This window comes from Acomys minous, assembly GCF_964271855.1.
Source record: "Acomys minous genome assembly, chromosome: 12".
NCBI lineage: Eukaryota > Metazoa > Chordata > Mammalia > Rodentia > Muridae > Acomys > Acomys minous.
Genome location: NC_140493.1, coordinates 106,541,532 through 106,681,422, shown reverse-complemented (window position 1 = coordinate 106,681,422; position 139,891 = coordinate 106,541,532). Strand labels below are relative to the sequence as shown.

The window sequence follows — 139,891 nt, the reverse complement described above, 5'->3', positions numbered from 1 at the left end:
AGCCTCTAACTCACATAGATCAGCCTTCTTCTGCCTCTCAAGTGCTGGGATTAAAGGTGTGCACAACTATTATGCGTGGTTAAAGATAGTCCATTAAAAATTAAAATAATGGGCTGGGCACGGTGGCACAGGGTAGTAAGTTCGAGGCCACCCTGGTCTACAAAATCCAGGACAGCCAAGGCCACACAGGGAAACCATGTGGGGGGGGAGGAAGGAAAATAATGAATTGGCAGGATGGCTCAGTGGTAAAGGCGCTTGAGGCCTAGCCTGGAACTGATTCTTATAAGTTGTCTTCTGGCCTCCGTGTCTGCTTGAACACAGATAAAGAAAGACTAGGATGTCAACTCTGACCTCCACATGCATTCACACACACACACACACACACACACACACACACGTACAATCTGAAGCCAGAGCATATAAGCACTTTACCCAGTATTTGGCCAAAAAGCACAGAGAATGCTATTAATGAAGGTCTGGAGTGATGGCTCAGTGGTTAAGAACACTGGCTGCTCTTCCAGAGGATACAAGTTTGACTCCCAGAACCTACACAGTGGCTCACAACGGTCTATAACTCCAGTTCCCAAGAATATGACACACTTTTCTGGTCTCTCTGGGTAACAGGCACACACATGGTGCACAGATATACATGCGTGTAAAACATCCATACACATAAAGCTAATATATTTTCTTAAGATGCTAATAGTGGTAAATTCAGAGCAAGACGAAGAAAACAAAGTCCAAGTGAGCAGTGTGCATGTACAGGAGTCTGGGGCTTGTTACAACCATGAGAGACATTCAGGAATTTGTTCAAGGGAACGAGGAGCTGCCGCAAGCTCCACTGAACACAGTGGCAGTGGTGGTATCGACAGGTCCGTGCTTTCAAAGATGTGCCAGGCACAAAAGCACAAAGTAATCTATTTATTGAAGCCAATGTTCATGCAGGAAGTACCATAATGGCCAGATCTGAGAGATTCTTGCTAGCCTCCCCCCACCCACGCACACAAATCTGGGGACTAGAGAAACACAGGGGCAAAGAAAGCCACAGGCCACACTACAGGTTTACATCTGATGACACCCAGGTCATCCCAAGGCTGGTCATGTAGGTCTGTGTGGGCATGTCCAAGTGCAAGGTCCTGGCTTCCTTCCCCAGGGAACAAGAGGTAGAAGGCACAGAAGAAACAAGTGCCTGCTCAGCAAGTCCTCAGCAAGTCCACAGACACTGGGGCCAGGCTAGGGAAGGGTTACACATCTGTCCTAGTTCCTCTTGCCTTTGCTACAGGGCAACCAGCTTCCGCCTTGACCTCATCCTTCAAATCTCACCTCTGTCACTAAAACCCCAATGTGGAAAACAGGGATTCCCTGAAATGTACCATTCCAAACCCAAAGATGCCTCTCTCTCTCTCTCTTTTTTAAAACTTCAACAGAAAACAGAAAGAAAAGCAAGTGGGGGAGACAGAAACAGTCAAGAGGGAAAATTGGGACAGCTGGGCTGAACTCTCTCCCCTGTGTAGGACAAAGGCTACTGGGGTGAGCAAGACAGTGGAAGAGAACCAGGCGTTGAAGAGAATCAGGCATTTCTCTTCGAGACATGGTGCACGGTCTTTAATCCCAGCAGCAGGGAGGCAGAGGCAGGCAGATCTCTGAGTTTGAGGCCAGCCTGGTCTACATATGTGTTCCAGGATCATCAGAGCTACCTTGTGAGACCCTGTCTCCAAAAACAAAACAAAACAAAACAAAAACAACCAAATAACAACAAAATACCAAAAAACCAAAAACAGAACAACAACAATAACAAAAACCAAAAAGACAGTTAAAGAGAAGAAAGCACATTTCTGTGCTTTCTGGACCAATTCTTCAGTCCAGGAGTACATATTCAGGCCAGATCTATTTGTTTGTTTGGTTTTTTTTTTACATGTATGAATGTTTTGCCTGTATATCTGTATGTGTACCCATGTGTGTGTGTGTGTGTGCGCGCACGCGCCTGGTGCTCACAGAGGTCAGAAAAAGGGCTGGAACTGGAGTTATAAATGAACACCAGCCACCACGTGAGTGCTATGAACTAAAGCCAGGCCCTCTGCAAGAGCAGCCAACCCTCTTATCTGTTGAGCTGTTTCTCCAGCCACCTACTGCCTTGTAAGATGGTGGCTAAAAGGCAAACAGGAAGACCAGCTCTGCCCAGAGGCTCTTTAGCTCTATGTGTACCACCTGCTGTGGGACGTGGGTCATCGCCCCCTCCAAACCCCAACCCCCCAAATATTCACCTGCATATAGACTGAACCTCTTGAGGCCTGAACTTTCTTTTTCTTATTGATTTTTTTTTTTTTTTTGAGTCAGGGTTTCTCTGTGTAGCCTTTCTGTCCGGGACTCACTTTGTAGACCAGGCTGGCCTGGAACTCACAAAGATCCGCCTGCCTCTGCCTCCCTGAGTGCTGGGATTACAGATGTGTGCCATCACAACCAGCTGAGTCCTGGACTTTTGAATCATGTGACACCCGCTCCCCGACCAGGTTCTAAGTCTTCAGGGGTTGAGAAGAGACTTGGTATCCTCTCTACTCCTCCACTGAAGGACATGGTAGCCATCTCTGCTAGGAGTGGGACAGGGAGGGCCTCCTGCCCTAGAAACCTTCAGATTATTTTCTGAACAAAAAAGCTTTTAACTTCACCTCCCTGAAATCAGCCATACAAGTATTTTTAATCACCTCAGAAATCAGCCTTTCCTCAGGATCAGCTACCCAACCTCCAACTCTGATCCGAGGCAGCGCAATCAAGTACCCAAATGCCCTCTCTCCTTCCTTCCGTCTTCAGGGGGAGCAGAGAAGCCTTGCCAAGGCTGGTGGGCTGAGACTCTGCCAGTTCAGGCTGGTTTTAAGCAGTTACAGGTGAGGCAGCAGACTTTCACCTTTCCAGAAGAACCCCTTCATCTCCTCCATCAGCATCCATAAGAACACACACACACACACACACACACACACACACACACACACACACACACACACACACACACACACACCCCACGGTGGGAAAGAGGGCTGCCTGTAGGATCAAGGCTATAGAGGATGATACAAGCTAAAGACCATGGCCACCTAGAGCCCCATTCGATGCAGGAAAACACCACGGACACCACAGAGCATCCTTCTTCCTCCCTGACTGCGTCCCCTCAGCAGCTGATCTGGAAAGACGAGTGGACATTTAGCCAGCCTTGCTCTATCCCCTCATCCACCACTTCCTTTTCTCAGTCCCAGGACATTTCGGTCCTATTGTCTCAAGCCTCTAACCAGCGGGCTAGTTAGCGAATCCAGTAAAAACGGACCCAGAGAGATGCTAATGCATGGTAGGACTCACAGCTCGTTTACTGACGGGGACCCTGTCTCCCTTCCATAACCGAGAGTGGGTAACTGAACCAAAATAAAATACTCAAGCATGCTGAGTCTTAGATCTAGCAATCCAGGGTCTGCTCTCCGCTTTGGAATGTGCCCCACCCCCACCAGCACTCCCTCCCAGCCACATAACAGACACTGTTGGGGGTGGGGGGCGTTCTCCTGGAGTACAAAGCCACGCTTCTGTATAACTCTCGTGTCTGTACTTCAGGATTAAGATCGTGAAGTCTTAAGTGATTTAGAACTTGGTACGTGTAAAAGTGTGGGCTTGAGGTGGAAACGGAAAGCGCTCTGGAAAAACCAGGGGCGAGTAAAGGGACGGGATCCAGAACCTAGGCCTCCACAAGGAGAGGCGCGGTAGGCCTCTGAAATTCCAAAGTTCCCGCGGAGAGATCCGGAGCCGTCGTCTCTCCATTCCAACTGGACTGCTAGGTCTACGCCCGCGCGCTCGAAGACTGAACCGAAACAGCAAAGAGCCAAGCTCCGTTCCTAATCCCTCCCGTCACAGAAACCTGCCCACCCCATGCGCCGCATCGAAATAATGAAAGGACGCCAATCTACAGTCACAGTCGACCATGGCCTCCCACGGCGCGAGTGGGTAGAGGAACACCCCCTCGGACACTCAGATCCTGGAGTCCTTCCTTTGCCGTCCGCCTCCGGCCGCAGAACTCGGCTTCCCGGACCCATTAAGTGCCCAGTTGGCTCAGGTTTGGAAACTTTCTGCGAACTTGCAGAGTGGGTGCATCCTTGCCCACCCCTCGGGTTCCCCCACCCCGGGCCTCGGCCCTAACCCTCTCCTAGCCAGCGGGACCCAGCTCTTCCGGCCAGCCGAGGGCGAGGGCGGAGCGCCGAAGCAGCAGCCCTTACCTGGGACAAGCAGCTAGCCGGCTCCGGCGATGCGCTGAGAGCCAACTTCGGCCCCAGCAAGAGAGCCGGCGGGCGTAGGAGGGACTCAAAGGTGGGCACCGGGCCAGAGCCCGTTCCTGAGGGGGTTAAGCAGAGGTGCAGGCCTGCCTCCCCGGGACCCCAGACTAAACTGGGCGCGCTCAGTGGATCACTCTCCCGCCCGCCTCCCCAGGCGCAGCGCTCTCCTCTTTCGGACTGGGTGGGCCGGGCTGCATCACCGTGACATCACCTCCATTCCAGGCGCTCCTCCGGGGCCAGCATTGCTCCAGGTACTCTCAATCCGCTTCCCCGGTAACAAAGCGCGCCAGGCCCTGCCCCCTCCGACTCACCTCCAGGCTCGGCCGCCTCGCACTTTGGGGTTAGGAAGGGAGATTCGAATTTCTAGCCAAGCTGGCGTGTGGGTTGTTGCTGTTTACTGCCACGCCCCCGCACGCGGGCGCGCGCGCAGTCGCGCGTACTCACTTTCTGGACTCGCCTTTCTCTCCCGAAAGCGGTTCAGGGTGCAGCCCAGCACACCCCTTAGCTGCATCTCCCAGCGATCGCAGGCACCCACAGATGCACGGTGGCCACCTAGGCGCGTCTCCCAGTGACAGACACCCAGCCTTTGTCACTTTCGTCCTGGCTTTCCCATGAGACACATGCCTGGCACAGTTCGCTTCTCCCGGCTGGAGCCAAGCGCACACTAAGACACAAAGTCCGTCTTTGTCACGCCTTCCGCGCCCCCTCCCCTCGCGAGCTTGCACACGTGGACACACACACACTGAGCGTGCGCCTCTTTCGTGCGTGATCCTTCCCGGAGAGGCACGGTCTCCAAGATCACGAGGGACTGCCACGGCGCACGCCCCTAACTCTGTGGACTGAGTCCAGAACCCCTGCAGACTGTTGGCCAGCGTCTTTGTCGTCCCGACTACCCCAAGCCCGAGTTTCTTACGTCGCGGGCTCCCCTCCCCGCGTCCTGGTTCCCTGTGGTGACCTGTCCTAATTAGCCTTCTCAGTTATGTTCCCCGAGGTACAGTGTTTAACGCGTTCTCTGTGGTCTCTGCGCTCCTCACCACGTTGTTTCTGACTCGAGTCCAGCTTCTCTCGCAGTCGGGGGACCTTTCCACGAATTCGGATTCCCCTGAACCACACCCCTACTCCCTGTCCGGGTGGATCCACCGGTTACCACCCTTTCCCCCTCCAACCCCAGGAATCTGCTGAAAAGAAACCGCAGAAACAGGGAAGCGAATCCCAGCTGAGGCCTCTCTGGCCCAGTAAACAAGAGATTTTTTTTTCCGGCCACTTTCCCTGGGGACCTGGGATCCCACGGGAGTGGGCTGCGCTGTCCTTGGAGCACTGAGTGGGGACTGGTTGGATTGCGCTGAATCCCCAGAGGTGACAAATCGCCAGAGCAAGGGAGAGGTTGTTGGGCCTGACAGGGGCCCTGGGGACTCGGGGGAGGGCTGGGCGACGGGTCTCAGGGTGCGTGTTCTCGTGACGCCGAGTTGCCTGGGGGATCGCCAGGAGCGCGGTCAGAGCCAGCCGGTGGCAGGGCGTGTTTGCTCAACCCTGAGCGCCCGCGAGGGGGAGGGGACGCAGCTGGTCACAGGCGAGGGGATAGCCAGGTGGAGGAGGGCAGGGAACTGGTGACCCGTAAGCTGTGTGTTTGCGAGCCTCCATCTATGACAACCTGGAGTCTAAACTCAATGAATCACCCAGAATTGCCGGAGCGATAAACCTCAGGCCGGTTCCTCCCCCTAGCACACCGCTCTGCTCTTTTCTGACTCTAAGAGGAATGTTTACTTAGGGGTGGGGCTTGCGGGGCCCAGGCTTTCTAGAACCCCAGTCCTTTCCTGCGCCTTGCCTTTTCCGTGCAGTCTGGGGAATGTGGCAAAGCCCAAACTATTTCAGTGGGTGGCTGCTGCCCGGGTCCACCTCCCAACCCAGGGTTAGGGATCCGGTCTCAGGTGTCAAGGCTTGAATGCTGCAGGCAGTTGGTGCCCACACTAGCTAGAAAGGCAAACAGACTGGTCAGGCCTAAGTGAGCGGAGTAAGTCGCCCTGGCCTCCGCCTGCTTTTCATTAACTAGGTGACTGGTGCCTAACTCTGCTGAGGTGGCTCATTAGCATATGTGAAAAGCCAGCTGGGGTTGGGGGCGGGGGACTGGGTCGGGACGTGGGGTCAGGGAGCCACGGAGAGGAAATAGTCTTAAGACTGGTGGCAAGACCCTGCAAGCCATCTCGTCTTTCTCTCTTGTACGGTTTCCCAAACCGGCACTGTTTTTGCCCTGCTTGGTGGCTCACTCCTGTATCCAGGAGGATCAGGAACTGAAAGTCATCCTAAGACCACCCTAGACTACACAAGATTCTCAAAACAAAACCCACTTTCAGCCCCTGCTTCCCACCAGGCAGGGTTATCTGGTACTTGGTCACCCCACTGGGAGTCATTTAGAAAGCGACTGGGCCACAGGGGCTGAGCCCTGCCCTCAGCCAGCCTTGTGAGGCAGCTGGCAGTAGACATGAGGCCCTTGTCTCAGAACACTTAGCTCTTCCCTGTCCGCCCAGGCCCTCTTCGGGAACAAAATCTGCCTTCAAAGGACGAGGCAAGTCCCTCTGGGCAGATGGCTCCCACCTCTGGTTCTCTGAGATCCCTATTGCACCCTGCTTAGGTCTTGGGAGGGAAAGAGTTGGGGACTGCCAGTGAGTCAGCCCTTTGCCGTGAGCTGTGCTGCTTATGATTTGCTGTGCTTGAAAGTTCTGTGGGTCCTCAGCTACAGGACCGGCTGCTTCCCAATGCCTCTCACCTTGACTTAACCCAATATCTACTCTATGTCCACACACACAAAATATAATAGCCATCAGAAATGGTCCATTGCAGGAACTGCCCATCAGTCCTTAAAGGCACTCTTGGAGTTACAGGATTGGCGGGGAGCACAGCGCTGTCCCCACCCCACCCCACCCCACTCCCACCTCTGAGTACTTGAGTTCCTGCTGGAAGGCAGGCTGGCTCCATCTTTATTCACTTGGCCCATCTTTGTGCTGCCAGAGGGTCCCTCAGCCCCAGAGTCTTAGAAGTGCCCCGCCCCACCCACCCACACCCACCCAGCTCTAGCTGTGTGACTGGCCAGGTCAACTCATCCACTTGACTTCCTCACTTCCCTCTTTTGGAAAATGAGAGTGATGACTGCACCCCCAAGTACATGTCTAGAATGTGGCCCCCCCCCCGTGCCTGGCACTTACAGGCAGTTTCTTCTTCCCTGAGTGGTGGTCCAGCCCTCTGAGCTGTACAGCTCTCCACAAAAAGGCAGCTAATTGTTCTGAAACCACACACTGGGGAAAGTTGCTTCTTCAGCATTCTTTCAATTCCGTTTCACCATCACTAGAGAAGGCTTGCCTGGCTGTGCCCTGCTGAGCTCTGGTTTGTACTGGTCTTTCTGTCTTTGGGCTCTGTTCCTTCTACCCCTTTTCTCTCTCTGTCCGAGCCAAAAAATAAAAATAAAAATAAAAAAATCCCTAGCTCCACCCTGCCTCAGTGTCCCTACCTCTGGGAAGCCTCCCTCATTCCCCCAGAAAGGACTCTCTCTGTTTGTCGAGACAGGCTTTCTCTGTATAGCCCTGGCTGTTCTGGAACTCACTTTGTAGACCAGGCTGTCCTCGAACTCAGATTTCCCCCTGCCTCTGCTGGGATTAAAAGCATGTGCTACCATCTCCTACCTGGCTAGAACTTTCAGTTGTTTTTTTTCCAGGAGGGAGCAGGGATCCTGGATCACAAGGGAGCCAGGAAAGCCAGCCCTGGCTTAGAGATCAAGCGTCCTGATTGATTAAAACCGGTATCTCAAAGTCAGGCATGCTGGCACATCGTGTAATCCTAGCATGAGAGAGAGAGAGAGAGAGAGAGAGAGAGAGAGAGAGAGAGAAGAGAAGAGAAGAGAAGAGGCCTATATGAAATCATGTCTTATCCACCAACCCCAAGAAAGAAGGAAAGAAAAAAGAAGGTGGGGGGCAGGAAAAGAAAGAAATGCAGGCAGGCTACCCCACACCTAGCTGAGGGTGGAGTTGGGGATGGCTGGGAGTCCCGTGGCTGCTGGTAAACAGTCTATATTTTACTCCTTGCTTCTGGGCCTGTATTGACCAGGGCTGCCCCAGGTGCCCAGCCGGCTCCTTTCTTACCCCCACCCCTGAGCGCCTAGGGCTTCCTGCAGAGCTGAGCCCGCTGGGTTATTTTGAGAGGATTCATACCAGGGCAGCCACTTTCAGAAGCAGGAAGCGGGGATCCAAGGGAGTTAAATACTCACTCACACCCCAATACTCTGCTGCCCATGGTTGATCTGTCAGGAATTGTACCCGGAAGCCGGCTTTGGGTAGAGCCTGCTGGAATTGTTACCTGACGCTGAACCCTTCCACAAAAATCTGTGCCTCCCTTGTCCTGTGTCAACCTCCCACCCGCCCCTCCTACAGTTCAGTGGCTCGGTGACAGAAACCAACTCCCCAGGGAAGGAAGAACGGGATTTTCTAAGATTTTCATACGGGTCTGGCCGGTCCTTATTGACCTAGCAATCCTTAGAACCAGGCCTCAAATCCAAACCTAGGCATTCAAGCCGATCGACTCCCCCAGCTCTTCCAAACCCGAGAGAAATGTGTGACCACGCTGCATTTGCTCTCCCTACCTTACAGAGTGTCACTCCAACCTGAGAGCCTTTCACGGGCTAACCCCTAACCCTGCACACCGCACTGCACTGCTCCCAACCCCTCTGTCGTCCCGCTCCTGCAAAGCCCCACCTAGAGAGGCCGATCACTGACTCTTGTCATAGCTGCCAATGGCTCTCATGGTCCCTAAGTCACCGGGCAAATTCCTGTATCTGCACTTTCAGTCCCCCTCTGGCTTGAGGACCATTCTTCCTCTTCCCAACAGGAAACAGTCACTCCAGCCAGAGAGGCCTGAATCAGCCTCCCACTCAGCCTTCCGGTGGCTTCACTCCCATTGGCCCCCACTCTCAATCCAGGATGTCCTCCCCATCCTCTCATCCCTTCAGGGCCCCCCCCTCCCCATCCTCTCATCCCTTCAGGGCCCCCCCCCCCACACACACACACTCTGAGGATTCTACCGCAAAGGATGCTGGTAGCACCGGAGTCCTCCTTCCTGGCACATATCTAGGAGTCTTTCATTATTTACAGTTTGTTCGATTGGTTGATTGGCTATGCTTAGGCCACACATTCTTTAAGTGACCAAAGATGACCTTGAACTCATGACCCCCCTGCATCTCTCAACCTCTCTCCAAGTTTGAGATTACAGGTGTGGCCACTGCTTCTGGCTTTACTCCTTCCTTCCTTTTTTTTTTTTTTTTTCTTTTCTTTTCTTTTATTTTTTGGTTTTTCGAGGCAGGGTTTCTCTGTGTAGCCTTGACTGTCCTGAACTCACTTTGTAGTCCAGGCTGGCCTCGAATTCACAGCGATCCGCCTGCTTCTGCCTCCCGAGTGATGGGATTAAAGGCGTGCGCCACCACGCCTGGGTTTTTGTTTTTGTTTTTGTTTTTTTGGTTTTTTTTTTTTTTTTTGGTTTTTCAAGACAGGGTCTCTCTGTGTAGCCTTGGCTGTCCTGGACTCACTTTGTAGACCAGGCTGGCCTCGAACTCACAGCGATCCGCTTACCTCTGCCTCCCGAGTGCTGGGATTAAAGGCGTGCGCCACCACGCCCGGCTCTTCTTTTTCTTTTCTTTCTTTTTTCTCTCTATGTAGCCTTGGCTGTCCTGGACTCACTTTGTAGACCAGGCTGGCCTTGAACTCAGGTCCATCTGCCTGCCTCTGCCTGCTGGGATTAAAGGCATGCGCCACCATGCCCAGCCGCATTGTTGATTTTTAAAGTTGTTTTTGAGATGACCTCCTCAAGTGGCTGAACTCAAGATCCTCACCTCTCCCTCCCCCGCCCCCCACTGTATAGCCAATGATATCTTATGCATGCATATCTTGCCTGCCCCACCCCCAGCCCATTCCCTGATAGCCTCTGGTAGGAATGGATTCTAGATTCCAAAGCTCTTCTTCCCAGCAGCCCCTGGCATAGAAAGGCACACAAGTAAAAGGGAGGCATTAGCTATTGGTGGATTGATGGATTGATGGGATTGATCGTCAAGGGCTGTAGGAGGCTGTCAGCCTCCTGTAAAGGATGCAGGTGGGGAGCTTGGAGTCTACAAGAATTCAATAACCAGGCCCCTGGTTCTGGGGCTGATGGGCTCAGAGAGGAAACCTGGTTGATAATACAATGCCTGTGGTGGCTTGCCACGAGCTAGCATTAAACCATTTCTGTCTTTTACACAAAATGCTGCTTACAATCCTGTAGCCATCCACAAGACAGATATTATTAAAGGTAGATAGAATTCCACAAGGCAGATTTTTTTTCTTCCTTTCTTTTTTTTTTTTTAAGATTTTATTTATTTATTAAATATACAGTGTTTTGCTTGCATGTAACACCTGCAGGCCAGAAGAGGGCACCAGTTGTGAGCCACTATGTGGTTGCTAGGAATTGAACTCAGGACCTTTGGGAAGAGCAGGCAGTGCTCTTGACCTCTGAGCCATCTCTCCAGCCCTTTCTTCCTTTCAAGACAGGGTTGCTCTGTGTAACCTTGGCTGTCCTGGACTCACTTTGTAGACCAGGCTGGCCTTGAACTCACAGGGATTGCCTGCCTCTGCCTGGGATTAAAGGCATGCGCCACCACGCCCAGCTCACAAGGCAGATATTATTGTCTCTAATATATATATATTTATAAACAGATTCACTGAGGCTAAAACCAGCCATGAATTATGCTTATTTGTTTGCTTTGGCTCTCTTGTACTGTTCCACACCCCACCTCCTGCACAGCCTAATGGACTGTTATTTGTTTGTTTGTTTGTTTGTTTGTTTGTTTTTTTAAGACAGGGCTTCTCTGTGTAGCCTTGGCCATCCTGGACTCACTTTGTAGACCAGGCTGGCCTCGAACCTCTGCCTCCCGAGGTGCTAGGATTAAAGGCGTGCGCCACCACTCCCGGCTCTGGACTGTTATTTATGTACAAATGTCCTCAATGAAGGTATAGTGCGCCTGGTTCGCCTTTGTGCCTCCCCCCATCCCTCTAACACCCCCCCCCCCCCCGTTGCTTGCACATAGTGAGGCTTTGATTAACATTTGTAAAGGGAATTAGTAGATGAAAGATCTGCAAGGGCCTGAGGAGGCTAGTTAGGGATGCAGAGCACACCTGCCCACAACCGCCCTCACTATCCTTTCACCTTCAGAAGCCAGCTACAGCCTGTTCCCATTCTCTGCGGGGGGGGGGGGGGGCGGGGGGCGCGTGTTGTTCCCAGGGCCACTTCAACTCTACATAGCCTGCAGCATTTGGCTGTTCCTCCCAGTCTCTGCGGCCACTACCACAACGTGGCTCTTCTCCCGCTAATCTAGCCACCGACGGCATGCTGCACAAAACAGAGCCTTATGAAGTTACTGGGTTTGTTTAGTTGATTGATTGATTTTAAGACAGAGTCTCAGGTAACCCAACCTTGAATTGGCTGTGCAGCCAAGGATGACCTTGAACTTCTGAGCCTCCTGCCCCTATCTTTTCTGAGCTGAGAGTACAGTGGGTTCCACCACCGACTGGTTTATTAAGTGCTAGGGATAAGCCCAGGGCTTCGTGCATGCTGAGCAAGCACTCCATCAACTTGAGCCACATCTACAGCACCTTGTTTCGTTGTTCTTATTATTGGTAGTCCAGGTTTGCCTCAAACTCATGGCAATTCTCCTGTCTCAGCCTCTTGCCGCCTGGCTTGGCTCAACAAAAACTTCTAAAGACCCAGTTACTGCCGACCCTGTCATCTGGAATCTGAGGCCACCAATACTCTTGAACCCAGCTCAGACCTCAGGTGATGGGGGATAGCCAGGGGCCATAGGGAGGCCTTATAGGCCTTCAGTCCCCAGAGATGGTGCATTCAGCAGGGCAGGGCAGGGCAGGGCAGGGAGGGGCCAGCCAGCTGGCTCCAGGGCCAGCTGTTCCCACTGCCGCTGGGGCTTGACTGTCTCTCTCACCGGAAGCCCAGTTGCGGTGGTAGCTCCGGCTGCCTGCCGGGAACTCGTGCGCTATTCTGGGAGTGTGATGGAGCTGGGCAGCCGGTGAAACTTCAGCTCCCTGGTTTCCAGGCTGGTCTCCTCCCTGCTGATGGTAAGGCAGAGTTCACGCATTACGCAAGTTCAGAACCGCTGATGGCACATTGAGGGTCTTAATAGCAACTGTGGTCTTGCTAAAGTGGGACTTGGCAAGGGCAGGCGGCCAGTGTTCAGCTTTGGGCTTAGCAGCGGTCTGTCTTATTGTCACTCGCAGGGCCCACAGTCTTTTTCCTCCAGTTTTACACTTTGTCCCTCTTACCCGCCCTGTTGTACTAAGTTAACTCATTCAGGGACCTTCTGAAGCAGTCCCTCCAGGCTAAACCTAGTGACGGATTTCCTCCATAGTCCTTGCTTTTCTAATAGTTTTACTACACTTATTTGTCTATTTGTGGGGTTGTTGCACAAACACACATACTTAGGACTGACTGCATCACTTGCTTTGAAAACAGATGACCCGAGCCCCTTTTTGACCAACTCCCTGGGAGCCTGCTTGATATCCACACCCCCAAAGGTACATACTGACCTTAAGAAATAGTAAGGTCAAGGACGGGTATGGTGGCACATGCCTAGTCTACAAAGCGAGTCCAGAGACCCTGTCTTGAAAAACCAAAAAATAATAATAAAATAAAAATAAGTAGATAAATGTTTTTTTTTTTAAAAAGTAAAGTAAAGATCAGATAGGAACATCTGGGAGTAAAGGAAGAAGAGGCAAGCACTTCACAGAGAACAAGGTGCTGTCTCCCCATCCTGCCAGGTGGTTCACAACTGAGGCCATCTGGGAGGAGTCAGCCAAGCAGGACAATCCATTGTGAAGCTGGTACACCGAGGGACCCAGTTCCTTCCTGTTTATAGAGCTTCTTTCCCACTGTATTGGGGATGGGAGATGACACGGGGCCTCAGAGCACCCAAAGGTAGTGGTTCCCTCTGTAGGTGGCTCTATCACACCTCCAGTCATCTTCTGAGGAGGGGCTGTCACCCATTTTACAGATGGGCAAGTTGTGTAGCTCTTGAGTTTCTCTGCCATCTTGCCAGCTCTGTGAGCTTTCTGCCCATTAGAGTTTGCGCCTAGGTGAGCTCTCAACCCATCCCGGGCACCAACCCCTGTTGGAGGAGGTTGGTCTGATATATTTTGATGGTAATTAATAAAAGGCAGTCGCACCTGGGCAGGGCAAATGGAATAGGCGTGGCTACGGTTCTGAGGCTTGCTGGAGACAGAGAGAATCTCAGGAAGAAGAGAGGCCTAAGGAGAGAAGAAGAAAAAAAAAGAAGAACGCCATGGTTACACGGAAGAGAAGCACACAGCCAGCGTGGGTAGAGGATTTGGCGCAGATGAAGCTAACTAGCAAGTATATGGGATTATGGATGAGAGGTAGCTTGATAGAAATTACTAGAAGCAGATGGCATGGGATTGGGAATTGGGGAGTGCGGATACCTGCCCCACTATAGGAAGTAGTTTAGGGTATTAATATCTGCCCTACCCCAGCTTAACTAAGCGTATTTTAAAAATATAACAGGTGTCTGTGTCTTGATTGATTGCTAGTGGGTTAAACTGCCGTAATAATAAGTGTAGGCCAAATAATAAACATTATTAGGCCATATAGATAAACAAGCTGCTGCAGCCGGGCGGTGGTGGCGCACACCTTTAATCCCAGCACTCGGGAGGCAGAGGCAGGCGGATTGATGTGAGTTCAAGGCCAGCCTGGTCTACAAAGTTAGTCTAGGACAGCCAAGGCTACACAGAGAAACCCTGTCTCGAAAAACCAAAAAAAAAAAAAAAAAAAAAAAAAAAAAGATAAATAAGCAACAACAAACCCAACTTCTCTCTGTTCCTCCCCAGAGGTAGGTCTTTTCTCTGTCTCTGTGAAGGGGATAATTAAAGAACAGGAAGTTGGGCCCGTGAGATGGCTCAGTGGTTAAGGAGAAGTTGCCAAGCCCAAGGACTAAAAAGTGTCCTCTGATCTCCACATATGCACCTAGTGCAAGCATGCATGCAACTGATACACACACACACACACACACACACACACACACACACACACAATTTTTGTTTGTTTGTTTGTTTGTTTTTGTTTTTCAAGACAAGGTTTCTTCGTGTTAGCCTTGGCTGTCCTGGACTTGCTTTGTAGACCAAGCTAGCCTTGAACTCACAGCAATCCGCCTGCCTCTGCCTCCCGAGTGCTGGGATAATCAATATACTTTTAAAATGCCTTTTAAGAACAGAAAGTTAGCCGGGCGTGGTGGCACACGCCTTTAATCCCAGCACTCGGGAGGCAGAGGCAGGTGGATCATTGTGAGTTCGAGGCCAGCCTGGTCTACAAAGTGAGTCCAGGACAGCCAAGGTTACACAGAGAGACCCTGTCTCGAAGGAAAAAAAAAAAAAAAAACAGAAAATTAGCTGGGCGGTGATGGCGCACATCTTTAATCCCAGCACTCAGGAGGCAGAGGCAGGTGAATGGCTGTGAGTTTCAGACCAGCCTGGTCTACAAAGCGAGTCCAGGACAGCCAAGACTACACAGAGAAACCCTGTCTCTAAAAACCAAAAGAAAACCCCAAAACCAAAAAAAAAAAAAAAAAAAAACCCAGAATGTTGGGGCCGGGTGTGGTGGCATATACCTTTAATCCCAGCACTTGAGAGGCAGAGGCAGGAGGATCTCTGTGAGCTCTAGGCCAGCTTGGTCTGCAAAACAATTCAAGAGTTCAAGAGGAGCTGGGCATGGTGGCTTTAATCCCAAAGCAAGTCCAGGACAGCCAAGGCTACACAGAGAAACCCTGTCTCGAAAATAAAAATACAAAAAACAAAAACAAAGAAACAAAACCAAGAGAAACCATGTCTCAAAAAAACAAAAGAACAGAAAGCTGGTGTCAATAGTCTAGCCCTGGGTATGGCCTAATGTGCTTTCTACTAAGAATTAAGGGAACTTGATTTCCAGTCACCTTCCAAAACTCACTGACCCCTAACTTTACTTGGGGAAATCTCTTTCCTTTCCTCTCTATCCTTTTTTTCTCTCATTTTTAGTGTTAGGGGTTGAAAGGGTGAAAGAACCCCCAGGCATAGTGGCACACACCTGTAATCCCAGCACTCAGGAGGCAGAGGCAGGCAGATCTCTGTGAATTCAAGGCCAGCCTGGTCCACAAAGTGAGTCCAGGACAGCTAGATCTACACCCTGTCTCAAAAAAACCTAAACAAACAAACAAAAAAAACCCACAAACTAGCGAACCCTGACTACACCTTTGCCCACTGGACCATCTCACCAGTCCAAGACCATAGATTTCTGAACCCACCTAAACCTGTTCAATCAGAACTCTCATTTATTGAGGGCACAGGTGTCTGTGAGATCTCCTAAGGTTGCAGCCCCTTAGATACGAGCCCATTTTGGATGCTAACTCTGTAGTGGTTTTAGTGAGAATGGCTCTTTTATGTGTGAATATTTGTTGCCACATTGGTGCAACTGTTTGGGAAGGATTAGGAGGTATAGCCTTGTTGGAGGAGGGTTGTTTTGTGGGGGGGGGGGTCAGGGGTGGGGGCTTTGAGGTTTCAAAAGCCATTCCAGTGTCTCTCTACTTGACGATTAAGATGTAAGTACTCAGTTGTTTCTGCTGCCTAGATACCAACCCTCTGTAAGCTCCAAATAAAACCTCTTCCCCCACCCCCACTCCATGTTGCCTCTGTTGTGGTGTGGTGCTTTATCACAGCAATAGAAAAGTAGCTAAGCTTCCAGAGAGAGTTGACAAAGATGAACAAAGTCACAGGCTGTGATTGGATGGTGCATAGTAGGAAGGCAAACTCACTAGGTAGAATTAGTCTTGGAAACTTTTGATGGGGAAAAGAAGTCTTCACAGTAAATAGGAGATCCACCCCGAAGTTGGCTAGGGAGAGACCAGAAGTGACTCCAGCTCTGATGTCTTCTTCTAGTCTCTATGGGCAGCCACACAGTTGGCATTCACACACAAACACACACACACCACACACACACCACACACACACACCACACACATACACCACACACACACAACACACACACACAACACACACAACACACACACACCACACACACACAACACACACACACACAACACACACACACACACACACACACACACACACCACACACACACAACACACACACAACACACACACACACACACAACACACACACACACACAGGGAGCCTGCAGCACCACTCTAACTGCATGCCATAAAGAGGAAGACATCAAATGCTACAGTGGTTATGGCTCCCACCGACAGGCCATCTGACCTCAAGGTGTGCAGAAGGAATCAAGGGGAGGTAGAGACGCAGCTGTCCCTGGGCTTTAGATCAGCTCAGTCCCTACTGCAGATGTGACGTAGCCCAGTGTCTGTCTGCCTGTCCATCCATCTACCGGGATGAAGTTCTGCACTTTGTCTCTGGGCTCAGCTCACCCTCCAGGGCTGGGCTCAACCCATGACCGAGAAGCTAAGCTCTGAATTTCCTCTCTTATCTTATCTTCTATCTACACAGGCACCTCTGTCTGTATCAGCTCTCTGCCTCTCTTACAGCAGCTATGAACGCTTGTAGGCTCATTAGTCCTCTGTGCTTATTCTGTTACACACACATCCGCACGTGCGGGCGCACACACACATTCTATATATATATTAATATTACTGTGCATATTTAATCTGTAATCTGAAAACTAACATAATATTAATAATTAAGACTGGAATAAAAAGTACTACTGTTTGCTAATAACTGGCTGTCCAGGCAAACTGGGAGTCCTCAACAAATTGAAACCAATAAGACTGACATAGTTTTTTTCTTTCTTTCTTTTTCTTATTTTATGTGTATGTGTGCGTGTGTGCATGTGTGTGTGTGTGTGTGTGTGTGTGTGTGTGTATGTGTGTGTCTTATGTTTCGAGACAGGGTTTCTCATGTAGTCCTGCCTGTCCCATACTCGCTTTGTAGATCAGGCTGGCCTTGAACTGACAGAGTTTCCGAATTTATTTTTGCTCAATAAATTCTGACATTGTGGAAACACACAAATGCACCCTTCCCCTCCCCCCCTTCTGACATCTGACATCACATCATGTGCTCATGATCAGGGCAGGAAGCAGGAGTGGGGGTTGAGGGACCAGTGCAAAGTCTCGTAAAATTTCTTCTTGTTATCAAAAGCTGTTATTAGGCCCGGGACCCAGACTAGCAGGTAAACGCATTTGCTATGAAAGCCTCACAACCTCACTTTGTTGCCCAGAACCGTGTCAAAGCAGAAGAAGAGAACTGACGCCACAAAATGGTCCTTTGACCTCCATATGCACACCAGGGCACGCACAAAGACACACATCAGGGGCCAAAGACAATGTAAACCAGTGGTTCTCAACCTGTGGGTCTCACTCACCCCTTTTGAGGCATCTAAGGACCCTTTCACACAGGTCCCCTGACACCACCAGAAAACACAGACGTTCACATTACAATTCACAACAGTAGCAAAATTACTGCTATGAAGTAGCAATGAAAATAATTTTATGGTTGGGGGGGTCACCACAACATGAGGAACTGTAGGTATCAAAGGGTCGGTAGCCTTAGGAAGGTTGACAATTCAGGGACAACGATATCCAGTAACCTTCCTTCATATTTCCCAGTCATGCCTGGCTGGGAGGAGTCACTGGAAAGCTGGGAGCACACCTGGGGGCTCTTTGCATCCAGTTTTTATTAGGGATCTCCGGAGGAGGCAAATGCCACTTGCTGCTGTGCTTTCCTGCTTCTGCCTTCCTACCCCCTCCCTCCCTCTGCCCCCCCAACCCCCCCGTCCCCCCCCCCCCCCCCCCCCCCCCCCCAACTCCCTCCTCCCCCACACCTTTGCCTCAGTCACTCAGCCATTTACTGTTTCCTGTTCTTTAGTGGCAGGCAGGAGCCTCAGATTTAGAAGAAAAAGGAGTGCAGGCAGTTCCTCCGTGCAGGGCAGGCTGAGGCTCCAGGCCTCCGGCTTGTCAAGGTCACTTTTATCGCTTACACTAAAGCAGCCAGCGCAGAGCAGTGGAACAGTAGAGATTTACTCCCGACAGCCCTTTCGCCCTAATACCATATTGCATTTCAAAACAGTTGCCTTGCTCACTGGCCTGCAAACAGCAGTTCATCCACTACCCTGCCCTCGGATCTGCTTCAGCCGTGAAATGTGATCCAGCAGAGCCCCTCTTGGCCAGCTCTCTGCCTGCTCATGGAGGGCAGAAGAGCCCTATTCCCAGCAGTGCCTTAGTCCCTTCTTAGTATCTTTGAGACAGGGTCTCCTGTGGCCTAGGCTGGCCTAGAACTTGACAAGCAGCCAAAAAAAATGACATTGAGCGTGTGGTCCCCTTGCGTCCACCCACCCCATCCCCCCCCCTTTTTTTTTAGGTTTTTCAAGACAGGGTTTCTCTGTGTATCTCTCTTAGAACTCACTCTGTAGATCAGGCTGGCCTCAAAGTCAGAGATGCACCTGCCTCTGCCTCCCCAGTGCTGGGATTAAAGGGGTGCGCCACCCCTGCCAGCTCTCTGCCTCCACCTCTTAAGTGCTGGTACTACTATGCCCAGTTGGGTTTCTTTTCTCTTCTTTCTTTACCTTTTTTTTTTTCCTTTCTTTCCTTTTCTTTTTCTTTCTTTCTTTTTTTTTTTTTTTTTTTTGGTTTTTCAAGACAAGGTTTCTTGTAGTCCTGGCTGTCCTGGACTCCCTTTGTTGACCAGAGTGGCCTTGAACTCACAGAGCTCTACCTGCCTCTGCCTCCTGAGTACTGGGATTAAAGGTGTGAGCCACCATGCCTGGCTACTTTTTTTTAAAAAATATTTATTTATTGTGATTTTCTGTGTGTGTTTGCCCGCATGTTATATGTGAACCATTTGTCTGCAGGGCCCATAGAGTCTACAAGAGAGCATCAAATCCACTGTAATTTGAGTTACAGACAGTTGTGAGCTTACATGTGGGTGCTGGGTATTGAACCTGGGTCCTCTGTAAGAGCAGCAAGTGTCCTTAACCACTGAGCCGTCTCTTTAGGCTCAGCACTCAAGTTTTTTAGTGTAATACTAGGATCCAAACACAAGGCTTTATATACGCTAGGCAAGCTCTCTACCACCTGAGCTATGCCCCTAGACCCTATTAGATGTTAGCTAACCCCTTCTAATGGTCCTTGTTTACCCTTGGTGACCAGGTCTTACTCTGTAGCCAGGCTGGCTAACATCTCTCTGGCCCATGTTTCCCCAACGTGTTTCTGAAACCACTAGTTTTCTGAAAGTTCTTTCTTGAGCAGTGTTCCAGCTCCCCTCCAAGGCACAGCGCCCAGACCCTTGTTCTTGGTGCTCACCAACTCCTCTCCGGATATGGCAGATAGCCATATGTGCCTGGAAATGCAGAGGCAGAAAGAAGCTTCTGGTGCCAGTTGCCTGGGGGAGCTCAGGTTAGGTCTTGTTGTCATCATGTCATGTCTGTCTGTCCCCCACCCCTCCCCAACTCCAGACCATGACTTCATGACTAGCATGCGTTCTGTTCTCACAGAGGACCACTTCCTCCGTGGAGTCAGTCCAGTCCCAGAGTCAGCCACTTCCCTCAGGCTCACCAGAGATCTCAACAGGTCACCTCCTGAGTCCTGGGAAAGCTAAGTAAATACCACTAACAGCAAGTACTGCCTGAGTCACTACTGCATCCTGGACGTGATACCAGTACACACCCTCATTATGCCCAAGTCTCTGTTTTTGCTTCCTCACTCTGTTCCTTCAACCTGAAAACAAAAACAAAAACAAAAACAGGCCTGACCAGGTCTAAAACTGCTCTCCAGGATAGCTTGGGGGATAGCTAGGACCTTGCGCGAAACAGGCCCATGGACAGTAGCCACATGAGCTGGCTCTGCTAGTCTGAGACTGTGGGACCCGTGATGTCATTTCCTGCTTGGTAACAAAGGCAGCTTTGCTGCCTGCCCCTGCACTGGTTGTCATGGGTGGAGTGAGCTTAGCCATGTTAAGAGTGTTTGGAGAGCTTATTTAATGCTCTTTAAATACAAGGTATTGTCAGCCTCTTGGACTCCTCAGAAGGCGGTAAGTGTCTAGCTGCTTTACAAATATTTGTTGGTTTCAATGAAAGGGCTTCCTACCAAACCCAGAAGGAGCAAGGCCACCGGCCGCACTGCTCTGTAACCACAGCTGGCCACCAAAGCTAGGGAAACCGCTGGGTCAAAGTGCTAAGGAGGTCCATGAATGTGTGTTGTTGTCCCACCTTCCTCCCAAGAGACCAGGGAACAAGGCTAGTCGGATGATAAATCTCCCAATTGTTTTGGTAATTGATGGCTATATAAACACGCTATCCCAAATTTAGTGCCTTTAAATAATAATATTTACTTAGTTAGTGAGACAAAACTCTTGTGCAGCCCGGACCACCCCCCCCCCCCAGCTCCATATATAGCCGAGGATGAGTTTGCTCTCCCGATCCTCCTGCCTCTACCTTCTGAGTGCTGGCTTTCCTAGGTGTTCAGCGTTACACCTGATTTTGTACAATCTGCCACTTGAGCTATGACTTCCAGCACCATTGATTTCTTTCTGCCTGACAGGGTTGTGAGTTGGCAGAGTTCAGCAGGTAGGTGCTTCCTTCGGTCACTATGTATTTGCTCTCTGACAGCAGTTAGGCCCAACTTATTTGGATGGACAAGATGGCAGCTTGGGGCTTCATCCCATGGCGTCTGTCCAACAGTATTGTCCAGGCTTTTAAATGGCAGCTCAAGATCCCAGTTACAAGAGTAGCTAGAAATTGCTAGTCTACAAGAAGTTGCAAATGTATCCCGAGATGGCACTGCCACATTCTGTTGGAAGGCACTCATGTCAGTCCATGTTGAAGGAGGTGCAGGAAGGGATTTTGTCTCTCCATGGACCAGTGACAGAGGGAAGAGGGTGAAGTCTGATGCCTTCAGAGACAAGCACCACCCAGAACCGGAGAAAGGAAGTCTTCATTCCTAAGACTCCAGAGGTGCCCAGCTCACCGGAGCTGTTGTTATGGCAACATGGCAACCCTGGCTTTGGTGGAGGATGTGGGACTAGGCTAAACCATTGGGCATCCCTTTTCCTGGAGTCAGGTGCTGCTGGGTTACCCAGGACGATGGGAGTTAGGGTCCTGGGGGCACCAAGATGCAGATGTCTGAAGCTGGCCATCTCCCAAGTTGTCCAACTCCCATGTCCTGACTGACTGATTAAATAAACAGAGTGAGTTAACTGGCGACAAAGTTATAATATATAAATGCAGGTTTATTAGATGGCAGGGGGGAAGGAAAGGGGGTTGGGGAAGAGGAAGGAGAGAGGGTGGGAGGTGTGGGGGAAATGGGAGAGGGGGGAGAGAGAGAGAGAGAGAGAGAGAGAGAGAGAGAGAGAGAGAGAGAGAGAGAGAGAGAGAGACACACACACACACACACACACACACACACACACACACACACACCCTGAAACCAAAATGTCTGGTTTTTATAGTGAATCTCTGGGAGAGGGGAAGCTCCGCCCCCAGGTAGAGGGCAGGCCGTGCCTGCCATGCCCTGCAGCAGGACCTAACACTGACCTCAGCCATATCCATCCAGTGTGATAGCTCCATGGGGCTGTTTGTCCACTGGACAGCTGTGTAGGTCTAAGCTCTGTGGCTAACCAATCCATTCTTCTGGCTTCCATCTCGAATGAAGAATTTGTCACCAGCTCCAGTTGTAGTTTTCAGGGCTAAAGGAGAGGAGCCCATGCTTGGTCAACCTCCTCCCTCCTAAGTGTTCTCTGACCTTGATTGCAGCTCCCGCCCAAGCTGATTTTACCTTTCCTTTGCCCCTTTCCTGTCTCTCCTACCATCCCAGCACCACCGTGCTTCTGAGCTGAATGTTGTTTGTTTTGGGTGTTTTGTTTGTTTTTGTTTTTCCAGTCAGGGTTTCTTTGTGTAGTCCTGGCCATCCTGGACTCACTTTGTAGACCAGGCTGGCCTCAAACTCAGATCCACCAGCCTCTGCCTCCCGAGTACCTGGATTATAGGCGTGTGTCACCACACCCGGCTCATAGAACATATTAGTTTCTTGTGGCTGCTGTGATAAACTGGGTGACTTTACACAAGAGGGGATGGGCAGAAACTTAAATCAAAACTAGTTCCTTCTAGCAGCTCCCCTCTCCCAGCTGCTAGGGATGTCAGAGGATTTTTGGCATCTCTTGGGTTTCTGTAGGGTCACAAATTGTCACTCCCATTGTTTTCTCAACCATCATGTGACCTTTCTAGGTCTCCAAGTGGCTTCCTGGCCATCTCTGATTCCACTTCTGACAGTCTTTATTGAATTTTAGGATCCCTCCTAATCTACTGCTTTTTGTTGTTGTTGTTGGGGGCTGGTCTGGTGCTATGTATTCTAATGTTAATTATTTTGCTCCCCGAGGTCTGGTTGCTGTGGCTGGCTTTTATGAGCAGTTACTCATGTACCCCAAATGCTGCTGTGTAACCTTGCCTCCAAATAATCCCTGGTTGACCAATAAAATGGCTACACCTGGGCAGGGCAAAGGAGAGAGAGTCTGAGAGCTTGAAGGACTGAAGGATCATGGGAGAGGGAGCGGGGCGGGGGGGGGGGGGGAGAGGAAAGAGAGGGGCAGAAGCACCGTGGGTTAGCATAGCATGGAAAGAAAACACGTGGCCGGAAGGAGCCTATTCTGAGGGTCAGTGATGGAGAGAAACAGCCCAGATGAGAAATGTGTGCACGATTTGGGGATTATGGATGGGAAATAATCAGCTAGGAATTATTAGAGCAATTGGCATGAGGTAGTTAATATCGCCCAGCCCCAGGTGGAATAAGGTTTATTAAAACCTATCAGGTGTTTGTGTCTTTTATTGATATGGTAGTGGATTAGATAATATTGCTGCAATAATTATTTTCTACAACTTTATTTGTTTGTCTATTTTTTTTCTTTTTCTTTTTCTTTTTTTGAGATAGTGTTGAATGTATCCCAGGGTGGCCTGATGCTCACAGCATAGTCAGGGATCACCTTTAACTTTTTTTATTAATAAGATTTACTTGTTTATTATGTATACAGTGCTCTGTCTGCATATGTGCCTGCACACCAGAAGAGGGCGCCACATCTCATTATAGATGGTCATGAGCCACCATGTGGTTGCTGGGAACTGAACTCAGGACCTTAGGAAGAGCAGCCAGTGCTCTTAATCTCTGAGCCAACTCTCCAGCCTGACTTTTAACTTCTGATCCTCCTACCTCCTCCTCTTAAGCGCTGGGAGAACAAGTATAAACTACAGTGCATGATTTATTCAGTGCTGGGAATCAAAATCAAGACTTCATACATGCTAGGCAAGCTTTCTACTTACGAGCTACGTGGTCAGCTGAAGTACTCTCTTTTTTTGAGATAAGGCCTCACTGTGTGGTACAGGCTGGCCTCAGCCCCCCAGGTGCTGGGATTATGGGTGTTAGCTACATTTATCAAGGTGGTGCTACAGGACTGTTATCTGAACACCAGTTAGTGGCAGCCTGGCCTAATGGCAAACACTCAGATACAGTGAGGCCCACAGAGCAACACTTCATACACAGACCCCAGGAGTTCATTTCGCTACTGCTCAAAGGTCTTTCCACCCAGGACAATCTTGGCTTTCTTAGGAGAGACCAGCAGGACCCCCCCCCCCCCCCAGCTGAGCACATGGTGGCTTAGAGACAGCTGGGCTCTCTGCACTGCAAGCTACCAGTTTGCTTATTGTCTGCAGCAGAGCTCCAGGTTCCCCACTTGTCCCTCTTCTTGTATATCAGCATTCACAGTTCCCCTTGGATTATAGTTAACTCTGTGTGCTTTTGGAAATTTTACTGCCTCCCTAAACCTGGATTTCCTCCTCCTCCATAAACAAGAACCAAATTGCTTCCTCATAGCATCGTCATGCATATTAAATAAAATGCTGGGGTAAGTGAGATGGTTCAGTAGGAAAAGGCACATGCTGCCAAGCCTGATGATCTGAGTTCAAACCCCAGGATCCACATGAGGAGAAGAGAAAATCAACTGCTTGTTCTCTGACCTCCACATATATGCTGTGGCATCACGTGAGTTTGCGTTTGCCACATAAACACACAAAGTAAAAAAGTAAATAAGCCAATAAACGTAATAAAAAATATTGCTAGGCATAGTGGCTAGTGCCTTTAATCCCAGCACTCAGAAGGCAGAGGCAGGCAGATCTCTGTTGAGTTTAGAGCCAGCCTGGTCTACACAGTGACTTCTAGACCAGCCAGGGCTACATAGTGAGACCCTGTCTCAGACAAGACTCAGGCATGATGACACACACCTATAATCACTGTGCCAGGCAGGCAGATCGTTATAAAGTTGAGTCCAGGCTGGTTTAAGTACCCAAGCACTGTCTCAATAAAAACAAGCAGTGTAAGGTTATTCTGCCATGGTAGAAAACTTGTCTAGCAGCTGGGCGGTGGTGGTGCATGCCTGTAATCCCAGCACTCGGGAGGCAGAGGCAGGTGGATCGCTGTGAGTTCGAGGCCAGCCTGGTCTACAAAGTGAGTCTGGGACAGTCCAGGCTACACAGAGAAACCCTGTCTCCAAAAAAAAAAAAAAAAAAAAAAAAAAAAAAAAAAAAAGAAAGAAAGAAAGAAAGAAAAAAGAAAAAAAGAAAGAAAGAAAGAAAGAAAACTTGTCTAGCATGTGTGAGGCCCTGGATTCAAATTTCCCAGTACAGAAAAAGAAGAAGAAGAAGAAGAAGAAGAAGAAGAAGAAGAAGAAGAAGAAGAAGAAGAAGAAGAAACAGCCCCCCTTTCTAGTCTGTGGAATGTGTCCACTGAGCGACCTACTAGTCACAACCACAAGTTAGCCCTGCCTATGTGCAGATCAGGTATTGTGATATGTGCCTTGGACCTCTAGGCTCCCAGAGGCAAATGCAAATCTTGTCCCTGATCTTTGTGTTGGTCATAGGGATGGGCGTCTTTTTTTTTTTTTTTTTAATATACATTGGCATTTTGCCTGTATGTAAGTCCGTGTGAGAGTGTCTGATCTGGAACTGGAGTTCCAGATGGTCGTAAGCTGTCCTCTGGAAGAGCAGCCAATAAGTACCTTTAACTGCTGGGCCAATTCTCAAGCCCCCACCATTTGTTCTCACAAAGTTTTATTAGAACACTTCCCTGTGGGTTTATTGACTATCGGCTCCCTCTGCTTTCACGCTACATTACACAGCAGTGATGGAGATCACATGACTGAAGTTAACTATCCTTACTATTTGGCCCTTTTACAGGAAGTTTGACCATACTGAATCAGGCCACTTGCCAGGCTCTCAGGCTGCCCTCAGCATCAGGTGGCTCTAGGTAGCATGGGCTTCTGTTGGGCACATAGAAGACTGCAAGAGATCCGTCTTTACCACCAGTCGGCTGGAAAAGGATGTTTTGGTGTCAGGATTTATACAGGACTAGAGCCCAGCTAGGGACCAAGGTGTCCCTGACTTCACCCCTGCCCTGAGCCTGCTGCTGGGTACCCAACCAGCTAAAGTGCCCTCTTGGCCTGAGGGCAGAAACCGGCACAAAACAACTGTTTCCCCCCAGTCGCACAGCCCAGGAAGACAGGAGGGGCCTTGTGCACAATTAACACACAGCAATTCCTCACTTTCCACCCCCTGCCCCAAACTGAGGGCAGAGCCTCCAGGCAGAAGGCGAATTCCTCTCCGCCTGAGACTGAGCAAGGCTGTAACTCGATCTCCTCCACATTAGCGTGACCTGGTTGAAGTGGCTGTCTGGCATTGCCCTCCCCCACTCCTGTCCTCTCTTTCTGACTCCAGGAAGAGAAAGGTCTGCGGAGCTGCCCTCCTGTTATTGGTCAGAATGACGGTTGACCTGATTGCCTGATTTGGAGCAACAGTGATCTCCTTACTTGCTCACTTTTCTTGTTCCCGGGGGTGTCCTGGGTTCTCTGTGGGCTGTGACCCCCTGACACCTTTCCACAGCTGCCAGGGGCTCTGAGGAAGAGGAGGATGGGCCCTTGACAGGAGCCAGCTTACCTGCTTCTGGCTTTAATCACCAAATAAACAAGTGCACAGGCACGCACGCGGCGGCCCCCGCTCCTCCTCCCTGCCCAGTGAGGTGTGTCAGCCCTGGCTGTGCCTTTGGGTGCAGAAAGCTGCTGGCTCCGGCTGGCCAGAGCTCCTGCTGAGCCATCAACATCCCCAGAACCCCAGCTGCAGCTGGCTCCTGGAGAGGATGCCATGGCGCCCAGCCCCCTTACTATGGTGAGTTACTGCTCCAGCCATTGACTATTATTATTTCTTTAATGCATTCTGTACTGAGTACTCTGTTCTGGCCAGTCCCTTTCTCTGGCACCGCAGGGCCTGCCTGCTGGCTGGTCTAGCCAGTTTGCCAGGAAGCAGCATATGCCCTATACCTAGGAGGCCAGGAGTAGGAAGAGAAAAGCCATTACATCACCCACCCACCCCCACCCCCTCCCCCACCCCTACCCAACATGGAGACCCACTGGGGTCCATGGCTTCTCTTCCCACCCAGGTCCATCATCCTGGTTCACTGGCACCCTCAGATTTCCAGAAGCTGGGGATCTGCCGTTAGCTGCGAAATCAGTTCGGTAAATCCTGAGCCAAGCAATCCACAGCTGCAGGCTTTGAAGAAGGCACAGATTCACCGGGCTGGAAGCTCAGCGAAGACTTAGAAACTGATGTGTTTTGCTTTTGGCACTGGGGATGGATCCCACAGCGTTCAGTCTGCAAGGGACAGAAGACACACACCTCGCCCTACACTATCTTTAAATCATAAAAGGAATCACTCCTCAGGGGCTGGAAAGATGGCTCAGTGGTTAAGAGCACTGGCTGCTCTTCCAGAGGTCCTGAGTTCAATTCCCAGCAACCACATGGTGGCTCACAACTATCTACAATGTGATCTAATGCCCTCTTCTGAGCACTGTATATATAATAATAAATAAATAAATACATCTTTTTTTTTTAAAGGAATCACTCTTTTTTTTTTTCTTGGTTTTTCGAGACAGGGTCTCTCTGTAGCCTTGGCTGTCCTGGACTCACTTTGTAGACCAGGCTGGCCTTGAACTCACAGCGATCCGCCCGCCTCTGCCTCCCAAGTGCTGGGATTAAAGGCGTGCGCCACCACGCCCGGCCGGGAATCACTCTTATTTTAAAGTGTGAAACCCAATTAGAATATTGAAGGTGAAGGCAGGTGTTCTCAACCTACTCTGCTCTTCTGTTGTATTCCCCCAGGGGACCGGTTCTCAACCACTTTGAGGGTTACATATCATTTATCCTGCATATTAGATTATAGCCAGGAGCAGGGCATAGTGGTGCACGACTTTAATCGCAGCACTTGGGAGGCAGGGGCAGGCAGATCGATCTCTGTGAGTTCAAGGCCAGCCTGGTCTACAAAGTGAGTTCTGGGACAGCTCACAACTGTCTGCAACTCCAAGATCTGACACCTTCACACCAGCACACATAAATTAAATATAAAAAAAAAATAAATAAAGATGTGCAGCATCATCACCTGACTATTAAAAACAAAACAAAACAAAACAAAACAAAAACATGAATTTGAATGTCAGAGAGACCATCCCTCCTTCAGACTGCTTAGGCCCAGCTCAGGACAAGAAGAATACTAAAACAGGAACAAGAAAAGGGAAGGAAAAAAGCATCAGCGGAGCAGGGTGTCCTCCCCACCCCCAACACACACACACAGGCTGACAATGTAAAATGCATGCTTCAGTGAGCGCAAAGAATTTTCTTTCTCATTCCGCAACAGCCCGCAGCGGACTGTGAAACCTGGGCTGTGTGCACCTCTGGGCTGCTGTTTCCTTAGACTTTGGTCTCGTTGCCCCATGGCCACCCTCTGAAATCATTACTGTTTCTGTCTTACAGCTAGAGCTATGCAAAGCCTGGCTGTGCCCATTCATGGTCCCGGAACAAAGCAGCTCAGGTTGGACACAGGAAGATAACAGCGGCCACTTCTGGAGGCCAGGAAGTCCAGGATCAAGGCACCCACTGATTCAGTGGTTTATGAGACCTCTCTGTTTCACAGATGGGGCCTTCTCACATCTTCCTATGGAAAGGGGAAAGGGGAAAGAGGGATTCCTTAGGCCTCTTTTTGTCTTTAATTTTTTGAAATCACTTATTTATGTGTACATGTGTGCCTGAATGAATTTATATGCACCAAGTGTGTGTAGGTGCTCAAGGGGGCCAGAAGAGAGTGTCGAAGCTCCTGGAATTGAAGCTATGGCTGGTTGGAAATGACCATATGAATTCTGGGAGCAGAACTTTGATTCTCTACAAGAGTAGTAAGTATATTTAACTGATGGACCATCTTTCCAGCCTGCCTTTGTTTTTGTTAGTTTTTTTTTATTTTTTGTTTTTGTTTATTTCTTTAAAGAAATCTATTTATGGGCTGGAGAGGTGGCTCAGAGGTTAAGGGGACTGACTGCTCTCTTCCAAGGTCCTGAGTTCAATTCCCAGCAACCACACAGTGCCTCACAACTATCTATAAGGTGATCTGATGCCCTCTTCTGGCCTGTAGGTATACATGTAGGCAGAGCACTGTATACTGTATATATAAATAAATAAACTTAAAAAAATCTATTTATTATTTTTACCATTACTACTAGTTTTTTGTTTTTGTTTGTTTTGTTTGTTTTTTGTCTTTTCGAGACAGGGTCTCTCTGTGTTAGCCTTGGCTGTCCTGGACTCCCTTTGTAGACCAGGCTGGCCTTGAACTCACAGCGATCCACCTGCCTCTGCCTCCCAAGTGCTGGGATTAAAGGCGTGCGCCACCACCATGCAGCTCATACTGACTCTTGTAAAACCAATGCAGCCGGTTTCTTGGGTACCGATCCGGAGCCGATCTTAAAACACACGGCAGTCACGTGTGTGCACTGTCCTCTTTGATCCCCCGGAAACATCCCATTTCATTCATTCCCTGGGACCTAAAGCCAGGCAGCCTCATTGTCCTCCATCACCTCACATGTTTGATTTTCTGCTTCGTTATGTTTCTAGAATGTGGTTCTATATTCAGACCCTGGCAGTTCTAATTCTTCTGTGTGTCTGTCAATCACATTCTTTCGTGGCAGTATATAGCCCAAGGGTGGAACATCTCACCCTTTACCACTGTCAGAAGACAATACCACATAGTCCAGTCCCCAAACAGAAGTCGATACCTCCCTTCCAGAAAGGGAGGTCTGGCTCTGTGAATCTGTGTACACTGGGTAGAATGTGCCGAACTGCCCTCTGTGGAAGTTGGGTTTGTTTACAATCCCACTAGTAGAGAGGAGAGCACCCTTTCTCATCTTCACTATCTGAGTGTGTCGTGGAACCTTTCAATGTCCTTGTCAGTCTTCCCTGTGGAGAATGGGCCCTGTGAGTTGTTCGTGGACAAGGCCTATGTGTCCTATTTCATCTTCAAGATGCAAGACTAGAAAATGCATCTCCATCTCCTAGCCTCTTGCTGGGTCACCCCCAAGAAGGAAAGGGCAGCGGGGCTCAGGTCATTTCTACCCAGGTTGGGGAAGACCTCTGACTTGGACATTCCTTGTCATTCAGTACCCTGGGCGTGAGAATGGTGGGAACGGATGACAAGACCCTTGGGTGGGGAGGGTGAGGCTCCTCAGTGAAAGGTTGAGGCTTCCTCTTCCCCAGAAATCATAGGAGTTGTGTTTTCTATGCCCGGCTCTGTTGCTCATCACTGATGGAGGGTGAACGCTGCTACGAGCTGCCTACGGTAGTTTGAGCTACTCCCTAGTTGTGTCAGGGGAATACAAGACCTTTGTGTAAACCACCGAGAAGCCTGCTTACCCACTGACCCTCTCTGAGTGGGACCTCGGTGTCTGTGGGGGCAGCCCAGGTCAGGCCCATGTAATCTGACCTTAGTGTTGTCCTGTACATCTGGCTGAGTTTTGCCAACTCAAGAACTGACAAGAGGAGCCAGTGGCTGGGTTCCCGGGCCCCCTGGGGAGTCTGCAGCCAGTTATTTCCTGACTCAAACAAACAGTAAATTTGCTCTAGAAATTGCTGAGGCAGAGGCCTGTCGGAGCCCCTTGAAGGATGCGCTATGTCACTTTCTAACTCTTGGGGCATTTGTCTCTACGGAGAAGTGGAGACCCCACCAGCCCTCTGTCAGGTCCAGAGCCAGCCAGACACCAGGAGTAGGTAGTGGCCGTGGCAAGGACCCCCGTTCTATGCCTGGCCTGGCTGTACCCCATGGAGGGAAGGGCCAAGCTGGCAGGGTGGTGCTCTTTTCTATAACCAGCTTCCCAAAGCCACAGTTCAAAGTAGAGTTTTTTTAGGACTGCGGGCAGAGATGGTCCCCACCCCCTCGCTTCCCTAGGGGAAAAGCACAGAAAGTTGAGTGGCCCCTGGGGCTCCCATGAAACGCTTAATTGCTTTCTGAGAGAATTGTCACCTTCTTCTGGTTTCCTCCCACTCACCGCTGCCCTCCCTAGCCCTGCCCCCAACCTCTGGGGGGCTCTTGCTTGGGGAGCTGTTAAGCTCAGCCTCACAGATTCTTGGCTGCCTCCCAAAGTAACCAGCAGCGCGCTGTGCGGAATAGCAGCTTGCTTCTTCTCCAAATACACCGCAAGCACCACCTCTGCCGAAAAAAGAACCCTATGTTTGGGGAATAAATGTGCATTTTGCTAGGAGCCAGGCGCTCATCGACAGCAGATGGATGGTGGCCCAGGCTGGCTGAGTGGGCCAGACTTGGGAGTAAGGAGACAGTGTGAACCAGGATGGGGCTGGGAGCCAGGCAAGGAAAGCGAAACACTGGGATGGTTGGGGGTTTGCATCGCAAGAGCTTTGTCAGCATCTGGCGAAGCCTGTAGTTGAGAGCCACGCCCAGGGGCGTGTCTGAGGAAGGGCAGGCTAAAGAGATCACAAGGAGACTGCTTACTATCTACTAGTTCAGATACCTCCTCTTCCAGAGGACCTGGGTTCAATTCCCATGAACCCACTACAGTTAGTTCTAGGGGATCCAATGTCCTCTTCTGACCTCTGGGCACCAAACACACACATGCTAACAAAACATCCATATACACACAAAAAATAAAATATGAATATAGCTACATATTTTTCTTACATAATAGAATGGGTGGGTGCTGACTTCCCCCTCTCATTGTGGTTGAGGGACCCAGGATCTTTTGATCTTGGGGTTACCCACAACTGTGACAGAAGAGAAACTATGGAGGAAGATGCTTGCTTCTTATGGCCTTGGCTCAGAGGGCGTGTGCTTGCTTCCGCTCACAGTCTAGTGATGAGAACTTGTCTCACGTGACTGGATCCAGTCACAAGAGTGGTTGGGAATGTAGTGTTAGCTCTTCTGTGAGGACTCTCAGAGAAGATTCGGGGTTCTGGCAGATAGCTAACCACTTCTGCCCCAGTGCCATCCTGGGACCAAGAAAGAGCCACTTACCCTGAGGCAATGTGTTGCCTGCTTGTTATTTTGCTTTCCCTGGGTTTATTCGGGAGCTGAAGTTGGAGCCTGGAGCCTCACACGTGCTGAGCAAGAGCTTTACCGTTGAGCTGTGTCCCAGCCTTGTTCTGAGTGTTGAGAATGTTTCTAAGAAGGAGTCTGGCCCTCCAATCAGGAAGTCCTGCCAGAAAAACTAGAAAGGAATTTGCTTTTGTCAAGAACTTTATGGAGCTGAAGAGCTGGCTCAGAGGTTAAGAGTGTTTATCACTCTTTCAGAGGACCCAGGTTCAATTCCCAGCACCTACATCTGGTGGTTCACAACAGCCTGTAATTCCAGCTGATTCAATACCTTCTTCTGGACTCTGAGGGCCCCTGCGTTCACACATCCCCGTACATAGATGTACACGTGATTAAGAATAAACCTTTGGGGCTAGAGAGATGGCTCAGAGGTTAAAAGCACTGTCTGTTCTTCTAGAAGTCCTGAGTTCAATTCCCAGCCATCACACGGTGCCTCAAGACCATGTGCAATGATTTCTGGTGTCTTCTTGTGGCGGTTAGAATACTGTATAAATAATAAATAAATCTTAAAACAAACAAATAGAAAAAGAATAAATCATTGAAGGAAAAAAAGAATTTGTGAGCTCCCAGTTGAGTCTCCACCAGGTTCCACAGGATCCTTAGGAAAAAAAGAAAGAAAGAAAAAGGCTGGGTGTGGTGGCACATGCCTTTAATCCCAGCACTCAGGAGGCAGAGGCAGAGGCAGGCAGAACTCTATGAGTTTGAGGCCAGCTTGGTCTACAAAGTGAGTCCAGAACAGCCAGGACTATAAGAGAAACCTTGCTCAGAAAAAGAAAGGAAGGAAGGAAGGAAGAAAGGATCCTTAATGTGTCTGAAGGTCAACATCAAGATGTTGGTTCCAAAGGTCCTACATTCAATTCCCAGCAACCATATGGTGGCTCACAACTCCTGGTGCCCCTCTGGCATGCAAGTATCAATCACACTGTATACATAATAAATAAATACATCTTTGAAAAAAAAGATTCATTTATTTATGTGTATGAGTGTTTTGCCTGCAGGTATGTATGTGTGCCATGTGTGTTCCTGGCGCTCCAGGAGGCCAGAAGAAGGTATCTGCTCCCCTGGAACTGGAGTTTCGCTTTTTATTTATTTATTATGTATACAGTACTCTGCTTGCATGTACTCCTGCAAGCCAGGAGAGGGCGCCATATCACATTACAGATGGGTATGTGGCACCATGTAGTTGCTGGGAATTGAACTCAGGACCTTTGGAAGAGCAGGTGGTGCTCTTAACCACTGAGCCATCTCTCCAGCCCCATGGAACTGGAGTTTCAGATCCTTATGAGATGTCATATGTGTGTGTGTTGGGACTCAAACCCAGGTCCTCTGGTAGAACAGCAAGTGCTCTTAACCTCAGTGCCATTGTTCCAGTCCCAGGACCATGCTCATTAAAGCAAAAGTGACTCTTGTTTTTTGCCTGAAGACTACTCACTTGGAGTGACAGATGGGCCTGGCCACCGCCTCTGCCAGATAGAGAGGCCATCTGGGAACAGAGAGGAAAGGTCCCATCCTCCTGCAAGCCTCTTAGAGAGTGGACTCTCTCAGGAATAGACTCAAGATGGACCGGAGCACAGTCACCCCAGAGAAACACTCCAGGCCCTGCCACTAGGAGGCTACCGGCCACTCCTTCCTCCTTAGGCAGGCCTGGACTCAGCTGGCAGCTCCTCAGGCATTTCCTGGCCCACTTTTAGCCTCATCCAATGTGGTAGCTCCCGATTTGTTCCCACAGATGGTCCACCGTTAGGAAGGACAGGGGAGCTGGTTGCTCCTGCTTGTGGAGCTCCCACAACCATCTCAACATGGCCCCTTGCCAGACTTTCCTTAAAGGCTCCTATTGTATCCCTCTGGTTTTTCCTAAGCGGGATTCTAGCTCCTTCCCCAGCCTGCTCTTTGTAGCAAAGCTTAGGGACCAACCTCTGCCCTCCCATGGGGCTGCCCCCCTGTAGTCACACAAGAATGTGGGCACCTGTAGCAACAAGCTCTAGACATGTTTTCTTTGCTGCAGGGGGTAGAGGATCCTGGGGTGCCAGGGAGCCAAAGGGCCCCCTTTTGTGAAGCTCCCTCCTTCCCACCAGAAGCTGCCTGCTCACGTTTATCTTTTTTCTGTCTTGCCTTCCCCTGCCTGGGGAGTTTTGGGTCTTAGGGAATTTCCACAAAGTCCCTCTCTTGGCCTTGAACACCTGATGCTTAGCTTCCCATGAGACACCTGTGACATTTTACGCCTTCTCTTTCTCCTGGATGCCGTGGAGGGCAAGAAGTGAACAGACTCTGGCCAGCATGGCTCTGGCACGCCATTTCCCCCTGCCTTGCTAAAAACTGTTAGATTACATTCCTAACGCTAGTCACTAAGGTCTATTCCCTTATTTGGCCACTTCCTCCTGTGGCTGACAACCAAGGTCCAGCTATCAAAGTATTGAAGTCCAGCAATCAAAAGCCCGGTTCAGTTCACCTAATTAACATGCCCAATCAAAACATACCACCGCATCCTAGCCCGTTCTTATATAGACCTCCTCTTTTTCTCTTCTTAAAAGTTACACCTGCAAAGTCTCTTGCTACATTTTTTTCTGCCTGAGTCACAAAGCATCCACTTTAACTTTTCTTCCCTGCTTGAGAAAGTATCTCTCTGTGAAAACAGGCATTTGGGTGTGGTTTGTGCCTAATCTGGTTCTGAAGGGGAAGCCCCGCTATCCCGGGGGGTCTCTGAAGGCACTAGGGCCACAGGTAGGTGAAGGGTCTGGGCAGACCCCCAAGATTCTGCGGAGTTTATACAATGACTACAGAACCAGGATGGAGAGGAGGCAGCGCAACCTCAGCAGTGAGATGCGTGTGCGTGTGTGCACCTTGCCTTTGCTTCCTCTCAAAGCCAAAAGGATGTTATCCTACCTGCCAGATGGCTTACCACCACCTGTGCGCTTGTCACGTGCTGCGTTAGGTGTTGAGAATTGTATGGGAAACCCTCAGGCTCATCTGGAGTCTGTTGGGAGCTGGCTTTTGGGAGAGGCGGGGCTGATGAGCCGGGATGTTCCGGAAAAACCAAGGCTGGCTATGCTGAGCTACAGAGTCATCCTGGAGGCCTGGGAAACCACTAGAAGACTTTATACAGTAACAATCAGGATGGCTCCAGGAAAGTGACTAACCCCAGATAAGAGGTGATCTGCTACCAAAATCTTCCTGATGTGACAAAAGCCCACAGGCAAAGGTCTTCCCATAAACACCCATAACACCCTATCTATTAGTAATGGAAGCGGCGTGTGCCCTCTCCCAGTCTGGTTTTTTTTTTTTTGGTTTCTGGAGACAGGGTTTCTCTGTGTAGCTTTGGCTGTCCTGAACTCGCTTTGTAGACCAGGCTGGCCTTGAACTCACAGAGATCCGCCTGTCTCTGCCTCCCAAGTGTTGGGGTTAAAGGGGTGTGGCATCACCGAGTGGCTCCTTTCCTAATCTGATTTGGCACGGAGCAGCAACTGGTTCACTACTTTTTATGAAACATTATATGCGCCACACAACAGATAGGATGTGGAGAAGTTTATTAAATAAGCATGGGGAGAGAAGGAGAGGGGGAGGGGTACCCCAGAGAGAGAGAAAGAGAGAAAGAGAGACAGACAGACAGACAGACAGATAGACAGAGACAGAGATAGGAAGAGAGAGAGAGATGAGATGAGTGAGGAGTAAGGAGGGAGGGAGAGGGGGGGGAGGAGGGAGAGGGAGGAAGAGGGGGAGGGAGAGGGGTGGGTCTGTTCTTTTATATAGTCCTGGCTAGGGCCACGCCCCCTGGCTGGTAGGCAATGACGTTACAGGTAGGCAGACTAAGGCAGAATCCCAGCACTACTCAAGTCTGCTGTTATTGCGTTTTTTGTCATCCTGTCTCCGCTAAGCCTTCTGGCTACTACACAAACATCCACCCCCTCTCTTCCTGCAACTCTATCCTCTTGGCATCCGTAAACCTCTACACTGCATCTTTCCTCCGCCTGCCCAGCGGCAAGGCATTTCCCACCTTAGCCCCTGCTGAACTTTCTGCCGAAATGGGGAGAGGAGAGAGAGAGGCTGATGGCGTCTGTGAAGCAGGCCAGCGTAGAGGGAGCTTCCGCACCAGGACCTCCTTGCTCCGAACTCCACGATGGGTCCCTTTCCCAACTAGGCATTTTAGTAACTGGGATCCTGTTTTGTTTCTGTTGCTGTGATAAAATACCCCAAGCACAGCAACTTAGAGAAGAAAGGTCCTGTCCCCAGCCCCGACCCCACTGCCAGCTTATAGCCCGTCTTTGATGGGAGGTTACAGTGGCAGGAGACAGCTAGTCATGTTGCCTCCCCAGTCAAGGGCCACTGGTGTTTGGCTCCATCTCCCCCTTTTCTTTCTTTCTTTCTTTCTTTCTTTCTTTTTCTTTTGACATAGGGTTTCTCTGTGTAGCCTTGCCTGTCCTGGACTCGCTTTGTAAACCAGGCTGGTCTCGAACTCACAGTGATCCGCCTGCCTCTGCCTCCCGAGTGCTGGGATTACAGTCTTGCGCCTGGCACCACACACGGCTTCTTTTTTGGTTTTTCAAGACAGGGTTTCTCTGTGTAGCTCTGGCTATCCTGGAATTTGCTCCGGAGACCAGGTTGGTCTCGAGCTCAAGAGATCTGCCTGTCTCAGACACCCAAGTGCTAGGATTAAAGGAGCGTGCCTGCGGTTCTCGGCTTCTCTGAGGTGCTGTTGGCTACCAGCCCACTGAGGCAGGAGGAACAGAAGATGCAGGGCCTAGTGGGCCATAAGCATGGCGGAGATCCAACACTCGGAGCACCACCTCAGGAGATAGTCCAACTTTAATCAGGGAGAACAAAGGCTATATATACCCCTTGGGGAGTGGGGGGGGGGCGCTTGCAGGATAGGCATTCATAATTGGTTGAAACCAGGCATTTTAAGGATGCTTGTTTTGGATTTGGCAGCACGCTCCTATCATATGAACAGGAACTCAGTACCTAATTAGCCTATAACCTCAGGGAGGGGAGAGCTAGCAGGGAGCTGTGTCAAGGGCCGAATATCAAATGTGGTTTAGGGGAGCCGGGCATAGTGGCGCACGCCTTTAATCCCAGCATTTGGGAGGCAGAGGCAGGCAGATTGATGTGAGTTCAAGGCCAGCCTGGTCTACAAATCGAGTCCAGGACAGCCAAGGCTACACAGAGAAACCCTATCTCAAACCGCCGCCCCCGCCCCCCCCCCCCCGCCCCCAGGCCCAAAATGTGGTTAGGGGCATCTATGTCTAAAGACACTCTCCAGATGGAGTCAGGCAGAGAGCCGGAGGCCCTGATGGGGAGAGGGAGTCCTGTACCTAGCACCAGAGTGGAGGGTTGCAACCTCACGCAGCAGGCACATGCAATCCAACACGCACCACCGCTCCCGCCTTCCCCTTTTCATTCCATCCAGGGCAGTCTATGAAACAACGTGATCCACATCCAGGTCAGGTCTTCCCACCTCGTTAGCCTAATTGAGACAATCCCTCAAAGATTCACCCACAGGCAACCTAATGTAGACTACTCATCATTGAGATGCCTACCTAGGTGAGTCTAGATTGTTAGGTTGACATTAACTACCACAGACAGACACGCACACACACAGACACACAAACACAGACAGACAGACACACAGACACACAGACACAGACAAACACAGACAGACAGACAGACAGACACACACACACACCTGCACATCCCTCCCCCTGCCCACGGCTCCCCCACAGTGAATCCTGACTCCACCCTGTACTTTCACTTTGCCTCTGAATAAAATCCCTTACTGCTTTGCAGTTTACATGGACTTCTTCAGTTCTTTGAAGTACACATCAACAAAATAAAAACAGAGAACAGCTGGTCTAGACAGAGACTCCCTACAAGATCCTCATGGGAAGACTTGGATATCCGCGCCCCCGCCCTAGTCAGCAAGGCTAGGATGGGATGTGCAGGCACTACCTTTGCCTGGACTCAGTCAGGTGGATGAGTTGTGTCCTGTGTAGGAGGAGGTTGGCTGCGTGTCCTCAGGCTCCAGGACTGGAGATGCCTTCCTCAGATAGCCACCGTAGCCCATCTGCATGGCCGGGGGACGTGTTCGGCTGGTGGCAAGCAGAACCAAGCTTTGGAAAAATCAACAGCCTGCACCTGTTGCTTACCAGGTACTTATCTTTTCTCTTTATAGGTGTGGCTCTTCCCCCGCTCCCCCCCAGGTCTTACTTAGGGGAACTGGGGAGGAGGGAGCCTGAAGTAGTAGGGACTTCTACAGCCCCCCCCCCAACCTGCAGCCACATAGGAAGTGGTTTCAGCTTTTTTTTTAATTGTGTTCACAGAACCGAGGCTCCACCTATGTGCACCTGACCAGGAGAGCCCAGGGGAGCCGACCTTAATCCTGGCTTTTTTTGGGCTCTAAAGAATCCAGATGACAAAAGGTTGGGTTAGATTACTTGGGTCAGTGCCTGCTTCTGCTCCCCCAGATGCAGAAACTGGGCCTTGAGGAGGGGTAGTGGCCTGGCCACAGGGCTGTGGCAGGACATGTCAGGTCACCCAGCCCCTGAGGTCACCTGATATCCAGGCACCACCAGCTCTTCCCATGGCTGGTGCCTCCAGGGTACGTCTCCTTTACCTTGTAACCTCAGATAAAAGTATAATCCCAGGAGTCACGTGAGTCAGGGGCAGAGACTATGTGGGCATCCTGGAGCTCTGTCCACCCAGTGTCTGAGGCCATGAGAGTCCCTCCTTATTACTGCAGTTATTAAGATCAGAGCCTGGTCCCTGTCAGCTCTCATAGGCTAGTCTTCATCACCCTTCACCACCAGGCCAATTAGAAAAGCCAAAGCAAAAAGCAAAAAAAAAAAAAAAAAAAAAAAAAAAAAAGATTTATTCAATGTGGCTACAGTGGAGAGATGAGCAAAGAGGACTAGTGACCTAGTGACCTTCCCCGCCCCCACCCACCCCGCCCCAACTCCACCTTCAGGGCCCCAGCGGTAGGTTTAGTTTAGAACTTTTTTTTTTTTTTACTTTGTTGTTGTTGTTATTTGTTTGTTTGTTTTTTGAGACAGGGCTTCTCTGTGTAGCCCTCACTGTTCTGGAACTCACTCTGTAGACCAGGCTGGCCTTGAACTCAGAGATCTGCCTGCCTCCGCCTCCTGTGTGATAGGCCCAATGGTGTGGGGCCACCACTGCCCAGCTCATTTTTGAGATTATAATATAGTTACATCATTAGATTTTTTCCCCCCATCCTTTTCTGCTCTCTGGTTTAGGTGTAATGAGGGCAAGAGGTGTCTACGGGTACCAACCCTAGGAAAGGTGTCTCATAGATCATCATCGTCTACACTTCAGTGTCTTCGACAGGATGTCAGAGCTGTGTGAAATCTCTTCCTGGGACTCCCGTTCCTCCTCTGCCTGGCACTGGATCCCATAGTTACAGGGAGGGGCACTGAACAACCCTTTCACAGGGGTCGCCTAAGACCATTGGAAAACACAGATATTTACAGTTTTGAAATAGCCCTGAAAATAAGTTTGCGGTTGGGGTCACCATAAAGGGTTGCAGCATTAGAAACGTTGTGAACCGTTGCAGGATATTTGATCCCACTGTGATCCCTGAGATGGTGAACTGTACAAACCCGTCTTTTGTCTGGCGTGGTTGAGCCTTAGCACACACCTTTAATCCAAGACATTTCTGTATACGGGATTTAATAAAGTTAACCCTAGGTCAAGAGGTGGAGCAAGAAACCAGCTGACAGGGATTAAAGAGTAGGAGGGACTTTGAGCTGAGGGGTATTTAAGACAGCATGGAGAAATGGAAGGGATCCTTGGCGCTTTTAGCTCTTGGTCTTTACTTGGGATTTTCGCTTTAGCTCTTTAGCTCTTTAGCTTTTAGCTCTTTGGCTCCGAGCTCTCTAGTTCTCTCACTCCTCAGCTCCTTGGTCTTTGGCTTTTTGGGCTTTGAGCTAGCAAGCCTTTGGCCTTGAGTTTTTTTAGCCTTTTCTTCCTGGGCTGTGCTGAGCTAGTGAGCCTTTGGGGCCTTTTCCATCGGGATGTGAGCTAAGTAGGAAGGACAGCTGGGTGGTTTCTCTGCCTCTCTGAGCTAGCAGGTTTTTCACCACAGCGTCTGGCTCCTGAGCCTTTATTGGTAAAATAGAACGATCTGGGATTTTCCATTAAGACTATAGAGAACCACTGCTTCAGAGTGTCTTCTGCAGGAACCCAGGCAGCGCCTAGCAGGATGTGTCGTCCTCTTCTGCTGTTTGAGTCAGGTGGGTGGACAGGCCTACAGAAGAATACGTGGTTCTCCCTCTCCCAGAGGCCAGGTCCCTGCCATCGAGGGGATTTATACTCTTCAGTCTCACTGTGATTGGTCCAGGAGGCCAGAGTGAGTGGGCAAACGCAGAGCTGTTTTCATCCCAGGCTCCCCACTCTGTTTGCATTTCCATGAGGTTCCCTCATTTGGATTATGAAAATCAGCTGAGACTCCAGCCAAAGTCCTGAGGCAGGAGGAGAGGACAAGGCAGAAAAGGACCCTATCTCCGAAAGCCTGGAGATTGGTTTAAAAGAACTGACAAGCTCCGAACCAGGGCGCTCTCTCCCTCTCTCTCTCCCTCCCTCCCTCTCTCCCCCTCTCTCTCCCTCCTTCCCTCCCCCTCCTCACCGCTCTGTGTGTACACACAAGTGTCGGTGTGAAACCCAGAGGACAATCATGGATGTCATTTGCTTCTCAGGCATCATCCACGTTTGTTGGTGAGATGGCTCATCGGGTAAAAGTGCTTGCCACACAAACCGGCAATGTGACTTCAGTGCCTTGAACCCTCTTTTTGTGTTTTTCTTCTTTTGGGGGGAAGGTGTGTCGAGACAGGGTTTCTCTGTGTAGCCTTGGCTGCCCTGGACTCGCTTTGTAGACCAGGCTGGCCTCGAACTCACAGCGATCCGCCTGCCTCTGCCTCCTGAGTGCTGGGATTAAAGCACCACACCCTGCTTTTGAACCTGCCTTTGTAAAGAGAGGAGAGAATTGACTGCACAGAGTTGCCCTCTGAGCCCTACGAGCAGGCTGTGGCATTCACACATTCACTGAATAAATGTAAAAAAAAAAAAAATTAAATTTATTGTTATTATGTGTGTTTGAGGGATGTGGGAGTGAGTACATGCCACAGCCTGCTTGTGGAAATCGGATCAGCTCTCTCCTTTAACCTTAGTGTGGGTTTCAGGAATCGAACTCATTCCTGGCTCCCCTACCTCTTCTTTTTTCTTTCTTTTTCTTTCTGTAACACTGGCCTGGAACTCCACCAAGTGCATTTGTCTTACTGGCCAGAGATTTGCCTGGTTTTGCTTTCCCTAGCACCGGGCTTACAGGTATAAGTCACCACACAGAGTTTTCTAACATGGATACTGGGGACCAAACCTGTGCTTGCCAGGTGAGCTCCTTATTGACTGAGCTGTCTCCCCCAGTCTCTTTCACAAGTGGTCTTACTAGGTAGCCCTGGCTAGGCTGGAATTTGCTATGTAGACCCTAGATCTTCTGCCTCACGAGGGCGGGATGACATGCGGGCACCACCACACAGATTGCTAACTGGAAAAGTAACGCTTTCTCATCAGGGAGGCCGACAGAGACTCGATCCAAAGATGGGCCTGGCCTAGATTGATAGCTGGTGATTCCTGGATCACTTCTGCACTGGCCCATTGTTCACACTGGCAAATTGAAGCTTTGCCTCCTAAAAGTACAGGGCCCTGGGAGGTGGTCTGACCTGGCTGCTCTGTTCCTTTCACTCGGGAAGAGGAAGAAGGAAGCCATGGGGCGACCAGCCAAGCGGACCAAGCCCTTTGTCCTGGCCCCTGGGTTTTATGTGGGTTCTGGGGAAAGAGGCAGACATTGCTAATAAAACACCAAGCCATCTTCCTTATGAGATGAAGGGTTGGCTGCCTCTGGGCAAATTCAGGCAGTCCATCAGTTTCCACGATGTCAACAGGTCCACCTGGCAATCATGGCCACCTAGGGCAGAGCCTCTGGAGTACGTCCCAAAAGTGGGGGCAGAAATTAGGGTGTGCCTTATGGACCGATTGCTGTTTTTACTGTTTTTCTTGTTTTACTGCTCTAAGAACTGGGTGCGTCTTATAGTCCTCCAATATACGGTACTCTCAATGAAGGACATACAACTTCCTTCCCTGTCCCCTGTTGGTCACCAAGAGCTGCTTACATCCCAAAGTGAAAACATACCTCAGAGAGTCTGGATGCCCAGACCCAAAGGAACTCTTAAGCCAGATGTTCTGCGCGTCCTAGCTGCCTTTCCCAGCATCAGGAGCTCCCATAACCACCCGAGGCCGGCCACATGCACACTGGCACACTTTGTTCTCAGCCCTACATCCCACAATCCATCCATGTCCCTGAGGAACAAAGTTCTGTGGGCAAAGAGACTCCCCCAGGAGACCCTGAGGTTCTGAGACCACGGCCTGTGCTTGAAGCCAGCTCAGTCTCCCCGGCCTTCCCTGCACCACCCAACCCAGCTTCGGTAGCACTTGGCCCCTGCTCCCACCCTCTAGGAGGGGTGACAAGTCAGGACACCCTGGTTGGCATTCCTGTGATGCTCACCCTCCCTGGCCTGCTAAATATACACCAAGGAGGAATCTGGGAAGGAGCTTCCACAGACAGGATTAACCCTTCCGCTGGCCAACAGCCAGGAGCGCGCAGCTGAGTGGGCTGGAAGGGCCCCAAGGTTACACTCAGAGAGGTCCCCAAAAGCAGCTAGGGAGATGGGGGGGCCTCTGGGCTTCTTATGACAGGGCAGGAGAACAGGGCCCTGGGAATTTGCAGAGTAGGGCTGGACTGTAGGACAGACAAGCTGTGCCTCACTGCTCCTCCTACCCCCTAAGACAAGAGGGAGGAAACTGACTTTAAAAAAAAAAAAAAAGGCAGGTGGGGACTCCACTGCTCGAAGATCGTAAACAGCTTCCTGGACAAAGAGCTAATGGCCGCAGCTCTCCTTCCAAGAGAAGGTAGGCAGGCCATGGCTCATCTTTCTGTAGCAGGGTGTCCCAGTACGCTCTCTACAGCAACAGTAAACACCATGATCAAAAGCAACTTGGGTTTATTTGGCTAACACTTCTGCAGCACAGTCCATCACCGAGGGAAGGCAGGAACCTGGAGCAGAGGTCACTGAGGGACGCTGCTTACTGCTTCTTCTACATGGCTTGCTCAGCCTGCTTTCTTTCTTTTTTTCTTTTCTTCCTTCCTTCTTTCATTTTTAGTGAAATAAAGTTGTTGTTGTTGTTGTTATTATTATTATTATTATTTTAGTTTTTTTGAGACAGGGTTTCACTGTGTAGCCTTGGCTGTCCTGGACTCGCTTTGTAGGCCAGGCTGGCCTCTAACTCATAGCGATCCACCTGTCTCTGCCTCCCAAGTGCTGGGACCACTGCCTGGCTCTTTTCCTTTTTCTTTCTTTCCTTTTTTCTCCCCCCTTTCTTTGACTTTTGGAGACAGAGTTTCTCTGTGTAGCCTTGGCTGTCCTGGACTCCCATTGGAAACCAAGCTGGCCTAAAACTCACAGAGATCTTCCTGCCTCTCCCTCTGCCTCTGCCTCCCCCAGTGCTGGGATTACAGGTGTGTGCCACCACGCCCAACTTCAGCCTGCTTTCTTATAGAGGCCTGGACAGCTTGCCTAGGGGTGGACTGTCCACAGTGGGCTGGGCTCTCCCACATCAATCATTCATCAGGAGAGTGCCCCACAGGCTTGCCTATAGGCCGGCCTGATAGAGGCATTTCCGCAGGTGAGAGGTCTTTTTCTCAGATGAGCTTAGCTTATGTCAACCTGACAAAAAACTAAAAAAAAAAAAAAAAAAAAAGTTGGTTGGTTTCCTCTTATTTATTTATCTATTTGTTATTATTTTTAAGACAGAGCCTCTCGTATCTCAGACTAACCCTGAGCTTACTATGTAGCTAAGCCTAGCCTGGACTCCTGATCCCACATGCTGGGATTACAGGCATGTGCTTGTGTACCACCGTACCTGTCTGTTTTTTGTTTTTTGTTTTTTTTAATTCAGCAAACTCAGGGCTTCTTGCATGCTGGGCAAGCATTCTACCCACTAAACTGAATCTCCAATTCTATCTGTCTGTCTGACTGTCTATCTATCATCTGAGACAGGGCCTTTGTTTACAGCTCAGGCTGGCTTCAAACTTATTATTTCACCCATGCACTTCTCAAACTCATGATTCTCCTGCCTCAGCCTCCCCACACACCACCAATGTCCAGCCTTCTAGGCTTGTGTTAGCTGAAAGGGGGAATGGATAACTCACCACCACATACCAGATGGATCACGTTTTCTTCTGCTTGAGTCTGTCTGCAGTGTTTACCCACGCGAGAAACTCCATGAACTGAGGAGATCACAGCAGCCCAGGGGTTGGGGGTGGTAAAAGACTCCTTCCGGCTTTGGGGCAAGAAGAAGGGCCCCAACAGAGAGTCTGGGGGGCATCTCCAGAGACAACAGCCGTGTGTGTGGGATGCAGTGACCTCAGTTCTTTTCCTACCTCTGCTTGTGACTCGCCTTCCTGTCAGGTTCAAACTCCCTTGGAGGGCAAGATGCCCAAGGGCTGCCCAGGATGGAAATTGTTCTAATGAGGTGGGGGAACCTCATGGAGCTGGGTTGGAGCAAGTGAGACCCCCCAGAAAACTGGACCAAATGGACCCAGATGGGCCGAACTCCCTCCCCATAGTGGAAAGGAGACTAGCATTGCTGAGGTCAGCAAGAGGGCCTGGACCTTGCTGGTGGAGAGTGAAAGGGGCCTTCTTCATACAGCCATGCTCAGGAAACCACTGTGTGTCTGTGTGTGTGTGTGTGTGTGTGTGTGTGTGTGTGTGTGTGTGTAAAGAGCAGGGACTCTGGCCTAGCCACCCCTAGTAAGGATGTGACTACTTCCGGGTGGACGAAAAGATAAGGGGGCAGCTGTGCCCTCTCAGCCACTAAGTCCCTGTTGGCTGTGAACCCTGAGGCAGTCACTTGGGTTTTCCGATAAAAGCCTGTTAGTTGCAAGGGCCTCTGATGCTTGTCTGCCTGATGGGTCAGGCAGACAGTCCTGCAGCGCCCCCTGCTGGATGAGTCCAAAGGGATGTTGGGTAGTGGGACTCTGTAAAGAGCCCATGTTTCCTTCATGGAGGTTGAAGTTGCATTCCAGGATACTCTCAAGTCAAACGCTGTCCCATGGTCGTTTCTGCACAGCAGCCTGGACAGCTAAGGATCTCAGTTCAGAAATTAGAACTGGGAATACAGCATGCTCGGGGCTCCGGATCTGAGTTTCAGTGGGAACAGGGTGTGTGTGGGTACTTAAGGGTAAAGGAGCCCACAGGCACTAATTTAGGGTATGTTGGCTGGTTCAAAAGGTCATCCTCAGCTACACAGTGGATTTGGGGCCAGCCTGGGCTACATGAGACCCTGTCTCAAGAACAAAGCAAAAAGGCAAGTGCCAACACCTCGATCCTGGACTTCAGAGCTGAGGGACATTTCACTTCTGTTGTTCGAACCTCTAAGCCTGTCCAACTCTGTGATGTCAGTCTTAGAAAATAAATGAGTTGGGTCCAGAAAATCGTTCTTCAGCCATATAAAGACTTGGGAAGAGCAGGGCGGTGGTGGCGCATGCCTTTAGTCCCAGGACTCGGTAGGCAGAGACAGGCAGATATCTGAGTTGAAAGCCAGCCTGGTCTACAGAGTGAGGTCCAGGATAGCCAGGGCTACACAGAGAAACCCTGTCTTGAAAGACAAAGACAAAAACAAAAACGAAAGTGCACAAAGAAACAAGAGCAAATCGTTTGGGGGCATTTAGGGGACCTGATTTTTTTTTTCCTATATAATTCAGGCTGGCCTAAACCTCCCGATGCTCCCGCCTCAGCCTCTCAAGTACTGGATTACAGGTGTGCGCCAACATGCCCAGCTAAGAGCAGATACGTGATAGCACTTGCTAATTTACATTTCAATGACGAACTTAACAAAATGATCTCTAATTGACTTTTAAATTTATTTTTCTGTTTGAGACAGGGTCTCACGTAGCTCAGGATGGCCTCACACTCCTTACAGAGCTGAGGATGACCTTGATGTCTGTATCCTGGTGCCTCCACCTCACCAGCGCTGAAATTACAGGCATGCCCCTTCACATCACACTACAAAAATGATAAAAGTTGTGACCCAGTGCATTTTCTTTTTTTTCTTTTTTTTTCTTTTTGGTTTTTCGAGACAGGGTTTCTCTGTGTAGCCTTGGCTGTCCTGGACTCACTTTGTAGACCAGGCTGGCCTTGAACTCACAGCGATTCGCCTGCCTCTGCCTCCCAAGTGCTGGGATTAAAGGCGTGTGCCACCACGCCCGGCTCTTTTTTTTTTTAAACGTATTTATTATTATGTATACAGTGCTTTACCTATGTGTACACCTGCATGCCAGAAGAGGGCATCAGATCACATTACAGATGGTTGTGAGCCACCATGTGGTTGCTGGGGACTGAACTCAGGACCTTTAGAAGAGCAGTCAGTGCTCTTAACCTCTGAGCCATCTCTCCAGCCCCGCATTTTCTCCTTTGATTTCTTGTATTAGTGTGCAATTATGTGTGTATTCCTGTGCATGTGTGTGGAGGCACTGTGCATGCATGCATGAGGATAGCGTTGGTCATCTTCCTCAGCCACTCTCTACCTTGAATATTGAGGCAGGGCCACTTCTGTGAATTCAAAGCTCAGCAGTTTGGCTAGTCTAGCTAGCCAGTTTGCCCTGGGGACTTCCTGTTCCCTTCTCCTTCCCCCCACCCCACTTCCACCCCGGTGTTCAGATTACAGATAGCTGCCGGGCCTGCCTGCCTCTTCCACTGCAGTCCTCAATGCTTCTGTGTCAGCACTGATTTCTAGACAGGGCCTGGACATACTGTCCAGTCGGTCTCTATTTCCTGGCCTCAAGGACTTCTTCTGCTTCAGGCTCCTAAGAAGCTGAGACCACCTGTGAGCCCCACGGGGGCCCCCAGGCCTTACGTGTTTTATTAGGGAAACAGGATACTAGTTCCAATGGCTGTGTGCACACCCACCCTGGGCAGCAGATGCATTAGCACCCAGATTCCCAGCCTTTTCTTTCCTGTCAGCATTGCGTGCATCTCAGAACACACACACACACACACACACACACAATCTACTCTCACAGGGCACACAACCAGAAGCATCCCACCCCACGCCCAAAGGCCCAGAGCGGCGGCCTAGCACACACCAGCACACCAACACTACACCAAGACTGGACACTATCTCTCAGGTCATGGTGCCACTGCATGCTTGTGACCACTTAGAAACGTTTTGCTTTTTCACAGCTTAGTGGTGGCTGCAGGGTAAGGATGACAACTGTGATCCTCTTTCTGGCTGTGACTGAAAGCTCATGCCTGAGTTCTCTTCTCTCCAGACAAGAGAGAGAGAAAAAGGGGGCCTGGAGCTGAGCATTGGTGCCTGGCCTACAGCAGCTCCTTAGCTTGCATCACCCAGCTAGTGGCCATGAAGGCAGATGGGGGCTCAGCTCCCAGCTCCTATTTAGGAGAAAGGTCAGCCCAGCTTAACCGGGAAGCAGAAAAGGGCCCCAGCTGCCAGCTAATGTGTTTACCCAAGGCCTGCAGCAGGTGGGCGGTCCATCTGCTGAGCTCTTCCCGCTGAGCCTCAGCTAGGGGTGGAGGCAGTGCCAACAGGAGGGGCCTAGCAGGGGTCAGGGAACTGGGAAGACTTTTCAACTCCATCAGTTTACTCTTCCTCAATTCCTTCCTCCAAGGCTGGGGGTAGTAGAGTGGAAGGTACCAGCACAGGCACATGCACACGCTCCAGCAAACACATGCACGTGTGCACACGCATGCAATGCACACACACACTAGTTTCTACTTCCATGGGCTAATGATGGCAAAGCAAGACCCATAGATACAGCCGGGCGGTGGTGGCGCACGCCTTTAATCCCAGCACTCGGGAGGTAGAAGCAGGTGGATTACTGTGAGTTCGAGGCCAGCCTGGTCTACAAAGTGAGTCTAGAACAGCCAAGGCTACACAGAGAAACCCTGCCTCGAAAAATCAAAACCAAACCAAACCAAACCAAAACAACAACAACAACAACAACAAAACCCCCAACCAACCACCACCACCAACAACAAAAACAAAACAAAAACCATAGATAGATACACTGTGGTGCTGGTGCAAGAAATTCAGAATCAAGTTAGGGTGCCTGAGACCAAAAGGGATTCCTTCTCCCTGGCTGGGTTAGGCCTGGGGGCACCCAATATATGTTAAGATACTGGGATCTCTTGTTCCTTAACTAGGCTCCTCCCATTGCTCAGCCAAAACCATCGACAACTCTCAGGCCTTGAATCCTCTCAGGCCTTGAATCCTTGCTGATAGCTTCCTTTTTGGACTCTAACTTTATACCACTGGGAGCCAAAGAGGCCACCAATTTAGGGAGTGGACGGCAGGCCAGGTTCACATGAATGTATGCATCTGTCCATCCATCCATCCATCCATCCATCCATCCACCATTCCATTCATCCGTTCAGTTTATATTAACGTTTGCCCTGTATGTGCCAGGTGGAAGGCCCTTTACCAAGGGGTACCTCAGTGGCTATTATGATGTATGGGCCAGCAGAGGCCTCTCTTTTCCCCAGAAAAATGGGAACTGGGCATGAAGCTAACCTGTAGGGTGACTGATGTTTTTTGTTTTCTTCTTTCTACCTGAAGTCACCCAAAGGGGGAGCCTTCTCCTCTTCCCCCAGACTGCAAAATTGGTAAAGTTTTGATGACCACAGTTGCAAAGATTTCAGGTGGTGGTGGCGGCTCATGCCTTTAATCCCAGCATTAGGGAGGCAGAGGCAGGTAGATCTCCAAGTTGGAGGCCAGCCTGGTCTACAGAGCAAGGTGCAGGACAGCTAATGCTACCCAGGGAAACCCTGTCTCGAAAACCCAAACCCAAACCCAAAACAATGGCAAAGGTCTCTATGCAAGTTTCCCTGAGGCCCCTGGGATATTTAGCCTTTCTCTAAAGCTCTGTCCCTACAGACTTGAGCATGAGTTCCACTACTGTGCCCTTTGGCTGTGACTTTAAGGTGCAGGATGTGTGGGCATCGTGGATGACCTGTCGGACCGTGGCTCTGAAAGTCTTACTGATGAAGCAATAGAGGCCAAAGTTGACAGCTGTGTTGAGCATGGCCACCATGTTGGCTATGTCCAAGGCCAGGTGGACCCTCCAGTCCCGGTGAACAGGGGCCACATACAGGTGGTACAGCATGACAGAGATGCGTGGTGCCCAGAGGAGGGCAAAGAGGGAGGTGACACCCAGGAGGATGGCTGTGCTCTTGCTCACCCACGGCCGCAGCCCTCTCTGGCCCCTCCTCCGTAGCCGGAAGATGATGGCCGAATTGGTGACCAGGAAAACATTGCAGGGGATGAAGTAGACTATGAGGCAGTGAGCCCACTTGAGGAGTTTGTCCATAGTGCTGGGGGGGTCTGGATCCCTCCACACATCCAGCCACCAGTAGAATGGGATGCCAGTCAGGAAGGCGGTGCCAAGGACTATGGCAATAGCGCGGTGGGACTGGCCTGGAGACGAGGTGGCCCGATGGCGCAGTGGGCGGCACAGGGCATTGTAGCGATCCACTGTGAGCAAAACTGCAATCCAGACGGAGGCGTGATTGGCGGCAAACTCCAGGATGTTAGCCGTGCGCACCACAGCCTGGGGCACCTGGCGGGCCAGCACGGCTCCCTGCAGGAGGAAGCCTATGAAGACAATGACCACTTGCGTGACGATATCTGAAGCCGTGAGTGCCAGGAGATAGTGGTAGGAGGGCTTCCTGGTCCTGGCAGCGAGGCGGGCCAGAGCCACTGTGGTCAGGAGGTTGACTGATGAAGACCCACGTCGTCATGCAGAGGAGAGGTTGGAGGCGTTAGAAGGTGTTAGTAGTGGGTCCCTCCCACCTGCCATTGCAAGGGAGAGTGCTGCCTTCCCTTTTCTAGTTCCCTCTTTACCCCTTCCGGCAGCACTGGGAACTGAACCCAGGGCCAGGCAAGCGCTATGCTTCTGCAGTGTACCCTTAGTCCAGTCGCCTTCTTTTTCTTGACTTTGTATTTTGAGTCAGAGTCTCACCAAGTTGCCCAGGCTGGACTAGAACTCAAGCGATAGCCGGGTAGGCTAGCCGGGTAGGCCCTGTGCTTCCTGTTTGTGTCTTCCTGGGTTCTGTCCTTTGTAACCACCAAACCAAATCAAGCCAAAACAATGCTTACTACTTTGCCCAGCTTTGTAATCTGGTCAGCCTTGCCCCATGCCATGGACCAATTTGGTAGTACTACATGGGCTCACCTAGGTGGGCATCCACATGCTGGCTTTCCAGCCTAGGTCTTTCTCAGGGGTTGTACAGCCTTCAGAGCAGGGGTGTCCTGGGATCCAGGTAGAGAGTGAGCCCCAAATGAGTCCGCTTGGCCTTTCCTACATCAGTGCAACACCTCCCCTCTGTGCACAGCCACACTGCCCCCCCCCCACCCCATACTCAGGCTCTACTCTGCACAGTAGCTACACAGGGACTTGGACAGGGTTGTCCAGCTAGCTCCTCTGTGATTTAGCCATCTTGAGAGAATTGGGACTAGTTGAAGGGGGGGCCCCAATTCTGGCTCAGCCTGAGGTCACAGAGCCTGACTCCCCACTCACCAGGCAGCCCCAGGCTCAGTAGGATACTGTAGTAGATGACAGGGATGATACCAGCCACACATGGCGACCTCTCTGGGATCCCTGGCCAGCGGCCGTCCACATCACTGTATCTTGGGTCACTCCCATTGAATGTAGGCAGCAGGGTCACGTGTGGCTGCCCAGCTAGGAAGGACAGAAAGGCAGAATGACAGCAGATACTTTCTTTTCACTGGGGCTTGGTTGACAGCATCCTCTGCTTGACCCCGGGGGTGGTGGTGGTGGTGTGTGTGGTCCTTTTATTTCAGACTGCTCAGTGTAGAGCCCTGGAGCATACCTAGACAAATGGCGTTGCTATCTCCACCCTGGGTCTGCTCTCTTATTAATGGGCAAGGGCACTTGGCAGTGGTGACTGCTCTCCCCCGCATCCTCCCTGCCACCAAGGAAACCAGCTACCCTGTGGTAGTTGTGGACACACAGGGTCAGGAGTGGCTGCACCTTTAATGAGGATGCTGGGTGACTCTGACCGGGTGGTGGCTCACAGCTTACTGCTCAGCTCCACTTACCAGCCACACTCTCTCAGGAGAGACTAACTGGGATCCCTTCCTTCCTAAGGCAAGAGGGTACCTCTTCACAGATCACTACTACTGATGCTCAAATGGTCCGGACTGTCCAATAAGGAAACTGAGACCCCGAGTAAGGTAGACTAGGGGCTAGTATGGACCAAGGACCCCTACATATCTGCCTTGGCCTCTAGTCACCTCAAATACATTCTGAATCTTTTTTTTTTTTTCCCTTCCGAGACAGGGTTTCTCTGTGCCACCTTGGCTGTCCTGGACTCACTTTGTAGACCGGGCTGACCTGGAACTCACAGAGATCTTCCTGCCTCTGCCTTTGCTGGGATTAAAGGTGTGCGCCACCACACCTGGCTCATCCTGAGTCTTTTTAAACTTACAGCTTTTTCTTTCCTGCTGAAGATGACTAGGGGAGCCTCCCTCCCACCTCCCACCTCCCAGTTCCACCATCTCACTATCAGCAGCATCACCCTCCCCACACCAAGCTGCACGCCCCACACCTGCCGTCTATCTTACTACTCCTTCTCCCATTTGAAAAGACTTTACCTGTCTCTGGTCCCTCGAGTCCCATAGTTCCTGGTCCTGGGCCCTAGGTCACCAGCAGCTTTTCCTTGGGGTCTCCACAGCACTGCACAACATCACCAGCTGTGCCCCCTCACACTGGCTCTCTGAGGGAAATTCTCCCCGTAAGCTCTGAGTCTGTTGGTACAGGGAGTGGGAGAGTGGGGGTGGGGAAGGAGGAGTGGGAAGAGAGGGAGGGAAGGGGAGGGCCCCAGCCACTGACTCTCCAGTGGATGCAGCTGGAACAAAGCAGGCTCTCCTAAGGTACTGGCTGGGGGGGTGGGGGGGTGGTTTGCTGGGTAGGGGGGTCAGGAGAGAAAGACTGTGGATGAGGGTCTGCATAAAGGTTTGTCTGTGCTTGGGGGTGGAGGTGGGGAGCGGAAGTGAGGTGAAAAGGCAAGAAGGCACGCCCAGCTCTGGGTAGAGCTGCCTTGTGCGCAGATGTCCATGGCAAACTGAGTCGGGGCAGCCACACCCTGATGTCCAGGCTCTTGGGAAAGGCTGAAGGACCCAAGAGGCTGATTCTATGGGCACCCACATGGTGAAAGACCATTGCTTGCCAGAAAGGAGGACATTTGTGTCCAGGAACTGGGGATTAGCACCAAGCTTTAGAGGAAGGTTGCTACAGGCAGGGCTTAGATCCCCAGAGAGGTCTCAGGAGTTAGGTTCAAAGGAGTCTCACCTGTAGATGCCACACAGGATGGGTGAGATGAGGTCCAGGTTACCCAGAGGAGGGGGGACATTGGAACAAAGGTGGGCAGGAGGCCATGTGCCCAGCTACCCCCCAGGAGAAGGCTGGCCAGGCTGCCGCCAGTGTGAAGAACACAGGCCCTGTGGTCCAGCAAGCTGGCTTTTTCCTGGACGAGGTGCAGCCAGGCAGCTCTCAGGGACACTGGTCTCTGGTAAATAAACACCAGCCGGGGCCAGCAACGCTCCAAAGAATCTGGAATCTGTGGTGAGCAGCGCTCTGCACCTGGGTGAGGAGTAACCAGGCCGCCTACCACAGGCATCAGGACACAGAATCCAGGGGGTGGGGGGTACGATACAGAACTGAGGTCTACCCTGGGCCACTTTTCCATGGTTGTCTTAATTACTTTTCAACTGCTGTGAGAAGACACCGTGACCAAGAAGTAAGCATTCAATGGGGACGAGCTTACAGTTTTAGAGGGTTAGTCTATGAACATCAGGGTAGGAAGCAGACATGCGTGGTGCTGGAGCCATAGCTGAGAGTTTTACACCTTTACAGGCAGGAGGCAGAGAGTGCGAGACTGGGCCTGGCCTGGCTTTGGAAACCTCAGAGCCCACCCCTGGTGACACAGCTCCTCCCACAAGGCCACACCTCCCAATTCTTCCCAACAGTTCCACTCACTGGGGACCAAGCATTTAAATATAATGAGCCTATGAGGCCCATTCTTATTCAAGCTACCACAGTGGTCTAGTTTCTGGAAATGAACCAGGAAGTGTGGCAGGAAATGACCAGCTCCCTAAGGTCCCCATGTCTAGGGCTGTTGTCAGCCCACTCGACCCCAAGGCCCTCTCATTCTCACAGCAGAAAGCCTTGCTGCCTGCCCCCTGGTGGTCACACAGGGATACTGCAGGGTCCCATCAGGCTCCCTTGACAACCTTGAGGTTGGGGTAGGTGTGTGCTATCTGCTCAAGATAGGTTCCCAGATATAGTGTTGGCAATACAATTCAGAAAAAAGCAAGTTTCACTGACAGACCCTGCAGACTTCCAACCCCTTGGATCACGAGGCAGGGTTGAGAATTAGAGGCTGGCCCTGTTTCAAGATGCTGGGGAGGTCATAATATCTGATGGGCAAGGAGGGCTACCTACTTCATTTCTATTGTATTTTTATTTTGAGGGATGTAGCCGCTATAGGGAAGCTCAAGTGCTCCTCAGACAGAGCCCAGTGCTCTCCGTTACAGCACCCCTGTGACCTACACAGATAGCCAGAGCTTTTGAGTCAGGGGCAAGGCAAAGGCAGCGCAGAGGAGGGGAAACTGTATTTGCTAAAAAGGACACCATTTCAGCTGTGCCTGCAGCACCTTAGCTACGCCAGCCTCATCTTCACCCCCCTTTGGGCCCCTCCCATTTCCTGAGCCTCCTATTTGGGGCAGGGTAAGGAGCTTGATGCACCTCTTGCAGAGGGCCCACATTTAATTCCCAGCATTCACACGGGGATGGGTTTGTTTTCCCAGCACTTGTGTCTGGTGGCTCTCAACCTTCTATATAACTATAGCTCCAGGGTATCCAACACACACACACACACACAATCATAAATAACCATTTTAAAATTGCCTTAGAAGTAACTGGAGAGTTGGCTCAACAGTTAAGAGCACTAGCTGCTTTTCCAGAAGACAGGGGTTCAATTCCCAGAACCCACATGGCAGCTCACAACCTTGTGTAAAGCCCAGTTCCAGAGGATCTGATGCCTTCTTCTGGCTTCTTTGGGTACTGCAAGCACATGGTAACACGCCGGCAAGACCCATCTATATAAAATAATAATAAAACATTTTTTAAAAAATCTGCCTTGGAATCTTCGTGGTGAAGGTGTGCTTTTTTTTTTTTTAGACATGTGAGTCCCAGGACCCTTCATGCCCCACAGGAGATGCCATGCTTGTCAATAGCACTGAGCTCCACAAAGCAACAGCTGAGGCCTGCAGGATCAATAGCCAGGGCGACAGCACTGTCAACTCTGTCACATAGGGGAACTGCAGTACCTGACTGGGCACAGGTGGTGGCAGAGAGAGGGTCACCAAGTCATCATCAGGTACACAGCCTGCTCAAAGGTAAGCTGTAGTGAGAATTCTGGAATTTGGGTTTCTTTAAAAAACAAAAAACAAAACAAAACAAAACAACAACAAAAAACCAACAACACAGAAATAGGGGCTGGAGAGATGGCTCAGAGGTTAAGAGCATTGGCTGTTCTTCTAAAGGTCCTGAGTTCAATTCCCAGCAACCACATGGTGACTCACAACCATCTATAATGAGAGCTGGTGCCCTCTTCTGGTGTGCAGGTGTTACATGCAGGCGCAACACTGTAGACATAATAAATAAATATTTTTCAGAAGCACAGAAATATTATAAGGATATGGTTTCGTTTTAATCCCAGCTATGGGGATATAGGGTGGTTTGCAACAGCTGACTATGATTTGCCTCGTGCTCTATCAGGGGCGTGGTTTGGCCAGCTGCAGATAGTTTATGTGATTGTAGAATGGGTGGAAGAGAAATGGTGGACGAAAGAAGAACCCACACACTAGCCAAGTCCAGCTACAGTAAGTGGCTGACTCTTGGTGAGGGGAGTTTCTTCCTACATTGTGTCTGCGTTAGTGGCCAGGGTGGGCCACCAATAGTCCGGAGGAAGGGACTGTGCCGCCTGAGCAGGTGCTATGATTCGGCTGGGCAGTGTGAAAGATGTCGTCAACCAACAGCGGCGCACCTTGGGCTCCCTGCTTCTCAGTACCTTCAGCCATTACCAGTCCATTCGGCACCACACGGGTCAGACATCTGCTCACCTGCTCATCCTATGGCAGCCCCACTAGCCGACTGCCTACCTGCATCCACCCAGGAGGAGAGCAAGCATCGGAGAAGGTCAGCACGTTGGTGGTGGTGGTGGTGGGGGGTGTCACAGATGCGGCAGTTGGGACTTGAAGTCAGGTTCGTTTGCTCCTGCTGTCTCCACCAGGACTGGTCTAGTTCACTCCTTCACACGTGGGAATAGAGGCCGCTCTTCGCCGAGGCTCTGTGGAAGCAGGTCTGTGGATCAGATGGCTGTGTTGGATGGCGGCGACTGATAGGCTCAAGGGTGCTGAACAGGAAAAGCAGCTGTGCTGTGGTGAGCTGTTCACAGCATGTGAGTGACTTTAGGGCGATCCTCTACCCTTTTGAGTCAAGTCTCTTATAGCCCAGGCTGACCCCTAAGCTCACAGTGTAGCAGAGGCTGACCTTGAATTCCCGACTCTCCTGTTTCCACCTCACCAAGCCTTCCTTTTGTTTATCTTTAGTGGGTCCACTGGGTGTGTATTGAGCCTGGAACCTCTTCCCCAGGGAACTGAGTCATTCATAAGTGGACAGGAGACATTATGGATGTAATGACGTTGCTAGGCAGGGGTAGGCTGGGCCTCAGATCCATCTGTCCTCCATGGTCCCTCAAGCTCAGTGCCCAAAGTCTGATCTTAACCTTTGCAGGCTCAGAAACTCACCCTTCCCATCCATGACTGTGGAAATTTCCAGTTGCTTTCTAGACCCACATGAGATGCTCTGCTATGTGGAGATCATTTGTTGGGGTTGACCTAGCTCCCCAGAAGAGCTACCCTGAGCATCTGGACACTTACACCCTGGCTGTGTCCCTTAGACAATGCACATGTACCCTGGGCAGGAAGTCACACTCCACTGGCTCCTCTTTGGGGACTGTTCTTGGTTGTGAGGTCTTCAGACGTTATGCTCAAGGAATGATGGAGCTTCCAGACCACCATGATGGTGTGTGTGTGTGTGTGTGTGTGTGTGTGTGTGTGTAAGCCCAGGAATAAAATATGGTGGTGTTCATCTGTTGCCTTGAAGCCTGTGCTGGCTGAGCACTCTGCTGCACACATCTGTGGGGCCAGGGAACCATGGGACCGGAAGAAGCAAGTTTGGAGCAGGAGAGGGGTCAAGTCATGTCAAACTCCGGAAATTTCATCTCCAGAGCAGCAGGAGTGCTCCAGGCTTTCATGTCCCAGGGCATGTAGTACTGTGCCTCTCCACCTTTGCTCCCACTAGAGGAGGTCACATCGTCATAGCCTGGTTAAATTTCCCCTTTCCTTATAAGGTCATGTCCAGCAAGTACCTGGAATTCCTCCTTATGCAAATGAGGCACCCTCAGCACCCTGGCCCCGACCAATGATGTACATCCACCCTAATAGCCTCTACTCACCCCCAGAAGTTTATTTTTTTTTTTACTTTTTAAATTTTTTATTTTTTGGTTTTTTTCGAGACAAGGTTTCTCTGTGTAGCCTTGATTGTCCTGGACTCACTTTGTAGACAAGGCTGGCCTCGAACTCATGCCTGCCTCTCCCCTCCAAGTGCTGGGATTAAAGGTGTGTACCACCATGCCCAGCTAACCCCTAGGAGTTTAAAAAGCCTTTGTTTTCCCCAATTAAGCGAGTTGTCTCATGGAAGCCTGTCTCCCAAGAGTCTGTTCTTAATGCTCTCACTGCCACCTGAGGTCTCATTACCCTGAGAGATTCCTGCCTCACTCTCCCTCTCAGGCCACTGGTTGTGACTGCAGCCATTATGGGTGGGGACACAGAGTGGGAACAAGACATATCCTGTCCTAAGACACCCCTCACCACAGACATGTATGAATATACAGCACACACAGGCACATATATGGTGCCACACACTGTGGCAATGGAAACTTTACTCAGTTGGTCAGTTTCTAAATCATTAGCAGAGAGGCAAGGATGAAGGAACTTGGAACCATGGGAAGAGCCTGTCAGAGATGAGGAGTGGGAGGGGTCTTCTCGGCAGCCGCTTGGTCCCTCACACTTGAAATGCCAATCATAGGTCATAGCTTGGAGTGTCCATAACAATCAGTTGGTGTGCTTAGGAAACATGGGTGTCCAGGCCTCCCCTTGGGAATTCTAGGTCCTTAGTGGAGCATAGGAGATGCCAGTGCAGGTAGGCTACAGACAAGAGACTGGGGGTTCCCAAGGAGGCAGGGTTGAAGGAGCACACCCTATTTAACAACCCTTCCTGTTGACGGGCTGTGTGCATGGAAGTGATGCTGCCTCCATGGCAGGACCGTCCTCCTCCACATAGGCTCTGGAGAGTCTATGGGAAAGGTAGGCAGGCAGCCAGTGGGAGATACATGGTGCATCTGGACAAAGAAGACCAGGCATGAAAGTTGAGGCATCTGGGACGCGGTTCCTCTAAGCCGGGCAGCTCCGATCCTGCCAACCCGGGACAAGGTTGGTGCCAGACCCAGTTCTCCAAGAGGAAGTGAAGCTGTTAGGTCTCACCGCACCAGAAAGAGACAGAACTCGGTGCATGAGGCTGGTTCCTGGGACCCAGAGAGCAAGGGTAGGAGGTTCTAACCCAGGGGCAGGATCTGGCCTCTGAGAAACTCCATTTCCCAGGATCCACTGGCTTTTCTGTGTCAACCCTTAAGGGAGGCCCTCTCAAAAGGAAGTGGGGCAGATCCTGCTGATTCTATACAAAGGTGAGGTCTCAACAACACACACACACACGCATACACACATGCATATACACACATGTACACACAAACCTATTCATCAACACACTTGCACACACATGCGTATACACACATGTACACCCAAACCTATGTGTCACCCACACTGACACAAACACATAGATACTGGACTCTAGACCCCACCCTCCCCCCTCTCCGTTGCCTTTGCTTTCAGAACATTTCTCTGTACTACCTGAGACCGAAATCTGGCTCCCTGCCTCAGTTTCCCTACTGGAAACTGGACTGCGGTGCCAGGTTTGCTCGCTGCGTGTCTTCTTGGGACTTGGGGAAGGGAAAGGCTGGACCTTAAGCAGAAGCTGGTGAAAGATGCCTTCTAGGGAGAGGAACCCCTGAGTCATGGCGCCATGCCTAAGGGTCTAAAGACTTGGGCTGTCTTGGTAGAGAAATGGGCCGTGCTCCTAGAGCAAGGGCCACAGTACAGTGTCCCTGGTGGGAGATGGTCAGTCCCAGGGTAGCTTTCCAAGAGGCCCATCACCCACTCCAGAGCATGCCAGGAACTTTCTTCAACAAACAACATGAGAATTCACCCCATCACCCCATCACCTCATACCCCCATTCAATACCCTTATCCTCCCTTCTGGAGAACTGACCCACCCTAAAATGGGAGTGGGGGAGGGGTAGAACCCCGAGCCAGCTCTTCCTTGCCTCTTCCAGGCCCTCCCTTTGCTGCCGGCTCACCAGGACTATGCCAAGTATGCTCCGTGCCAGGGTGGAGGCTGGGCCTGGGGGCTGGGGCCCTGGGGCTGGTTGGTGGCTGCCAGGGGTCCTGAAGCCCTTTGCTTGCCCTTCAGAGAGCTTAAAACTTCCCAAGAGAGGAACAGCTAGCTTTGCTGGGTCGTCTGGAGAGGTGGGGGAGGAGGGTGCCCGGATCTATTCCCCTTGGGGGCCCAGGCCTGCACAATAGCCCCTGGGGCTGCCACACTCTGGCTTAAGTAGTTGCCTAGGCAACTGCAGGGGCCAGCTTCAACCAATCCATGGCAGAGACTGGTTGGGGGAGGGAGGCCACGGGGGAAGGGGGGTACTGTCGTCTTGCTGGATCCTATATAAGGAGAAGGGATGGGATTGGAGCACTCTGGACTTGACTGTCCCTCCAGTGGACTTAGGGACAGAGCACAAAGATGCTTAGGAAAGGCCACTGCAAGCCTGGGGCCTGGGGCAGCTTCTGGGCCATCCTGGCCTTGGTGGGACTGGCCACTCGTGCAGGTGAGTGGGCAGTGAGGGGGTCAGGTGCCTGGTAAGGGGTCGGGGCAAGAACTTCTACTAGGAGCTACATAGGGCTGGCCAGGAGGTGGCGTGGTCCAGCCAGCCCCAGAGTACCCGGAGAGACAAGACGGTCTCCAAGGGCAGAGAGAAAGGGGCAGACTGTTTCTAAGGGATAGAGGAGCGGGGCAGCAGGCAGGGGTCTTAAGGACAAAAAGACCCTCTATTGTTCATTGTCTCAGGCAGAGGGGTCCCCGCAGAGGCCGCATGGGGACGCCATCAGCATTCAGGTCCTTCAGAGTGACAGCTGGGGAGGCGGGGCTGGGAAATTCACCATCAGCAGCTGCTGCCTCTCTCTCCCTCGCTGGGTCTCCCTCTCCCACACACAGATGCTCACTCTACTGGGCATTTCTTTCAAAGTCCACACATAAACACTGCGCCCACTCTGCATGTGTGTGTGCATGTGTGTGTGTGTGTGTGTGTGTGTGTGTGCTGCCTGCTGGTGCCCTTCCACAGTTGTCAGACTGTTAGCCACCCTCTTTTCTCACTTTGCGAGGCTCCCTGCACTGTTCTGGTTTAGGGGATGTAACTCAGCATATGTCCCCATCTGATCCCATTGCCTCCCGGGGAGGGAGATGCTAGCTTTAGCATTGTTTCCCCTATTAGACTCCTATCCCTTCACTGTTTGGCCTATGGTACTTTCCTTGGGTCCCTTCTGTCTCATAGTCAGGGAACCCGCAGAACAGTGGTGGGGCTGTGCTTCCCAGTTGGGTGTGGTGGTGTGTTCCTGTAGTCCCAGCACAGGGGATGGAGAGGGAGGAGGATCAAGAGTTCAAGGCCAGCCTCAGCTAATAACGAATTCAAGGCTAGCACGAGCAACACAGACCCTATATCTCAAAAAAAACTAAAAAGAAAACAAAAGACAGACAGGAAAAAAAAAAACAACAACAAAAAAACCCCCCAAAACACCAAACTGATGCCTGCTGTCTCAGCTTTGGTCTCACTTTGGTCTCCCTGGTCCTTTCCCTGACTCTGAACACCACAAGCCTGTGCCCATCCAGGGCCTCTAGCCCTTATCTCTTTGTCTCTGTGAACTCTCTTCCTGCCTCGCTCCGGAGTGCACTTGTGAATTTGTTTATTCTTAAAATTTGTTTGTGTATGTATGTGTACATGTGTGTATGTATGTGTGTGAGAGAGACACACACAGAGTGTATATGTGTGTGTGTGTGTGTATATATATATGTGTGTGTGTGTGTGTTTGTGTGTGTGTGTGTTTGTGTCTGTGAGTGTGTATGTGTGATGAATGTGCATGTGGATACTTGGGGTCAAGGAGTGGCTCCTCAGGTGATACCCTTGTATTTTGTAACAGGGTCCCTTACTGACCTGGGGCTCATTGAGTAGGCTGAGCTGGCTGACCCAGAAGCCTAAGGGATCCACCTGTCTCTGCCTCCATGGTGCTAGGATGACAAGCATATGCCATCACTCTTAGCTTTTTTATTTTTTTTATTTTTTAAGATTTATTTATTTATTTATTACGTACACAGTGTTCTACCTACATTCCAGAAGAAGGCACCAGATCTCATTATAGATGGTTGTGAGCCACCATGTGGTTGCTGGGAATTGAACTCAGGACCTTTGGAAGAACAGGTAGTACTCTTAACTTCTGAGCCATCTCTCCAGCCCCTTAGCTTTTTTTTTTTTTTTAGCCTTGGTTCTGGGGATAGAATTCAGGTCTTCAAGCTTATATATCAATCAAGCTTATATGTCAATCATTTCACCATTGGAGCTCTGTCTCTTTCTCCAAGACCCCTCCCCTTTAATTACATTTTATTTATTTTACTTTGTATGGGGGCTGGAGGTATGTGTGCTCATGTGGCACTACACACAGGTAGAGGTCAAAAGACAACTTTCTTTCTTTTTTTAAAGATTTATTTATTTATTATTATGTATATAGTATTCTGCCTGCATGTACACCTGCAGGCCAGAAGAGGGCATCAGATCACATTATAGATGGTTGTGAGCCACCATGTGGTTGCTGGGAATTGAACTCAGGACCTCAGGATGAGCAGGCAGTGCTCAGAACCTCTGAGCCATCTCTCCAGCCCCTCAAAAGACAGTTTTCAAGAATCAATTCTTACCAGGCATGGTGGCACATGCCTTTAATCCCAGCACTTGGGAGGCAGAGGCAGGCGGATCACTGTGAGTTTGAGGCCAACCTGGTCTATAAAGCGAGTCTAGGACAGCCAAGGCTAACACAGAGAAACCCTGTCTCAAAAAAAACCAAAAAACAAAACAACAACAACAAAAGAATCAGTTCTCTCCTTATACCAGGTGGGTCCCAGTATCTTTTACTGCCTGAGCATCTGATGTGCGCTGTGGCCCCACCCCAGCTCTTAGACAGGGTCTTGTTAAGCAGTGACACTTGATCTGATACTGGCTATGTAGCCCAGGCTGGCCTTGAGCTCAGGCAATCCTTCTGTCTCACCCTTTCCTCTGTGTACTTATTACGTGTCTGTTCTGCTCCTTTGAGTTTTCTGGAGCCTGAGAACTGGGTTAGGTTCATTCACTGCCACAGCAGCCACAGAAAGTGCTCACCACACAAGGCTGTGTGACTTCTGACAGGGTTTTGAGGGGACAGAGGTGGGACCTAGAGTTTCCCTCACCCTCACCTGGAGGTCAGGTTTCATGGACATCATCATTCAGGAAAACAACAACTGGTCCACGGCTTCCTCCTGATCAGAATGTATTCTGTTTCCACACACTTCTAAGCCTACACAGGACAGCCATGCCCGCCCAGGATGAGTTAGCTCTTGGACACTCACGCACTTTGTGTACGCACACAGCTCTCCCCTTGGGCTACCCTTCTCCCATACGCTGGCACATGTGTCACCAGTTAGTCCCTTTGCAGACTTGGTTGGAAGCCCCAGGCCAGGTGCCTTCTCAGGCTGTGCTATGTCCCTTCCTGCTGCAGCTCAGAGAGCCGATGTGGGCGGGGAGGCAGCAGGCACTTCTATCAACCACTCCCAGATGCTGCTCCAGCGACTGCAGGATCTGCTGCGGCAGGGCAACGCCAGTGACGTCGTCCTACGGGTACAGGCGGTGGGCACCGACGAGGTCCGAGCCTTCTACACCCACCGCTTGCTGCTGGGGCTGCACAGCGAGCTGTTTCGGGAGCTGCTGAGCAACCAGAGCGAGGTGGTGCTGCAGGAACCCCGGGACTGTGCTGCTGTCTTTGACAAGTTCATCAGGTATGAAGGGGAAGGGGGCATGGTGCGTCCTGTCCACAGCTCCCCAGCCTCTCCACCTTCAGGGTCACAGAAGTCCTACACACACACACACACACACACACACACACACACACACACACACACACACACACACACACACACACACCTCCTTTATCCCTGCTTCTACTGCCTGCATTTGGGAGTCCCATCTGAGCTACTGCCAAACCTGGCCAAGAGAAATTATAGAAACATCATCAGATTCTTGGTCAGTTTCAAGTCTCAGTGTCTCTCTCTCTCTCTCTCTCTCTCTCTCTCTCATTTTTTTTTAAAAATACAGTATTCTGCCCACATATGTGCCTGCATGCCAGACAAGGGCAGCAGATCTCACAGACAGTTGTGAGCCACCATGTGGTTGCTGGGAATTGAACTCAGGACCTCTGGAAGAACAGACAAGTGCTCTTAACCTCTGAGCCATCTCTCCAGCCCACTTCCAAGTCTCTTAAGCCTCCATGCACCACAGGGCTAAGGAGTGGAAAGCCCAGTCAGCTCGGTGTCACCTTTCTCCTTCTTGCACAAGGAAAGACTTGTAAAAGGGTCTAAGGAGGTAACCCTGTCCTCAGGGCTTAGACAAAGTGGCTGTGGGATAAGAGATGTCACTCCCAAGTTCCAGGCGACAGGAGGAGGGATAAAACAGACGGGTTTCACATAAAGCCAAGTGGGGTGCTGTGTGTCAGTGGGACTGCCAGGGAGAATGGGCAGGGGGGGGGGGAGAAGAGGAGCATTGTAAGAGAGCCAGAGACAGTAGAACAGCTAACAAGGACAAGGAAACCTGACAGATGAAAAGCCAGACTGCAAAGAGGAGGGGATGGGGACAGCAAGATGCTGGGGTCGGCTGAGTCCTCTGTCACTGTGTCACTGTGGTGACATTCTGGATCCTTCCCCTTCCCTAGATCATTTGTAAGATTCACCTAAGTCAAAGGACTTGCTTTTTTATAGTGGCAAGGAGGAGAGGTCGGGTAGGCATCTAGATCCAGACTGTGGACACCGAGATTATCAGCAGCTCCTTCTCCTTTTAGCTCATAGTTAGGTGTGTAGTAGATACTTAATAAATACATGTGATTTCCACAGCACCAGAAGCTAAAAGATGTCTGAACAGGCCAGGAGGGAACTTAAGAGGGAGAGACTGGAAGCCAGGAGGGAACTTAAGAGGGAGAGACTGGAAGCCTCGAGGCCCATGCATCCTCTTTGTTCCTTACAAAAATGGCTGTGCCTCCTCTAGGCTCTGGGGGAAACCAGCTAGGGTGTTGTGGGTGGCCTTGTCCAGACTCAGCCCTGCCAATCTTCCTATCTCTATTTTTATTTTATTTTATTGTTTTGTTTTTCAAGACAGAGTTTCTCTGCTTTGTTTGTGTTTGTTTGTTTTTGTTTTAGCTGTCCTGGACTCACTTTGTAGATCAGGCTGGCCTCGAACTCACAGAGATCCACCTGCCTGGGTTTCCTAGAGTGCTGGGATTACAGGGATGCACCACTGCACCTGGCTTTCATTTAATTATTTTTAAAGTCGTATTATTAGTTTGCGTGTCTGTGTGAGTGTATGCCACGTGTAAATGAGTGCTCTCCTCTGGCCAGAAGAGGGCTGGAGTTACAGGTGATTTTGAGGCACCCAATGTGCCTCTGGACAAGTGCATTTGACTGCTGAGCCTTCTCAATGGGCTCCCTCTCCAACTCTCTTGCAGGTATTTGTACTGTGGTGAGCTGACTGTCCTGTTGGCCCAGGCTATCCCGCTGCATAGGCTGGCCACCAAGTACCGAGTAGCATCCCTGCAGCGAGGCGTGGCTGACTACATGCGTGCGCACCTGGCAGGAGGTGTGGGTCCAGCTGTGGGCTGGTACCACTATGCAGTGAGCACTGGGGACGAGGCACTGCGAGAAAGCTGCCTGCAGTTTCTGGCTTGGAACCTTTCTGCCGTGGCGGGGAGCACCGAGTGGGGAGCTGTGAGCCCCGAGTTGCTGGCACAGCTCCTGCAGCGCTCAGACCTGGTGCTGCAGGACGAGCTGGAGCTGTTCCACGCTCTGGAGGCGTGGCTAGGTCGCGCGCGGCCGCCCCCTCCCGTGGCTGAGCAAGCGCTGCGTTCTATCCGCTACCCTATGATCCCTCCCGCACAGCTGTTCCAGCTGCAGGCGCGCTCGGCCGCACTGGCGCGCCACGGCCCTGCGGTGGCAGACCTCCTGCTGCAGGCTTACCAGTTCCACGCCGCCTCGCCGTTGCACTACGCCAAGTTCTTCCACGTGAACGGCAGCGCCTTCCTGCCACGCAACTACCTCGCGCCCGCCTGGGGCGCCCCCTGGGTCATCAACAACCCGGCACGTGACGATCGCAGCACCAGCTTCCAGACGCAGCTGGGTCCAAGCGGCCACGACGCGGGTCGCCGGATCACCTGGAATGTGCTCTTTTCCCCGCGCTGGCTGCCTGTCAGCCTGCGGCCCGTCTATGCGGACGCCCCGGGCACCGCTCTGCCCGCCGCTCGGCCCGAGGACGGAAGGCCGAGACTGGTGGTTACACCAGCTAGCAGTGGTGGCGACGCAGCGGGAGTGAGCTTCCAGAAGACCGTGCTGGTGGGTGCGCGCCATCAGGGACGGCTCCTGGTCCGGCATGCCTACAGCTTCCATCAGAGCAGCGAGGAAGCTGGCGACTTCCTGGCCCACGCAGACCTGCAGAGGCGCAACTCCGAGTACCTGGTGGAGAATGCACTGCATCTCCATCTCATTGTCAAGCCGGTGTACCACACCCTCATCCGGACTCCCAGTTAGCGTTTAGACTGAGAAATAAGGCCTGGCCTGGATAACTCGCCAGGGTCTGGGGAGGGGTAGGCCAGCGTGGAAATGACTGTCGGCCTGGGCCCTAGATGACCAGGTGCAGCTGGTTGGGGCTAGGGTGGAAGGCAGGTGAATGTGGTTTCTAGCGTGCTTTTCCCAGCTGGCTTGAAGGTAGCGCTTCCTCTTGGTCCAGAATAAAACGATGGTCAGAGAGGCTAGGGCCTGAAGCAACTCCTGGGTCTCAAAAGTCTGGCCAACACATACCCCCACGGACCCCTACCTCCTGCGCACCAGTTCCTCCCCTCCCCCACTTGAATTAGGGCTGGGAAGACTGACAGGGTGCTGGTCCTGAGCAATCGCCCTCTGGCTGCAGTTGAGGTGCTCTCTGAGCTGCAGTCTCCTGTGGGCAGCCACCCCTGTAGCTTGCGAGCCTTTCTGCCACTGCCATCAAGCCCCTGGCCTCTTGGTGAGGGCTCCAGGCTATTGGAAAGGCCCTTCAGAGATGGCCACAAACTAGACCTTGCTCTAGCCCTATACTTCCGGTAAGGGAGAGGCTTGGCACCGTGAGGAAAAAGCCCATTCCCCGGATGTTTGGAGGTTTGTGCCAAAGGACATGGGGATGCTGGGATTGAAAGGAACCGGAACTCGATGCCTTTTAAGTCCCAGATGTAGCACAGGCACACAACTCCCAACACACCATCAAAACCCCAGTAGGACTTTATTTAAAAGAAAGGCAAAAAAATAAAAAAATAAAAAATAAAATAAAATAAAAATAAAAGGAAAAGAAAAAAGAAAAACCCCCAAAACAACAGAGAAGTTACAAAACCACACTCCCTCCCCACCCTATGTGAAGTCCCGTGGGTTCCTTCCCCATCCCGTATCCCCACTCAAGCCCACGCGTGGGCCTTGGGAGTCCTGTTTCACTAACAGCTCCTCTCACCCACTGTGGAAGCTGAGATTGGCCCCAGGTCTGTACAAAGCTTTTGGCAACAATGTTCTGTCCAGGGCTGGGAAGCCAGTGCGCTGGGGCTCACCTCCTTTTCTAGTGGCAAGCAGAGCGTGGAAGACCTAGGCAGACAACCCTACCATTTCCGGGTCATGGGAGTTCAGCCCTCTAAGCTCGTGCTCCCTGGGATCCCTATCTGCCCAGCTTCCGCCTCCCATTCTCTGCTACACCCCCCCCCCCCCCGTTCAGTCCAGGGGACAGAAGAGTAGGTGCCAGGGCCCCTCAATTATGCCGGAGGCGTCCGTCTTTGCCAAATGTGCTTGAGCCATGGGGCAGGCTGGGCCCACGCGCAGCTCTACGGGAAACACCAGATGGGTTGGCGGGGACAGGAAGGGGTGAGGGGTTTCCAGAGCCTATGACAGGGGAAAAGGGATCAGTTGTTGAGGAATGCCCCCCTCCCAACCTCCGCTTCCGGGCCCCCTGCCCAGTGGCCTTGTAGTCCTTAGGGGAGCAATTCCTGTTTGCCAACCCCACCAATCAATATTGCTCATGCTGAGCCATGCTTCCGGATGGGGGCCTATACGTTTCCGGTCAAGGCTTCTCCCACCTCATTTCCGCTTTTGCTAGTACTGACCTGTATTCTGGCTTGGAGGAAATTTGACCTTGGCCAGAGGCAGTGAGACCTTTCCCAGATGTCTGACACCAGGGGATGGCCGACCGAACACTGGCATCCTGCGGTCCGAAGTGCCCTCCGAGGGACGGGGCCCCAGCAGGTTTGTCTTGGGACGAGACAGCTGTACAGTTGGAAAACAGTGAAATGGAATGGAGAGATGGCCAGTTACAGAACCCAGCTCTAGCTATTTCATCAGGCTGGGGAGAGTTGTGTTTCAGGTCAGGGCCTCAGGGCCCTGGAAGTGTCCTGTAGTTTATGGAAGGAATTAGTCCTCCCGCCCTCACCCATAGGAACCGGTACAGACTGCTGCTTGCCTCACCCCTTGTCCTGTGACCTCAAAGGACCGAGACCTGCGCTTCCTCCTTTTCGCCTCCAGTGACTCCTCCCTTTTCTTGCCGAGGCTTTTCTTCTGACCACGCACCCAGGGCCCAGAGCCATCACCTTGAGGTCCTACCGCCCGGGTGGGGCCCTCGCCTGTGCTGCTGGATAGATTGTCCTCGCTGATAGCATGCTGCAGTGTGGGGCTGGGCGGCCGTTTGCAGGCCAGTGGGCCTGGTGGACGAGCATCGTCAGCCTCGCTCAAGGAGTGCAAGGACAGGCTGCTGCGCTCTGTGGCAGGTGCCAGCAGGTGGCGCCCTTCCGTTTCCAGGGCCCTAGAGCGCCGCTGGGCTGCCTTCACTGAGATACACTTGGTCCGAGTCAGGATCTCTTTCCTCTCTGCAAGAGGAAACCCCAAAGTCAACCCAAAGTCAACCCAAAGTCAAGGCCACACCCCATCCTTACAGGTCAAGGGTGAACAAGAGCCAGAACCCTAACTTGCTAACTCTTTGAGAAACTTAGGGCACTCCCTCAGAACCTTAATTTAATTTGTAAGTGGGATTGCAAACTGAATACTCTGGGGCTACTTCAAGGATCAACAGGATGGACGGCTATACTGGTGTCATAGGCCTGTACTCTTAGCGCCTCAGGAGACAGAGGCAGGAAGATCAAAAGTTTAAGCCTGGCTGGACATAGTGGCGCACACCTTTCATCCCAGCGCTTGGAAGACAGAAGCAGGCAGATCTCTGTGAGTTCAAGACCAGCCTGGGATGCATAGTGAGTTCCAGGATAGCCTGGGCTACATAGTTAGACTGTCTCAAAAGAAGAAGAAAAGGAAGGAAGGGAGGAGGAAGAAGAGGAAGAGGAGACCTTCTTACACAGGCAACTTAGACCTGACTCAAGATAAAAAGTGAGCCAGATGGTGGTGGCACATGTTTTTTATTCCAGTATTTGGGAGACAGAAGCAGGTGGATCCCTGAGGACAGCCTGCTCTACAGAGTGAGTTCCAGGATAGCCAGGGCTTCACAGAGAAACCCTGTTTCAACGATCCCTCCCCACCACAATAAATAAATAAAATAAAAAAAGGATAGAAAGTGAAAAGGGCCTGGGGTATAACTTAGGGGTAGAACACCTGCCTTTTGTGCCTGAGGCCCTAGGTTTAATTCCTAGTACCCTCCCCCCGCCCCAGAAAATAAAACCCCACATATTTTAGACAGTGGGTTTAGCCTATCTGTCCAGGGGGCAGGGATGGGTCCAGTTAGAATTTACTACTGCAATTATCCGGTGGGAAGGGGGGTGCCATGTAGCCCCATTCTAATTTCTTGTTCCACCCCGTCTTCCGTGTGTCCCTGAGCAGAGGCTAATCCTTCTGATAGAGCTACTACATAGTGGGTGTGCCTTCTGCAGGGTGGGAGAGCAGGAAGAGCTTCAGGTTTTGCAATCTGAGTAGTTTGGCCAACTCAGGCAACAGGGGGCAGGGCATCCGAGGTGACAGGCACACTCACCTTTATGGGTCAGAGCGATTTCTGACAGGTTCTCGCTGCTGTCTGGGGAAGAATTGATCTGGCTGCCCAGGCTGTCCTGTGGTGGGGCCTAGGGGGAGTGGAAGACCTTGAAGCCAGCAGGGACTCCACAGGGCACTCGGCCAAGTTGGTGCAGCCTTGGGGGTGAGGGTGGGGGTGGGGGTGGGGGATTCAACCCACTGCTCACCTCTAGGCACCCAGAGCTCACCTCCTGGGTCACTAGGCTGCCCACCTGGATGGGGGGAGGAGTGGGCACGGAGGAAATCTTCACCTGCCAGGCCCGGGGACTGGCCTTGAACGCATGGTAGGACTCACTGCGGTTGGCAGAGGAACAGGAGGAGGCAGCTGTTGACCAGGCTAGTCACACCAAAGTCCACCCCCACCCTAGAGAGAGAATCCACAAATCCTGGCTGCAGACCCATGCATGCCACAGCCTTGCTGCACTTCTGGCTCTGGCTTTCTCACTGAGCCCTTATTGGAGCTGACAGCCCTCTCAGACAGGGTAAGTGGTTATCAGGAAAAGTCTCACCTGTCTGTGCCCAGGGGGGGTAGGGTGTTGTTTTGGGGGTGCTGGGCCTCGGAACTCAGTGTCTTCACACTCTCCAGGTCAGAGTCTGGGGTCAGTGTGGTCCCTGCTGGAGTGATCTTGGGCAAGGAGCTGTCCTGTGTGTGTGGTGGGGAAGGGAGAAGGCAATTGGAAGACTAGGCCTCGGACCAAGTAACAACACAGAATGACCAGGGCTATAAGATGGGGGAGCCCTAGAAAGGCACTGGGCCTATGCTCTGAGACCCCATCAAGCTGGGGTCCATTAGACAGTCTCAGTGGCACAGCTCAATGGCCTGGTCCCCTAGAGCATCTAGGTTCACTTTTTTCTTGATTTTTATAAATTAATTAATTAATCCATCTATCCATCCATCTATTGTTTGAGACAGGATCTTGCTGTCCAGACATGGCTGATCTTTCAATCCTCCCGCCTCAGCCTCCCAAATGTTGGGATTAAAAATACCTTAAAAAAAAAAAGATGTACTTATTTATTTAATATATATGAGTACTTTAGCTGCATGCACACCTGCATGCCAGAAGAGGGCACCAGGTCACAGTTTAGACGGTTGTGAGCCACCATGTGGTTGCTGGGAATTGAACCCAGGGCCTCTGGAAAAGCAGGTGGTGCTCTTAACCACTGAGCCGTCTCTCCAGCCCCACTTAGGATATCTTATCTCAGATGGCCAGTCCTGACCTTGTGACCCTATGTGGGGCACAAGTGCCAAGCTGGGCAGTGACAGGCAGGAATGGGGGACCTAACCCAGGCTAGGCAAGGCAGAGGGTGAGAAAGAGAGAAGGGGGAGGAAAGAAGGAAGAGAGGAAAAGAGGGAGGGAGGGAGAGAGACAGAGACAGAGGGAGACAGAGATAGTGAGAGACAGGGAGACAGACAGACATACACACACCCACGCACAGAGAGAGAGAGAGAGAGAGAGAGAGAGAGAGAGAGAGAGAGAGAGAGAGAGCGCGAGCGCGAGCGCTCTTGGAACTTGACTTGTTTGATGGGATCCCCATGTCAGCCAATTTAGGCTGGCTGAAGCGCCCACCTGCAGGGCCCTGGAGGCCACGCGGTCCATGATAGTGGCCCGCTCCAGGCTGCCCTCCTCCAGTTCCCGAAGGTAGACTTCGTAGAGTTCCTCCAGGTGCCGGGGGACCTCCAGATTGCAGTCTGTCCGGAGTAAGGAGAGATGAGGGCTCCGCGTGGGCCCTCAACGCCTCCAACAATGCCCCAGACCCGTACGGGGTGGGGTGGAGTGGGGTGGCGTGCTACCTTCGATGATCTGCCGCTGTCCCTGGATGATCTCTTCACAGAGGCTGCGGTGCTGCTCCAGGCGACGCACGGCCTCCCGGCGGTGGCGTAGGGCGCTGTCGCGGAGCAGAGCGTGCGACTGCATCTCGGTGTTTTCCACCTCCAGCTCGTGCACTCGGCATAGCAGGCTGAGCACCTCGCGCTGCTCCTCCGAGCCGATGCGCCGCGGCAGCGTCTCTTCCAGGCGCCGGCCTCGTGTGCGCAGCTCCCGGCAGCGCTGCTCCAGCGCCAGCTGCGGGGAGGGTGACGCGGGTCAGCACTAGGCCACTCCCACCTGCCCATCCAGGCTCTGGTCTCAGGCCTTCTTCTGGCTGATACTCTAAGCCTAGGTAGCCTTCAAAACTTATTTTGGGTCTGCGCGCCCACTTAACCCAATGCATGCCCTGCAACAGCCCTTATGCCAACACAGAAAGTAAAAACCTGTTATTATATTGACAACCACGTTCTTAGTTCTTGCTTTATGCCAAGCATTAACTGTCTCCAGCGACCCTATTGGGGCATCACCATGGCTCCCTTTTTAGACAGAGATGTGAAAACTTGTCAAGGTCGCCCAGGATTTGTGGCCTGAGCTCTCTGGTCTCTGGTCTCTCTTCCCCAGCCCCCTGCCCCGCCCCCCTTCTGCCACCCCGTACACCTTCTGCTTGCGCAGCTTCTTCTGTTCGCCCACCAGGGCGGCGATGTTTTCCCGGGCTGAGGCCACCTCCGCTGGCTCCAGGTTATCTGGCTCATCTCCTGTGTCTGAGTCCTTCTCGCTGTCATCTTTGGTGTAAGACTCCTTCCTTCGCTCCTCCCGCCACTTGAGAGCCCGACGTGACTTCTCATGCTCCCAGCTGCCAGCAGTCCCCGCCCCCAGAGAGACACAAGATTCAGACCACGGGGCACAGCGTTGCGCTTATGCTCCAAGGGTCCTCTGTGCCAAACCTGAACCTGAGCGGGGTCCTGAGAGGGACCGGGACAGGGGGAAACATACCCGGCGATGGTGAGTAGGTGCCGGGAGGTGTCAATCTGGACTTCCATGGCCTGGTTCTCCAGTTCCAGCAGGCGCCGCCGAACATCCATTTGCTCATGAAAGGCGCTGATGAGCTGCTCCCGCAGCTGTCCCATCTCCACCTGCCCTTCCTGCCCGCTGTGTAGCTGTACCTCAGCTGTAGATAAGGAGTGAGTGGTGTGAGCAGAGGGGCCAGCTCAGGCCGACCTGGGGTCCTCTCCCCCAGCTGCTTCCCAGATCACTGCTCCCGCTTAAAACTTGTGGAATTCCTCTCCTGCCATATCCCGCACCCACGACCACCACGACGCGTCTTCAGACTGCGGCCCAAAGATGCCTCTGGCTCTCCACGTCAGTTGAGGTTCTGCTAGTTCTCACGGTACCCTTGTGTCAACTACAGAAAGGTGTCCCTGTTTCTCTGAGGTCTTTTAGAAAACCATCACAGCAAACACGCAAGTCTCAATCAATGATTGGTACGCCTTCTACGGCCCTACAGGGCAGCTCCCATATAACATCCTCACAGAATCCCACCCCATCTCCAGCTCTGCAAAGGAAACAGTGTGGCCCCATTTGACAGGGGAAGGCTCCAAGATGTGTGAAATAATTAGCTCGAAGGCTATTCAGCCAGGAGGAGCCAGGGTTAACGCTACCTGGTCCTAGAACCTCATAAGGCCACCAGAAAAAGGCTGCTGAGACCAGCTCCAGCCTCCAGACCCACGGGCCCATATGCATACCTTGGATATGACGGATGTCACCCCGGTCCAGTTTGCCCCGGGCCTGGCCCCGCCCCGCCTGTTGGTCGATCTTGCACTTGAGTCTCTGGATCTCCCCTCTCAGGTCAGCGATGATGCTGGTGTACTGAGCGATGTGGTAGGAAACATTGAGCAGGTTCTGTTTCACCTGCAGGGAGGCCAGGATGAGGGGGTACAGTCACCCCCAGGATCTAGGCCTGCCTGTGGGACATTCCTTTCTCTTTCTTCTACCTCCCCCTTAAAAAAAAAAAAAGATTAAAAATTTTTTTTATCAGCCTGGCCTACAAAGTGAGTCCAGGAAAGTCAAGGCTACACAGAGAAACCCTGTCTCGAAAAACTAAAAAAAAAAAAAAAAAAAAAAAAGAAAGAAAGAAAAAAGAAAAGAAAATTTTAGTTTATGCATATGGGTATTTTGCTTCCATGCATCTATGTGCAGCACATGCATGCCTGGTGCCATGGATGCCCTGGAACTGGGGTTACAGACAGTTGTGGGTGCTGCCATGTGGGTGCTGGGAATTGAACTCGGGTCCTTTAGAAGAGCAGCCAGTGCTCCTAACTGCTGAACCATCTTTCCAGCCCCTTTCTTTCTTCCCCTTTGCCAGTTCTTTTCAAGGACAGCCATGGTCTCCTTGCCTCCATCATCACAGCCTCCTATCACACCTGCACGTCTCTGGTAAATCTGTAACCCTAAAAGTTCCACCACTCCTACGCTTCAACCTCAGCGGCTCGCTGTTGCCTAAGGAACCTGGCATTGAAGTCTAGCCACTCGGATTCCTTTCTGTTTTTTTTTTTCCTCCCGATTTTATCTTCTATGTTTACTTCATGTGTGTGCATGTGTGCCTGTGTGGGAGTACCTCCGTGTAAGCGTGGGTTTCTGAAGAAGATGTAAGGTCTCCCGGAGCTGGAGTTACAGGCGTTCCGTGCCTGACGTGGATGCTGGGATCTGAGCTCAGGCTCTCTGGGAAGAGCAGCAAGGGCTCCGAAGCATTAAAACCATCTCTCCAGCCCCATTTTTTTTTTCCTGTTTTGGACTCTGTTTCTGCATGAGTGTCCTGCTCTAGTCAGGCAGTTCTCCTCCTGCTCATCCCATCCTTACATCTCCTTTTCCTGGCTTGCCTCAACGCCTACTGTTAGCATCTGTTAAAGTAGTTAACTACTATTTTTATTCTATTATTTATTTACTTGGGTTTTCGAGATAGGGTGTCTCTGCTTTATCCCTGGCTGTCCTAGAACTCACTCTGTAGACCAGGCTGGCCTCAAACTCTGCCTACCTCGGCCTCCTAAGTGCTGGGATTAAAGATGTGCGCCACCACTGCCCAACCTTTTTTTCTTTTTTCATTTTTTTAAAGATAGGGTCTCATGTAGCCCAGGTTAACCTTGAACTCACTGTGTAACCAAGGACGACCTTGAACTCCTAATCCTCCTGCCTTCCCCTTCTAATGTCAAGATGCAGTATTCACTACCATGACAGGATAGCTTGCTTCGAACTACCCAGTCACCTGGGTATGATGTGGCCTGTCCCCATGAAGTTCCTGGAGGCTGCATGACAATGTTGAGAGAATTGTAGATATTGAAAAAAGATTCAAGGGCTGGAGAGATGGCTCAGTGGTTAAGGGCATTCTTAATCTCTCCTTCAGAGGACCCAGGTTCAAATCCCAACACCCACATGACAGCTCCCAACTGTCTGTAAGTCATGTATGTCTCACACAGACATACATGCAAGCAAAACACCAATGCACATAAGATAAAGGTAAATAAATTTAAAAAAATATTTTAAAAACAAGTTCACTTCAAGCCGAGCATGGTGGCACATGCCTTTAATCCCAGCACTTGGGAGGCAGAAACAGGCGGATCGCTGTGAGTTCGAGGCCAGCCTGGTCTACAAAGCGAGTCCAGGACAGCCAAGGCTACACAGAGAAACCTTGTCTAGAAAAACCAAAAAAAAAAAAAAAAAAAAAAAAAAGATCACTTTGAAGTTAGCCGTTCTTCCTTCCACACCTGCACAGGCTAAGACTTCCTGCCTTACCAGAGAACATGATTTTGATCATGGGCTTGGACACCAAGCCGACTCGGTGTCGGTCTCTGTCCTATTCTCCTCTATCTGTGACGTCACTTTATGCCCTTAAGCTTCATTATCCTGAACTGTAAGGCAGGGAAGCTGTAACTCCTGCCTGGTCCTGAGGTCAGATGGGACGGCCTGCTACAGTGCTCCGAGAGGCCCTGTGTAAGGGAGCCTTTTATTATGACTATGGTGATGAGACGCCTTGGACACACAGAAGTCTGAGGAAACCTCTGAAGAGGAAAGGACAGTAGAGGGATGGAATGGGGGCAAGCCCGGAGTGAAAGGCAGAAGACGGCCTTTTGGCGCCAAGGACTCCAGGCAGGCAGGCGCTGGCTGGGGATGCAGGGGAGGGTGTGGAGTGATGTTGGCCTGGGTAACGGGGTCAGTGCTGAAAGAGTGGAGTGGCTGGCAAGGATCCTCTCAAGACCTTAAATCTCAGTCCAGGAGGGTGTGCCCAGAGGGTAGACCAAGGGCCCTTACCCGAGTCCTAATGTTCTTGGCTCTGCCGGCGTAGGTCAGGGTATTCCGGGACTCCTCAAAGGCAGTGCTCGCTGGACTGATGTGGGCGATCATCACGGTGCGGCTGTTCCCCCCTAATGAGTCCTGGAGGGACAGGGATGTGGCTAGAAGGCAACCACAGCTTCCCCAAGGCTGTTTAACACACACACACACACACACACACACACACACACACACACACACACATGCACGTACACACATGCACACACTCTCGCACAATATGAGCACACGCATACGGTGGTTATTTTCAGATATCCCCCACTTTGCTGGCAGGCCTTCATAAACCACGGGGCCTCTGCTGGGATCTTGTTTTCAGAGCTTACAAAGTTTAAGCCTCCGGGGAAATTCCTTAACTGGTCTGTGCCTCCGTTTCCTTATCTGTAAATGTAATCCTCCTAAGTCACAAAGCCTCTGGGGAAGCTTTAGGGCTGGTGGGAAGAAGCCCTTGAACCCGGCAAAGAGTGGGCACTCACTGATACGTCTATACCCGAAGGGGCTGACCATCACAGAACCCCCAAATCTAGGTGACTCTCGGTTTTCTTTGACTCACAGCCCTGGGAGGGAGTCCTGGAACAGCTCTGGTTCACTTTCTCTACCTGTGCTTTGGTTCGAGAGTTGCCGGAAGCCTAAGGAATATCTGTTTGCAATCAAGTTTCAGATAAACAGTTGAGTGAACTGTCTTAGCTTACGGTTGCCTCAAGTATGGCACGAGGCATACTGATGTGTAATGTACTTGGTGAGTCATCTGAAATCCACGTGGGGACAGCTGAGCTTCATTTCTTTCTTTCTTTTGTTTTGTTTTCGAGACAGAGTCTCTCTGTGTAGAATTGGCTGTCCTAGACTCACTTTGTAGACCAGGCTGGCCTCGAACTCACCTGCCTCTGCCTCCCGAGTACTAGGATTAAAGGTGTGCGCTACCATGCCTGGCTTTCTTTCTTTCTTTCTTTCTTTCTTTCTTTCTTTCTTTCTTTCTTTCTGAGCTTCTTTTCTGTATGGCCTGGTGGGCCCACTCTGAACACTAGTGCCCAGGCCCTGCTTGTTCTGGTACCTTCAGCAGCCGGGTGAGTTTGCTGTCCCGATAGTTGATGTACTTATTGCTGCTCTTGTCACTCAGTGCGTTGATGCAGTTGCCCAGGGCCAGCAGGGAGCGGTTGATGTGGGCCCCCTCCTTCATGCGCTGGCCCCGGTTCTGTGTCTGGGGAGACAGCAGGGATGCAACTATAACCCAGGGGAGTAACCTATGACAACACCCCGAAGATCCTGGCTATAGATCATGGCCTCTCTCCTGAGGTCCCTGAAGGTAGAGGTGACATGGCATGGAAGGAGGCTTTGTCCTGCCCTCTCCCCCTCCTCTCTTCCCTGAGCAGCCTGTCCCTTCAAGATGTCAGAACCATTGCTCAGCCCTTCACTCTAGGAACTCCACTTATCCCCGCACCCACCCACCCACCCACATCCTCGAGACATCCCCACCCCCATCCAACAAACCTCTCCCTGACGTCCCTCCTTCTCTGAAATCTGGTCTCAACCAGAGCGAAGCACCATCACCCCTGCTCCTCTGCCCATTGCTTCCCTCTGGGAAGCCCTGCCTCCACGGTGCCCTTTGAGCAGGTCTTACCTGAGAGGCACGCTCTGAGCCAGCCAGGTCAATCATGAACAGGCGGCCCTGCCGCACCTCCTGTAGGATGTTCTTGACCCGGCTGCGCTGGCGCACAGCCACCTGGAGCACCGCGTGGGAGCGGGAGGACGTCCGATTGGCCGCTGTGGGCTCCTGTGTCCTCTGCCGATTCCCCTTCATCAGCAGCTGCATGATCTGGGAAGGAGAGATGGGGATGATTGGTGAGGAGCCTGCAGAGCGGAGCCTGGGCAGTGGTGGGAGAGGTCCAGCCTATTAGCTTCCCAGGGTGCGCTAAGGGGCCTGGGCGGGTCTCTCCAGGCAGGTCCCTGTGTACATGGGGAGGCTGTGTGGCCTGGCTACTTACCAGGATGAGTATGCTGGGGCACGATGGGGGACGCGACTTCTCTTACCTCTTCTTGGGGTGTCTCTATTGCAGTGGCTCCCTGGCCTTTGCCCCTTGTCCTACTGTCCCCTGAGTGATTTTCCTGCCCACAGTCCCTAGCCAGTGGTTGGAGACTTGCCTCCTCAGCATTGATGGTGGACACTTCGGTGATTCCGGCCACCTGGATCACCCCTTTGGAGTCCTCCCTCAGCTCCAGGTACCCCAGGGCTGGGTTCAGTAGGTCTCGGATCATCTCATTGTAGATCTGATGGGATAGGGTGGAAGGTAGAGGGACATGAAGGGCAAGAGGTCCAGGCTTGGAGCAGCTGAGTGGTCCTCTCCTCCTTAAGAAAGGAAGGACTGCCGGGTGGTGGTGGTGGTGGTGGCGCACGCCTTTAATCCCGGCACTCGGGAGGCAGAGGCAGGCAGATCACTATGAGTTCGAGGCCAACCTGGTCTACAGAACGAGTTCCAGGACAGCTACACAGAGAAACTCTGACTCAAAACAAAACAAAACAAAACAAAACCCAAACAACCAACCAAACAAACCAAAATGAAAAAAGAAAAAAAAGAAAAAGGAAAAAAAAAAAAGGAAGGAAGGACCACGTTCTTCTGCTTGTTGGACCTCAGGCCCTGTGAGAGAAGTCCTAACTGGGGGAAGCAGGTCCTTTACACGATGGTAGAGGCTTCAAAGCCAATGCAAGAGGCTTCAGAATCACCTGGGGCTCCCCCTGCAGAGAGGCCAGTCCTGGACCAGATAGATACATGGACCTGATCTGTGCAGGACCCCTGGCCAAGTGAGGGAGCTTGGATTGTTGTTAGCAACCTTCAGGCTACTTTTCTCAGGTCATTTACCTCACCACCTCGCCTTCCTCGTCCATCCGTCATTGTCCTCCCTGCCTGCTGGCTGAGTCAACACCTGCTGACAGCGCCTCTCACTGTTCTTTCTGGGGCATCACCCTGGAGACTATCAGCTCCCAAGAGGAGCCAGATGGAGGCTGGGCCAGTGGCTTAGATAAGGCTTGCCTGACCCCTGACTTCTGTGACCACCTCTTAACCCACGAAATCCTGAATGGGAAGATATTTGCTTGAGGAAATGGGCTCAGAGGAGAGCTGCTCCCGAGGATGGTGGCTGCTCAGGCTACTGCGAAGTGTAATACCACATTAGAGCCACAGCGTCTCAAGTTGGAATCCCTGTCTGTCATCAGTGTGCCACTAAGATAGCTGCCTAGTTACTCTCTCTCTCTCTCTCTCCCTCCCTCCCTCCCTCCCTCCCTCCCCCCCTCTCTCTCCAGAGTTTCTCTGAGTAGCTATGGCCATCTTGGAACTTGCTCTGTAGACTAGGCTGGCCTTGAACTCAGACATCTGCCCGCTTCAGCCCCTTGAGTGCTGGGATTAAAGGCATGCACCGTCATGCCTGGCTCTCAAGTCTCAATTTTTAATCAACCAGGGCTAAAGCTATACACGTGGGGTGTGAGACAGCCATGCTGAGCACCCCAGGAACTGCCAGTGACCGGCTCCAGGGAGGTGGGCCACACTATCTTATATGTCTCCTATCCAAGCCTGCTGGGCACTTGCCTCCAGGTAGGACATGGACACCTCATATTCCATGTCATTGCTGGTCTCCTCGATGGCTCGGAACAGGTCATTGAGGGTCTGAACGTAGATGCCTGGCTCATGGTCCGTGCCCAGCATGGTGTATGTCTTCCCGCAGCCTGGATAAGACAGTCTGGTGGTGAGCAGGGATGGGGTCAAGGATGAAACCTTACTGGGGAAAGTGTTATGGCAGTCCTGAGCCATCCTTGAGGCTGCTCCCTCCTAGATGGATGAGGAATGGGGTCTTTGGGGGAAAAGGGACCTGGGGGAGGCAAGGTTCAGCGCATTCCCATACTCCATTCCAGACCCTTCCTGAGCCATGTTGGTTCACTTATGAGGAGCAAAGGGCTTGGTTCCCGGGGGACACAACGAGGGCATTTTGGTCCTTGTCTACGTCTGAGTTTCCTCCTCACCTGTAGGGCCATAGGCAAACACAGTGGCATTGTACCCTGAGATGACACCCTCGATGAGGCTCTTGGTGGTGGCCTGATACACCATCTCCTGCAGGGAAGATGTTAGAGGTCTGAGACACAGACAGGGCAAGACACTGGTCCCACCCCCACCCCCTCCAGGCAGGTCCTGGTTGTCAACAGATGAAGTGTCTGTCCCTGGACCCCTAAGCCAGAGGTAAGAGAATGTGGGAAGCAGAGGAAGGGAGTCTCTGCTTACACCCCTGGTGGGAGGAGGGGGGCTGGGCACCAGACTGCAAGAGGGCTCAGGACACCTGAGAAGCCTGCTCTACAGATGGCTCTCCCCACCACACCCCTGCTCTGAGGATGCAGAGTCAGCTCCTGGGAGTGTCTGAGCATCCAAGAAGATGGGCAAGATGGGATCCCCGAGAGGGTGTCCGTTTTCTGTAGTCTGTTCCCCGCCTGCTTTATTCATGCCAGATGGGCTTCAGGAATCTTCTCCCGGCCCCTGTCAGCCAGCTGCGGAGTGTCATGTGGCTACTCTATGCAAAGCGGTACGTGAGCGCTAACCAAGTGTGTTTCTGCGGAAGGCCAGGTGTGCCATCCTACAGACGTACAAGCAAGCCAGTCACGTGGTGTCAGGCCGTGCAAATGTACAGGCGAGAGGCCATGCAAGTCCTTGTGAACTTTCACAAACGGGCAGAGCTACAGAAAGTGGGTCCTTGAGCAAATGTTGGAAAAACAGTGGGCAGGATCCCCCTAAGGCACTTTCCTTGCGGGGCAAAGTGTGGCGGGCGAGGTCTTTCGTCTGGCTTCCAGGCCGTGCTCTTCCTCACCTGGGTGGCAGTGAAGTCAAAGGCCACGTCAAACAGGTATGACTTTTCCCGGGACCTGTGTGCCCGCAGGATGTCATCAGGGTCCTCCATTGGGTCCATGAGAACCACCATCTGCAAATGTCCCCAAGGGAGGAGATCACAGTCACCTGGCGTTCCCAGTCTGCAGACCTCTCCTGCCACTATCTGGTCTCTGGGCTTTAGGTCTGGGTGCTTGGCAGACAAAGCCTCTCTGACAATGAGTGACTGTTCCCCAAAGACGGTGTCACCACAAGGCAGCAGAAAATACCATGCACAGGGGTGGTGGTGGGGTGGCATCTACGGGGAACACCAGATCCAAGGCTTCTTCCCCTAACACACTACCACATGCTGTCTGTACTGGAGGAGGGACGGCAACACTGCTGGTGGTCACAGCACATCTTTTGTGACAAGATCCGGTTTGCCCAATCCATCTCCACCCGAGCCTCGCTCCATCCCATTACAGTAACAGTAAAGTGCGTGCTCCCACCCTGACTGGTGAGGAATTTCAGGCCTAGCTTGTGGAAGAACAGAGAACTCAGAACCCAGGACCTAGCCCCCAAAGCAGAAGATCCTCAACCGAATCTCTGCAGCCCTGTGGCCCTGGGGACCCTGCCTGGCCCTTCATGCCCAGCCTCTAGACCACTGTGGAACAAGGAAGGCAAAGAGCTGCTGACAGCTGGGTGGCACCTGTGAAGAAAGCAGGTGGGCGTTGGGTCCTTCCTGCGTCAACTTAAAATAACTACATCCCTGGCTAAGACCTAAAGTTAGAAAGAGAGACTGCAGGACCCTAGGCTGGCATTCCACGCCCGAGGGTGGGGCAGCTGTACTCAGTGCATGGGCTGGCTGGGTTCCTCCCTCCCCTTGTTTTAAGAACAGTCTCTGAGCCCACCCACTACACTCTGCCCAGGTCCCCGTGCGCTGAGCTGTGCTGAGGGCTCCGATCAGGGATACGAAACAAGTGGCTAGGTCCTTGCCGGCTGGGTTCCTGGTCTATGGTAGAGTGTGAGATAGGAAACATCAGAGAATACTCAGCTACTCTTGGTGTGTGTGTGTGTGTGTGTGTGTGTGTGTGTGTGTGTGTGTGTCCGAGTTTCAGGGGAGGATAAAGGGAGTAGCATAGAAGAGGACACTAGAAACACACTCTAAATCCTAGCCCTGCCTCTCATTAGCAGAGTGGCTTCATGGCCCCATGGGGACCTGCCTGAGCCTCAGTCCCCTCCCCAGTGGCGGAAATGGTGCTGTAATCTCTTTCGGGGCTGTGCAAAGCCCACGAGACAAAGTGTGTGACATATGTTGAGTCTCGGCAATCCTCTTCCAGGGAGGGAGAGTGTGCGTGGAGGCAGGGGAGGGTACGCCACTAACTGCCCTAACCCAAGATGCTGCTATCAAATGTAGTGTGGGTAAAAATAAACAAACAGAAGACAGGTTGGGAGTGGCGACATCGGAGGCTCCCTTGCACAATATAGGTGCCCCCCCCCCCACCAGAGGCGCCTGGCACCTGGGGTTCCCTAGGCAGAGTTCCCTAGGCACCAGGCTCTGCCAGACAGCCAGGGGAAATAAGCTGTCCCACGACCCTTCCCTAATGAGGCGGGGCTGCTCCCAGGGGCCAGATGGTGGCCTCAGAGCCCATCCTCTCCCAGGGAGGGAGGGATAAGGAGGGCAGAGAGGGGGTCCCTTCACCCCCAGTGCATACTGCCTTCACTCCCAGTACACACCAATGTTCAGTCTTGGGGCACACTAACATGCACTGTTTCGTTTTCTTCTCCTTCTCGATCTGTAGCCCTGCTAGCTTTGAGCTTGGGGCAACCTCCTGCCTCAGCCTCCTCCGTGCTGAGATTACAGGCATGCACCACCGCACCCCATCAACACCAGATTTTTTACTGAACCCCTCAGTGTGGATTTCTCATTATTACTCTCAGACAAGGGAGGTCAAATCCCAGTGTCTCATTGCTTGGAATTCTGGCCACTGGGCTCTCAGCCTGGTACCCGTTCACCCTCTCAACTCTCCCTAACCTCTGCTGCTATAGGGGCTTGTGGGGGTGCCTTAGCAGTTTTCATGGGCTTAATAGCCCCAAACCCCCCAACCTTGTTCCCCACTGCTCACATTAGCCCTGGGCACTCATTCAGCTTTAGGGAATATGAGGCAGTGCATGTAGGTAAACTGAGTCCTCCCTCACAAAGGGCCAAACAGGAAGGTGATTGGCTATTACAGGGCAATTAAAAGAAGGTAGGGATAGTGGCTGTGGCCCCCACTCCACTCCCCTCCAGGGGTCAGTGGGAGAGTCAGGGGTCATGACTGTTCTAAAGGCCTTGGGAATAGGCCAAGTGTGGAGAGCCATCCAGAGGTGGCAGAGGTTGGCGGTGAGGGTGACGGTGAGGCCACGGGTGACCAGCTTACATACTCAACTGAACTCAGGAGATTAGGAAGTCCTCAGTGGGTGTCCCTTTGAGTCCCCAAGTCAGGCCTGATGATTTTAGCAGGACAAGGGCCTCGGGATTCCCAGCAGGTTCCTTTCCACATCCCATGCCTCTCCCGGAATTGACACCTTCCCTTCCCCCACTGAATACCCAGAGAAGGCCTGTACCCTGGCTTCCTGCACCCACCTGACCTCAGATAGCTGCAGGGTCCCTTTTGTGGTTCTCCAGGGGTGGATGACTCCCCAGGAGACAGAAGTCTCTGCCTATCAGATGGGGGAATCCAGGTGAGCCACGGACAGACAGGCTGGGTGATCACTTGGTAGCTTTGGAAAAGCCATCCACTCGCAGGTAGCCAAAGACTAGCAGCCACTGTGACTCAGTATGGAATGACTGGGCTTGCTCCCTAGGGACTCACCTGTCCTCACACTGGCCCCTCCTCAGGGCGTCGCCCCGAAGCCCTCCATGCCTTCTGTCGGGTTTGATCTCTATCCCAGGCTATCAGCAGCCTGAGCCCAGCTCAGATTTCGGACCCAGATAAAGACAAAACCTGGCTTTGAGGACCCTGGCATGGGTCCCCGAGGGCTGCGCCAGGAGCAGGGCCAGCTACAACAACTCTCTCACCTTAAATACTGGGGTTCCTGTGGACACAGAGCCTTAAGAGGGGAGTGAACAGCATGTCCCATCACCCACCCTAACAGATGGCCTTTATGTGACCTTCAGGCATTCCCAAGCCCATATGGACACCTGGTCTCTTTGATGCCCAGATGATCCCACATCAGAGAGTTGTCATTCCACCTGCCACCATCCCACCTAATGAGGGCTTTGTCTGGGCTCCATCTGTCAGGACCCCAGCCTCCACGCCCCGCCCCAGAATACCACTGTTGTTCGCAGCCACCACAGCACACAATGGAGGCCTTGTGCCCCTTGACCAGGTGCACCACAGCTGTGCCAGGAAGGATTGGGCAGGGAGCCTGGGCTGCCATGGGGACTGGCTTGGGGTGTTCAGGCCAGTGCAACTCATCAGTGATGCACCTACCATGTGCCCCAAACATGGGAAAGGCCTTAGAGAAATAGAAAAATGAGGCCTGCCTTCTGACACTTTCAGATTCGTAACCAGGAGAGAGCTGGTGTATAGAGGAGAGACACCCCAACCAGAAGGCAGCCTGGAGGAGATGACACTAGTGTGGCTACCTTCAAGGATGAGCAGGAGGCAGCCAACAGAAGAACATTCTAGAGAAAAAACATGAGCAAGGCTAAGAGGTGCAAGGTCTCTAGGGTGAGATGCGTGGTGGAAAGAAAGCTTGGAGTTTCGCCTTTGGTCCTTCTTGCTGGGTATCCCAGCAGTAAGGACCCAGGGACTGCTGTGAGTTAAGGATGGATCTGATTTAGGACCCTCTGAATGCCACCCTGGGTGGCATACAGCGTATGTCCAAGGACATTTGCTGAGTAAGGCTGCCTTTGGAGGCAGTTTGGGGTCTACCGAGAATCACAGAAAGGTTTAGCATGTGCTTTCTTTTTCTTTCTTTCTTTCTTCCTTTCTTTTTCTTTCTTTCTTTCTTTCTTTCTTTCTTTCTTTCTTTCCCTCCTCCCTCCCTCCCTCTCTCCCTCCCTTCCTTCCTTCCAAGATAAGGTTTCTCTGTGTAGAGTGCCTGTTCTATAACTTACTATGTAGACCAGGATGGCCTTGAACTCAGAGATCTACCTTTCTCTTCCTCCTAAATGCTGGGGTTAAAGGCATGAGTCACCATACTGGGCTGGCATCTCATTTCATGTGCTTTGTTTTTTCTAAGACAGTCTCATTTAGCCCAGGCTGGTCTCAAACTCACTATTTAGCTAAAGATGAGATTACAGGAGTGTGTTGCCACGTCCAGCTTTATATAGTGCTGGGCTCGAACTCAGGACTTTGTGTATGATAGACAAGCACTCTCCCAACTGAGCTATATCCCCAGCCTGACACAAATCTTCTGTCTTAAGAGTCCACCTTACTCTTATTATGACCTCATCTTTACTGAAATATGCCTTTAAAAAGCCCTTGTTAGAGGTCCTGGGGTTACGTCTTCAACATATGAACTTGGGGTGGAGACGGGAGGGCATTTACTCCAGGCAGATGTCTGCCCAGTCACTCACTGGAAGCATCAGGCATGGGTGGGCTGAGGATGAGGGGGGTCCGTGTCCCAGAACTAAACCACTTTGCATCTAACTAACTATGCTAAGGGCACAGTTTTCTGTAGTTTGTGTCCCCTCCACAGCCCAGCCACAGGGAACACCGCATCACAGAGTGCCAGAGGGCCCAACCTGACGCTTCATGCTGCCAGTCTATGAAGGAGGCAGAGGCAGGAGGATCACAGCAAGTCCAAGCCAGCCTGGTCTACACAGGGAGACCCTGACTGAAACAAACAACAAAACCACAGCTCTGCATAGGTGGAAGGTGATATGGAGAGGCAGAAAGGACGGAGCCATCTCTGAGCCTGACCAGAGGGGTCTGCACAGGCCCTTTCTGCACAGCCTTTTGGCCATCAATCCCGCAGGATAACAAACTCACTGAAGCCACACAGCCTCATGCTCTTCCTTACATGTCGCAAACTCAAACCCAAGGCAGGTTTCTCAAGGCCGGTCCCCGCCCCCTGAAGTGGGTGTGGCCACAGTTCTAGGGAGGTGTGGCCAAGGGCACGAGGGACTCTCATGCCCTTGGCCAGGAGACTTCACTGAAGACATAGGTGGGGGATGGTATGAAAAGAAAAGCACACAGCTCACCCACCCTCCGTGTTTGTGAAAATTTGCCTGAATTTAAAGGGCACTGGCCTACACACCCCCATAGCCACCTCTAGGCTCAGCTACCCTGCAGTCCTTGGGCCTAACTCAGCAGGGGGCCAGGCAGCTGTGGGCCCTCCTCTCCTAGGTCTTCACTTTGGACTGGCTCTCAGGTCAATGAAAAGGTAACCAGGAATTCTAGAGACACTCAGAACCCTGAACTACTGTAGAGAAACGAGGCCTTAAGTTGGTGTCTAGCCCCTGAGAGGTGTCCTGGTAGAGACCAGGCTCTCTCCTGATATCTCCTGGGCAAGAAATGTTTGCACAGAGCATGTTGGAAATTTCCCCTGCTGAGCTGTGGGTGCCTTGACCAACACTGTAACTTTAGCGGGGTTCCTCTGGCCCCCCTGATGGTGATGGCACCTAGCCCAGTGCCTTATGACTGATAATTCTTTTTTTGTTTTTGTTTTTGTTTTTCAAGACAAGGTTTCTCTGTGTAGCGTTGGCCGTCCTAGACTTGCTTTGTAGACCAGGCTGGCCTCAAACTCACAGTGATCCGCCTGCCTCTGCCTCCCGAGTGCTGGGATTAAAGGTGTGTGCCACCACACCCGGCTGATAATTCTTCACTGTAACTGTCCTCTGGCCCCTACCCACTGGCTGCTGGCAGCAGTCTTCCTCCAGCTTTGCTGCTGCCAAATGTCCCCACAAGGGAAAAATGGCTCCAGTACAAAACTCAACAAGCTACACTCCTTTCTCTTGGCTTCAAAACCTGACAGTGATGATCTCCAAAGAAGGGAGGACCTCAATGGGGCTCGGAGACAGTGATCATATGACCTAGAGCCAAAGGCATCACTTTTTGCGGGGGTGGGGGAGCGTGAATGTGGCTCAGTGGGAGGTAAAGGAGGATGAACAGGGCTGAAGCCATGACACAAGAAGCCACACTGCACCGTGTCCTGCTCAGGCAGCCTCAGGCAGTCTCTGGATTCATCCTCAGTCCAGAGATCCAGGCTCACAGTCCCTTTATACTGATAGGTGGAGGAAGGACAAAGCCTGGTTTCTGCGTGGCTATTGTACCTGAAAGCTGATTCTGGGTTTTTGTTTGTTAGTGAGAACATCTGTTGCCTGTCATGTTTCTGTCAGTAGACACAGGGATTCATGAAACCAGAAAGAGAGGGGGTTGGGGGGAGGGAGAAGGAAGAAGAAGAGGAGAAGGAGGAGGAGGAGGAAGAGAAGAGGAGAGGAGACAGGGCTTGCTGGGCTCATAAGGCCACCAAGGCCTAGCCAGCTGCTGAGGGCACAGCTACATCTGGCTGCTGTCTCAGCCAGGAGCTCATCTGATCTGAGGCTCAGGATGGTGTAGGAGGCATAACCTGGAAGGTAGTCTAATGTGGTATTTCTCGGGGAGTGTGGTGATTCCTTCATCACAGACCCCCAGATTTCTCAGGCACCACCCAGAATCACACAAAATCTCTAGAGATTTGGGCCCACAAGTCTGCATTAATAAGCACTCTCTCCTTGTACCCATCCAACTGCTAAGTGTAGCAATCCTTGGATACTTGCAGCGTTATGCACAAGAGCCAAAGAATTAGAAACAGCTCAAATGCTCTTCAGCTGTAGAATAGGTAAACAAATTATGGTATGCCTATCCTCTAAAATATTACTTGGTTATGAAAAAGAAAATACTCACCGGGCATGGTGGCGCACACCTTTAATCCCAGCACTCGAGAGGCAGAGGCAGGCAGATAGATCGCTGTAAGTTGGAGGTCAGCCTGGTCTACAAAGTGAGTCCAGGACAGTCAAGGCTACACAGAGAAACCCTGTCTCAAAAAAAACCAAATAAATAAATAAATAAATAATAAATATGTGTATGTATATGTACACACACACATATATATATACATACACACTGATGATTTTAGAAAAAGAAAAATACTTATGAACCTTGAAAACATGCTAAGGACATGAAGCCAGACATTAAGGACCACAGAGTATGATCCAATCACGTGGACTTACAATGGGATAGAGAGATGGAACAGCTTGCTGGTTGCCCAGGGATATAGTTAAGCGCGCACTCTCCCCTGCTCATTTCCTGCTAGGCCCAGCTCTTGGGGAACGATGGGGCCTAGCAGCCTCTGTGTGGCTGGTACAGAACCTCACCCCCACTGCGCTCTAGGCAGCGAGCAGGCTAACTCCAACTGCACCTTTGGCACCTGTTACCTTACACTCTGTTTGCCTTTCACAATGGCTGCCTTGCCTCATTTATAACCCTCTCCATAGCGCTTGGAGTAGCAGATGGAAAAGATGCTCACTCTCCAGTCCCCTGACAGGAAACAGAGGCCCAGGGAGTCATTAGCAGTCCTCTGGCACCCAGCCAGGGCATGACAAGGTTGGGCCCCTGGTCCACCCTTGTAGCTTTCTGTCCGTGTCACCCTCCTGCCTTGTACTTTCCCTTCCCTCACTTGTCCCGCCCTTCTACAGGCCTCCTGGGGAGCCCTTGTGTGGTTCCACCGGACCCCATTAACAGACAGCTGGACAAGTGCTAATTATGGGATTATACATATAACTGCTTGGTTTAAATCCTGCAGATAAACACAACCTGGGAGGCTGGGAGGAGGCTTTGGGAGGGGTAAGTGGGAGGTGAAGGTGGCTGTTTGTCTTGAACTTCATCCCTACCTGGGATACCTTCCAGGCCCCTTCTGCTTTCTTGGCTTCCTTGAGGGGGTCTGGGTCCTAGGTCCCCAAAAAAGGGCTCTGCCTTCCCAGGCCCCCGGAAGCGACCAGAACTGGCCCCTTGACAAATCCAGGACTGGCTTCAACATTCCCAGAATCCAGGCACACACGTTGCTCCCCACTCCCTCCCTTCCCCTCTCATCTTAATTTTTAACAAGACAGGGTCTCATCATGTAGCCCCAGGCTGGTCTCACACTTGCAATGTAGTCAAGGATGGCTGTGGACTTCCGGTCCTCCTACCTCTACCTCTTATGTGCCAGGAGTACAGGTGTGGCCACCATGTCCAGTTTCTGCGGCGTTGGGGATTAAATCTAGGGCTTAGTGTGTGCTAGGAAAGCACTATAATAGTTAAACTATAAACTATTCACACTGGCCTCTTGATGCTGAGGGATTCTTTGCCTATTGGCATGCGCTCTTCTGCTAACCCTCATTGCTATAGGCTGCCAAGCTCCAGATGATGCTCAGTCCTAGGGCAGACTTGGGACCCCTCATAGTGGCTGGAGTCAGTGACAAGCTGAGTACCCTCTGCCTCTCCTTACTTTAGCCCACCCACCGAGGGGGTGGGCTATTGTCACTCTCTGCCATTGTCCAATGGGCTGGCTGAGCTCCTGGGAGGGGTTCCGGCCCGTACTGATTGCTTTGGATGTCCTTACACTGAGATGTCACCTGCAGAGGAACCCAGTCAGCTCCAAGGAGAGACAGGGAGCAAGAGGCAAGACCTATCACCCAAAGCCCTAGGGAATTGGCTTGGTGAGCCCCTCAGAGGAGCCAGACACAGAGGCCATGACAGCCCCAGTCCCATGGAGCAATGGAAACTAGGTACCGCTCTAACCTGGCCTCTTCTTCAGGGGGCAGGGCATTGTGCTGACCACGTGGGCCTAGCCTTATCACCATTCCCGTATTGTCCTGGGCTAGCTTACCAGCTTACCACACAGTCCAGCCATCAAGTCCTATGATTTTAGAGAAAAGCAAAAAGAGACAACTGGCCTGACTGACCTACAGCCCTCAATCTTCCTCTGGGCCAGGCAGCCCTGGAGAGGGTGAGATGGACAGCAGGGTTCTGGGAGAGGGCCAGGGCCAGGGGACAAGGAAGTCTCTCCTCCATGTTGGTTCGTGGAGTCCCATATCTTAAACACCTAGTTGCCAGGGCCGATGTGCCAAGAGACAGCTACTTAGGCTGTCAACTCAGCCTTTGTTGTAGCCACTCCCAGGTGGCAGTGAGAGGGACTAGGCCAGGTCCTCCAGTACAAGGCTAGTTTGGAAGCCACTGGGGAGCTAAAGGCAGAATGTGCAGGGGGCAGTGTGAAGAGCCCTGTGCCCATAATGCTTAGACAGCACTCTCAGAGTCTCTGCTGACAAAGGAGCAGCCTGTTGGGCTGGCCCAGCTCTGCTCTGGTGGGAGGTACAGCTCACTGGGGTAGGCTAGAGCCAGGCTGGGCAGCCCTCCCCTCTGCCCCCATAGACAGAAGGAGCCAGTGTGTGACAGGCGTGGGTACTTAAGAGGGACTGTTCCCATCACTTCATATTGATCTACCCCCAAGGTGGCCTAGTGCCAGGAGCAGCTGAGAGAGCCACCATTGTCCCAAACTATGAACCTGATACCCTTGGAGGCAGATGGACAAGTAGGGAGTGGCCTTGTCTAGAAGGAGGTTTCGCCTCCCGAGTGTTTTCAGGGGGGAGCCCTCTCAGCAGCTAAACAGCAGCCCTGGGGAACCTCCTTCTCTACAGACTACGACATATGTAGTCCCATATGTGGGAGAAGAGAAGCAACTCCCCCAAATTGTCTTCTGACCATCAAACAGGCACCTGGATGTGTGTGTATCTAGGGTTAGGGTATGAAAATAAAAGTAGAAGAAGGAGGAGAAGGAGAAGAAGGAGAAGAAGAAAAATTTTAGCTGGGCATGGTAGAGCATACCTTTAATCCCAGCACTTGGGAGGCAGAGGCAGGCAGATCACTGTGAGTTCGAGGCCACCCTGGTCTATAAAGCAAGTACAGGACAGCCAAGGCTACACAGAGAAAACCCTGCCTCCAAGAAAAAAAACAAAACAAACAAACAAACAAAAAAACCAACAAAAACAAAAACAAAAACAAATTCTTGCAAGGGTGTAGCTCAGTTGTGGAGTGTGTATGCACAGCACCTTGGGTTGAATCCCCAGCATTTTATAACTCAGAATGATGATGCACACTTACAACTTTAGCACTTGGGAGGGAGAGGCAGGAGATCAGGTCATTTCCGGCCACATAGTAAGTCCAAGGCCAGTCTGGGTTATTTGAGCACCTGTCTCAAACAAATAACACCAAAACTCACAAACCACTGAGAAAGAAGGCAGTGGGGTATATCCCGCCCCGCCCCCATTTAAAGATGAGGTTCCTATTCTGCCAACATACATTCTCTCTGCTCCTGCTCACCACATTGGGGTTCTTCCAGACACCTCCATTTTCCCCAAGGGCGCTGAGGAAAGGGGCAGAAGGAGGTAAAATCATTTGGGGCTTCCTGAGGCCAGCATAAGGAGCTGGTCCAGAGGCAGCGTCTCTCCATAGACTTTGTCAGCCCCGTAGCTCCCATCCTATGCTCCCGGACCCCAGATCCCATCCCACAGCCCAGCCAGTGAGACCCAGGACTCAGAGCAGCACAGCTCTGAAACACAGGCCAGGGTCACCATCAGGCTGTCATACCAAGTATGTCCCTGTCCCCACCATTGTGCCCAGGACCACTCTAGTACCCGAGTCTTGAAGTACCTACCCAAACAAACACAAAACAAGCATCTTGGCCATGTTGACAAAGAGTTTGATTTGGGTCCTGCCTATGTCACCTCATCTCACACCTTTCAGCCCTCTCCTTGGGCCATGCTAGCTTTTTCTGGGTGATGCAGTTACAGTGTGCCTCCATCTGAAGGGTCTTGGACATAGCGAGTCCCTCTGGTTGCAATTTTCCCTCTTGAATACATCACCATCATCACTTAAAACAGTGTCTCAGTGTGTAACCCTGGCTGTCCTGGGTTGGGATTAAAGATGTGCACCACCACCACTCATCAAAATCTCTCCTGTACCCGCTGGGCAGTGGTGGTGCATTATCTCAGCACTTGGAAGGTGGAGACAAGGCAGATCTCTGTGAGTTCAAGGCCAGCCTGGTCTACACAGTGAGTTCAAGATGGTCAGGGCTACACAGAGACACCCTGTCTTGAAGAAAGAAAAAAAAACCCAAAAGATCTCTTCTTTATATTCCACTCCAGTTCCAGTTAAAGCAGAGTCTCGATTTGAAGCCCAGGATAGCATGGGGATTTGATCCTCCTGCCTTAGCCTCATGAGGAATGGATTACAGACACGTGCCACCATAGCTGGGCTCATCACTGTTTCTCATATTTTTTTCCTTTTTTCTTGTGTTTGTATGTATGTTTGCACGTATGTGGGTATGAGTGCCTGTGTACATGCAGAGCCCTAAAGTTGATGGTAAAAACCACCCTGAATTACTCTTTTGGTTTTTTTTTAATCATTCCTCCCATCTTGTGCACCAAGGCCGGGTCTCTCAATCAAATCCAAAGCTCAAGGATATGGCTACTCTTGGCAGCTAGCTCACTCTGGAAGTTCCCTGTGTCTTGCCTTCCAAGACTGGAATTACAGGTGGACCACTACACCCACAAACATTTTAAGTGGGTTCTAGAGATCTGAATTTCAGTCCTAATGCCCATGAGGCGAGGTTTGTTTGTTTGTTTGTTTTTTCCTTCTGGTTTTTCGAGGCAGGGTCTCTCTGTGTTAGCCTTGGCTGTCCTGGACTCTCTTTGTAGTTCAGGCTGGCCTTGAACTTACAACGATCTGCCTGCCTGCCTTCCGAGTGCTGGGATTAAAGGCATGCGTCACCCTGCCTGGCTCAAGGCAAGTGTTTTAACTACTAGATGTCTCCTCAAACCTCCATCACCATCTCTTAAGGGAGCCTGGGTCCAGTGCCTCTTACTCGATCTCTTGACAATGGCCTCTTTTTTTCTAGGCCTCCTAGACTGAAAATTCATACATTTTTAAAAAATTCCTTGATCAATTCCTTGTCGTCTCTCCCTATAGTAAATTTCAGAAACAGAAGGAGGTTGGGGGCTTTTCCTGTTGGAGCATTTTTCTAGTTCCTGCCCCAGCTCCCAGCACACTGTAGGCTCTTTATGAATAATTATTGCCACATAAGCCCTCCCTCATCGTGGGGACATGAAGACCCAGAAGAGTGATCAGTGAAGAGCTTTACCAAACTTGCATGCTCTAGATGTGGCATTCTGTTAGACCAGCTGAACGCGCCCTCTGTGGTTGGCAGGCATATCAGATGGGGAAGTTTGAATCATGTGCACCAAGACATATTTCATGGTTCTGGTGGCAGCCAGGTCCCAAAAGCTCTTAGCTTCCCTTGGGCTGGACTAGGAAGAAGACAGCTTCTTGCCCTGCTGCGGAGAGCCCACCCAGAGGTCTTTGTTGCTAGACACAGAGCTCTCGCTGTCCAGCCCGGTGTGTCAGGCAAGCTGAGCAGGCTTCTACCCTGCAGCTCCTGCCTGAAGCCCCAAGTACCTGCTCGTCCACCTTGTGAGCGATGAGGGTGGCTCCTTCCTCCAGCTCAGCCACACTGATGGGCCGGACCCTAAGTGCCACCTGGGAGGAAGAGCAGAGCCCTAGGTTAGGAGAACCACACTCGGCTGTGGAGGAAAGGAGGAGAAGGGTCTCTGGATTCCTTCCCCATCAGCCCTGTGTTCTCCAGTGTCAGGCAGCTCCAGCTCCTTGGTCCTGATGAAAGCTGTGAGTCGAGAATGTTGCCTAAGCCAAAGGACAGAGGGTCCACAGGGTGCCCAGCTGAGTCTGTGTCTATGTCTTTTTTTTTTTTTTTCAAAAGCCTATACCTCAGGGGGAGCCCCAGTGGGGCAACTGTCTACACAGTCTGTATCAGTCACATGCCCAAATTAAACCCTTGCCACTCCCTTGGGCTCAAATCTGGAGCCTTGGGGACCAGAGGCCACCTGTCTGCATCTGGGAGTGAGGTGCTGCTGAGCACCATGTGGACTGTGACAGGAATGGCCTGGAAATTAGGACGGGACAGAGATCTCCTCCTTGTCATCCTAACAACCTGTGACCCCATCCTAACACCCCCTGCAAGTGTCGTCAAGAGCTTCTCTGTTATTTATTTCCTGGCCGCTAAGAGATAGTGGGTTTTCACCCCATGTGTGTCTCCCAAAAGAACAGAGACAGGACTTGGGAGATTTTCTTCTGCTGAATACATGGAAGCATTTGTTGGGTACTGGGTGGACCTAAAGGGTCCTCAGTTCACTTCACCCACACAGCCTGTCAGATTGATTGTCTTTATCAGCCTCCTGGCTGAACCTCCTTGGTGAAGGGAGGGCTTTTGTCCCTGCCCCAATGACAATGAGCATTCTGGAGCAAATTCTTTCAAAGAGGCCATTCTCGTTGCCAGAGAGGGTACCCTCAAGTCTGAGATTGGCCCCCTGGGGCTGGGTCCAAGTTTCCCTTTGCAGAAGCAAAGTTCCCTGCACTGTGGTAACAGTGCCGTACTCTCTGGCTACCATCATTTGCTGCTGAAGGACTATTTCCACAGATCAAAGGCTAGGAGCTGGGAAGAGGGCTGGGAGAGAGTGATCTCCACACATCCCCCAAACTGAGTGGTACTTAGGCTTCTCCTTGTGCCTCCGGTTTCTACCACCGATAGCCAAGAATCTCTGTCTTTGGTCTCTACCTCCCAAGTTCCCATCCACCCAGGCCATGAGACCCTGGGACTGTTTAAGTGGCTTACAGCCTTTCTTTGAAGTACCTGGAGCCCTGATTTGGACAGAACCTGAGTTACAACCCCATAACTAGCCACTCCAGGCTTGGTGCTGGCTCCTCCTGTCCTGGGGGCTTTTGTTTTCCTACCTGTGGCTCCAGCCCCCTTTAAAGCAAGACATGCGTGGGTTTAAGTCTTCTGGTTCACTAGAGACGCTTGCTTCCTTCTCAGGCAATACTAGTTGAGATCTCTTTTGGGTCTTGACCTCTGAGTCTTGCTTGGCCCAAAGAAGGCTGAGCTTGGGGAGGTGGGAGGGAAGTGGGGTGCTAACTTTCCAGCCTCAGGAGGTACCGGCATACCTTCTGGGCATCTGTTCTTTAGAACTTGGACAGTTGTTCTGCACAGTCCCAGACCCCATCTCTTGCGTGTCCTCTTAGTGGACACTATGTTTAAGGCTGTCAGGTCCGAGGATTGGTGAAGGGGAACCAAGGAGCTTAATAAAGGGTCTCACCATGAGTTGCTGGTCCTTGGAGTCACCGCTGTCCTTCATGATTGCGGCAGGTAGAGAGTCTCAGGCCGCGACAGCTGGCATGGCCGAGGTGCACCTCTACCTCGGTCACCTCCTCCGGTCGCTCTTCCGCCTCCCGCTGCCTGACAACCCGAAACCAACAACGCGTCGGGCCGCCTGAGCCCTGACCAGGAGGCGGGGCCGGGAGGGCTCGGCCGGCTCCGCCCCGCCCCCTGTGCTCCCCCCCCCCCCCCTGTGCTCGCTCCGCCCCTCCTGAGCTCGGCTCCCTGAACCTGAGTGAGCTGGATGCCACCACCTACTACGCCCCTCGGGCTTGCGTTACTGCTGCTGCTACTGCTGCTGGTGCTGAGACTTTCTGTCAGGCCCCGCGCCTGAGCTTCCTGGCGTCCTTCCGGCCCAGCGGCGTCCGTTTGGTGTCCCCCTCTGCACACACCCGCGCCCAGGCTCGTGGCTCCTGGCTGTGTCCTCTGCGCTCCTGGCGCCTGCCTGGCACGCGACTCGCTGGGCAGAAGCAGCCTTGCCCCTGCGGCCATGATCATCTGCTGCCCGCTTGACTGTTGCTGGGCGTCTCCAGGGCGCGCCCAGCAGCCTCGTGTTTCCATGAGCGATGCGGGCATCGTAGGGGTGGAGGCCATCGTAGGGTGTGGATGGCTGCACCCTTTGTCCGAAGAGAGGGTGGGTGAAGAGCTCTCCCTACACCCTGTGGCGCTTGGCTTAGTGGAGTGTGTCTTATGGGAATTTTTTCTCGGTGTTGGCCCACTAGTAAACCACTCTGAGGTCAAAATGGATGGACCTAGCCTGCCTGCAAGAGTAACACCACCCAGGAGAGTCCCACCTGTGGCTCCAGGTTGCATTTGGCCTAGGTAGGATATGGATGTGGCACAGCAGAAAGTCATAAGCTACTTAAAACATTCTGAGGGTCCGCTAGATGGCTTGTCCTGTAAGGGAGCTTGCTGTCAAGCCTTAGTGCGTTCTTAGTGAGACCCACATGGTGGAAAGGCCAGAACCAATTCCCAGATGTCGTCCTTTGATCTCCACGTGGACACCCTAGTACATGTGCATAGTATATGAATTTTTTAAAGTATGAAACTAGGAGTGGGGCTGGAGAGATGGCTCAGGAGTTACGAGCACGTGCTAATTTGGCAGAGGACTCGAGTCCAGTTTCCAGCATTGACAGGCAACTCACAACACACACCATTAAAAATAAGTTTTTTTTTTAATGACAAATTTCTTGAAATTTCATTTTGTTTTGTTTTTGAGACAGTGTTTTCTCTGTGTAGCTCTGGCTGTCCTAGGAGACCAGGCTGGCTTTGAACTCAGAGATCCTGGGTCTCTCTGCCTTCCGGGTGCTGGGATTAATGGCGTGTGCCAGCACCATCCCCCAACTTTTTTTGTTCTTGTTTTTCCATTGTGAACTCTATAGATGAGGATGCTTCCCAACGTCAATCAAAAGGCTGGACAGGCAGCCACTGGGCCAGAAGGAACAATGGATAAACAGTTGCAATCTCCATTCTTGGTAACAGTAGCAACGATAACAGACCCAGGGAGCCCAGAGGAAAGATTCCTTGCCTCTAGAGGCCTGGGCAAAACAGGATTCTAATCCTAATTCTGTTCTCAACCTGCCTAGCTGCTGGAAGCCTGGTTTCCCTGTCCGCTGTGCCTGTCACCTGGACGGTGTTGGAACACTTCCTGAATATAGTCATCTGTTCTTAGGTCATCTGTCTCCACTGAGGCTGAGCCCAGAGCCCTTCAAAGACCAGAGAAGGAGACTCCACAGGGTTGGAATCCAGGAAAGAAGCTGAGAAAGTATACACTCACATCCCTTGGGGCTGTCTCAGCTACCTGGCTTGCACCCAGCGGTAGAGCATGGTGTCAGCTTGTGCCTCGGGACTGGTTTCCCAGACTTCCCCTAGGAGCTTGTGCTGCAGATAGTTATTAATAAACAGCAGCTGGAAGCCCTGGATTTGATAAATACATCAACCAAGTTAAGCTTGAAAAGCCAAGTCTCCTGCAGGGGGTCCCAGGTATTGCCTGGTTCTCTGAGGCTTGCCAGTTTGCAACTGGGTGGTACTAAAGAGAGAACAGGCTGCGAGTTCAGAATGTTTCCCGCCTGTTGGTTTTGAGATGGGGATCAAGATTGTTAGCCCAGGGTAGCGTCAAACTCACAACCTCTTGTCCCAGACTCTCAACTGATAAAATTATAGACATGTGCCAGCACTTCCCAGCCCAGTGGCATTTCAGACCCTTGCATTGTCCCTGGTCAAGTGGGCTTTGCCTAGTTTCCTTCTCTCTTCTCTCTCTCTCTCTCTCTCTCTCTCTCTCTCTCTCTCTCTCTCTCTTTCTCTCTCTCCTTTCTTTCTCCTTCTCCTTCTCCTTTTCCTCCTCCTCCTCCTCCTCCTCCTCCTTCTTCCACATCTATTATCTCACAGAAGATGGCCTGTCCTGGCTGATGGGTAAAAAAAAAATAAGCAGCCTTGGAGGCAGGTATGGCTGTGTGTACTTGTAATCCCAGTCCCCAGGAAGCTGAGGCCGGAGGACTGTGGTGAATCTGAAGCCATCCTAGCTTGCACAGAGCTTACTCTGCCTCAAAACAAATCACTTCAAGGCTAGAGGTTCCAGCTCATCTGCCGTGGAGACTTGCCTCACAGTCGTGTGTACTCTCAAACAGATCTCTTCTGCTTGATGTTGAGGTTTGGTTGTTATGACAAAATTCCTGACAAGAAAAACTTAAGGAATTTTGTTTCTTAGCTCAGTGTTTGGGCGTACAGTCCAATATGGCAGACAAGCCATGACAGCAAGAGCACGAGGCAGAAATTATGTCCACAGTGAGAAAGAAGAAGAGGAAGAGGAGCTCAAGGGAGATGGGAGGAGGGGGAGGACGAGGAGGAGGGGGGGAGGAGGGGAAGTCAGGTGCTTAGTTCACTTTTCTCCTAATTTGGTCTGACCTCCAGCCCTTGGGGACAGTGCCCTCCACACTCATGGTGGTCCCTCCCTGCTCTGTTAAACCTTTCTGGAAACAATCGGACTCTGAGGCGGGATTCCATACCGATCCTGATGCTAAACCCATCTCACCTGTCACTATCCTCTTTCTTCTCCTCTAGTTGATGTGGATGAAGCTCGTGGCAGCATCCGCTCCTGTTTTTCATGAGAGCCCTCAGACTGGGGAATCAAGGGTCACGATAATTCTACATGAGCTCAGATGTTCTGGGTTCATTGAAATCTCCACCCCCTTGTTTACATGGCCTGCCTTTGCTAGCGGAAAAGTCACCTTTGCTGACATGTGATTATGTGTGTACACAGGTGGACAGGCACATGTGTGCAATTGTGCTCAAGAACATGCTAGACACCACCTGGCTGCCCTACACTCCTTCTCATGGAGCACACCTGATAGCTTCTCCCTATGCCCTCCTGCCCCCCCCCCCATGCTGAGAATTCAGGGCACATCCTCCTGTTATCCCACTCATAATGACCTGCATTATTCCTTTAAAATGTCTCCAGAGGCTGGGGATGTGGCTCAGTTGGTAGGGTGCTTGCCTGGCATGCATAAAGCCATGGCTTCCATCCCCAACACTGCATAAATAAGCATGGTAGTATACACCTGTAGTTCCATCACTCAGGAAGATTAGGAACTCAGGGTCATCCTCAGCTACCTAGTGAGGTCAAGGCCAGCCTGGGCTACATAACATCCCATCTCAAAGCAAAGCAAAATAAAATATTACTCTGCATAACTGTGTGTGTGTGTGTGTGTGTGTGTGTGTGTGTGTGTGTGTGTGTGTGTGTGTGTACTGGCCTTTTCCCAGCATTTCGTGAGTTCTAGTCCTGGGAGGGTGGTCCCAAATCTGTCCCGTGCCTCCCCGCCTCCCACTTGGCTGGAACCTGGCTCAGAACTGAGAAAAGTCACTGTTAGCCATGCAGTAAGCACCCGACTTGGAGTCACTCCTGCCCCACCTGTAAACTCCCTGTCATCCTCGGCTCCCAGCTCTGTCTCTCAGCTCATAGTTTCCAGCACTCTGAGGGGCTTTCTCTGAGCTGGGATGGGGATAATTATCTCACCCCAGGAGGCCATTAGCAGTCACCCCCTGCTTCAGCACTGTGGGCATTCCATCAAGTGCAAGGACCACTTTATAAGGGTGACAAGGCCTTTCGGGAGCGTTCTGTTCTGAGGTCCCAGCACCCAGTAGCCTCATGGGAGAAATGGTGGGCAATCTGTCCTGGTAGCCACAGCATGCAGTGATGGCATCACACAGGTTAAGTGGCATAGGATGTGGACATAACTGTTTTGGATACAGAAGTCTGGCCACCTTCCACAGAGCTTACTATGACTCTCACGTCACACCTAGCCTGGTGTTGGCCCGTCCAGGCCCTCTTTTGCCCTCTGTGGGCACCAGGCATGCACACGGTACATGTGTCAAGTGTATGAGGCTAGTGAAGGGTATTGCAGTAAGGCTGGTAACAGGGACACCCTGTGCACAGAGCTCTCCAGCCCCCTTCCCCCCACTGTCTGCAGGTTCTCTTTTTCCTTCCCACAGTCCATTCTGGAATGCCATCCTATCAGTGGCGCCCTCTGTAACCACAGGAAAAGATTTTCAGGCCCCAGCAGGTGGCCCACTTTTGCAAGCACAAACCAAAGGCCAACATTCCAGAACAACATAAGAATGGGGCTGGGGGGAGATGGCTCAGAGGTTAAGAGCACTGTCTGCTTGTGCTTCCAGAGGTCCTGAGTTCAATTCCCAGCAACCACATGATGGATCACAACCATCTAGAATGAGATCTGGTGCCCTCTTCTGGCATACAAGGTAAAAGCACTGTATACATAATAAACAAATAAATCTAAAAAAAAAAAAAAAGAATGTTTTTCCACCTTAAGCTCTCAGTGGGGGCCTTTTTCCCCCCTCAAAGCATTCCATCTGATTAATTTTACTCTCCAAATTGGATTTCTGTACCCTGACTCCACCTTATTTTGCTTGTTTGTAGGAGAGAGTTTCATGTAGCCCGGGGTAGTCTTGAACTTGATATGTAGCTAAAGATGACTGTGAACAGCTTACTCTCCTGCCTCTTCTGAGATCTGGGATTGCCCATGTGTCCCCCACGCTCCAGTTTCCAAGGTGGTGAGGATCAAACCCAGAGCATGTGCTTGTGAGGCCGGCACTACCCCAACCTTCTACTGATGTTTTGGATGAGACCGTTCTCTGTAGTGGGGGCCTAGAATCCTAGGAACCTTAGAATGCTAAGCAGCCTAACAACCTGGGATTTCTGCTTGCAGTGTCAGGAACAACTCACTTGCCAGGTGTGTTAATTCAAAATGTCCCAGATGCTGCCATATATCCCATTGGAGCAGAATCCATCCCACTGAGAATCCTACCTTTGAGAGAAGAGTCCCTTAGGGCAGCATAGGTCTCACCAGATCACATTATATATGGTTGTGAGCCACCATGGGGTTGCTGGGAATTGAACTCAGGACCTTTCGAAAAGCAGCCAGTGCTCTTAACCTCTGAGCCATCTCTCCAGACCTCCAATTCTATTCTTAATGCAGGCACTTTGAATCTCAGCTGACAACCACGTAATCCATGACACTCTGGCACTGGTAAGTGTACACAATGGCCTCTGAGGTGCCCTTTACCCTACCCACTACCTTATGGAGGAGCCATGGCTTTGGGGCCCAGCCTAGTGCCTACCCAAAAAGCCCTGCTGCTCTGCATAGTCAACTGCCTGGGGCTCCTCACCAGCTGTGACTGGGTAACTCTCCTGGTGTCTATTTCCTCTTCAGTAAAAGAAGAACTGCTCAAACACAAACCTTCGGGGAACTTTGGAAAGCATACAAGATCGATGCGAGGCCCTGAGCATGAGACCCATGACAGGCATCAACTGCTGTTACCACTGATTTAATGTTACAAGAAGCATAGCAATAGAAAGCACACACATACGGTGAGAGCCTCCCCACCTATTCTTCACACTTGGGGGATCCCCCTCCCCAGTAACTGCAACTCAAGATGCCCCCTGAGGGGTTGCTTGGAAAGGTATTACAGAGCAGGACAAAACTTCTGACTTGCGAGTAGGTGGCGGGGGGGGGGGGGGACGGGGGTGAGAAAGGAACTTGCCCCTCAGTATATGCTCCTGAGGGCCCCCATGCCGAGTGGGCAAGCTCAGCTGAGCTCTAGAAGCTTCTGGAGAAAGGCATTGCCAACTATTAAATGGAGAACCCGTCATACGCACAATCGAGGGACATATCCAGAGTCTGACTAAAGGCTATGTGTGCCCTGAGTTGGGGTAGCCTCAGGGTGGCTGAGGCCAGGCCTCTCTACCCCTTGTAGTGTACCCTTAGGGGCTTGGCCCCGAGTGTGGGTCAGTGACTGGACTCCATATGTCATCACCAATAATTATTGAACAAAGAAACTCAGCCTTCACTTCTCAGATGAGACGGCATTAAGAGGAAGGCCAGCAAGGAGCACAAAGGGACAGTGGTGTGGGCAGAGGCCGCCCTAGGTGGGCACATCTTCTATCTCTTCACCCGCTTCTTCCTCCTCTCCGGTAGCTTCTTCCAACAGTTCCTCTCCATCTTCCACGTCTACACTTATTTTTTTCTTTTGAAACAAAAAAACAGAAATGCTGGTGAGGGGCAGGCTTCCCTCCAACCCCATTTCCCAGAGGTAAAACCCACAAGGCCAAGAGCAAGGAGTTCCAGGCTCAGCTTCCAGGCAGAAGTTAACTCTTCCTAGCTTTGGAGTGATGCTTTCTAACCCCCCAGACTTTGCAAAGACTAAGAGAGAAGGTGGTATGGGGTGGGCAGGAGAGGGGGTGAGTCTGTGAACTCCAACGCGTTCTGCAGCCCAGCTTCATCGAGAGTGTCTACACTTTGTTCAGGAGGCAGAGGCAGGCGGATCGATGTGAGTTCGAGGCCAGCCTCGGCTGCAAAGCGAGCCCAGGACAGCCGAGGCTATACAGAGAAACCCTGTCTTGAAAAACAAAACAAAACAAAAAAAAGAATGTCTACACTTTGCAAGGAAAGCATTTCAGGACGTGGGAGCCCCAAGCACAAGCCCATCGGCTGCAGGGCACTTTAATCTCCGCCTCCGAAGGATGAGGTAGGCCAGGGGTGACAGATGGGAAGAGCTTGGGGATTTAAACCAGAGGGTCAGAACTCTAGTCCAGCCTGTGCTCTAAATGGGGGCTCCCCTCCCCACCTCATAAAAGTGGCTCTCAGCCAAGAACTCTCCAAATACAAACTGTGTAGCAAAATCACTCCCTGTTCTCAAGCAGGAGGGAGACAGAGCAAGTACCCCTAGGCAGAGGGGGAGTTTGGAGGTGGGGGTGGGGTGGGGGGACTGGAGAGGTGGTGTCAAAATCACTCGCTGCTCTTGCACAGAGTATTCAGTTCCCAGCACCCATGTCACGTGGCTCTTAACCACCTCTAACTCCACCTCCAGGGGATCTGACACCCTCCTCACGTATACATCACCCCCTCTACCTGGATCTATGTATGTTGGCATTACAGGCGTGCGTGAGCCAGCGTGGTTTACGGTTTGATACTGAAGATGAAACCAAGGCTTTATGAATGCTAGGCAGCTACATCCAAGCCCCTCCAACCAGTTCTATTTATTCATTTATTCAGTGTGTGTGTGTGAGAGAGAGAGCATCCGTTGTGCATGTGTGTGTTTGTGTGCGTGTATGTACATACATATGTGAGCATGCACATGACCTGAGTTCCACAGCACACAGGTGGTCGTTAGAAGACAACCTGTGGGAGTTGGTTCTCTCCTTCCTCCACCACACGGGTCCCCAGGAATCAAACTCAAACCATTAGGGTTGATGGTAAATGCCTTTACCCTTTAAGCCATCTTGTTGGCACTACTAAGACCTTCTTATTTGTTTGTTGATTTGTTTGTAATATGTACATGTGTTTTGTCTGCATGTATGGCAAAGTGCCACATGAATGCCTGGTGCCCACAGAGGCCTGAGGGAAGCATTGGATCACCTGGAACTTGAGTTGAGTTACAGACAGTTGTCCAGGGTCCTCTAGAGGAGCAGCCAGTGCTCTTAACTGCTGATATATCGCTCCAGGCTCATCTCTACATGCTTTTTTTTTTCCCACCAGAGCTGAGAACCGAACCCAGGGCCTTGCGTTTGCTAGGCAAGCGCTCTACCACTGATCTAAACCCCTAACCCCTCTAAACGCTTTTTAAACAAGGGCCTCACATTTTCATTTTGGCCTTGGTCCCCATGACACAACAAATCTTGTTCAGAAAAGCAGATACTGGCTTTATGGCTTTCCTGACACTTGGCCTTTGACGTCCTATCTGGACCCCTAAGGACAATGACTGCAAATGGAGAAGATAAGACAACCGGGCACCATCTTTACAGTGTGCTCTTCACTTTCAAGATGGCAATGGAGGAGGGGAGAAAAAAGTAAGAGCCTGGCTGGTGACACAGGTGGAAAATACTTGGGAGCTGAGGGCCAGGGGCTGAGGAGCAGTCACAGGCCACAACTCCTGTCGCCTGGTTGGGCTAAGCCAGAACAGCGCACAGAAGGGCAAATGTCACGGCTCTTTCCTTCCATGGGCCTCAAGGCCCTCACTCTCAGAATCCCAGGGCTCTGTTTTGGGGGCCATTATGCATGCTGAAGATGGGCTACCATGATGGGGAGAAACATTCTAAGAAGCATGGAGCTTTGGCTCTCAAAGAACCTCATGTCTCTTGGGAGACAAACTACCTCAGGAGATGAGACCCATCCTGGACTAGGGAGGCAGAGGCAGGCGGATGGCTGTGAGTTCGAGGCCAGCCTGGTCTACAAAGCAAGTCTAGGACAGTCAAGGCTACACAGAGAGACCCTGTTTTGAAAAAACCACCACCACCACCACCACCAAAAAAAAAAAAAAAAAAAAAAAAAAGAAAAAAAGAAAGAAAGAAAGAAAGAAAGAAAGAAAAAGAAAATGGTCCATCCTGGAAAATAACTGGATCAAGGTCACCCAGGAGGTCAGTGGTTGGCAGAACTCCTCAGGCCTCATGATCACCTCCCTCTGACTCCAAGCCACCCATGCCCCAGCTGAGGTCCTTACAAGCTTGGGTTTCTTCTTCAAGGCCTCTGCCTCCTTCTTCTTCAGCTCTGAGAAGACGACCTCAAAGAACTCCTCCTCAGCTTTGATGACTAACTCTTCAAGGTTCAGGGCTATCTCATCCTCTTTCTGGTCTTCATCTTTGCCCTCTGACTTGCCTTTCTCCTTCAGCCGCATCTCACGATGTCTAGCTTCCAGGATCTTTTCCCGCCGGGTCTCACGTTCAAATATCTGGAGGCAGACAAGAACAAACTGGTGGCAAGGGAGGTGGGGGAGCAGTTGGAAAGCCTGGCATAGTCTGAGCTTCTCTGAAACTTTGTCCCTGGGGAGGTCTGCCGGGGGTGGGGGTGGGGGTGGGGGCAGGGGGCGTGTCATATCAAGAAAAGAGGGCTAAGCCAGGAATGGGGGCACATCCTTATGATCTCAGTGCTCAGGGTGCCTCAGCAGGAGAATTAGGGCAAGCTTGATGGCCAGCCTTGGCTACTTGGCAAAACTCTGTCTAGGAATTTATTGTGTACTGAACTATTTTCTATGAAACTAAAAGGAAACCAGCACATGCTTGTTGGAGGAGGGTCTCCTGCACTGTGTTTTCAGATGCTGTTTTCAGTACCTTGGGATCTGGTTACCGCCCTGCCATGGGCATTGCTATGAGTGTTGAACTACTTCCTGTAACCATGGGATGATAAGGGACGTTCCCCAATTATCCCTGATTGGTTAAATAAAGATGCTGAAGCCTATGACTGGGCAGAAGAGAGGTAGGTGGAGCTTAGGTTCCTGGCTTGGAGGGTCAAGAGACCATGAGGACAAGGACAGGAAGAGAGGAAGTTGGAGAGAAAGGAAGTCATCACGAGGCAAGATGGGCAATGTGCACGTGGCCGTGAGGAACGATGTCAATGGAGCAGAAGCTGCCCAGGAGTCATCAGACTGGCACGCGATTGGCTTTTATGCGGGTTTTAAGGACAGTAGGATTAGAATAGCTCAGAATCTGCCCAGCATAGTGCCTACAGCTTAATAATAAATCATAGTCTCTCTGTGACTATTATTTTGAAAGCTCCCTGGGGTTAAAGAAAACTATTACTGTAATAATTTCCTTTATTAATTACTATAGAAAGAATAATTATTCATTCTACACCTACATCTACATCAAGCACATTTATAACTGTAAAAATGATGTAAAATTGTAACATTTGCTTTCATTTATTTGTATTCAAGTGAGCCTAACTGAAATAAATTGCCATCCATTGGGAGAAAAAAAAAACAAAAACAACTAAGCCAGATATGCTGGTATATGCCTTTAAACCCAGCACTCAGGAGGCAGAGACAGGAGGATCTCCATGAGTTCAAGGCCAGTTTGTTTGACACAAGCCAAGTCAAGACTGCAAAGTAAAACCCTGCCTCAAAACAAACAAACACACTTGCACACGGGGTTAGGGGTGTCAGTCAGCTGTAGGAGTTCTGCCTAGCAGAGATCCAGCTGTGTAAACTGGCTATGGTGGCACACACCAGCAATCCCAACACACTGGAGGTGGAGGCAGGTGGACTCGGGAATTCAAGGTCATCCTTGACCACACGTTAATCAAGGCCAGCCTTGAGCAGGACCACTGAGTTACTCTGGTTCAAGAAGCCCCAGACACACAGGCTACAGTGAAGACTGTCCTTTGACAAGTAATGACCCTGGACCCCAGCTTGGTGGTGAAGCCCCAGCCTCAGGCACAGTCAGGAGGCTCTCCCATCCTCAGCACCAAGAACGCCAATGCTAGTATCCCCTAGTGTCCCCCATGCTGCTGGGGAGTGTGCACCAGGGTGGGGAGAGAGGCAGTGGTGGATCTCGGGGCCTCTCCCTCTTTGGGCATCTACTAAGCCTTCAAATAAGCGGATCTGCCGCCCAAAAGCCCCATTGTTTTACTCCATCAAACCAGTGTGATTTACAGTGTGAGAAACCAAAGCCTGGCATGCTGAGTGACCGTGCCAGCACTACTGAATGCAAGCAACCGAGCGAAGGGCAGGTCTACAGCTTCGAGACACCATGACGCCCTCACCAGTGAGTGCAACCCATTTTTTTTTTTCCTGACTTGGTCTCTATGACAGGCCAGGTCAGGGCACGCACAGACAGAGTGGGCCTCGGCCTGGCACACTCACGGAAGAAGCTATGTTCTTCTCGTTCCTCTGCAGGGTGGACAGGCTGCTGGAAACCTCCAGCAGAGTGGTTGTCCCAAGCTGGGAGCCGCAGGCGATGAGACACCCCGTATCCTGAACCCGAAGGCAGAAGAGGGCTTCGTCACACACCTGTTGAAGGAGTCAACAGAACCAGAGTGGGCAAGAAAACCAAAGTCACACGTAACCCTGTTATCTGGCCCCAGTGACACACTCTTCCGTAGTGGATGGAGTTTGCTTGCTGCCAAGCTCCTTGGTCTCCAGCCTCACCGTTGGGTCTGGTTCGTTCATCTTACGGATCTCTGAGCTCCCTGGTCTTTCATGGCCCAACTCAGTCAGTCTGAGCTATAGCTTGCTAATATAGGGTGACGGGGGAAGCTGCAGAGAACCCTAATATGGGGATCTGAGGGTTACACTACTGGGGAAGGGAGACATGTCTACTTCTCTTAAATCCCTGTTTTGTTGTTGTTTGAGTCTGGGGTCTCACGTAGCCCAGACTGATCTTGAACTCACTACTTCTACAAGGGTGACCCTGAACAGCTTCTGATCCTGCTGCTGTGCTGCCTGCCACCCCTGGTTTCTGCAGCTGTGTGTCGATAGAACCCAGGGCCTCCTGCATGCTAGGCAACTGCAAGTCTTTCTCAGTTGTACCAACGGATAAAATTGTTTCTCAAGATGCTCAGCTTGGAACCCAGACTTGAAGGCTAAGCTCTACTGCTTATGGACACCTCTGACCCTTCCCTTTGTTTACATCCCTTGGGGGCCAATTCTCCTACATCATCAGGTCCTTCATGTCTGTAGGAACCCATGCTCCCAAGGACAGAGCACAGCTGTCCAGAAACCAGAAACACATGCACGCACACATGCATGCACGCACGCATGCACGCACACACGTATGCATGCATGCACACATGCACCCACACATGCACCCACAACCCTGAACCCATCCAGGAAGGACCCCAGGTCCCAAAAGCCTGGGTGTACCCCAAGGGCTGGGCAAGGGGGGGGGAGGGAGATCGGATGAACAAACACAACATGTGACCTTCAGACTGAGGGCAGGGTCACACTGCTTGAACACCAAGTCCCAGATGTCCAGGGTCCCATCCATCTTGGTGGTGAAGAAAACCGCTGGCCTCACAGGACTCCAGGCTCCGTCAGAGAGATAAGCCATGTGGTACCTGTAGGAGCCAGTGTGTTGAGTCCCGGGACCCTATGGTGGGGAGGGCTGGACCTTGATGGTCCCTTCCTCTGGCTGAGGCTGTCCTGGGGTCCAGTGTCTCTGAGTCTTTCTGGGTAGGAAGTTTTTTTTTCCCCTTGGGTCTGACTTCTAGCATGCCAGCATGCCAGCCTTACTTACTCATCTATGGTTGTCATGGCTGAGTGTTACAGGGATCTAGGGGTGTGGCTCTCCCCAGGAGCTCAGCATTGGCCTTTCCCATAGTGTCAGACCTGCTGGAACTGGGATCCACTGTGGGGGGTCTCAGGAAGGACATGGCCAAAAGTTCAATTCCTCCTGGCCTTTGTCAGGATTGTCAAAAGTCTGTTTGGAGAACAATTTTAATAATTGAAGTACCACATTTTGTTTTATGTGTATGTGTGTGTTTGTGTGGGTGCATGCATGCCACAGAACTAATGTGGAGGTCAGAGCAGCTTTCAGGAGTCACTTCTCTCCTCCCCCCAAGAGCGGCGGTTCTTAACCTTCTTATTGCTGCCACCCTTTAATACACTTCCTCATGTGGTGGTGACTCCCCTCCCCCAACCATAAAATTATTTCCACTGCTACGTCATAGCTGCATTCTTGCTGCTGTTGTGAACTGCAGTGTAAATACCTGATCCTTCTGATGGTCTTAGATAACCCCTAGGGAAGGGTCGGTCATTCAACCCCCAAAGAGGTCGTGACCCACAGGTTGAGAACCACTGCCCAAGAAGGTTCTAAGGATCAAATATAGGTGGTCTGGTTTGGAAGCAAGTGCCTTCACCCCCTGAGGGATCTTACTGGCCCAAGGAAAGACAGTGGAAAACAATTTTAAATCTTTCTCTCTCTCTTTCTCTTTCTCTCTCTCTGTCTTTTCTTCCAAACCCATTCTCCCTGCTCCATAAAGGTATGGCTGAGCCTAGACTACAACTTCAGATCTCCTTTGCTGCTAAGCTTGTGAACAGTTGGGCTGCAGTAGGAGAAATGATCCAGACCAAAAAAAAAAAAAAAAAAGAAAGAAAAAAAGAAAAACAAAAAAACTGGAGGGTTTTTTGTTTGTTTGTTTGTTTGGTTTGGTTTGGTTTGGTTTTTTCTGTAGTTTTTTGTTTGTTTGTTTTGTTTTGTTTTTGTTTTTGTTTTTAAAGAGAGGCTCTCACTGAAGCTCTGGCTGGTCTGGAACCCAGAACCCATCTCTGACTCCTGAATCCTGGGGTTAAAGATGTGAGCTAGGGGGCTGGAGAGATGGCTCAGCGGTTAAGAGCACTGCCTGCTCTTCCAAAGGATCTGGGTTCAATTCCCAGCACCCACATGGCAGCTCACAACTGTCTGTAACGCCAAGATCTGACACCCTCACACCAACACACATAAATTAAAATTAAATAAAATATTACAAAAAAAAAAGATGTGAGCTAGCATGCCCATCTGACTCTGGAGGGCTCTGAAAGCAAAACAGAATTTTTAGTGTAAGTGTATTCCAAGTGTTGCCTGGGACATGTTTACAGTACATTCTTCACTGTGTTGGCTGGGCGTGGTGACAGAGACTTTTAGTCTCAGCATTTGGGAGGCAGAGGCAGCGTCTCAGGGTTTCTATCGCTCTGATAAAACATTACCATCAAAAGCTACTTGGGGAGGAAAGGGTTAAATTCATCTTCCACTTCCAGGGGGACAGTCTCTCATCTAGGAGAGTCAGGGCAGGAACTCAAGGAAGAAACCTGGAGGCAGGAACTGAAAGCCAAGGAGGAATGATGCTCATGGGCAGAGGCCATGAAGGAATGATGCTCATGGGCTTACTCCTTATGGCTTGCCCAGCCTGCTTTTTTTTTTTTTAAAATACTCCAGGACCACCTGACCAGGGACTGGACCCTCCCACACCAGTCATTAATTAATTAATGTCCTACAGGTTGGCATACAGGCAACCAAATGGAGGCGTTTTTCTCAACTGAGGTTTCTCTTTTCAGGTAACTCTAGCTTGTGTCAAGTTGCCAAAATAACAACCAGGACAGGCTGGCAGATCTCTTTTTTTTTTTCCTTAGGCCAGCTTGGTCTACATAGAGAGTTCCAGGTCAATTAGGATAGTAAGACACTGTGCCCCCGCCACGCCAAAGAAAGAATTTACATTGTTTACCAGGCATGGTAGCACACACCTCTAAGCTCAGTACTTGGGAGGTAGAGGCAGAACAAAAAGGAAATCAAGGTCATCATTGGCTATACTACTAGAGACCATCCCTTAAAACAACAGGGAAAAAAATTTTTTAATGAAATTTAAATTTCACCAGGAATGTGGTATTTGCACTGACATTAGTGGGATTTTTTTAATTTTATATTTTTTATTCACTGTTGTAGCCCCCTCCTTCCTCTCCTCCCAGTCCATCCTCACACCCCTCTCCTTTTCCTCAAAGAAGGGGAGCCCCCCTCTATGGGTACCAACCCACCCTGGGACATCAAGTGGCAGCAGGACTAGGTGCATCCTCTCCTGCTGAGGCCAGACAAGGCAACCCAGCTAGAAGAAAGGTACCCAAAGGTAGGCAACAATGTCAGAGACAGCCCCTGCTCTAATTGTTAGGGACCCACATGAAGAACAAGTTGCATGCATGTTCTTTGGTGGCATTAGTGCTTTGTTCGTTTGTTTGTTTGTTTGTTTTGTTTTGTTTTGTCTTTTGAGATAGCGTTTCTCTGTGTAACAGCCCTGGCTCTCCTGGACTCGCTTTGTAGACCAGGCTGGCCTTGAACTCACAGTGATCCACTTGCCTCTGCATCCCAGGTGCCGGGATTAAAGGCGTGCGCCACCCATGCCCGGCTTGCATTAATGTTTTTTGAGACAAAGTCAAACTGCTTCAAGCTTGCCATCCTCCTGCCTCAGCCTCCAGAGTGCTAGAATTACAGGCATGAGCCACCATGACTTGTTTAGAGTCCTGTATCTATAGCTGCCAAACCGAGTCTCTGAAGCGCGCCCCCCCTGCCCCCCCTGTCCCCTCTGCATCCTCCCCCGCCCTTACCTGGTCCACATGATAGATGACTCCCGACTGTCCTCAGACCAGATGCGAGCTGTCCAGTCACCAACAGTCAGAAAGTTCTTTGGGTAGAAGGGGTTTCTCTGGAGAGCATAGATGGGACCGTGGTGGCCTGAGAAGGTGCAAACAATCTTCTCGGCTGGAGTTTTGGCCTTGCGGTTGCAGGAGATGACGATGCCCTGCTCGGTGCCTACCATGAACTTGGTCGGCTGCGGAGAAGATGACAGTAGGAGGAGGTCTCATGGGACATCAGCTCTAGGCTGGACCCACGTGACCAGCAGCCTGCCTGGGAACCTCTGCTTCAGCTGTGCTCAGGCTGAGTCCCATCCCACTCCCCAGCCTCACTGGGAATCTTTCTTGAGGCCTGCATACTTAATAAGGGCCTCCTTGGCTCTTCTGTTCCTCAGACGGTCATCAGGAGGCCCCTTCCACAGACATCATTCCTTCATATACTGTGTATACATGTGTGTGTATATGTATGCAGTGCATGTGTGTATGCAGTGTGTGTATGCAGTGCATGTGTGTATGCAGTATGCTTATATGTAGTGCAGGTGTATGCAGTGTGTGTGTGTGTGTGTGTGTGTGTGTGTGTGTGTGTGTGTGTGTTGTACACTTGTGTGCAGAAGTCAGAGGAGGCTTCTATCCCTCTGTCTTATTCCTTTGAGGCAGGATCTCTTACTGAACTTGGAGTTCTTGTTTTCTGGATGGGCTGGCAGTCAGAAAGCCCCAATTATCCTCCTGTCTCCATTCCCTCACAGCCCTGGAGTTAAAGGGTAGCAGATGTTTTTAACCTCCGAGCCCTCCTCTCCGGCCCCAGTGAGCGTTCTGTCATAAGGGTTTTGGATATTTGTTTATACGCAGAATAAGCAAGGCCCAGAGCAGACATTGTGGCCTTGATCATGCAGAAACCTTATCTGGCACAGTGACATTGGCTCACTGTGATGTCACTGTGAACTCAGAACAGGTGGCCAGCCAGCCACCTGGTGGTCAGGGATGCAAGTTGTCTCCCCCCCTGATCTGGGACCTCTCCAGTTGTGTCTGTGCAGGGTACGAGCTGGAAGCTCACCTGTGGCCCAACTGGGGGCAAAGCTCTGTCTCAGAACAACCAACCAATCACACAGGCCAGAGACAGAGCTCAGCGGCAATTGCTGCTCAACCTGACAACCTGAGCTTGGTACCCAGAACCCAGGGGCAAGGACAGAACCAACTCCTGCAAGTTTTCTTGTCTCTGAGACCCCCACAAGTCATCACACATACACGGGTGCATGCTTGTTAAAGTAAATAAAATAAAAAATAAAAAATAAAAAAATAAAAAAAAGCAAGCAAAACAAGCTGGGACTACAGCTCAGTTGGTCCAGTGCTTGTCTAGCAGACATGAAACCCTGGGTGGTACCATGGTGGTACACTCCTGAAATTCTATAGTCAGGAGGTGAGGCAGGATCAGAAGTTCAAGGTTATCCTCAAATACTTAGCAAGTTCGAGGCCACCCCGGGCTACGGGAGACCCTTCTCCTTGGAGGTCCCAAAGAGTGATGAGAGCTGCTGAGAACTCGGGGAGAAAGAAATAGGGAACTGTTTTTTTCTCATCGGCACAGGGTTTCAGTTTTGTTTTATATTTGTTCCGGCAGGAGAGCTAGTTTTTGAGGAGGAAATCATATGCTTCATTTTGGACATTTGAAAAAATCAGTTAAAATGAATGCTAGGTTAAGGGGCTTGATGGGATTTGTTTGTTTGTTTGTTTGTTTGTTTGTTTGTTTATTTGAGACAGGGTCTCACTATGTAGCCCTGGCTATCCTGGAACTTGATGTGTGTTGACCAGGCTAGCCTTGAACTCACAGGGATCTGCCTGCCTCTGCCTGGAACTTGTGGGACTAAGGCATAAGCCACCAAGCCCAGTTTTACTGGGAATGATAAGAATTGACCAAATTCCTTTGAGGAAGAACCATGTTAAACGTGTGACTCAGCAGAGCCACACAGCCAAGAGGAAGTAAAATCATATTCATCAGTAACATAGGAGGCAGGTCTCCTTCCCACCCGGGTTCTTTCTGTTTTGTCCAGATGGTAAATAAAATGTCACGTCTTAATAAAGGGCTTTCAGCTTTGGAAGATGGGAAAATTCCACAGCCACACAGTGGGGATGATTGTACAACAATGTAAGCGGGTAGGGTGCTACCGAATCGGCCCTTCAAAGCGGTCAGACCAGACCTGCTGGTGCACACCTGTAACCCTGCACTCAGGAGGTGACAGAAGCAGAAGCATCAGAAGTTCAAGGTCATGGGTCTGGGAGCTGGCTCAGTGACAACCCAAGTTCAATCCTGAGAGCCGAATGGTGGAAGGGGAGAACTGACCCCCACGAGTTGTCCTTTGACAAGCAAGTCCCCACCCCACCCCCATCCCGGGACCACACGCTGCAAAAATAAAGACTTGAAATGTAGTATAGTAAATTCAAGGCCAGCCTGGGATACAAGGGACTCGCCTAGGAAAAAGTTAAGAGGGACTAAAGAGGAGGTTCAGCAGTTAATAGCTGCTCTTGCCAGACCCAGATTTGAGTCCTGGCACCCACATGGTGGCTCACAAACATCTGTAGGTCTACTTCAAGAGGCGCTCTCTTCTGATCCCGTCAGGTACCAGGATGTATATGGTACACACAAATGCAGGCAGAACGCTCACACAAAAAAATAGTAAATAATAAATTCTTTAAACTAAATGAATAATAATGAAAAGTTAAGAGAGTAAGTGGTGGGCTGGAGAGATGGCTCAGCGGTTAAGAGCACTGTCTGCTCTTGCAGAGGTCCTGAGTTCAATTCCCAGCAACTACATGATAGCTCACAACCATCTGCAATGTGATCTAATGCCCTCTTCTGGCATGCAGGTGCACATGCAGACACAGTATTCGTACACATTAAATGAATAAATAAATCTTAAAAAGAGAGAGAGTAGGTGGTAATTTGATGAGTTTTTTAAAAATGTGCATAGACTGGGGGTGTGGCTTAGTCTTGAAAGGTTGGCCCAGCTCAGTGTTCAGTAACAAGAGAGAGACAGAGAGAGAGAGAGAGAGAGAGAGAGAGAGAGAGAGAGAGAGAGAGAGAGAGAGAGCACACTGAGCTTCTAAGTTGGGGATTAAATAAAAAGACCATATTTTGAGGGGTTCCAAGACGAAACCATTCAGCCACCCATAGGGCACCTGTACGTGGTCAGAGACAAGCCACCCAGCCTGCTTTCCTTAGACATCACTTGGGGGTGGAGATAGGATCAGAGCTTGGGGGCTCAAGTTCCAGCTTTACCATGTGTCAGGGCACTAGGCTTACTGTCACCAACACTCCTCTTGTTTGTGGAGAAGCAGGAATAAAGTCAAGGCCTCACGGGACCATGGTGGCTGCTGATGTCTGGCGAAGACTGTGTACCCAGGGACTAGCATGGAGAAGAGGGGACACTGCACCTAGCGTGTGGCCTGAAATGTTTTCTTGAACCCTGCTAGATAGGCCCTGGGTTCAAGGGCTCCTCCTGTGCCATGGTGGCAGGGCAACTGGCTTGTCACCCATCTTGTCATCCTAGCATTGACCTCCTCCCAGTGGCTGAGGATTCCTTGGGCAGGTGTGAGGTCAGAGCTTCCCAAGGGCCCTAGGAATGATGGGACAGAACCCTGAGCCAAACAAATGACATCCCCAAGGATGGGGCCGGGCCACCAAGTTTAAGCCTCAGCCCGATACAGAGAAACCAGCCCATGCCAGGAACCATCTGGAAAAGTGGTTTTCTTGCCTTGATTTAGGGAGAGTGCTCACTTCCTGCTTTTGACCCACTCCGACCGCTGCTCGGCTCAGCTTCAAACTTTTACATTCTATTTGACTGGCTTTTCAGTTTTGCATGTTTGAGACATGGTCTTGCTGTGTACCCCTGGCGGGCCTAGAACTCTCTAGAGGCCCAGCTGGTCTTGAATTTTCAATGACTTTTCTACTTCTGGCTTCAAGTTTTGAGTTTTTAAATTTGTATTTATCATCATCATGATCATCTTGGGTGTGTGTGTGTGTGTGTGTGTGTGTGTGTGTGTGTGTGTGTGTGTGCATGCATACTTTGGCATACTATGTATACATAGAGGTCAGAGAACAATTTCTAGAAGTCAATTTTCTTCCATAGTTGGATCCAGGAATTGAACTCAGGTCATCAGTTTTTATAGTAAATACTTTTAAGCACTGTACCCTCTCACTGGCCTGTTTTCTGTTTTGTTGTTATCTGCTTTTTTTCTTTAAAAACAAAAATCAAGCCAGGCGGTGTTGGCACATGCCTTTAATCCCAGCACTTGGGAGGCAGAGGCAGGCGGACCTCTGTGAGTTTGAGGCCAGCCTGGTCTACAAAAGCGAGTCCAGGACAGCTAAGACTACACAGAGAAACCCTGTCTCGAAAAACCAACCAGCCAACCAACCAACCAAACAAAACCAATGACAATAAAACCCCCAAAACAAAACAAAACAAAAAAACCACAGGACCTCAAACTTGTTATGTATGACTCTGAATTTTCTTCCTGGCTCCAGCTCAAAGCTTCTGGGGTTACAGGCACGCACCGCCATTCTGGCTTTTGGGGTTTTCCTTGTCTGTTGAGACTTGCCCTAATCATGTCTGTACTCCAGTTTCCCACCAGGCTCCTCTGTTCTTCCTTCTTTCTTTCCTTCCTCAATGCCAGCCGAGGATCTCAGATCACACAAAAGCAGTGTGGGGGACTGGTCCTGGCCAGGGATCCTCTCTTTAAAAACTGGACTTTTCCGGCTTTAAAGTTTGCCTCTGCTCAGGAGGGCCAGCCTCAAGCAAGTGAGAATGGCTGCTTTCCTGGAGGCGCTCTGCTGCCCCCTGCTGGAACATCTCTGTAAAGCCTCCGCAGGAGTAAGGCGTCCTAGGCAAGGAAGGGTCCTCGCCAGTGCAGTTCCTACACCAGCCCCTGCCTGTCCATAGCCCCAGCCAGTGAAGTTGAGGGAGGGAGAGCAAGAAGCACCCACCAAGGTAGACTCGAACTCCAAGGAGATGGCGCCCAGGGCGTTCTCCAGCTGCTCCTTTCTGGTGATGTCCATGACGACAACCTCAGTGGGCTCGCTGATCTTGCGGATATCCCACCACATGACCTGGACCGGAAGGGTGAGTGAGACCTTTAAGACCCTGACGTTTGCCATCCCCTCACCCCCGCCAACCATCCAGAGGCTCAAAAGATATGGGACCAGTGACGACAGACATATTTTTAAGAATTGCAAAGGCAAATTAGATACAATTCAGATGAAGGCACAAGAAGCTGGATTCTACAAAACTTCCCCTTTTTAGCAATATCTAGCAAGGTGAAAACAAGGTTTGGGGGCTAGAGAGATGGCTCAGAGGTTAAGAGCACTGTCTGCTCTTCCAGAGGTCCTGAGTTCGGTTCCCAGCAACCACATGGTGGCTCACAACCATCTATAATTAGATCTGGTGCCCTCTGTTGGCCTGCAGGGGTTCATGAGGCAGAGCACTGTACACATAATAAATATTTTTAAAAACCCCACAAAAACCAAGGTTCGGTTATCGCAATGTATGTCTGTAATCTCAGCCCTTGAGGGAGGGGAGGCTGAAAGTTCAAGAGTTCAAGGCCAACCTGGACTACATGAGACCCTATCTCAAAGCACACATATTCATTGGGCTAGCATTCCCACTGTCAGCAATATATGCTATAGATTTGCCTAGGAACATGTGTATTGACCTAGACACAGATGCACTTCTCGCTATACCTCTTCTGACACTAACAAAATATAAAATCTTAAGTCAGTCGTAACATACCCACACCAAGTCAACAGGCACAGAATCATACCTCATGAAATTTGGAGTGGTGGCTGAGTAGGCTCAAGGAACACAGGAGGAGCAAACCCCATTGAAAGTGTGAAAAATGGGGGAGAAAGATAAGAGAGGTGGAATATGCAGAGAGCAACCCTCGGGGCAAACACACAAAACTGATGACCCCGGAGGTGGTGGACGGAGGAGGTATTTTAGAGCCTGCCCTTGAATCTTTAGAATTATTAACTATTCAGTGTTAAGGGGGGAGGGATTAGAGCACTGAGATGGTTCAGCAGGTACAGGCGCTTGCTACCAAGCCTGAAGACCTGAGCTGGGTCCCTGGGAGCCACGTGAGCACCAAGGCACACACCACTGCCCCCCCCCCCCCGGAGAAAGGGCTGGAGGTGTAGTTCAGTGGTAGAACATTTGCCTCCCATGCATGGAGCCCTGGGTTCCAGTCTCAGCTCAATAAAATAAGTAATGAAAACCAGAATGTAAGGTAATGTTCTTTGGATGGACCCTCCTCTTCTCTTCAGGGTCCAGCCAGGTGGTTGGTACCTGTCCACCTGTGTCCCTCCAGGTGGTTGGTACCTGCCCACCTGTGTCCCTCCAGGTGGTTGGTACCTGCCCATCTGTGCCCCTCCAGGTGGTTGGTACCTGCCCATCTGTGGATGCTGAGAAGCACTCGGTGCCTGTCTTTGACTGCAACCAGATGGTGCCATACACTGGGTCTCGGTGGCTGAACTCAATGGTGGACAGCTCTGCCACCAGACTGCCTTTCCGGGTGTCCCAGCAAGCTGGCAGGGGGAGAAGATGAGGCTGTGAATGGAAGTGCTCAGAAAAACAAAACAAACCTGCAGTAAAGCTTTTCTGTGACTCCAACTCTGAGTTGGAGGCCAGCCTGGTCTACATAGAGTTCCAGGGCAGCCAGGACTACACAGTGAGACCCTGTCTCAAAGTACATAAAAATAAGACAAAACTAAAGAAGAGTGCCATCAGATGATGTGTGAGACCTGCAACAGACTCTCTGCACTGTTTTTGTTTGTTTGTCTGTTCTTATTTTTGTTTTTAACCAGTACCTGGCAGTGGGAGGCAGATATTCATTTGTTTTGTTTTGGTTTCTTGAGACAGGGTCTCATGTAGCCCAGGCTATCCTCCAACTTGCTATATAGCTAAGGATGGCCTTGGACTACTGAGTCTCCTGCCTCCACCTCCGGAGGACTGAGCTTACTAGTGCCTTCACATGTGGTTCCACTGTGGTGTCTGCAAAGAGCCTCGGTGTTGGGGGTGGATCTGCTGCTACCGATTTTAATGCCGATTACTGGCCCCCAAGATCTGGTCCCTGCTCATGTTTACTTCTCATGTACACTTTTCCTTGTGTAAACAAACCCTGCTCCACCTAATTTAAAGTTGGGTGGCTAATTTTTTAAAAATGCTGAAGCTTGGGATTTGGCAGAAGAGAAGGGGGTGGAGTTTTGAGGGGATGAAGTCGGAGGTCAGGGGAACTCCAAGAAAAGATGCAGGAGGAGGAGGATGAGGAGGAGGAGGATGGATTCCAGACAAGATAATAACGCAAGTACCTGGGGACCTTGGGCGGAGGAAGATAACTGATAGTAGGATAATAGATTGGTTATTATGTTCACCTCTGTGCTTAATTTTGAATGAATCTTAGTCTCAGTGTGTGGCTATTTGGGGGAAATTATTGACTAATGAATAAATAAGGTTTGTTAAATATATGACTGAATACTGATTATTAATATCCATCAACACCTTGGTTAACAGTTTTCTGCCGCTGCGCGGCTCTAAGAACTTCATGAAGCTGTTTTCACACTGGAACAAATGTCTGGGGTAGCTTGTCTATGCTTCTGGTCCGTGGGCATTCATGAACGACTTTAGAACTAACTGAGGTGAGAGCTGTGTTTGGGGGTGGTTGTGTGTGTGTGTGTGTGTGTGTGTGTGTGTGTGTGTGAGAGAGAGAGAGAGAGAGAGAGAGAGAGAGAGAGAGAGAGAGAGAGAGAGAGAGAGAGAAACAGACAGACAGACAGACAGACAGAGGCAGAGACAGAGACAGAGACAGAGGCAGAGACAGAGACAGAGAGGAGGAGGAGGCATGGTTCCTTGCCCAGTAATGGAGCCAAGCTGGAGGAATGCTGCTGCTGTGTTTGAAGAATCAGAGCTACATTTGAACTAGCTTACTTTTTCTACCAGCCCCACACAATCAATGCAGAGACTCATGGAGTGCAGACCTCATTCACTGTGCCCCAGCCTTGCTCTGAGCAGCACTCTATACCCTGGTGAAGCTTGTCAGGATGGGCCAGGCTTGATATTGGGAGAGGCAGGAGTGCGGTCAGGAGGCAGAGAGAGGCTGGGAAGGTCTGAAGGGGAAAGTGGCTGGGAGCTACAGCTGAAGGCAGAGCTAGCCAAGCAAAGAGGTGAGGCCAGCATCCAAGGCAGGGGAAGCACAGGCAGAGAGCCACCCCCACCCCCCCACCCCATGAGAATGTGGGCGGATCTCCCAACTGCATGAACACGCTGCTACAAACTCATGGAGGGGCAGCCGGAGAGGCTGTTCAGTGGGTAGAATTTCTTGTCATGAAGTCCGGTGACCTGGGTTTGCTTCCCAAAACCCACCTGGTAGCCCACACCACCTGTGATTCCCGTTCCAATGGACCTCATACCTTTTCTAACAACTAGAGATACATACGGCATATACATATACATGCAGGCAAAACACTCAAACGCAAAATAACACAAATTAATCTAAACATTAATAATGATTAATAATAGTAATTTCGAAAGAGGGCTGGTAAGATGGCTCATCAGATAAAGGTGCCTATCACAGCCTGACAACCTGAGTTTAACCCCTGAGATCCATATGGTAGTAAAGAACCAACTCCTGGGGCTGGAGAGATGGTTCAGAGGTTAAGAGCACTGGCTGTTCTTCTGGAGGTCCCAAGTTCAATTCCCAGCAACTAAGGATGGCTTATAACCATTTATAATGAGATCTGTTGCCCTCTTCTAGCCTGCAGGCACACATGCAGACAGAATACTGTACAAATAAATGAATAAACAAACAAATCTTAAAAAGGAGGAAGAGGAGGAAGAAGAGGAAGAGGAGGAAGAGGAGGAAAAGGAGGAGGAAGAAGAAGAACTAACCCCTTCAAGTTGTCCTCTGACCTCTACATGCACGCTGTGGTATATGTGCATCTCCTTCCATACAATAAAAATGTTTTAATATAAATTAAAAGTAAAAAATGAAGGCGGGAGAGATGGCTCATCCATTAAGAACACTTGCTGGCAGGGGACCAGAGTTCTGTTCCCAGCACTACACTGGGTGGCTCACAACTCTCTGTAACTCTCTCTGAAGAGGATACCCACACACAGACACAGGCAAACACAAATGTACAGCTTTTTAAATATAAAATAAAGAGGGGGCTGGAAGATGGAAGAATGGTTAAGAGTGCTTGCTGCTCTAGCAGAACACTGGAGTTTGGTGGACTGCCCACAACCAGGGGATCTGATGCCCTCTTCTGGCCTACACACACACACACACACACACACACACACACACACACACAGAGAGAGAGAGAGAGAGAGAGAGAGAGAGATACACTTGGCATATGCTCACACAGACTTACACACACAACTAAAAGAAATTTTTAAAAAGAAAAGAAACTCAGGGGAGTGTTCAAGCCTCTACCATGACCCCGTTTTTGTATCTGCTTCGACAAAGGGGTGATGCCTGCCTGCTTCCTGTCCCGTTGTATCTGGCTTTCCTTCTTCCTGAGGGCCATCAAGGGCCCACATGCTTGCCTACTCAGAGTCATTTCCACAAAAAAACTATTTTGTATCCCAACAAACCTACTTATTTGCTCCTGAGTTTTGACCTAGTCTAAGCCCCCAAGGCCAAGACGTTTGGCCCTGGCCAGGCCAAGAAATGTGTTTCTTTGACTAAATTCTCTGCAAAGCAGCCTCCAAGGTGGGTCCTGTGATCCTGGATGTCACAGCCTGGGTCTCCCTCCTATGGTGGTAGGGCCCCAGAGCTGAGCTGTTCTGAGCGAGTATGAAAAGCCACTGAAAAGGGGTCATGAATAATAAGTGAGGAGGGCTGCTGAATAAGTCATGACAGCAGCTCCTCGGCTGTGGTCTTTATGGCTCAGACAATGGATAATATGGCAGGGGAATGTATGGGGCCCATAGTTGTGACACAGTCTGGCTGCTCCCCTGGGAAGGTTTTAGGTCTGGGGGTGGGGCAGAGACAGACACAGACAGACAGACAGACAGACAGACCAGGGCCTTACCGACCAGGGCTTTTTCCTCAAGGAGTCAGGAGTTTAAGACTAGCCTGGGCTACAAAGTAAGACCCTCTCTTTAAAACAAAAATACATTAGGAGGCTGGAGAGATGGCACAGTGCTTGCTGCTCTTTTAGAGGACCTGAGCGGAGTACCCACATTGGGAGGCTCACAACAGCCTGTAACTGCAGTGCCCTCTTCTGGCCTTCAAGGGCACTGCACCCAGATGCACACCTGCCACACATATAGGCAAATAATGAAAGCAAAGATAAAAAGAAAATTAGCAAGAGTAATTAAACTCAAAGCAAAGTTAAGCACAGTGGCTCAGAGTTGTAATCCCAGAGCTCAGAAGCTGAGGCAGGAGGACTAATTTGAGTTTGAGACCAGCCTAAGCTACACAGTTGAGTTCAAATCATGTTTGTGCTGCATATGGAGAACCTACCTCACAAAATAAAACAAATAGCCAGGAATGGTGGCACATGTCTTTAATCTCAGCACCCAGGAGGCAGAAGCAGGCAGATCTCTGTGAGTTCAAGGCCAGCCTGGTCTATATAGCAAGTTCCAGGTCAGCAAGGGCTACACAGTGAGACCCTATCTCAGCATGTGGGAGGCAGAGGCAACAGAATCAGCAGCCTAGGCTACACCTCCCCAACACACACACCTGAAACAGAAAATGGAATGAAAATTGAAGTTAAAAAAAAAAAAAGCCAGGTGTTGTGGTGCATGCCTTTAGTCCCAGCACTTGTACTCGCACTCAGGAGGCAGAGGCAGGTGGATCGCTGTGAGTTCAAGGCCAGCCTGGACTACAAAGCAAGACAGGACAGTCAAGGCTACACAGAGAAACCCTGTCTTATAAAAAACAAAACAAACAAACAAACAAAAAATCCCAACAAGTAACCCCCAAAATCTGAGAAATGTAAAAAGTCAGAAGTCAGTTTTTGGAAAGAAAACAAGATTGACAAACCTCTTGTTTGACTGAGACCCCCCTCCCAAAAAAAAAAAAGATCAAATGACTAAACCACACAAGAATCACAAATGATGTGTCAATGAACTGGGTAACCTAGATGAAATGGAAAAGTCACTAGAACAGACGCTGCCAAAGCAGATTCAGAAATAGAAGCCTGACACGATGGTTCACAGCTCTAATCCCAGCACCTGGGAAGTGGAGACAGTAGGGTCATAAGTTCAAGTCCAGCTTAAGCAACATGAGACTGCGTCAAAAAGAACATGAAGGAGGGGGGAGGAAGAGAAAATGCCAAGAGAGCCAGAACAAGTGAAAGGATTGAATCCATTCATTGGCTTTCAATAAAGAAAAGCCCTGGGGCTGGCTAAAGGTGCTTGCCACCAAGTCCCCACAACAGGCGTGGTGAAACAGGAGAACTGATCCTCCTCACGCGCCCTCTGCCTCTCACTAGTCACCATCACACACAAGTGCCCATCCCCCACTCCACCTTCTGCCCCATTGTGTGTAACCCAACCCATGGTGTCCTCTGAGCCATCTTGGGGAGTGCAGCTGTGCCCCCTTACAGAAGGATTATCCCAGCTGGCCCTGTTGACTGTTTATGCTCTAACAGGGGGGAGGGAGAGCCAGGAGACCCGGCTGCTCCAGCCACTTGTGTGCAGCCCCACCCTAACGACTCTAACTGGCCTCAGGGAGGGGCTGCGGCACATAGCCAGGGGGAAAGCCGGGCAGGGCGGTTATCTCTGCGGCTGTGGTTATCTCTGTGGCTGTGGTTATCTCTGTGGCTGTGCAGAGTGCTCACCCTGTAGGGTAAAGGCTTTGGGAAGGGGGTGGCTTGTTGGGGGAAAGAAGCATCCAAACCCCTGTAGGTAACCCTTCTCCTGTGCTCCATAAGGAAGACCGAGAAATGTCCAGATTGTGACTGTGCCTCAGGTTATCTGGGGGACCTTAAGAAAAGGACTACTCCCTCCCTCTCTCTCTCTCTCTCTCTCTCTCTCTCTCTCTCTCTCAGGAACTGAAAAGCAAAATAACTTCCTCCCTTAAGTCTATCCCCTCAGACCTTGTGCCACAGCAATGGGAACATGGGAAGCGACTCTTCCTAACTGAGTGTGCAAACCCAGCATCACCCAACAGCCATCCCGTGTACTTTTCCCAGACACGTTTCCCAAGATGGGTCTCCACAGTGGCCCTCACAATCCTGTATCACTGGCCCTGGTCCTTGAGTTTATTTGAGCTGTATCTTGGAAAAAATAAAAACCCTACATTTTATTTATTTATTATACATGTATACATGTGCAGATGCCCATGTGCCATGGTACATGTTAAGGTCAGAGGACAACTATCTGTCCATCATGTGAGTTGCATGGGTCAACTCAAGCCATCAGGCACCTTACCCATGGAATCATCTCCCCAGCCTGAATAATAATAATAATAATAATAATAATAATAATAATAATAACAACAACAACAACAACAACAACAACGACGATGATGACACTATTGTTATTATTGTCATTGTTATTATTTTATTATTATTATTATTTTGGTTTTTGGAGACAGGGTTTCTCTGTGTAGCCTTGGCTGTCCTGGACTAACTTTGTAGACCAGCCTGGTCTCGAACTCACAGAGATCCACCTGCCTCTGCCTCTGCCTCCATAGTGCTGAGATTAAAGGCGTGCGCCACCATTGCCCGGCCCCTGCCAGAATTATTTTTAAACCTTCTTATTTCCTGAACGATGATTACGACTGGAGGCCAGCCCCACCTGTAAGCATAGCCTTGACTCCTAGTTGGCTGCAGCGGTTAGCGCTCCTAATGGCCTGCCTGCTAAGTCCAGCCCTGGTGGACACATGTGCGCTAGCAGCGCCCTGCCTGGCTGCTGGCTGGCCGGCTGGCTGGGGTGTTCCTTACCTATCTGCCCATTGTAGCAGCCCCCTAGGAGCACGTGGGAATCCTTGGGGTTGTACTCCAGGGTGACCAGAGGAGAAGATGGCTTCAGAGCAATTTCAGGTCGGTTGGGATTTTCTAGAATGAAGAAGGGGGCGGGGGGGGGGGGGGGAGATCCATCAGGCCTGCACGGAAAAGGACATGGCTGAATAGTTTAGCCCCTTCTCCATGCGAGGACAACAGGCAGCAGAGGAGCCTTTCCCTCCCTCTGGTCTCTTCTGCCTGAACCTTGGCTGGTGCCTTTATTTTGGGGAGGGCAAGGGATCAGGAGTGGGGCGTGTATTGAATCACGTTTTGAATTCCAGTTCTAGACCATTCCCCAGGTTTGGTAAGACATCAATGTTTGAGCCTAAGATGTAGGGCGCGGGGGAAGTCCGAGTGAGTGAAGGTTCTCAGGGAACGCGTGCTTGTGTGCTGTTGACACGGGCGGGCACAGCCACGCCAAGGACCCCAGAGACTCAGACCCATGGAGGAATGGCAAAGCCTCACCCCACCGCCCCATTCCCCACCAGAGGCTCAACACCTTCCTCAGTAGATGAGAGAGAGAGAGAGAGAGAGAGAGAGAGAGAGAGAGAGAGAGAGAGAGAGAGAGTCTGACAGTGTGTGCAGACAACGTCTACCATGGCTCTCTCCTCACCAGATAGTTGCAGTCTGAAGGAGACCTGGTGACCCTCAGAGGTCATTCCTGCCAAGATTAGTGAAGGCTGCCTCCATGGCCCAGGCGTCTATGATAGCCCTGCCTGCTTGTTTATCTGTGTGTGGTCACCCTGCATCCTCGTTCAGCTGTGTTCACTCACCCCACGTCTCTGTTCAACTCTATACAACAAATGCGCTGAGCTTCCCGGAAACCGAGATTTCTCCCACAGAGAGCCCAGCCTGCCCCACCTTGGCTTTTCAGTGGGCATCGATCTGTGTTTGTCTTTTGTTCATTCCTTCACTGCTCCAGCGAGGCCCACTGAGGTTTTACATAAAGTCTTACTCCTGGGGGCAGTGAGCTGGCTCAACAGGCACTTGTTACCCAAGCCTGGTGGGACCTGAGTCTGTCCAGTCCTCAGAGCCCAGATAAAGGTGGAAAAAGGACCCCACAATGTTGTCCTCTGACCTCCACACGTGGGCCGTGGCACACATGCCCACCCCACCAACAATAATATCTATCTTTTCTTTACAAACTACTCTCTTCCACGCAGGTGGAAGAGCCAGGTCTGTGGACCACAGCTAAAATTGGGGTGACCCTGGGTGAGGGCGGCCTGCTGTCAGAATTTGGTGAGCTGTAGCAGGTAGTGGAGTGTCAATTCCGACTTGTGCCTCCTCCTGTAGAAAACAGCCTGTCACTGTGTGACTGGAAGGCAAGAGGCAGGAAGGGTGACATGGCTTCCCTCCGACTGGGCAAGTGGGAGCCCCTCTGGGATAGGATCCTATGGATCCCGGTCTTAATGCCCCGGTTTAGCAATCTGGAGTTGGGCTGGGGTATAGAAACTGCCTTACACTCACAAGGCCATGAGGTCCATCCCCAGGGCATATGGATCAGGTTTGGCTCCATGGAGGTTTGCCTGCCTGCTCCCACACGGGAAGAAACGAGAGCCTACCTCCCGCTCCCCCCAACACACACACACACACACACACACACACACACACACACACACACACAGAGTGTCTTTGGCCCCTTATTTCTACTCTCAGCTCCCCACGTTTTGCTGGCCTCTGATCTGGCCCCTCTGCCCTCCCTGGCCGCTGGAACCACCTGTTTCTCACCCAGGTCCCAGATGTAGGAGTCGTGGCTCATGCCCATGGGAGCTCGCTGGAAGTTCAAGCAGGAGTAAGCCACAGCCAGCTTCCTGTTACCATCAGGGTGCCAGGAGAGGTGCGTGGTTGTCCGCTTGATCTCCTGAGGGTCCCTGCAGCGGGGAGCAGAGAAAGCAGAGGACTGGAGGTAAGGTTCCCCCCAAGTCTGTGTTTATCAGATTCTTTTTCAAAAAATTTCCAAATAGACCTAAGCGACGGCTTTCACTTAGGGATTAATTTTACAAGGTTGAAGCTGGACCATGGGTGGCTCCTGCCTCCTGTGACCCAATGGCTCCAGAGGCCAGCTTAGGCCACACAGTACAGAGACTCTGCCTAAAAAAAAAGAAAAAGAAAAAGAAAAAAAAAGAAAACAAACAAAACAAAGCCCCAAAGAAATCCCAAAATTGACAAGAATCCCTTAAAGACCAATCTGGATGGCTCCACCTAGAATGTAAAAAGAATTAACCAGGCAGAAAAATGAGAGACATCTAGGCTAATTTGTGGGGTGTGTGTGTGTGTGTGTGTGTGTGTGTGTGTGTGTGTGTGTGTGTGTGAGAGAGAGAGAGAGAGAGAGAGAGAGAGAGAGAGAGAGAGAGAGAGAGAGAGAGAGAAGACCTCATGTTCCCCAGGCTGGCCTTGAACTGAGGATAACCTTGAATTTCTGATCCTCCTACTTCCACACCTAAGTGCTCAGATTATGGACATGAAACATTGCATCCAGTTTATAAGGTACTAGGGATGGAATCCAGGGCTTCATACATGCTAGGCAGGCGCGTGCGCGCACACACACACACACACACACACACACACACACAGCCAACTCAGGCTGTGTTCCCAGTAAGACAGTGACTGATAGGATACTTATGTTTGTCGTCACAGTGAACTTTAGTTTTCTCTCTCTCTCTCTTTCTCTCCCCCCCCCCCTCTCTCTCTTAAAGATAGGGTCTCACTGTGTAGTCCTGGCTAGCCTGAAACTCACTATGTAAACCAGGCTGGACTCAAACTCACAGAAAACTGCCTGGCTCTGCTTCTCTAGAGCTGGCATCAAAAGGCGTGCAGGACCAAGCTGGCCTAGGTTAAACACGTTTACCTGATGGAAGTTTTGACTGGGAGTCTGACTCCACAGCTGCAGGAATGAAAGAGCTGAGAATCCAGCCACTTTGTTACTTGGTATTTCAAAACTTCTGGTCATCTCAGCATGCATCAAAACCCTGACCCCAATTCTAACAAAAAAAGAGGGAGGACGTGGATGTAGCTTGCTTGCTGGAGTCTGCCTACAGGCACGAAGCCTTGAAATTTGGTCCCCAGCCCCACATGAAACAAAGGCTGAAACCCCAGCACTTGGGAGGGACCCCAGGACTAGTGCTGGCTGCACAGTGAGTGAGCCTGGGCCAGCCTGAGCTACAGGAGGGCCTATCCAAGAAAGAGAGAAAAGAAAAGGGAGGAGAGAAGGAAGGGCGGAGAAGGGGAGGGAAAGAAAAGAGTCAGCCAAACAAGCCGGTTAGTGAGTGAAAGAAACCAGACTAAAAAGGCCACGAAGCATTGGGCGGAGTGTAGACATTGGTGGTGAGGAAAAAAAAATCAGTGGGTACCAGGAGTTGCAGGGCTGGAGAATGACCAGGGAAAGCAACAAGGACTTTTCAAGGCAGTGAAAACTGCTCTGTATTGTCTGTTGGTCCAAATCCACAGACTATGAGGCCCACGAGTGCCCCCTAGTGGAAACCGTGGCCTCTGCATAGTGAGGATTGGTTAAGTGGCTTTTTTATTATTTTATTTTATTTTATTTTATTTATTTATTTATTTATTTATTTATTTACTTTTTGGTTTTTCGAGACAGGGTTTCTCTGTGTAGCCTTGGCAGTCCTGGACTCACTTTGTAGACCAGGCTGGCCTCAAACTCACAGTGATCTGCTGTAGTCCAGACTCATCAGACTCCCTATGTATCCGAGTCTAAGGATGACCTTGAACTCCTGAACTTCTTGCCTCTGCTTCTCAAGTGCTAGAGTGACAGGTGTGTGCCACAAAGTTTGATTGTTTGTTTTTGGTTTTTTGAGACAGGATTTCTCTGTGTAGCCTTGGCTGTCCTGGAATTCGCTTTGTAGACCAGGTTGGCCTCGAACTCACAGAGATCTGCCTGCCTCTGCCTCTGCCTCTGCCTCTGCCTCACAAGTGCTGGGATCAAAGGCGTGCAGCACCGTGCTTGGCTTGTTTGGTTGTTTTTTGGTTTTTTGTTTGTTTGTGTTTGTTTTTGTTTTTGTTTGGTTTGGTTTGGTTTTTCGAGACAGGGTCTCCCTGTGGAGCCTTGGCTGGCTTCGAACTCACAGGGATCCACCTGCCTCTGCCTCCCGAGTGCTGGGACCAAAGGCATGCGCCACCATGCCCGGCTTGTTTGATTGTTTTTTGTTTTTGTTTTTAAGACAAAGTTTTACTAAGTAGCCCAGACTGCCTAAAACTTTCCATCCTGACTCAGCCTATTGAGTGCCAGGACTACAGGTGTGTAGAACATCACACCGGCTTGGTAGATGTGCTGAGGGTTGCTGTGTGCTCAGGGTGGGAGTGACGTGAGAGCCCTCTACACTCTCCGCTCAGTTTTGCTGAGAGCCTAAAACTATGGAAAACTAAAGTAAATTACTTTGTAAAGATTTATTTATTCTATGTGTATGACCAGGTGCCTGTGTAAGAGGGCATCAGATTCCTGCACAGAGCCCCGGGAATCTGGTTCCCAGCATCCTCCCTGGCCAGGTGACCTGTCACTCCAGCTCTCAGGCACGTGGCACCCTCCCTCTGGAGCTACCTGAAGACGTTGATGGTCTTGACTGAAGGGGCCTCTTCCGTCACCTCCACACCCTCCTCGTCATCAAAATATTCCTCGTAGATGTCGATGGCGTTGTTCTGTTTAATGCAGTGCTCCATGATCTGTGGAGACATGGAAGGTTCTTAGCAGTGAAAAGAGCTTGGTCCCCGCCCAGCAGGGCTGCCCTGCAACCCGAGAAGGCCGAGAAACGGGGAGTGGTCCCTGCCTTGTTCGATGGGTAGGATCACCTACAAAGAGTTACAGTTGGTTCTTAGGGACACAGGAATACAAGCATGGGCCACAAAGCACTTATGTCAAGGACAAACAACTCCAAAGCACCCCTCCCATCATTTCTAATGTTTATCAAGGTCTAGCCGGAGCCCGACACTCTCCCAGAGCCTTTTTTTTTTTTTGATGCCTTCAGCAGAAAATTCCCTCCTTACGGAGCAAACGGGAAAGTCCCTGTCTCTGACAGAGTCTCTTTTAATGGTATCAGACGAAGTCTGTGTGTCTGTCTGTCTGTCTTGGACTCATAGAGTGAATTATAGACTCTTTGGGGGGAGAAGGCATGAGAGATTCTGTTTTTACCTCCCACTGTGTCTGGCAGAGACTTAAAATTCAGTTCAGTGCATAAATCAGCATTATTGGCTGATTGATAGGGCTCTTTTGGGGTACCTTTTACCCAAGATATTATTATTATTGTTATTGTTGTTGTTGTTATTATTATTATTATTATTATTAATGAGAAGCGAGTTTTCTTTTACAATCATGAGGGTTCCAGGGCTCCAACTCAAAGTGATCAGCCTTGCGGTCAGGGGCCTTTACCAACTGAGCCAGCGTCTTCCAGCATCTTAGACTCTTCCTAAAACCTATTTGGCTATATAGGCCCTTACAGTCAGCTGTGAGGTTCGCCTTCCCTGGCCAGGAGCCCCAGGAGCCTACACGGGGCTCTGCAGAGCCTGCAGGGCACAGTCCAAGCTGGGGCAGGGGGAGGCGGGGAGTGGTGTGGGACACAGCTGGAGCTGGAGGTAGACTAACCGAGCCCAGCTGCATGACGGCATTGATGTAATTCTCATCCTTTTCCACCTTCTTCCGGAAGCGGATGGTCTGCTCCAGCTCCTGGGGGTTCACATCCTTGGGCCAGCCCCCCTCGACGTGGTTAACCCCGCAGCTCTCCATCTCAAACCGCTCCGTGTTGGCCTAAACAGAGAACCACAGGTGAGAAGGCATCTGTCTCTGGCTTAAGCATCCCGCCATTTCTGCAAACCTGGATCCTGGGACACTAAGCTCTTGAGAGGGTACCGAAGAAGAGGTGCCCTGGCCAAAGCCACAGAACAAGGGGACCCTATCTGGTCCTCAGGCGGCCTCAACAGCACTACCTTTAAAGCTTTGCAGGGGACAGTGGTGGTCATGGAAAAAAACCCAGTTCTGTGGAGCTGGCAGGACAGTTTTCCCAGCTAAAGCTGCCTTCTTGACTTCCTCCCACCCCTCCCAATATTAATTAATTAATTCTCTTTTCAGAACCTTTAAAAATGTTTTAGTTATTTACTTATCATGTATACAGTGTTCTGCTTGCATGTACACCTGCACACCAGAAGAGGGCATTAGATCTCATTATAGATGGTGTGAGCCACCATGCGGTTGCTGGGAACTGAACTCTGGAAGGACAGTGCTTTTAAACGCTGAGCCATCTCTCCAGCTCCATTCACTCATTCTTTGAGGCAGGGTCTCATGTAGCTCAGGGGGCCTCAAACTTACTATGTAGCTTGAGGATGACTTTGAACTTCTGGTCCTCCTGCTGGGGTTATAAGTGTGTACTACCACACTTGGTATTTGTTTGTTTGTTTGTGTTTTTTTTCAGACAGGGTCTCACTATGCAGCCCTAGCTGGCCTGGAACTTGCTATGTGTGGATCAAGTTGGCCTTGAACTCAGAGAATCACCTGCCTCTGCCACTGAGTGCTGAGATTAAAGACATGTACTACCATGCCTGGCTCACACGTGGTTTTATGCAACATTTACGGTGGTACCCAGCGCTCTCTACGTGTGCTAGGCAAGCTCTTTACCAACCGAGCGACATCTCCACAAAGCGTGGCACAGACAGCACCTGACTGTCATTCCAAAGTTCTTTGTCTTGTGGGGAAAGAATCTCTCATCCCCATTAACTGGCTGCTCCGTCACCTTTCCTCTTTCACCTGGCTCCCCTGCAAGGAGATGCTTTGCCAGGGCTGGGCCACAACCACAAAACCCTATGCCATGAGCACCATCACTTGTTGGAAGGACCCTGCTGTTTGAGGTTGCAGTCCTCCCTGTCCGGATAGCCATTTTGTGCTCGGTGTCAGATGGAGGACTCCCTCTCCCCAGCAGGGCCTCCGGCTCTCTGCCTGACTCCATCTGGAGAGTGTCTTTAGACATAGATGTCCCTAAGCACATTTGATATATGGCCCTCGACACAGCTCCTGCTAGCTCTCCCCTCCCTGCGCCTATAGGATAATTAGGTGCTGTGTTCCCACTCATACGATGGGAGCATGCTGCCAAATGCAAACATCCTCAAAGTACCTGGTTTCAACCAGTTTTGTGCACCTATCCTGGAAGCCCCCACCCACTCCCCAAGGACTATATTGCCTTTGTTCTCCCTGAGTAAAGTTGAACTAGCTCCTTGAAGTGGTTCCCCAAACTGTCCAATCTCCGTCATGCTCACGGCCTCCCAAGCTCTGTGCCTTGCCTTTTGCTCCTCCTACCTTGGTGGCCTGGTGGCCAACAGCCCCCCCGGGGAAGTGAAGAACCACAGTCTCCCAGTGATTAGGCTGGAAGAGCAAGAAGCTCGCTCACGTGTGAGTCATCAGGATTGTGAAAAGTGTTTTGGCCAAATCAAGTGATACTGGTGGATCCTGGGCGTGATAAGATGGGCTAGCCCATTCCACACAACCTTCACTGTGGATGACAGAAATGGGGCTGATCCCTTTCTTCATGCGGATGCAGTGTTCCTGACTGACCCATTTGGATGGGAATTCCTAGGCAACACTTCCTTTTTCTTAAGTTCTTAAGCCAAAGGTCGAGAATGACTCCAGTAACATCTCAAAGGCCCCAGAAGCCTTAGGAGGGACATTTCTGTTCTAAGTACGTCCTATCTTTTTGGTATTGCAATATGACCTAACACTATCATCTACAAAGTTGATATTCAGTAGCCACATGTCAACACATGTGTTCATGAGCGCGTGCACACACACAACCATGCTCACATATGCTCTGTTGGACAGAGCTGTAATAGATGTAATCTTTAAAAACCAGATTTGGGAGACAGAGGCAGGAAGATCAGAAACTCAAGGCCATTCATGTCTTGGCAAGGTCAAGGCCAAGCTGGGATGGCATTCTTGCCACACACTTAACACACACACACACACACACACACACACACACACACACACACTCCTTACAGTGCTTCGGGTAGATTTACCAGTTAGTTTTGGACCATGTTTACAGCTATCCTCGGCCAGATCTGGAGTTGAATAGGCCCAGGAAGCCCACCCACCCATCCTGGGAGGTATATTAACAGTGATGAATCTTCCATCCTTCAACATCACGGACCGCGCATCAACAGTGATTCAGAGCGGGGACTTGCCGTGTGCATCCTGTGGATACACCTGCTCCGGCCCAAGAAGAGTTGGTGTTGTCTATTCCTAATCTGGGAGCCGGGTGAGTCATGGACCCCCGCAGGCCCACACACCTCCAGCACCCGCTCTCGCTCTCCTCCGCTCTACCTAGCCTCCAGGTAGGCCGGCTTCCCCACTGACCACCCTGTGTCTTGAGGGCAGGAACCCACCTCGTGTTCTGACATGCTGGCCGAGCACTGGATGCCCGTGTCCACTGGGTTCCGTTCCACATACAGTGAGGACAGCTCAGGGTTGGGTGAGATGTCGATGTTCAGTTCAGCCTGGCGGTCCGAGAAGTTGCATTGCTTCCCGAACTCACTGCGTTTCTTGAGGTACACGTAGACGATCTCCATGGTGATGGCGTTGGCGGCTGTGGCAGGAGAGAGGAGAGCGAGAGCGGGAGGGGTCCTCAGGGGCACACCAGAGACAGGGCCAGGTTTTCCATCTGGTTTGCAGGGAGCCAGATTGGGGGAATCCTAGAGGACTTCTCAAAAAACTACACCTATATACGTTTTAAAAAATCATTTAGGGGGCTGGGTGGTGGTGATGCACGCCTTTCTTTAATCCCAGCACTTGGGAGGCAGAGGGAGGAGAATCCCTGTGAGTTCGAGGCCAGCCTGGTCTACAAAGTGAGTCCAGGACAGTCAAGGCTACACAGAGAAAAACCTGTCTTGAAAAAAAAAATCATTTAGGGGCTGGGGAGATGGCTCAGCAGTTAAGAGCACTAGCTGAGGTAGATTCCCAGCACCCACAGGGTAGCTCACAAGCATCTGTGAATGCAGTTCCAGGGTATCCAGCCTCGCCCTCTTTTGGTCTCCCTGGGTACTGCACACACATAGTGTATAGCCCTACATACAGGATATAGGCAGTCACCCCCCTCACCCCCCTCCACTCCCCACTCCACACACAAATAAAATCTTTTAAAAATACTCCCATTAAGCTGGGCACATGTTGGTGATGCCAGCACTTTGAAGGTAGAAGTAGGAGGATCAGGCACGTAGAATCATCCTAGGCTACGTAAGTTCAAAGCCATCCTTGGCTACACAAGACTCCAACTCAAAAGACAAAACAGAAAAGACACACACTCAGGAACAAACATCCCTCGTCTGAAACCACGAATGATGATTCCCACGTACCCTCTCAGCACTTGGAAGACTGAAGCAGGAGGATTACCATGAGCTCAAGGCTCACCTATGCTTTGAAAGCAGTTTATGATATATAGTGAGGCCTTCTCTAAAATGAGCCTGGAGAGATGTCTCAATGACTGAAAGTACTTGCTGCTGTTACAGAGGACTGGAGTTTGGTTCTCCAACTGCTTGAAACTCTAGCTCCAAGGGATCTGGTACCACCTTCTGGCTTCTATGAGCATGTGTGTATGTGCTACCCCTCCCCCAACCCCCACCCCCAACACACACACACACACACACACACACACACACACACACCTAAATAAATCTGACTTTGAGAAAGAGTCTCACACTGCCTGGCCTGGCACTAACTATGTAGACCAAGCTGCCTTCAAATTTATAGATCCACTTGCCTCTGCATCCTGAGTACTGAGATTAAAGGCATGAGCCACCATGACTAGAAAAATAAAATAGGTCTTTAAATAACCAACCAACCCCAACTTCTCCCCAAACAAGAATCTCTTAACTCACCCGAGTGCCAACCGTATGCTAAGGATAAATTATGTTGCTTAGTTCTCGCTTTTGTCCTCTGAGGCAGGCCATGACATCATCATTCATACCTTGCGGGCATCGTAGAGCTGACAAGCAGACCCGCCGGTCTGCCTGGCTTCAAGGCTCTTAGCCACAAAATTGTGCACTTTCTACTGAATCAATACACTTACTGGTAGGAGGAAGCAATCCTGATGGCTGTGACACGGCGCTAAATCCACCACCACGCTCAAGATCTAAAACCACATGGCACTCAGCTGAGAGAGACTTGAATCTCTTTAGAGTTCCCCCACCACTCGCACAACTGTTCAAAAGGCTCACCCACGCCAGAGCGCCAGATAACCAGGCTCTAACCCACCTCTGGGCATCTCTGCCTCCCGCATCACTCTACCTCCATGGAGCTGTGAGGCCCCTTTGAGAAGGGACAAAGCCAAAGTGGCTTCTTCAACAAGTGGAACTGGAAACTCACTGCTTTGTGTTGCCTGACCATAAGAATCAAGACTAGGGGCCAGCGAGATGGCTCAGTAGGTAAAGGTGCTTGCGGCACAATCCTCAAGACCTGAGTTCAATCCCCGGACTCACTGGTGGAAAGGAGAGGACTGTCTCTAGCCTCCATGTATGCCCAGTGGCTTCTATATGCCCTCTCTCTCTCTCTCTCTCTCTCTCTCTCTCTCTCTCTCTCTCTCTCTCTCTCTCAATTAAAAAAAAAAAATTGACCCTGGCGCTCTGACCCTGCCTACACCAGCAGTGTGTCCTTGGCTAGGTCACTGGGTCTTTCCAGAGTTGACCGAGAGCTGCAAAGGCTCTATAACGGAGCTGGCATGAGGGTCTCTTTATCAAAGTCTTAGGAATACCGAAGGTCAATCCTGAAAACTGACCCCCGACTCAGCACAAAGGGCCCTTGCTCTTTCTGACCCTGGGCATTAGGAGGCTGAGTGCAGGAGGCTGTCCATCTGTCCATCTGGGGTACTATAGGTGGACACCAGACACTATCTGGTGCTGAAGAGATAGCTAGGAGGTTAACAGCACGAACTGGCTGCTCTTATAGAGGCATTGGGTTCCCAGCCCCCACCAGGTACACACAGAGTTAAGCAGGCAAACGCACATAATAAAAGCAAAACTTTCCCCAGAGGCTAGAGAGATGGCTCAGTGGTAAAGAGAACTTGCTGTCCTTTCAGAGGACCAGGGTTTGATCCCAGGACCCACACGGCACCTTACAATCATCTGTAACTCCAGTTCTAAGGGCATCTGACGTCATCTTCTGGCCTCCGAGGGTACCAGACATACATAAAGGCAAAACACTCATACACATAAGGTAAACATTTTTTAAAAATCTTAAAAACAATGTTTTTAAAAATTAAAAGGTCCACCGGGCACCTGTAATCCCAGCACTCAGGGAGGCGGAGGCAAGGGGGGATATCACTGTGAGTTCGAGGCCAGCCTGCTCTACAAGGCAAATCCAGGACAGCCAGGGCTCTGTTATACAGAGAAACCCTGTCTTGGAAAAAAAATCCAAAAAAATTAAAATATCCCATTTCAAGGACAGATACACATACAGGGAGGGGAGATGAGGGAGGAGGGGAAGAGCACAAGAAGGGGGCGGGGAGAAAGGAAAGAGGGGGAGACAGACAATAAAACCCAAGTACGTACTAGACATGGTGGTGTGTCTGTAATCTCAGCACTGAAGAAGCAGAGGCAGGAGAATCACTATAAGTTCTAGGCCAGCCTAATCTTTAGAATGAGTGTCAGGCCAGTCAGGGTTATATAGTGAGACCAAAACTCAAAAAACTTTAAAAATCAATGAACCAATGGATCGATGGACCGATCAATCGATCAGTCGATCAAACCATCCATAAGTAATGAAGACAGTGATCGCTGATGCAAAGAGACACACGATCAGCAGACAGAACAAAGGCTCAGGAATAAACGTTCCTGTTTAAGGTCAGCCACCAAGGGTTGCATCAGGGAGGGATCTGGCTCTTCAACAGGTGATGCTGGGGACCACTGAGCATTCCCAAGCCAAAGTTCGTTAAGAGCCCTGTCCCATATCACCTGCAAAACTGAACTAAAAACGGGTTGCGGCTCTAAATGTAAGAGCAGAGACCATATTCCCCATGGCTATAAGAAGTCAGACCCACGGCTCTAGCTGAAAGGCTGGAGGCTGAGAGCTGGGTGTGTCCATCTAGAAGCAGGTGCCAGGGTGGATGGGAACAGCCAGAACAGGGGGTTACACCTCAGTCTCTCCACATCCATATACTGCTCCTAGAAGGCAGCATGACCCGCTAGGCATGGTGCCGCACGCCTGTAATCCCAGGCCTTGGGAGGTAGCTGCGGAAGACTCAGAAGTGCAAGGCCAGACCCAGCTACATGAGACCCTGTCTCGAAAACAGACAACAAAAACAATAAAAGCATGCTTCCAGCCACGCCCAAATCCAACCCAAACCATACTCTTGGAGAAAGTGGTTTGGAAAGTCTCCTTTATGGGTGGGAGTCTCCTTTATGGCTCAGAGCAGAGGGGTGGGCAAAGCAGCAGCCTGCATAACGGTGCCCCGATGTCTTCATTCTGAGGCCTTGGGGAAAAGAATGCAAAGTCAATTAAATTCTCTCTGTCTTCCACCACGGTGAAAAGCACCCGTGCCTCCTAGGCTCGGCAGCTGGATTCAGGCAATTAGGGGCTGTCTCTCTCCATCTCCAATTGCTGTGGCACAGCTGGCTCCTAGGGTGACACAAGGATGCTTAAGAGAATGAGCAAATTCTGGGAAGAAAAACACCAGGCTCTTCAGCCCCCATCAGATTCTAACAGCTTTGCTCTCTCACTTGGTGTTTCCCAAGGCCAAGCCCTCACTGGAGAACGGACGCATTGTCTTGTGTCTGCAGGCAGACAGAGGGGACATTTAAAGGCTAGCCTGGTGACAGGAAGACAGCACATTCAAAGACCCAGTACAGGCTCTTTTCTCACAAGCTAACAGATTGCAAAGATAAACAGCAAGGTCAGCCAAGGGCGTCACAGCAATCTTTCCCCTCTTTTGGGAGAGAAGCCCTGCAGGGTGGGGCTTCCCCAAGTAGGGTCTGAGCAGGGTGTCTGCAAAGGGGGTCAGGTAGCAGAGGGGACCAGGAGTATTGTTGACTCAGAGTTTCAGGGGGAGATTGCTCCTGTGGGCATCTAGAGTCCCAGAAGCATGCAGAATCACAACTTCTCTCTCCCTTCCTCTGTCTGTCACACGTACGCACACATGCACACGTGCACGCAAAGCTATATATGAACTTTAGAATCTCACACAGACCAGAGTTACCCTGAGCTACACCCAGCCCTGTCAAGTCTCAAACTCAGGACCACAAAGAACCACCCACTCTACCCAGGGCCAAACACCAAACTTGCAATCATTTCCTGCATCCTAGCCCAACATCAAAACAAAACTTGCCTCACTCGAGAATGATGAGCAAAGTCATTCCTAGAGAGAGAAGCTCTTGTGGCTTAAGAGAAAGTATGGTACCAGTTGGGAGGGCAGGCCAGGGAATGTCAGAGAGCTGGGGTGTCAGTGTGGGAGGGAGGCCAGGAGGAGGAGGGCCAGCCTTTGTCCCTCGAGGCAGCCCATCTGTGTGCCTGGAACCGAGCAGCCTTGCCTGAGAGAGGAATACAGAGGGTGGGCTCCTTGTGTCTTTGAGAACCTTCTGGACAAGGGGAGGAAAACGTTTTCTTGACCCCAATGTACATGATCAGGCCAGCTCCCCGACGGAAGGGCCAAGGAAAGCATGCATTTACATACAGTGACTATACCCGGAGCGCAGAATGCTTGTGATCTCCCACAATTACTCCCTCCACCTCGTTTTTCTTACATTTATTTTATTTTTAACTATATGTGTGTGTGTCTAATTGTGGGTATACTTGCACGCAAGTGTGTGTGTATGGGGGGGGGTACAGAAGTGTCAGATCTCCAGGAGCTGGAGTTACAGAGGTGTGAGTCACCTGATGTGGGTGCTGGAAACCGAATCACGGTCCTCTACAAGAGCGGTGCTCCCTGGTAACTGCTGAGTCATCCCTCCAGCCTCCTCTCTTAGTCTTTGAGGCAGGTTCTTACTTTTAGTCCAGCTGGCCTAGAGCCCACTAAGTAGTTTAAACTGGCCTCGGACTCTCAGCAATCCTCCTGCATCAACCTCCTGAGTATAAGGACTGCAGGCGTTGGCCTCTGCCTCTTAATACAAAGCTCTCTTCTTAACAACCCCATCCTCCCGGAGCTGAACTTTTGCTCCATTCACCTGAAGGCCCGAAAGGTCCCGCCCACTCCGGGAAACAGCCGGGGTCAGGGCCTGGTGGGGTAGTGGTGCAGAAGGCAAGGTGCTTGGGGGTTGCGGAGCTCCTGGCGCTTGGAGAATATTCCGGGCAGCAAGGAGAACGGTAGGAGCGCTGGTCCCGATTCCAGCACCCGACTGATCTCCTAGAAGATAATCTCCTAGGTTTCTTGCACTGTTGGTGATTATTACCCTAGGGGCTCTTCCCTCCTTTCGCCAAGTTTTCTTTCCGGCTTGGACGTCCTCCCGGACGCCCGCCCCTTATCCTGGCTCAGCTTCTCCGGCCACACCGCCCCCGGGAAGCGCCCAAGACACGTCCGGGCTCCAACACCGCTCAAACGGCTGAGAGTTGCGGAGTTTACTGGTTGCCTAGTAACCCTGGCCGGGCCGAGACGCTGGCAGTTCGGAAGGCGATCTGGAGCACGTGATACAGGGTCCCTCTAGTCGGAAGCTAAGCCCCTTTCTCCTCCCTACTCCGGAGGAGGTCTGCGGAAGAGGTGGAGGAAAGCTAACCAACTCGTAAAAGCCCACTAGCGGACATAAAGGCTTTGCCAAAAACGCTTACCCAAGTCTATAGCTATGCATCCGGCAAAGTCCCCTGAAAACGTAAGCAAAGCGACCAGTGCGTGGGAAGCCCTGCTCCTGGGTCAGCGAAAACCTACTGTGTTCAGTTCTCGTCTCGTCTGGTTTGTCATTGTTTGCTGCAATGACCGGGTCTCTTCTGTTGCCGTATCCCCCTGCACCACCACCCTTCTGAATTCATCTCCGGAATGGAAATTCCTTGAGGGTCAGGCTTGAATGCATGCATGGCTTAGCTACATGGTTGGTACTTTGGTTAAAAAAAAAAAAACGGTCTCATGGCCTGAATGAATGAGCTGATGGATGCCTGAACGACACAATGAGAGATGTGTTTCTCATGCGCTTGGGGCAACGGAGTGAGAAAATGTAGGAGGGATTAGAAAACCCGTTATCAAGAGGGCCGGCAAATGGCTGCGTGAGTAGAAGGCACTTGCTGCACAGGCCTGACAAACTTGAATCCAAACTCTAGAACCCTTGTAAAAGTGGGGAAAAAGGGAACGGATTCCACAGAGTTGTCCTCTGACCTCCTACACGTGCCGTGGAGCGCAGCCACGATGATGATGATGATGATGATGATGATTTAAAAATTAAAGGAGGGCGGTACGATCCTATATCTAGCACTGGGGAGGTGGCTCAGTGGGGAAAATGAACCTTCTGATGATGTGGGATTGAGCCCGGGACACACATTGTGAATGAAGCCAGGAAGTGACTTCTCCAAGTTGTCTTCTGACCTCCATACTTGTGTTATGTATGACACATGAGCGCGCGCACACACACACACACACACTCACACACACACTGTGATTTTTTAAATTTTATTTATTTATTTATTATTATTATTATTATTAATTTTTTTTTGGTCTTTCGAGACAGGGTCTCTCTGTGTAGTCTTGGCTGTCCTGGACTCACTTGGTAGGCCATGCTGGCCTCGAACTCACAGGGATCCTCCTGCCTCTGCCTCCCGAGTGCTGGGATTAAAGGCGTGTGCCACCACGCCTGGCTGCTTTTTTTTTTTTAAAGAAAAAGAAAACTACAGACTCTCCTATACTTTCTTAGAGGGCACCCTAGAAGCGTTTAGAGCTGGGGACCCTAGATTGGTTATTGATCGTATGATTTTAGGAAGTCAGCTCCACCCCACCCGTCCAGATTGCCCCCATAGGCGTATATATTTTTGCATGCATAATCCCCAGCTGGGCAAACTGTCTCTAGGAAAGATTAGAAGGTGTGGCCTTGTTGCAGGGAATGTGTCACTGGGGAGTGGGCTTAGAGGTTTGAAAAGCCCACACCAGGCCAGGTGTCTCTCCCTTCCTGGTGTCTGTGGATCAGGATTAGCGCTCGGCTACTTCTGCAGCACCATGCCAGCCTACGTGCCACCGTATTTCCTGCCACCATGATACTGGACTAACTTAGCCAGCCGTGGTGGCGCACGCCTTTAATCCCAGCACTCGGGGGAGGCAGAGGCAGGCAGAATACTATGAGTTCAAGGTTACCCTGGTCTACAAAGCAAGTCTGGGACAGCCAACGCTACACAGAGAAACCCTGTTTTGTGGGGGGCGAATAGATACTGGACTAACCCTCTGGAACTATAAGCAAACCCCCAATTAAAAGTTTTCTGTTCTTATTTTTAAATTATGATTTATTCCCATTACATCCCAATGGTGATCTCCTCGCTCTTATCTTCCTGGTCCCACCCTCCCTCCCTCCCTCCCTCCCTCTTCTGCCCCGTTTCCCTCCCCTAGACCTCTGACAGAAGGGGACCTCCTCCCTCACCGCCTGAGCAGAGCCTATCAGGTCTCATCGGGATAGCCTGCATCCCCTTCTTCTGTGTATCCACAGAGTCTCTCTGCCAAGGGGCAGGGATCAAAGCTCCGGCACAATCTCCCACTCTCCCCACCCCGACCTCCTCACTATCAGCCTGGATAGTCTCCCGCGGAGCTCCTGACAACCCCCAACATCCTTTCCCCCTTGTCTTTCCATCCCCCCAACTCTTTCATACCACTTTCAGTGCTTTGCCCAGCGTCTGGCTGCCTGTCCCAGTATCTGTCCTGATCCCCCACTGAGTTGGGCTAATATCCACTTATAAGTGATTATATACCATGTGTGTTTTTTTTCTGTGTCTGGGTTATCTCACTCAGGATGATCGTTTCTAGTTCCATCCGTTATGTCTGCTAAAAAGCTTGCTTTTCCGAGTTGCCTCGGTCATGGTCTCTTCACAGCTATTGGTCAGTGGGCTTAAGACAGTCAGTCCCTTCAGTATTGGGATTAACCAGGGCCTTGCATCTGATAGGCCAGAGCTGCATTCCCCAGCCCAACTTTCCGTTTCTGAGACTTAACTTTCTACATATTCACAGGAGGAGGACCAGACCGTGGTGGTCGCTCAGGCTAACGGGGAAGCTATGTGATCAGACACAGAGGAGAACCCAGTCCTTCCGAGGCACCGCCAGCACTGTGTGCTTGCTGCTACAGGCTCCGGAGAGTGAGGTGAACCCGAGGCCAGGCGTGGGCACTGGAGATTTGGATAGAGCCAGGCAAAGAATGAGTCACCAAGATGTGGGATTTGGGGGGCTGGAACCGGGCCCTAGAAAATGGTTTTGAGTTGCAGGGTAAGGACTCCCGGGGTTGGGGGTAGGGCAAGACGTGAAGTAGAGTAGCAAGCTGATCAGTTCCAGGGCGGAGCAGCATGGCTGGCTGGGGTTGCAAGCGGGGGTGGGGTGGGGGGATGGGGGGGGCTCTCTGATGACACATGGGTGGAGGAGGGAGGGTTCTGTGTGTGTGTGCTCGCGTGCACTCGTGCACAGATAAGGAGGAGGGGGAAGTTGGAAAGGAAACTGCAGTCACTTTTATTATGACAATGATTTTTTATCCCTGGCTTCCCACCCTACTTTCACTCAGACCTGTGTACTGCCAACCACCACTGGGAACGGTTAGCACGCACGCACGCACGCACGCACGCTCGCTTGCTCATAGGCTCTT

At 51.0% G+C, this 139,891-nt stretch overlaps 5 protein-coding genes and 1 long non-coding RNA gene across 13 annotated transcripts in view; 2 read left to right on the top strand and 4 right to left on the bottom strand.

Annotated features, from left to right (window-relative positions):
- Positions 1-10,102, bottom strand: part of GPRC5C (G protein-coupled receptor class C group 5 member C) — a 23,765-nt gene extending 13,663 nt beyond the window's left edge. Inside the window, exon 1 of one of the 7 annotated variants that reach the window (XM_084749412.1) lies at positions 9,914-10,102. Coding sequence is in view for 1 of the 7 variants with exons in the window: in XM_084749407.1 (XP_084605533.1) it covers positions 4,749-4,815 (67 nt within the window). In the remaining 6 variants the exon portion in view is untranslated. Of the gene's footprint in view, positions 1-4,247; positions 4,428-4,515; positions 5,362-9,369; positions 9,393-9,913 lie in introns of those variants that run through there. The other 6 variants (XM_084749413.1, XM_084749407.1, XM_084749408.1 and 3 more) reach the window with 6 other exon arrangements.
- Positions 10,103-25,128: 15,026 nt separating this feature from the next.
- LOC311579142 lies at positions 25,129-28,941 on the top strand. Its single transcript, XR_014773067.1, has 4 exons — positions 25,129-25,183; positions 25,606-26,589; positions 26,861-27,030; positions 28,232-28,941. It is a non-coding gene; the product is annotated as an uncharacterized lncRNA (long non-coding RNA).
- A 19,679-nt stretch (positions 28,942-48,620) lies between these two features.
- GPR142 (G protein-coupled receptor 142) lies at positions 48,621-51,682 on the bottom strand. The gene is made up of 3 exons (XM_084749437.1): positions 51,587-51,682; positions 50,490-50,651; positions 48,621-49,687 (listed from the first exon to the last, which is right to left on the bottom strand). Exons 1-3 carry the CDS (start codon positions 51,609-51,611, stop codon positions 48,828-48,830), a joined length of 1,047 nt encoding a protein of 348 aa, XP_084605563.1. The 5' UTR covers positions 51,612-51,682; the 3' UTR covers positions 48,621-48,827.
- Positions 51,683-58,910: 7,228 nt separating this feature from the next.
- Positions 58,911-65,649, top strand: BTBD17 (BTB domain containing 17). Its single transcript, XM_084751155.1, has 3 exons — positions 58,911-59,055; positions 62,024-62,300; positions 64,016-65,649. Exons 1-3 carry the CDS (start codon positions 58,971-58,973, stop codon positions 65,088-65,090), a joined length of 1,437 nt encoding a protein of 478 aa, XP_084607281.1. The 5' UTR covers positions 58,911-58,970; the 3' UTR covers positions 65,091-65,649.
- Positions 65,650-65,791: 142 nt separating this feature from the next.
- KIF19 (kinesin family member 19) lies at positions 65,792-94,291 on the bottom strand. Of its 2 annotated transcripts, XM_084751154.1 has the most exons (20): positions 93,737-94,291; positions 92,025-92,105; positions 79,565-79,675; positions 78,732-78,819; positions 78,301-78,437; positions 76,862-76,987; positions 76,341-76,535; positions 75,774-75,920; positions 74,687-74,809; positions 72,127-72,292; positions 71,378-71,552; positions 71,042-71,237; positions 70,369-70,639; positions 70,145-70,266; positions 69,086-69,219; positions 68,765-68,870; positions 68,539-68,626; positions 67,035-67,432; positions 66,677-66,836; positions 65,792-66,455 (listed from the first exon to the last, which is right to left on the bottom strand). In XM_084751154.1, the coding sequence occupies exons 1-20, from the start codon at positions 93,773-93,775 to the stop codon at positions 66,325-66,327; spliced, it is 2,994 nt and encodes a 997-aa protein (XP_084607280.1). In that variant the 5' UTR covers positions 93,776-94,291; the 3' UTR covers positions 65,792-66,324. The 2 variants fall into 2 exon arrangements, with proteins under 2 accessions (XP_084607280.1, XP_084607279.1); XM_084751153.1 differs by lacking the exons at positions 76,862-76,987; positions 78,301-78,437; positions 78,732-78,819; ... (1 more) ...; positions 92,025-92,105; positions 93,737-94,291 and having other exon boundaries at positions 68,744-68,870; positions 76,341-76,531.
- Positions 94,292-99,627: 5,336 nt separating this feature from the next.
- On the bottom strand, positions 99,628-136,722 carry DNAI2 (dynein axonemal intermediate chain 2). Its single transcript, XM_084749406.1, has 13 exons — positions 136,532-136,722; positions 130,544-130,743; positions 127,761-127,922; positions 126,723-126,844; positions 123,899-124,041; positions 122,111-122,224; positions 115,605-115,744; positions 114,152-114,274; positions 109,150-109,373; positions 106,001-106,136; positions 104,944-105,090; positions 102,808-103,035; positions 99,628-100,335 (listed from the first exon to the last, which is right to left on the bottom strand). Exons 2-13 carry the CDS (start codon positions 130,724-130,726, stop codon positions 100,234-100,236), a joined length of 1,824 nt encoding a protein of 607 aa, XP_084605532.1. The 5' UTR covers positions 130,727-130,743; positions 136,532-136,722; the 3' UTR covers positions 99,628-100,233.
- Positions 136,723-139,891: the final 3,169 nt, after the last annotated feature.

Excerpts from the sequence above, each read along its gene's own strand:
- DNAI2 (XM_084749406.1), bottom strand. The coding sequence starts at position 130,726 with ATGGAGATCGTCTACGTGTACCTCAAGAAACGCAGTGAGTTCGGGAAG. Across the intron at positions 115,745-122,110 it reads CTGCTACAATGGGCAGATAG|CTTGCTGGGACACCCGGAAA; the intron begins GTAAGGAACACC and ends TCCCCCTGCCAG. Across the intron at positions 109,374-114,151 it reads TGGAGTTCGAGTCTACCTTG|CCGACCAAGTTCATGGTAGG; the intron begins GTGGGTGCTTCT and ends TCTTCTCCGCAG.
- KIF19 (XM_084751154.1), bottom strand. The coding sequence starts at position 93,775 with ATGAAGGACAGCGGTGACTCCAAGGACCAGCAACTCATG. Across the intron at positions 70,640-71,041 it reads AGAAGCTGCGCAAGCAGAAG|CTGGCGCTGGAGCAGCGCTG; the intron begins GTGTACGGGGTG and ends CCCTCCCCGCAG. Across the intron at positions 66,456-66,676 it reads TCCTCCAAGCCAGAATACAG|GCTCTGGAAACCCCTCACCC; the intron begins GTCAGTACTAGC and ends CCCCTGTCATAG.
- BTBD17 (XM_084751155.1), top strand. The coding sequence starts at position 58,971 with ATGCTTAGGAAAGGCCACTGCAAGCCTGGGGCCTGGGGCAGCTTCTGG. Across the intron at positions 59,056-62,023 it reads GGGACTGGCCACTCGTGCAG|CTCAGAGAGCCGATGTGGGC; the intron begins GTGAGTGGGCAG and ends TTCCTGCTGCAG. Across the intron at positions 62,301-64,015 it reads GTCTTTGACAAGTTCATCAG|GTATTTGTACTGTGGTGAGC; the intron begins GTATGAAGGGGA and ends ACTCTCTTGCAG.
- GPR142 (XM_084749437.1), bottom strand. The coding sequence starts at position 51,611 with ATGGGACTCGAGGGACCAGAGACAG. Across the intron at positions 50,652-51,586 it reads ACTCGAGGGACCAGAGACAG|CTGGGCAGCCACACGTGACC; the intron begins GTAAAGTCTTTT and ends TGTCCTTCCTAG. Across the intron at positions 49,688-50,489 it reads ACTGAGCCTGGGGCTGCCTG|TCAACCTCCTGACCACAGTG; the intron begins GTGAGTGGGGAG and ends GGTCTTCATCAG.